Source organism: Oncorhynchus masou, chromosome 21, assembly GCF_036934945.1.
Source record: "Oncorhynchus masou masou isolate Uvic2021 chromosome 21, UVic_Omas_1.1, whole genome shotgun sequence".
Classification (NCBI taxonomy): domain Eukaryota; kingdom Metazoa; phylum Chordata; class Actinopteri; order Salmoniformes; family Salmonidae; genus Oncorhynchus; species Oncorhynchus masou.
In genome coordinates, this window is record NC_088232.1 from 14,738,493 (window position 1) to 14,882,671 (window position 144,179).

Sequence of the window (144,179 nt, forward strand, 5' to 3'; positions counted from 1 at the left end):
GAATTGGATGTGTATCTGTGGATGTATTCCAAGGCCTACCTTCAAACTCAGTGCCTCTTTGCTTGACATCATGGGAAAATCAAAAGAAATCAGCCAAGACTTCAGAAAATAATTTGTAGACCACAAGTCTGGTTCATCCTTGGGAGCAAATCAATCCCAGAACAACTACAAAGGATCTTGTGAAGATGCTGGAGGAAACAGGTACAAAAGTAACTATTTCCACAGTAAAACGAGTCCTATATTGACATAACCTGAAAGGCAGCTCAGCAAGGAAGAAGCCACTGCTCTAAATCCGCTATAAAAAGCCAGACTACCGTTTACTACAACTGCACTTGGGGATAAAGATCGTACTTTTTAGAGAAATGTCCTCTGGTCTGATGAAACAAAACTAGAACTGCCATAATGTCTATCGTTATGTTTGGAGGAAAAAGGGGGAAGCTTGCAAGTCGAAGAACACCATCCCAACCGTGAAGCATGGGGGTGGCAGCATCATGTTGTGGGGGTGCTTTGCTGCAGGAGGGACTGGTGAACTTCACAAAATAGATGGCATCATGAGACAAGAAAATTATGTGGATATATTGAAACAACATCTCAAAACATCAGTTAAAGTTTGGTTGCAAATGGGTCTTCCAAATGAACAATAACCCAAAGCATACTTCTAAAGTTGTGGCAAAATGGCTTAAGGACAACAAAGTCAAGGTATTGAAGTGGCCATCACAAAGCCCTGACCTCATTCCTATAGAAAATTTGTGGGCAGAACTGAAAAAATGTGTGCAAGCAAGGAGGCCTACAAACCTGACTCAGTTACACTAGCTCTGTCAGGAGGAATGGGCCAAATTTCACCCAACTTATTGTGGGAAGCTTGTGGAAGGCTGCCCGAAATGTTTGACCCAAGTTAAACTATTTAAAGGCAATGCTGTCAAATACTAATTGAGTGTATGTAAACTTCTGACCCACTGGGAATGGGATGAAATAAATGAAAGCTGAAATAAATCGTTCTCTACTATTATTCTGACATTTCACCTTCTTAAAATAAAGTGGTGATCCTAACTGACCTAAGACAGGGACGTTTTACTAGGATTAATAAGAGTTCTACTGTTGTCAATGTTAGGCTACATGCTACACTGGTGCATGGAGACTATTTTTCTCGGATCCACCCATGTAAACAGCATAACAAGTGCCTGAAATAATTGGTGTAAATCCTTTTTTGACAATTAAAACATATTCACTCAGCTTCATAGTAATACAAACAGTGCTAACGTCCTGTTCACGGTTGTGCATGCATAATCCAGGTGTAGCTCCTCTGTAATTTATATACACTACATGTTTATTTTAATAATTTATTTATAGGGGACAATTTACATTAATTAACATCAATATTACAATAACGCAAAATCCATGTAAGTGTGCCGGGGTTAGCCAAAAGCTAATTTGCACCCTTAGCACCAGGGCAAGTAAGAGCAATTACACAACAGTACAAAATACAAATACATTACATTGAATAATATATAATTCTAACAACAACTTATTTGTAATAAAAACACTATCATCAACTGTCGTCTTACATATGAGGACAACTTGTGTACAAGTTTTGATATTTCATTCCAGTATATTGTAGCTCTAACAGAGAAGACCGATTGACCAAATGTACTGTGTCAAAGTGACAACGCAATTCCCTGTAGTTACTGCCCTTGTTGTCCTGGAGTTGCTTTCCTTGAGCATGCTATGCAGGCATAGGGGTGGAGGGGCAAGACAGTGCAGGATCTTAAAGACAAGGCTTGCATCTACATACTGCTTAAAGCTATCCAGACTGAATAAATTATGTTTGTGAATGATGTGACAGTTGTGGTAACAGTTTGGTTTGTTATCAAAAATCTTAAGTGTTTGTTTGTAGAGTGATTCAATTGGTTTCAGAATATTAGCTCCTGTTTGTGACCAGCATGTGAGGCAATATATCAGATGTAAGAAGATCATAGCCTGCATATATAGTTTGGCGGCCTCCATAAGAAGGTAAGGTCTTATAAACCTAAAATTTGAAAATTGTTAACCACCTTCTTCACATGTTTCTTAAATGTCAAGTTGGAGTCCAAAATGACACCAAGATACCTGAAGAGTTAGACACAACTTTCAGATTCTCCCCATTAACAAGAACAGCTCATTGGGAAAAATTCATAAATTTTTTTGAGAAGTACATTACAAACAGTCTTGTCAATATTTAAATGCAGGTAAGAATCAGTCATCCATTTGGAAACGTGTACCATAAGTTAACTGAAGCTGTTTCCAACTTGATACAAGGTGTTCAAAGGGCACCCCGATGATTGGTATGGGGACCAGTGGGTTTTGGAAGTGTGCTTTTGGAGCAGTGATTTGACACTCCGGGCAGCTGCGACAATAGTCTTCCACGGCCCTACTCATCCCAGGCTATTGGAACCCGGCTCTGATCTGTTCCTGGGTCTTCTCCATTCCCAGGTGTGTCCCCAACAGGTGAGTGTGGGCGAGCTGAAGAACGGTTCCCACACACCGTCGGGGCAGCAACACTACCTGTTGAAGTTCCCCCTGTTGGTGTGACACCTGATACAAAAGGTTATTATTGATTTGGAAATGGGTTTATCACCAGTCATTCACCCCCGGAAGTAGCTGTCTATCCACCGCTTTCACTTGGGCTGCGGCGGCTTTTAAGTTCGGATCCTCCCAATGGGCAGTCCCGAATTGTCCCCTCAGTTGGCCCCCCGCGTGTGTCTCGACTGGTCCCTTGAAATTGAGGAGGGGGAGGATGGGCTCCTCCTCCAGTGGGTCACTCAGACTCCGGACTTGTAGATAGAGGTTTGTCATCCGCTTGGTTCCGGGCCGCGCAGGCGACAGGCCGTCTTCGGCCGACTCATACCTTTTTCCTCAGATCATGCCTCCACAGTGAACATCCCGCGAACAGCAGGTCAATCTCGTCCCACGAGGAGGGGTATCCGCAACTCCGGTACAGCACCCACTACCATTTGGCAGCACCCTTGTGGCGTCACGATATTGGCCCATATGGTTGGATACCGCTTTGTGTCACTGAGGACACAGGAAATGGACATCTCACTACCACGTTTGGTCCCCTGGTTCAGCAAGCTCGTGGTTATTAGCATTTCTTCTGGAGTCTAATAGAGCTTCCGTGTCGTGTCCGTCAACCTCCACCGGGACCATGGGTGCCGTTGATTTGTGGTGCGCCCAACAGGAGGTGACATAGTTCACTGCGTGGCCCACCTCGCCTCCGGGGCTTGCTGATGGCATCGACTTCTCTCGAGAAGGGCAATTACAGGCAAGTTGCCCCCAGGCGCCACAATCAAAAAACCTCCTTTGGTCTCCATCTACCTGAGGTCATCGGTGGCGGGTCGGCTCTACCCCAGCCGTCTCTCCATGGGTATGCGATCCTTTGGCCCTGCCGACTGTCGGTTCGGGTTACACAGTGGTAGGGCTGTCCTTCCGTCCCTTTGGACAGGTCCCGACTCGGTCATGCTTGATTTTTAAGGGAATGGAGAAGTGCAGTGAATAGTGCCAGTTTTTAGAATGTCAATATAAATTAATGTAATTATGGTTGTTTGTAATTTTGTCTTGCCTTTTAATCATTATATGTGTTATTGTTTTTACCATCGAGGACCACTTTGGAAACAAGCGTTTTAATGCTTTCAAGTGATATCCTCTGGGTCCACATTGTACATTTTGTTGTATGTCTGTTACCCAAAATAAATTAAATTCAATGTCAGGACTTGAGGATGACTTTCCGCAACATATCCAGGATAATGGGCTGTGTTAAGTGAGTGAACCGGAAAGTTCCCTTAACTCTGTGTATGTGTATGTGTGTGTGTGTGTGTGTGTGTGTGTGTGTGTGTGAGGGATATTTGACTGCTCAGAAACATATTGTTGTGATACAAAGATCTATTTTAGTTAGTGAGGTAATAGTGTGGTTATACTGTGACCATTAGGTGACACAGGTGACACTAGGTCAGTGGAGACTTCTCAGATGAGGAAGGGGAGGACCATTCTCCTCAAACAAAATACAAATATAATACAAATATATTAAAGTCACCAAATCATTAATTAAAACTCACTGTTTTGCAATGAAGGCCTACAGTAACCTCCACAGCACCGTAGGGTAGCACCATGGTGTAGCCGGAGGACAACTAGTTTCCGTCCTCCACTGTGTACACTGAAATGTGAAAGTCCTGACAAGTGACTTACAAGGGATGCAACAAAACAAATAAAGGAACATGGACCGTAACCAATACTGTTTCAGCTACATGGCACTTTGATACTGTATCAGGGTAAAAAAAATATACTTTGCACCATTTTCCTTGCAATAGCTTTTCATAATCAATTTATTGGTGAATGGTGAATGTTACTCACATGAAATATTTTGTATACACATGTAAAACGTGTTGACCAATCATTGATAGAATGTGTACACTTCTCAGGGCCTTTCGAGGTGCTTATCCAATCTTTCTCAATGGCAGATTGGCTGTAAGGTAACTGAATGTAATTTGATGTAGAGATTGTTTTCTATGACTGAAATAAATATAGATCTGTACACAATCTGTTAAGTAAAAACATAAAGAACACACACCCTTTTGGTGAGGTGCACACTAGCGAAAGATACTATACAAATAAAAAATAAAGTCGCACACTCATCTCTTCTTGCTGTAAGAGTAAATAGCTTGCCCAATCTCCTATTCCTGTAGCATGAGGCTGCTTAATGTAAAGTACACCCCATGGTCAAGAAGATGGTCTATCGCACGGCCTTATGCTGAGTGCCAAGCAAAGAGGTGTTGAGTCTTCTTTGGTTATGACTCACCTGGGGATTGAACCCCCAACCTTCCAATCTTTAGGCTAATCTCTGAGTGGCGATCAGTTTCACGGTTTCATATAAGTCTCTTAAATCAGGGTGAAATCCTCTGATGAAGGCTTTTTAGCCAAAATGTTAGTAAAATAAAGAAGAGATGAATGTGCGGCTATCTTTTCCCTATCAAGGTCAGTAGCCTTTGAAATGATACACATGTATCATTGTCATTTCCAATCCTCCTCCAGCACATCAAGGATTATATACTTTACATGCGCCATCACTAGTACACAAACATGTTTTTTAATCCCAAAAAAATACACTTTCATAATGGATTTCACTGCCTATCTGCTGCTGGTTTCCTCTGTTCCAAGTGAGGCAAAACACTGGCTTTGATAACTCCTCACACTGACCGTTTTGACCACATGCTTGAGCATCCTCGTGAATATTGGTAAAGGCAGAAGGGTGTTGATTATGGATCAACTGTGAAATCAACATCAGTTGCATGATTAGATGCAAATCTGTGAAGCCAAATCTTGATCATACATCCTAAATCAGAGATGAGTGGGAATACAGTGGATTGAACAGTCTTGTCAAAACACACAAGAGCTCAAACCTGATCTGCTTTAAAACACGTATAATTGAATCGTAGTCGAGGGATCGGCCAAGACACAAAACCCAATTTCGACATCGTCGTTCACAGACCAGAGAAACCTCTGTGAGCTTGATAATGTTGGTCATCAGGATTTAGGAATGCAAACCAACTCTTAACGCACTGGTTATGGTTTGCACCATCAAAGAAAGTGGGCAATTCATATTTATGTTTGATTTATCAATTGCAGTCACATTGTTAACCAGAGGGTTCTTGAGCCTTCAGAGAACTGGACTGTGTTCATTGTGTTCAAAACACAACGAAACAGGGAGAGACTACTTGGACATCCAATAATCCCATCCCATTCATTTTCTGTTGCAAAACAATTTAAAACGGTGTCCATTGCATGTTTTGATAAACATGCCCCCTCTTTGTTATTTTGCTATGTATAGAGTACCACAATGTGAGTCATAATATCCATAAAACCTAGGGAAACAGGGAAATTGTTCCAATCAATTTCCACCATTTTAGAAACACTTAAAATAAAGTCTGTGTTTCTTGTAGGCGTACCCTGGCATTATGTGTTGATAACTGTGTAAATCTCTTCAGGACAAGGTGACTTTTATCAATAGATTCGTCTGTATTTACCCCCCCAAATAGAAATACTAATTAGCTGCTAATGTGGCTATCCTAAAAAAAAACTACAAATGCCATGATGATCTGGATGAGACCGCCAAAATCGAGGCAAAGGTAAGAATATCTGGATGAACTATCTATAGCGGGAGTAGACGTGACACTATCTAATGTTAGCTAAATGTAGTAATGAATAAATTGGCTAAATTTCTTTAAATTGAAAATTCTGCAAACTGTCTTGTGCACATTTTAAATCGACACAATACCTGTTAGCAAAGGTGTCCGCTAGAGATGATGTGCAGCAGGAGTTTGCAGGGATTTGTAGTTTTTCATGATGTCTACTTTGACACTAATTAGCATATTCGAATCAGAGTAAATAGAGCCAAATATATTGACGAAAGTCACCTTGTCTGAGAGATTTACATGGTTATAAAAACTTCAAGCCAGGGTATGCCTACATGAAACACAGCCCTTATTTTAAGTGTTTCTAAAATCCCCTATGGGAAAAATGAAGGGTGGAAAACAAATGGAACCATTTCCCTGTTTGACCGCTAGGTTTTTGGGGTATTATGACATCTCCACAGTGGGGCTCTATCATGCCCTTGAATGCAGCCTCTAGTTCTGCAGAGGACTTTTGTTATACCTGTTCAGATGAAAAGCTTTATTTTAACAGGGTAGTGCTTGCAAACATTGTTAGTGATCTATGAAAGATGGGTAAACGTGTTACATTCATTGGCCACCAATAAGACAATGAGACAACTTATAATTATTATAAAAGGCTAAACCTGCTCTTTGCTAGACACAAGAGCTTATATAGCAATAGATTTCACAGAAACAAAATCAGCAAAATAATACAATACTTTCAACTCATACATTTGAACATAAGTTGCTGTTAAACAGATAGTTGAATGTTTTTGCAAATAAGCCCTTTATTTACTTCCCCAGAGTCAGATGAACCCATATGCATACCATTTTTGTGTCTCTGTGTTCAGTTTGAAGGAAGTTGCCGACTAGCGATAGCGTAATTGCTAACTATAGCAATAGTCTATTGAACTAACGCTAGCTAGCATTGGCTCACAAAAATAGCTCTAACTCCCTTCATACTGGACGCAAAGACATACAAAATGTTATCCACGATTTCATCTGACCATCTCTTAAGTAATGATAATTTGCAATCATGCCAGAGATGTATGTTCTTGGATATAAGGGTGAAAATATCAACATTTGCCAATATTTTCCCATTGATTATAGCGGTCTGCTCGCTTTTGCTTACTGACAGAGATTTGCTGCAACCATCACACACGTATGCAACTTAGTTTGAGACTCCAAAGCAAATTAAAGGTAAGACAACCATCTGTTTGTTCGTACACCCAAATCCATTACCCTGCAGAATCCACCTCTAAAATTATTATTTTTTTTAAGGAAAAGGGGGAATAAAATACAATAAAAATCTTTAAAGCAGTTCCCCTGGCTGGCCGGAATTGGCTTATGGCCCGGGGAGGGTGAGAGGAAGTTCAACCTGCGGGTATACTATAGAGATAAATAGAGGACTCATATGTGTATCTGTGCCATTCTAGGGTAATAGACAGCAGCTCCATTAAGGCTATCTTTTAAAATAGTACATTTTCAATTGGCTCATCCCTACTAATGACCCAGTTGGAAATGACTCCAACCGGGTCATCAGGAAGGATCAGCTAATGAAGATGGAAGTCCCACCCAATTGCCTACATTAAAAATGGGGGAAGCCCTCAATGGCGGTGTCCATGCTAAAACAGCCTTTTGGCCACTAGAGGCCTCTAGTGTGGGTTATACGTTTTCACTTCCTGTCGAACTGGACATTTCCTGTATGACCACCACAGCACCAAAGGTCAATAGGTGACATCAGACATATGATGCAATGACAGTCCCAAACACAGGGATGTTGGGAGAAAATAGCATAGAATATACATAAAAAGCCTCCCGAGTGGCAAAGCGGTCTAAGGCACTGCATGGCAGTGCTTGAGGTGTCACTACAGACCCAGGTTCGATCCCGGGGTGTGTCACAACAGGCCGTGATCGAGAGTCCCACAGGGAGGCGCACAAGTGGCGCAGCATCGTCTGGGTGACAGGAGGGTTTGGCTGGGGGGGCTTTACTTGGCTCATCGTCCTAGCTCCTTGTGGCGGGCTGGGAGCCTGCAAGCTGACCTCGGTTGGAGTGAAATTGAATATACTTAAAATATGATTGCATTCGTCAGCAGATATTAATTGACATAACTCGTATAACGTCAACAACGACAACACTTGATCTCAGACATTCATGGAAGAAAGGAAACAAGAAAAGAATGGCAAAATAAAACAAAACTAAAAATTAAATATGATTTAGAAGGCATATCAAATGTGTAGAGAGCAATTCCTCTTGCCCTCTCTGAACAGGTTTTTGCAAACACAAAACTCTGTTCAACAGTAACAAACAAAGAAAAGTGTCACATCTGTGCCCACTACACCCTCTGGTGTTCATCCGGTGTCTTCCTAACCTTCAGTTCTCCCCCTGTATACACTCTCCATTGGTGTGATTGTGTGGTTGGAAACAGGTGTGCTGGAGTCAGAGCTGATCCCTACCAGCTGCAAATCATCCCATAATCAAGACCTCTACTCAGCCAGATCGTAATCTCTGCTCAGTCCGTTATCACGCTAGCCTTTTGTCTATTCTCAAGATCCTGTTACTTTGCTTTGCTCGTTTTCCTCCCGTACACAATTTTTTATCCTCTCCTTGCAGTTACCGCTCTGTCTCTGGCTCCTGCTCCACATCTCACCACCAACCACGTTGCTCTGGATATCACTCACCACTATTACCTCGGATTCCCCTCAGGACCCGTTCCCCTGTTCGACCAACTCCAACCTCACTCTACACTCCTGGTTTTTGCAACTCATCTGAGCTACCCCGGTTCTGCACTCCACAATTCTCTGATCAATAAACCTTTTTGTGCATTCATCCCGGCTTCCTCTTCCGAGTCCGCTCTTGGGTTCCCCCCCTTCGCTCATTGTAACAGGAAAGGAAAGACAATCAACAGTTTTCTTACCTCCTACCTAAACACTTTCTGTGCATATAAGCATGTTTAGCAAACACATTCACACACATACTCGCCCTGTACACCTGGGCCGTACCACTATCCCGACATGGAAAAGTCCAAACTAGTAGCCATGGAGTATAAAAAACAAACATAGAATCCAGTTAAAAATTAAATAAGTAGGTGGTCATAAAGCTTATTAATAATTTTCGATATATACAGCATTTTGTGCAAGACTCACTTTACTCGGTCCAGATCAGAAAATTCATTCAGAAACATATTGCTTCCTCACAGTCTATGCTCCATTATGGGCCTCGTCGAAACAGAGTTCCCAAGGAGCTAGGAAAGCTGGAGGCTCGAGACTACATTTTACGCCCAACTCTCGATCTGTGCCCTCTGGCAAAAGTGGCCTTCCTCTTCCACACAGTCTTTGACAGTGTGAAAAATTCAAACACACAAAGTATTAACCCTTCCCACAGTGTCCCAGTGCACGAATACTGAGAGCATTGCCCATGATTCTAGCCCCATTTGGTGCTGGTTTAGAAGGACATGGTCATGGATGTCTCATTGCTCAGATAACAACTGGTCTTTACAGGAAAATGAGACATGGTCCAGGGAAGGAACACAAAGTCTGAGATTGTATAAAGATCCAAGTTTACATTAAAGCCAGAGTCTTGTCCTCAGAATGTGAAGTGAGGGGATTTTTTCAAGTGCAAATGTCACCTCCAGACTCATGGAGGGGAGTCTGTGTGCAGGGGGTAGCGGGGAGAACTTCCCACTGGACCAAAGCAAAATAGGACATTTGGGGTGCTGGTTCATGTACTTGTCTGGTCCTTGAAAGAGATAGAGGACTAACTTTTCTGTTTGATGTCCGACAAACATAGAGTTTGTGTGTGTGGAAAAGCTGAGAAGCACAATCCTTTCCTTACAAACACTTCTTAGGAATAGTACAATGTTCCAGGAAGAGCCCTGCACGGACAAGAGTGTAAAGCCCGAGCCCTACCCATGCCCACAACATTCCCACCCTACACTACCCAGGCCCAATTGCTTCTGCCAAATTTAATGCCCTGCCAAAAACCCCAAATCAGAAATAACTTCCTCAGTTTGTAAATCCATTAGCTGCTCCTCCGTCTGTCACTCGCTCTGCATCCGCTCAGCTCATGGTGGCTCTGAGTCTGAGTATCCATAGCAATGGCTCTGCTTGGGCTACTTTTCATCCCTCTAAACTCCTAAAAAACTTAATAAGGGACATTATTATTTTCTGTGAAATAATCTCTCATGTTTTATATGTAATGCGGTTGAAGAACTTAGTTAAATATGACTGTACTGCGCAGCAGAGAACACACATGGTTCAGCTTCAAAATGTTAGTGATCAATCTAGTGATACCCGAGCCCTGCGCGTTCTCTAGTTATTGACGAAAAAAAATAGACCCTACCTGGCCCTAACCCGATGTATAATGTCGGGGGCCGTTGGGCTCGGGTTGGGTAGCAGACCTTTTTTGTTTCAAGACTGTGATAATAGACATGTTGGAAAGCTTTTTTAATAAACAGAATATCACTCAGCTGACCATTCCCTAACCACCACTGACCTCAAATGATCTCCCCTCGTCTGGCCCTAGAAATCCCAATGGTCGTCACCATGCCTACAACAAGACGGGTAGTTAAGTTGCCCTGGTGGGGTGGGACCGGGTCGAAAGCTGGAATGAGGGAGGCGTGGCCACACACCACCAGTCACAGGATCGCCAGGGTAACCCAGAGAGTCGTAGCCATGTAGCTGAAGGTCAGGAGCGCCCCTTTCCTGAGTGTTTTCTGGATTACTTTCAGGGGTATCTACTGGGGATGGCGGGGGTGGTTAGTTCTGAGGGGTGCAGTAGTGATTCTGGGGGGTAGAATAGTAGTTCTGGGGGTGGAATAGTAGTTATGGTGCTGGCTGGTCTGGATGTTGCCGTAGGCTAGGAGAAGGGGTGCAGTGGAGGTCTGGGAGCCGGTGGGGAGATGGGGGATCCCTGTAAGGCTGCCGTTCCTCTGGGTGGAGCTGTACCAGCTGGGGTCCAACTGGGGCGTCGAGGACAGGAAACTACTGTGGAATGGAAGGGACAGGCATAAATCAGCATTGTATCTGTATGGGGGATATAAGACGTTAGGTTGACTGGGGGATGTAGAATGTTATATGTGACTGTGTAAAGGGAATATAGGAAGTTATATGTGACTGTGGTGCATATACAGTGTTTTGAGAAAGTATTCACACCCCTTGACTTTTTCCAGATTTTGTTGTGTTACAGGCTTAATTTAAAATGTATTAAATTGAGGTTCTGTGTCACTGGCTTACACAAAATAGTGGAATTATGTTTCTAGAAATATTTAGAAATTAACAAAAAATGAAAGGCTGAAATGTTTTAAGTCAAAAAGTATTCAACCACTTTGTTATGGCATGCCTAAATAAGTTCAGGAGGAAAACAATAGTTTAATTCACAAAATAAGTTGTATTGACAATAATAGTGTTTAACATGATTTTTGAATGACTACCTCATCTCTGTACCCCACACATACAATTATATGTAAGGTCCCTCAGTCGAGCAGTGAATTTGAAACACAGATTCAATCACAAAGACCAGGAAGTTTTTCCAATGCCCCTATTTGTAGATAGATAAAAGAAAAGCAGATATTGAATATCCCTTTCAGCATTAATTACACTTTGGATGGTGTATCAATACACCCAGTGACTACAAAGATTTCTAACTCAGTTGCCGGAGAGGAAGGATACCGCTCATGGATTTCACAATGAGGCCAATGGTGACTTTAAAACAGTTACAGACTTGAATAAGTTTAATGGTGGTGATAACTGAGGATGGATCAACAACATTGTAGTTACTCCACAAAACTTACCTAAATGACAGAGTGAACATGCATCTTGTTTGCAATAAAGCAAAACATGTTTTTTTTAAATGGCAAAGAAATTACATTTATGTCCTGAATACAAAGCATTATGTTTGGGACAAATCCAACAAATCACAGAGTACCACTCTTCACATTTTCAAGCATGGTGGTGGATGCATCATGTTATGGGTATGTGTGTCATTGGGAAGGACTAGGTATTTTGTTGTTGCTGATCAAATGAAATGGAATAGAGTTAAGTACAGGCAAAATCCTAGAGGAAACCCTGGTTCTGCTTTCCAACAGACACTGGGAGACAAATTCACCCTTCAGCAGGACAAGGCCAGATATACACTGGAGTTGCTAACCAAGAGGACATCGATTGTACCTGAGTGGCCTAGTTACAGTTTTGAATTAATTTGTCTTGAAAATCTATGGCAAGACTTGAAAATGGCTGTCTAGCAATGATCAACAACCAATTTGACAGAGCTTTAAGAGTTTTTCAAAGAATAATGTGCAAATATTGTACAATCCAGGTGTGCAAAGCTGTAGGATGTTAGCTGTAATCACTGCCAAATATGATTCTAACATGTATTGTACAAACAAATATGAAAATGTATGTACTCACTACTGTAACTCACTCTGAATAAGAGTGTGTGCTAAAAATGTATTAAATGTATTGACTCAGGTGTGAATACTAAAAACATGGTTTTCACTTTGTCATTATGGGGTATTGTGCGTAGATGGCTGATATTTTTATTTATTTAATCAATTTTGAATTCAGGTTGTAACACAACAAAAATGTGGAATAAGTCAAGGGGTAGGAATACTTTCTGAAGGCACTGTAGGTTGTTATAGATGACTTTGTACAGGGGAAATATGATGCTATAAGCGACTGTATAGCTGGAATGTAGGATGTTAGCATTGTGTACACAGGATATAGGATGATATAGGTGACTGTGGGGGTTAAATAATGGCAATACAGTATGGTTTTAGGTGACTGTATACGGACAATATAGGATGCAATATAGGTGACTGTGTACAGGGGATACAGGATGTTATAGGTGACGGAATTTACAATATAGGATGTTATAAGTGATAGAGTATCCTGTTACCCACTTCGGTCGATCAGCTCTGGAGTTGTTGCTCCTGGACAGGTCATCATCGCTGTCGTACCTCCGGGGGTTATCAAAAAAATAGGCCTTGGAACTGAAGCTGTGACTGTTGATCATTCCTCCTGGTGCCTGGGGAAAAGAACACACTCACAACTTAATAAGTAATATATGACACGAAAAACATGCTTAAAGACTTTACATGAACTTATACCATAGTAATAAGACTGGAAATATTCTTGTAAGTACATGTATTGTGGGACTAAATCATTTCCAATGGGTCTCATGTGTCTCAGTTGGTAGAACATGGCGCTTGCAATGCCAGGGTTGTGGGTTCGATTCCCACGGTGGACCAATAGGAAAAAGTAGCACTGCTAAATGACTAAACTGTCATCCTTTGTGTTTCAAAGTCAGTGTGGTTGTAGCTTCCACCTGTCTGATAAATGAATGTCAATTTACAATGAGCAAAAATATAAAACGCAACAATTTCAAAGATTGTACTGTGTAACAGTTCATATAAGGACATCAGTCAATTTAAATTAATTCATTAGGCTCTAATCTATGGATTTCACATGACTGGTCACAGATACCTTTAAAAAAAGTTATGGGCGTGGATCAGAAAACCAGTCAGTATCTGGTGTGACTACCATTTCATGCAGCACTTCACAGAGTTTATCAGGCTGTTGCCTGTGGAATGTTGTCCCACTCCTCTTCAATGGCTGTGTGAAGTTGCTGGATATTGGTAGCAATTGGAACGTGCTGTTGTACACGTGAATCCAGAACATCCCCAAATATGCTCAATGGGTGACATGTCTGGTGAGTATGCAGGCCATGGAAGAACTGGGACATTTTCATCTTTCAGCAATTGCATATAGATCCTTGGGGCATATTTGTGCATTATCATACTGAAACATGAAGTGATGAATGGCATGACAATTGCCCTCAGGATCTCGTCACGTTAGCTCTGTGCATTCAAATTGCCATGGGGCACTCTGACATCAGCAAACCGCACGCCCACATGACACCATACGTCTGCCATCTGCCCGGTACAGTTGAAAACGGGATTCATCCGTAAAAGCACACTTTTCCAGCGTGCCAGTGGCCATTGAAGGTGAGCATTTACCCAAAGAACGCCGAACTGCAGTCAGGTTAAGACCCTGGAGAGGATGACGAGCACACAGATGAGCTTCACTAGGATGTTTTCTGACAGTTTGTGCAGAAATTATTTGGTTGTGCAAACCCACAGTTTTATCAGCTATCTAGTCTCAGACGATCCCGCAGGTGAAGAAGCTGGATGTGAAGGTCCTGGGCTGGTGTGATTAAATGTGGTCGGCGGTTGTGAGGCCGGCGGTTGTGAGGCCTGTTGGACAGACTGCCAACTTCTCTAAAACGACATTGGAGGCAGCTTATTGCAGAGAAATGAACATTACATTCTCTGGCAACTGCTCTGGTGGACACTCCTGCAGTCAGCATGTCAATTGCAACACTCACTCAAAACTTGAGACATCTATGGCATTGTGTTGTGTGACAAAACTGCACATATTAGAGTGGCCTTTTATTGTTCTCAGCACAAGGTGCAACTGTGTAATGATCATGATGTTTAATCAGCTTCTTGATATGCAACACCTGTCAGGTGGATGGATTATTTTGGCAAATGAGATGCTCACTAACAGGGATGTAAACAAATGTGTGCACAACATTTGAGAGTCATTTCTGGGATCTTTTATTTCAGCTCATGAAACATGGGACCAATACTTTACATGTTGTGTTTATGTATTTGCGCAGTATAGATGTACTGAGGTAGGCAAATATTTGACTAATGTGCATTCAAACACATATGATTCATGTGAGCTCCTTGTAGGGCTGGGCAATATATCCAATTCATTTGAATGTATGTTTTTGCGCGATATTCCAAATGCCCGTCTCGCAGAATCAAGTTTTTGAAAATATTTTTCAATTTTATGAGCGTTTATGTCAGCTTGTTCACATTGTCTTTTTGGTCTCGCTCCTTCTGTACTGTGCACCTTCCCATTTACACCAGAGATCTGTATATAATGATGAGATGCTCATGTCTCTGCCCTAACAATGGGAGTCATTGTCCCAAAAGGTAGGAAGGCAGACCTTTGGGACAATTCTAAATAAGCCCATTGGGCTTATTATTGACAGACTTTTGCGAGAGTGAAACCTCTCGCTTCTCATCTCCTTGCCGGCCAAACCCTCCCCTAACCCGGATGACGCTGTGCCAAATTGTGCGCCGCCCCGTGGGACTCCATGTCGCGGCCGGCTGCGATAGAGCCTGGACTCGAACCAGGATCTCCAGTGGCACAGCAGGCACTGTGATGCAGTGCCTTCGACCACTGCGCCGCTCGGGAGGCCTCGACAAATGGTTTTAACTCGCTATTTGCATTTGACCATATACCACGTATCACTAGCGGCATTTTAGTCAGATGAAAATATACTAGATGTTTAGTCTGTGTTTTATAAATGCGCAATAAGCATAAAACAATGATATAAGGAATTGTCAACTTGTTCTCATTCTGAGAAATAAGGTAGTGATTTCAACATCTGAACACAGAGGACAGGCTAGCATGCTGTTCAAACATTTGGAGACGGACAGAAGGTTGTTCACAACAATTCAACTGTTTTGCCTTGTTACCTAAATTCAGAGCTTGTGTAATTAAACCTACATCCAAGTTGGCTATCCTTGAAATATAAATATTAGCTGGCTACTCACTATCATGTGGGTTTGTGCTTGAGAGATTGTTTATGAGACCGGTGTTCATTTTCTATAATTCCTGCTACATTATTAGTGAATGTGCATTATGCATGGTTCTGATTAAATGTGTAACATAAATGGCATTTTTATAGACAGACCTGAAAGCCAGATCAGTGATTATTGCAACAACAACAAAAAGCAGGTACAACTATGTTGATCAAATAATTACATCATTATTGGGTCTTATGGTTGTGGAAGGCATACTTTCTTTATTTTTTTAACTAGGCAAGTCAGTTAAGAACAAATTCTTATTTACAATGACTACCTAGGAACAGTGGGTTAACTGTTCAGGGGCAGTACGACAGATTTGACCTTGTCAGCTCAGGGATTCGGCCGAGCAACCTTTCAGTTACTGGCCCAATGCTCTAACCTAGGCTACCTGCCAACCCCGCATATATTCAGCCTAGGTATAATTTCACAAGCTCTGAATTCATTAGATTATTGCTTACTGTTTTAAATGCAGTATATTTTACCTTCAATTGTACAACAAAGCTTATTTAGAGAAAACATAAAACAAATCGAGATACAGTATATATCGTGAGTCGCCCATAAGGTTGAAAAAATGTTAGCTATTAGTTTTAGGCCATATCGCCCAGCATTAGCTCCTTGATTGACTGGTATACAATCGTAGCACGCGCTCCAGCAGGTATATCTCACTGGTCACCCCCAAAGCCAATTCCTCCTTTGGTCGTCTTTCCTTCCAGTTGTCTGCTGCTGCCAATGACTGGAACGAACTGCAAAAATCTCTGAAGCTGGAGACTCATATCTCCCTCACTAGCTTTAAGCACCAGCTGTCAGAGCAGCTCACAGATCACTGCACCTGTACATAGCCCATCTGTAAACAGCCCATGTATCTACCTACCTCATCCCCATACTGTATTTATTCATTTAACTTGCTCCTTTGCACCCCAGTATCTCTACTTGTACTTTCATCTTCTGCACATCTTCCATTCCAGTGTTTAATTGCTATATTGTAATTACTTCGCCACCATGGCCTATTTATTGCCTTAACTCCCTTATCTTACCTCATTTGCACTCACTGTATATATTTTTGTTTTCTTTTGTTCTACTGTATTATTGACTATGTTTTGTTTATTCCATGTGTAACTCTGTGTTGTTGTACGTGTCAAATTGCTATGCTTTATCTTGGCCAGGTCGCAGTTGCAAATGAGAACTTGTTCTCAACTAGCCTACCTGGTTAAATAAAGGTTAAATAAAAAGTAAATAAAAAAATACCATCAGGAAGTAAATGGTCTTACTAGGTTCTGATTGGGCCTCTGTACCCTGAAGAAGACCACGACTAGACTGGTGGGTAGCAGCTCCCAGAAAAAGAGGATGATCCCAAAGATGATGTAGGCCTCTCCACTGATCTTCTCTATGTCTGCCTGGAGGGAAAACACATACAGATCCAACAATTAAAGAAATGAAACACAGAAAAAATACACACATGGAGACACGCACAAGTGCACATAATAGTTTGTAGGCCAGACAGTTCGGAAGCTACAGACGATCGGTGGATGTGGTGGATTGAGATGCATTCCAATGCAAAAAACATATCTCTAGTTTAAACTATACATATACAGTACCAGTCAAAAGTTTGGACACATCTTCTCATTCAAGGTTTTTTTTTTTTACATTGTATAATAGTAGTGAAGACATCAAAACTATGAAATAACACATATGGAATCATGTAGTAAACAAAAAAGTGTTTAACAAATCAAAATACATTTTAGTTTTTGGATTCTTCAAATTAGCCAAATCAAATCAAATTTTATTTGTCACATACACATGGTTAGCAGATGTTAATGCGAGTGTAGCGAAATGCTTGTGCTTCCAGTTCCGACAATGCAGTAATAACCAACAAGTAATCTAACTAACAATTCCAAAACTAATATCTTATACACAGTGTAAGGGGATAAAGAATATGTACATAAAGATATGAATGAGTGATGGTGCAGAGCAGCATAGGCAAGATACAGTAGATGGTATCGAGTACAGTATATACATATGAGATGAGTATGTAAACAAAGTGGCATAGTTAAAGTGGCTAGTGATACATGTATTACATAAGGATGCAGTAGATGATAGAGTACAGTATATACATATACATATGAGATGAATAATGTAGGGTATTTAAACATTATATTAGGTAGCATTGTTTAAAGTGGCTAGTGATATATTTTACATCCTTTCCCATCAATTCCCATTATTGAAGTGGCTGGAGTTGAGTCAGTGTGTTGGCAGCAGCCACTCAATGTTAGTGGTTGCTGTTTAACAGTCTGATGGCCTTGAGATAGAAGCTGTTTTTCAGTCTCTCGGTCCCAGCTTTGATGCACCTGTACTGACCTCGCCTTCTGGATGATAGCGGGGTGAACAGGCAGTGGCTCGGGTGGGTGTTGTCCTTGATGATCTTTATGGCCTTCCTGTAACATCGGGTGGTGTAGGTGTCCTGGAGGGCAGGTAGTTTGCCCCCGGTGATACGTTGTGCAGACCTCACTACCCTCTGGAGAGCCTTACGGTTGTGGGTGGAGCAGTTGCCGTACCAGGCGGCGATACAGCCCACCAGGATGCTCTCGATTGTGCATCTGTAGTAGTTTGTGAGTGTTTTTGGTTACAAGCCGAATTTCTTCAGCCTCCTGAGGTTGAAGAGGCGCTGCTGCGCCTTCTTCACAATGCTGTCTGTGTGAGTGGACCAATTTAGTTTGTCTGTGATGTGTATGCCGAGGAACTTAAAACTTACTACCCTCTCCACTACTGTTCCATCAATGTGGATAGGGGGGTGTTCCCTCTGCTGTTTCCTGAAGTCCACAATCATCTCCTTTGTTTTGTTGACGTTGAGTGTGAGGTTATTGTCCTGACACCACACTCTGAGGGCCCTCACCTCCCCTGTAGGCCGTCTCTTCGTTGTTGGTAATCAAGCCTACCACTGTTGTGTCGTCCGCAAACTTGATGATTGAGTTGGAGGCGTGCCTTGCCGCGCAGTCGTGGGTGAACAGGGAGTACAGGAGAGGGCTCAGAACGCACCCTTGTGGGGCACCAGTGTTGAGGATCAGCGGGGTGGAGCTGTTGTTGCCTACCCTCACCACCTGGGGGCGGCCCGTCAGGAAGTCCAGTACCCAGTTGCACAGGGCGGGGTCGAGACCCAGGGTCTCGAGCTTGATGACGAGCTTGGAGGGTACTATGGTGTTAAATGCCGAGCTGTAGTCGATGAACAGCATTCTCACATAGGTATTCCTCTTGTCCAGATGGGTTAGGGCAGTGCGCAGTGTGGTTGAGATTGCATCGTCTGTGGACCTATTTGGGCGGTAAGCAGATTGGAGTGGGTCTAGGGTGTCAGGTAGGGTGGAGGTGATATGGTCCTTGACTAGTCTCTCAAAGCACTTCATGATGACGGAAGTGAGTGTTACGGGGCGGTAGTCGTTTAGCTCAGTTACCTTAGCTTTCTTGGGAACAGGAACAATGGTGGCCCTCTTGAAGCATGTGGGAACAGCAGACTGGTATAGGGATTGATTGAATATGTCCGTAAACACACCAGCCAGCTGGTCTGCGCATGCTCTGAGGGCGCGGCTGGGGATGCCGTCTGGGCCTGCAGCCTTGCGAGGGTTAACACGTTTAAATGTTTTACTCACCTCGGCTGCAGTGAAGGAGAGACCGCATGTTTCCGTTGCAGGCCGTGTCAGTGGCACTGTATTGTCCTCAAAGCGGGCAAAAAGGTTATTTAGTCTGCCTGGGAGCAAGACATCCTGGTCCGTGACTGGGCTGGATTTCTTCTTGTAGTCCGTGATTGACTGTAGACCCTGCCACATACCTCGTGTCTGAGACGTTGAATTGAGATTCTACTTTGTCTCTATACTGACGCTTAGCTTGTTTGATAGCCTTACGGAGGGAATAGCTGCACTGTTTGTATTCGGTCATGTTACCAGTCACCTTGCTCTGATTAAAAGCAGTGGTTCGCGCTTTCAGTTTCACGCGAATGCTGCCATCAATCCACGGTTTCTGGTTAGGGAATGTTTTAATCGTTGCTATGGGAACAACATCTTCAACGCACGTTCTAATGAACTCGCACACCGAATCAGCGTATTCGTCAATGTTGTTGCCTGACGCAATACGAAACATGTCCCGGTCCACGTGATGGAAGCAGTCTTGGAGTGTGGAATCAGCTTGTTCGGACCAGCGTTGGACAGACCTCAGCGTGGGAGCTTCTTGTTTTAGTTTCTGTCTGTAGGCAGGGATCAGCAAAATGGAGTCGTGGTCAGTTTTTCCGAAAGGGGGGCGGGGCAGGGCCTTATATGCGTCGCGGAAGTTAGAATAACAGTGATCCAAGGTTTTGCCAGCCCTGGTGGCGCAATCGATATGCTGATACATTTTAGGGAGTCTTGTTTTCAGATTAGCCTTGTTAAAATCCCCAGCAACAATGAATGCAGCCTCAGGATGTATGGATTCCAGTTTGCAAAGAGTCAAATAAAGTTTGTCCAGAGCCATCGATGTGTCTGCTTGTGGGGGAATATATACGGCTGTGATTATAATCGGAGAGAATTCTCTTGGTAGATAATGCGGTCTACATTTGATTGTGAGGAATTCTAAATCAGGTGAACAGAAGGATTTGAGTTCCTGTATGTTTCTGTGATCACACCACGTCTCGTTAGCCATAAGGCATACGCCCCCACCACTCTTCTTACCAGAAAGGTGTTTGTTTCTGTCGGCGCGATGTGTGGAGAAACCCGCTGGCTACACCGCATCCGAGAGCGTCTCTCCAGTGAGCCATGTTTCCGTGAAGCAAAGAACGTTACAGTCTCTGATGTCCCTCTGGAATGCTACCCTTGCTCGGATTTCATCAACCTTGTTGTCAAGAGACTGGACATTGGCGAGAAGAATGCTAGGAAGTGGGGCACGATGTGCCCGTCTCCGTAGTCTGACCAGAAGACTGCTTCGTTTCCCTCTTTTACGAAGTCGTTTTTTTGGGTCGCCGGCTGGGATCCATTCCGTTGTCCTTGTTGAAAGGCAGAACACAGGATCCGCTTCGCGAAAGTCATATTCTTGGTCGTACTGATGGTGAGTTGACGCTGATCTTATATTCAGTAGTTCTTCTCGACTGTATGTAATGAAACCTAAGATGACCTGGGGTACTAATGTAAGAAATAACACGTAAAAAAACAAAAAGCTGCATAGTTTCCTAGGAACGCGAAGCGAGGTGGCCATCTCTGTTGGCTCCGGAAGTTGTTGCCCTTTGCCTTGATGACCCTTTGCCTTGATGACAGCTTTGCACATGCTCTCAACCAGCTTCATGAGGTAGTCACCTGTAATGCATTTCAATTAACAGGTGTGCATTGTTAAAAGTTAATTTGTGGAATTTATTTCCTTCTTAATGTGTTTGAGCCAATCAGTTGTGTTGTGACAAGGTACGGGTGGTATACAGAAGATAGCCCTATTTGGGATGATTAGGTCTGTTCAAACTTTTGACTGGTACTGTATACTTTTCGTGGCCAAAAGTTTTGAGAATGATACAAATATTAATTTTCACAAAGTCTCTCCTGGCTCAGTTTGTATGATGGCAATTTGCATATACTCCTGAATGTTATGAAGAGTGATCAGATGAATTGCCATTAATTGCAAAGTCCCTCTTTGCCATGCAAATTAACTGAATCCCGAAAAAACATTTCCACTGCATTTCAGCCCTGCCATAAAAGGACCAGCTGACATCATATCAGTGATTCTCTCGTTAACACAGGCGTGAGTGTTGATGAGGACAAGGCTGGAGATCACTCTGTCATGCTGATTGAGTTTGAATAACAGACTGGAAGCTTCAAAAGGAGGGTGGTGCTTAGAATCATTGTTCTTCCTCTTGTCTTTCATGGTTACCTGCAAGGAAACAGGTGTCGTCATCATTGCTTTGCACAAAAAGGGCTTCACAGGAAAGGATAAGATTAAGATTAAGATTAAGAGTAAAATTGCACCTAAATCAACCATTTATCGGATCATCAAGAACTTCAAGGAGAGCGGTTCAATTGTTGTGAAGAAGGCTTCAGGGCGCCCAAGAAAGTCCAGCAAGCGCCAAGGACGTCACCTAAAGTTGATTTAAGCTGCGGGATCGGGGCACCACCAGCACAGAGCTTGCTCAGGAATGGCAGCAGGCAGGTGTGAGTGCATCTGCACGCACAGTGAGGCGAAGACTTTGAGGATGGCCTGGTGTGAAGAAGGGCAGCAAAGTAGCCACTTCTCTCTAGGAAAAACATCAGGGGCAGACTGATATTCTGCAAAAGGTACAGGGATTGGACTGCTGAGGACTGGCGTAAAGTCATTTTCTGTGTTGAATCCCCTTTCCGATTGTTTGGGGCATCCGGAAAAAAGCTTGTCCGGAGAAGACAAGGTGAGCGCTACCATCAGTCTTGTGTCATGCCAACATTAAAGCATCCTGAGACCATTCATGTGTGGGGTTGCTTCTCAGCCAAGGGAGTGTGCTCACTCACACAGCCATGAATAAAGAATGGTACCAACACATCCTCCGAGAGCAACTTCTCCCAACCATCCAGGAGCAGATTGGTGACGAACAATGCCTTTTGCAGCATGATGGAGCACCTTGCCATAAGGCAAAAGTGATAACTAAGTGGCTCGGGGAACAAAACATCGATATTTTGGGTCCATGACCAGGAAACTCTCCAGACCATTGAGAACTTGTGGTCAAGCCTCAAGAGACGGGTGGACAAACAAAAACACACAAATTCTGACATTGATTATGCAAGAATGGGCTGTCATCAGTCAGGATGTGGCCCAGAAGTTAACTGACAGCATGCCAGGGCGGATTACAGAGGTCTTGAAAAAGAAGGGTCAACACTGCAAATATTGACTCTTTGCATCAACTTCATGTAATTGTCAATAAAAGCCTTTGACACTTATGAAATGCTTGTAATTATACTTCAGTATTCCATAGTAACATCTGACAAAATATCTAAAAGCACTGAAGCAGCAAACTTTGTGGAAATTAATATTTGTGTCATTCTCAAAAGTTTTAGCCACGACTGTAGACTGATGAGGGGGTAAAATAATTGTATCAATTTTAGAAAATAAGGCTGTAACGTAACAAAATGTGGAAAAAGTCAAGGTGTCTGAATACTTTCCGAATGCTCTGTATATATACTGAACAAATATAAACTCAACATATAAAGTGTTGGTCCCATGTTTCATGAGCTGAAATAAAATATCCCAGAAATGTTTCTCTCAAATTCTGTGCACAAATTTGTTTACATCCCTGTTAGTGAGCATTTCTCCTTTGCCAAGATAATCCATCCTCCTGATAGGTGTGGTATGTCATGAAGTTGATTCAACAGCATGATCATTACACAGGTGCACCTTGTGCTGGGGAAAATAAAATGTGCAGTTTTGCCACACAACACAATGCCACAGATGTCTCAAGTTGAGGGAGTGTGCAATTGGCATTCTGACTGCATGAATGTTCACCACTGCTGTTGCCTGCGAATTTCTCTACCCTAAGCCATAATTAGAGAATTTGGCAGTATGTCCAATGAGCCTCACAACCGCAGATCACGTGTAACCACGTCAGCCAAGGCCCTCCACATCCAGGTTCTTCACCTGCGAGATCGTCTGAGACCAGCGATCCGGACAGCTGATGAAACTGAGGAGCATTTCTGTCTGTATTAAAGCCCTTTTGTGGAGAAAAACTCATTCAGATTGGCCGGTGCCTGGCTCCCCATCCCTGCACCCCTGCCCAGTCATGTGAAATCCATAGATTAGGGCCTAATTAATTGATTTCAATTGACTGATATCCTTATATGAACTGTAACTCAGTAAAATCATTCAAAATTGTTGCATTTATATTTTTGTTCAGTATTGTTTGGGACTACTCAACAGAAAAAAATCTTGGCCAATCAACAACCTACCAACCAACCAATCGACCATTCGACTAAATGGGGTCAGCCCTCAACTGAGCCAGAAACAGACTTTAAGATAATTTCTCAGATAATCCCAAATGCAAACACAAACCGACATAGATAGATTAGATTGTAGACATAGAAACAGAAACAAAGACACGTGAGTGTGTGTGGGTCTGCGAGTGTATGTATTTGTGACACACTTACTCAAGAAGACACATTTAAACCAATAAACCAAGACAGACAGTCACCCAAACACACACAGTGGCCCAAGACTAGCCTAGGGAACTAGGAAAACCTCCAGTACAGGGCCGTCTGTCTCAGGGTTTGAGACCAGATCTAGGTCACTAGCACCAGGCAGTCCTTTGCTGTGATCCCCCCTCTCCTCGCCTGGCCTAGCTGGGTTATTTATAGACAAATGAAGACCTTTCCCCCACAGAGCCCATATCCTCCCAAATCCCCTCAAAGGGATTGTTGCTGCAGAAGCCACATTGCTCTCAGCCACTCAGCAAACAGATCTGGATAGAATGGCTCTGTCATCAATGTCTTCTGGACGGATTGAACTCAAGCCAAGTGTCAATTTAGAAGGGAGACTATGGAGAATGGTCGTAAACATGAGATGTATGCACAGATACACACAGAGGGACTCATACACACATACACACATACGGTACATATAGTGCTCGTCCTTAAAGATGAAACAACCGGATTTTGTGGATAGATGAAAAAGTATGAATTCAGTTATCAAAATGAAATTATAATTGAAAACATGTTATTTCTATCAGTACATGTGTGCTTTAGTGTTGTTTCTTTGGCAACTGTTGTATAAGTGGAATATACACTTAAATATAGAGTCATATAAAAGAGCTTAGTGTTCACAGGCACAAACAACACATGCACGCACACAAACACAAACGCTTATCGGAGCGTACGTGCGCACAGACACACACACAGAGTCATGTAAAAGCAGAACACACACAGACGGGCACATACATATCCACATTGTACACACATTGACACTTAAATTGGGCATACTTGTGTGCACAGTTGAGACAGAGAAAACCAAAAACAATGTGTGTGAACTATCATCTATGCAACTAACGCAGAATGGATGTGACTGCGGATTAGTTGCAGACATAGCCTAATCATACAGACACACACACACACAGTGTTTGCAGACTGATCAGCCCTATAATAGATGATTAATTATGTCAGACACCCGGGGTGAGTGTTTGGCTGGCAGAACAGCAAGCTTTGAATGTCTAGGACAGCAGAGTTCACTGAAGGTTTAACAGGTCTGACCCATATGCCCCTAGTCCTCTCAGTGACTTAACACTAACAATCTTCATGATCATCGTCAACATTTTACGCTTGTGTGTATTCCTAACGACGGCTATCCTACCTGGTCAGAGACGTTGTACCAGCTGTAGTTAAAGGCGCTGGGACGGTTCTCTGGAGAGAGAGCCACCACCACCAGGTTATAGCTGGCCCTGGACGTGTAGAGCAGGATGACTGCAGCACCTATGACAGTAGCTTGGCACACTGACGTACCCTACAGCGTAGGTAGGGAGAGGGTGAGAGAGATATTGTATACATTTTTGGGGATTTTAGTCATTTAGCAGACACTTGTCCAGAGCGCCTTTCAGGACCAATTAGGGTAAAGTGCCTTGCTCAAGGGCACAGACAGATTTTTCACCTAGTCGGCACATGATTCGAAACAGCAACCTTTCAGTTACTGGCCCAATGCTCTTACCCGCTAGGCTACCTGCCGTATGGTGTACCTCTAGAGCACTAAGGGATGATTAATCAATGAATTGATTGATTAAGTAACTGATTGGTTAGTTGGCTAATTGGTTAAGTGACTTATTGGCTAATTGATTGATTTAATGCTTGATGGACCGCCCAGTACCTTGGATTCGAGGTAGACGTTGGACGAGGACATCTTGGCAATCTTGAAAATGCACAGAGCCAGCGAGATGGCGCAGAGTACGAAGAGGCTGTCGTTGACCAGCACCCGGGCCAGCACCACCTGCCGCACCTCTGCCTCGCCTGCCTCGCCCCCCATGCCACCCCCTATGCCCCCCTGCACCAGCATGGCGCATGTCAGGTTTACTACGAGGAAGAAAAGGCTGGCAAAGATGAACGCCAGACACATGGGCAGCCTGTGGGAAAAAAACACAATTATAGGTGGTACAAGAACTAGCTTCCAATACACAACATTACAATAATTATATGCAACAATAAATGAATAAAGCTTAAAACACCCAAAACCTCATTCCATTCTACTGCATTGGCTCAGTCAATCTTCCCAGTTCCCCCTTCTCCACCTGCTCTTCTCCTCTCTTCCTTTACCCCCTCCCCCTTGCAGGATGTGTGTATGGGTTGTGTTTGTGAATGTGCGTGTGTGTGCATTTGTGCATGTGTGTGTGCCTACGTGTGTGGTGCTGGGGATTGTAGAGGACTGGGATGGAAAGGGGGGAGGAGGGTGTGTGGTGGATTTGGGGATTTGAGCTTGCAGCTTTTCATTTCGCATCAGACATTAATCGGCTGGGTGATCAAAGTGTTTATTAGTCCAGAAATTCAGACACCACCTTCCCCCGTCCACATCAAACAGTCAAGGGTGGAGACAGCTGAGACGAAGCTCAGAGGCATTATTAGACTTCATCAAGGTTACTGGACAGTCCGTTCCACTGTATCTACAATAACACACTCTAGGCATACAGTGAAAGTCAATCATTGATACTGTACAGAGCTTGGCCAACTTGGTTTTGTAACTAGGGCTCTGAGTATCTGAACGAGAGCCATGTTGTCACCAAAGGTTTGATCGATCCCATTCTAGTAAGAACGCACTAGAGTGTCGTTTTCATGTTATGTTATTCCCATTGAGTCATTTGCAATTGGAAGAAATGGTAGCAACTGCAATGCATCAACCCTTTTCACTTAGTAACAGATGACAGTGAAAGTACTGGTACCCCATTAATAATTTCATAGTAATAACACACTATCTTACATGATGGTGCCCAGTGTGAGGAACTCAGTAGTCCATAATAGTTCAGCATTATAGACGGACGGAGAGTAAAAGGATGTTCAACATTGTTCAACATATGACATTAAAACGACACCTCGCTACAGATGACCGGTACATTCCGGAGGTTTGGGGGGGGGTTTGACAAAGTCCCACCATAAGACTTTATTGTGTGTCTTTTCAAACAGCCATGGCATTTCAACTTTCATGGCATCGTTTTAAGAAAACACTGTCCATTCCCATACACCAGCTTTCATTTGGGTTATTGGCCATTTGAATCCCTCCTGCCCAACATTCTCTCCCCTGCTTTGTCCCTCGCCTCACCCCAATCAGTATAAACTCAGTTAGACTAACCCAGACACGGAGTCTGCAAAAATTCCACTAACTTGTATTTGTTGAGCTCCGGAGAATACTTTGCTTTGGCTTTAAACATTACCTGGGGAGACAGAGAAGGGACACATTGTTAATAACAGTTTACTCATCATTAAATATTCACACATTGATATTGCTGAGGAGCACAGAAATGTAGTGGCAGCAGTGTCACTCAAAACAGATAGAAATAGACGCCAACATGAATCAAAGGTGGGTGCCCTGCTGGTGGGCTTTGAAAGGGGGTAAAGCATGAATACATGCAATCAGTATTAGGTCTTCAAAATACTTTTCACACTACCGAGCTGAACAGAGCCGAGCCCAACCAAGCTGTACTGAGCTGCCCTGATTACACAGCCACGGTCCACCACGACAAAAGAAAATATCCAAGCCAATACAGTTTGGGACAGCACAATAGTGTGAAAAGGGTACAATTCTGGGGACAAAGGAGACCCCAACCGTTCTGCAATGTCTGCGGACTGACTGTTGGGGGATGCAGACGCCGATGGGGTTAAGGTCTCTAGTGACAGTGCCTTGGCATTCTGCCACAGAGGCTTGTTGAGAAATGATCAGTCAGCGTCTACAACTGAGGCGTGCCCAGATAGGCCTAAAATCTTGGCTAAATTTGTGGGGCTGGCTGGAAGCCAGATGAAGAGAGGGGGAGCAGCGGGGGAGATAGACTCTTCTCCTCTTCCCTCTGCTCTTTATTCTCCTCCACCTCTGAACCGCTGTGTCCCTTCCCTTCTTTCTAATCTTCACTGATGAAGCAGTCCCAGAGCAAAAAGAGTAGAGCACAGAGCCATCATGGGGCCTATTAACACATTCCTCGATACAGCAGTTTACACAACATGAGGATAATGTTAACAAGGCAAGGAAACTGTCCTCTATGTGTATTTCTAGTCGAATGTGGCTGTCTCTGACTGTGCCATGTGACAAAATAGAAGCCTTTAAAATTCTGGGGGTGACATTTTTATAGTTTCATCATTTTTGCGCTATGCACAATTATTTTGCATTATGGCAATGTTGCCCGGAATCTCTAATAGAGATTCTAACAAAACATCATCAAAAAGGATACTGCCATAGAAAATGCAGCCATCATGATGAAAGAGATCCAGAAAACATTCTCTCACAGATGCTTCTCCCATATCAATGGTCTTCAAAGCAGGCCATTTCACACTGGTATTATCAGCATCACTGGTCACCCTAGCGGAGCTCTGTCTGGGGGATCTTTGATATCTGACTTAGTGGTGAAGTGCCTGTACAATGGGTTCCCAACACTTCTTCCCCTGGCAGAGCTATATCTCTCTGTGTGTGTGTGCGCGAGAACAATATAGAGAGAATGAGAGAGAAAAATCATGTGTGAGCAAATAAGAGGGAGAGTGCTTGTCATTGACACTATGGACAGTTGAGTGACACGCCTTACTAGATATGACACATTTTGAATGAATCAACGGCCACTGCGAATCAAGAATTATAGCAAGCCACACACACAAAAACACGCACCTTGAAGGCTTCAATATTCACACACTAAGTATAAAACAAACAGGTAACACTTTATTTGGATAGTCCATCTGTACTCTTGTTGACAGCTTTGCAAGCACTCAGCTCTCTTCATTGTGTATATGTTTGTGTTTCTCTAGATACTCATCCTCTTGCAAGGGACCGTGATTCTAATTAGAATCTACAAACTGACTTCCGTACAAAAAAAGTGCACAAAAATAGTTTGTCTGGCATTTATATTCTAACACTTATAGGGGTGTCCAGTGTTTACATTACTGTCCCGATTTGTTATGGGAATGCCCAGCACAACCAGAAACTGAACTCTTCTTGCAAAGGAACCTCAAATACTCTTTTCACAATACTAAGCCGAGCCAAGCTGTAGTTCGCTGGCTTGCACACATCCACCATAGTTACTGAAATCATGCTGGAAAGTATAATATGAAGCAAAAACGGAGTCAGCACAATAGTGCGAACTCGGATCAGCACAATAGTGCGAAAATAGTCAAATAGGGGCACAAAACACCCGTATCCTCAACAGAATTCCCTAAAAATGGAAGCTAGGACCAGGGCTGAAGGAAGTTCCAAAATGTGGAAAGGGTAGAAGAGTGGGTACGTGCTGAGCTAGTCCACTTAGGGAACAACTGTGAAATTCAGTCTGTGTCGAAATTCCCTGACACCTTTGGGAGAGAAGGAGAGGGTTCAGATTCCATGGCACTGAACTCTACACATCACCTGATGCTGACAGTTATTTATTGGAGAGGGCATCGTTAACTGTTTGTGTGTGTGTGTGTGTGTGGACCTAAAATGTTGTGTGCTCTAAAATACATACCTTGCAAATGACCAGGTTCAGAGCTCATGAGCATGCATTGTGTGTTGTGTGTGTGTGCTATGTAATAATGTGTTGAAATATTACCCAGTTCAGAGAACTGGACTAGTTTATGGGTCTGTATCTGAATGTTCCTGTACATGTCTGTGTAAGTGTGTGTGTGCTATGTAATAATGTGTTGAAATATTACCCAGTTCAGAGAACGTGTACTAGTTTATGGGTCTGTATCTGAATGTTCCTGTACATGTCTGTGTAAGTGTGTGTGTGTGTGTGTGCATTGAATTTTCCTCTTCATGTCTGTATCAGAGTGCTTGTGTCAGTCAGTGTCAGTGTGTTGAGGGGGGTTTGGGAAAGGATTAACACCTGTGTAGTGGAGGTTTCCCAGTCTCTCCAGCCTGCCAGCCAGTCAACCAACCAGGCAGAAAGCCTGAAGCTAATCTGATTGCAGACTAAGGCTGGACTGGGCCAGATAGAGAGAGGGCTGATGGGGAGGCAGACAACAGAGCTGGGAAAGGAGGGTTAGTAATCAGGGCGTCATGCACCCTAAAAATCTGTGGGGGCACAAAGTACGTGAGGATGACTCGGCGGGGCTAGGCCCGTGTCCTTAAATTGGCAAAAAAACAACTAATGTAAACACCCTTCTCCTGCACGCTAGAGCCATAATCATTATGCTTAATTCCATGTCAAAAATGTTGATCTTTCTGCATATCTAAGCATACCTCGAGCGGTTTGTATCCTCCTGACTGGTGTTTATTTTTTACATTTTTAAAGAAACTAAATATGCTTCTCTACAACTCTGCTAAAATCTGGGTGAACGATTGAAAGTAATGGGAGTCTTATTCAGTACATTAAACAATGGCTTGCTTCTACCATGTCTACCAACCTTGCCAGCAGGCATGCTAGCTAAGATAGACAAGCTTGCCACTCTAACATCATTGGTAACCTGAAATGGCTTACTGGTAGCTAGTTATGAGATTGGGAGATTGGGAACCTATGTGGGCAAGCTAAAGTCAACTTCATAAAATTGCTAGGTGGCTAGTAGTATTACAGAGAAACCCCCAAAAATATATATCTTTTTTTTTTTAACAGGACAAATCTGAACAGGACACATTTTTTAAACATGCTCCCTATGGCATGACACCTTTGTTAGTCATTCCTGCTTGTCCCCTCGAATAGCTACCCGGGAATCCACACTGATTTTTGTTCACCACTCCATTTTGAGAGTGAAACAATTGCGAAAAGGAGCAACATTTAGTTTGTATTTCAGCCTGATACTAAATTCTCCGACTCCTGGGCTAGGATTACTTGTCTACAACACTGGGTATTGGTTTGTTAATGTCTGTCAGTCAATCTAAGTCACCTGATTCTTAGCATAGATGGTAGGCAAGGTAAAGATATTTTTTTTGTCTTAAAGGGGCAGTGTTGTATTTTGAGACAAGCTTGAATAACCGAAAGGCAGAGGGTAGCATAATTTGTCTGATTCTCTGTAAAATAATTGTATGGGAATAATAATGCATTTTATTTTGTAAAGTGGTTTCTTCCATTAAAAAACAACAACATTTTCAGTTACCTCCTTGTCTGAAGGACAAGTGGACAAACAGGTTAATGTCAAGCCCTGCATGTTTTTTTCAAAAGTCTCATGGAATGTAGGTCTACTGTACATTGAACACCACACATTGGCTGCTACTGTAGGCTGAATGATAGAATAGCTATTTCCATGTTAAAATGTTATGGGGTGCATTTTCTCCATTGTTTTTGATGGTAGGTGTCACAAGTCTGACCGAGGGTGGCTCCCCTTCCCGGTCGGGTGGCGCTCGGCGGTCGTCGTCGCCAACCTATTAGCTGCCACTGATTGTCTTTCCTCCCCCTCCTTGTAATGTTTATTGTTAGCACGTGTTAGTGAGTCATTAGTTGGGCTTTATTAGACAGCCGGCCCGCCTATATCTTTGTGCGGGATTAATTATTGTGACCTTCAGTTATGCAGTAGAGGAACGTGTTGGTTCCTGGTCGTGTATTCTGCTGTACAGTTTTCGTCCCCTGTGTTTGGGGCATTTGGTTTTGAGCACCCAGTGTTGCGTGAGTGCATTAAAGGGCACAGTATTGCACTCTCTGTTTTCTGCGTCTGACTCCACACCCACTACACCCGGAGCGTTACAGTAGGCCACTCTGGTAGGCCTACATTATGATCAAACAGCTACAGTATCCTACTTGGCAAATGTTAAAATTGTAACAAAGCGGGACCTGGAATTTGCTCAATGCCAAAAAAGATTAGAGGGAACATTGGTGGTAGGGTTTTTTTCTTGGGTGTCTCATTGGAAACTAAAACATCCTGCGCAGATGCATGAGAAAGCACCGCTTCTAGGATGGTAGTGAAAAACAGAATTGTAATTGGGTCATAAGAGAATTGGGTGGGTAGAGTGGTCAGTCACTCTTAAAAACAGATTTGTTTTCTCAATGAGACTAAGTCCGATAAACAGAAGTTCAATAGAAAACAGACAGCAGGGAGGTCAGAGAGATGTCAGGATTCAGGAAAGTGTTCTAACTCTAGAACAGTGGTACCCAACCTTTTTTTTGAATCGTGGAACACCTTGATGGATCTATGAGTTTGATAGTTGCCATGGCACCATAGTAGCAGCCTCGGCAGAGAGCTCCTGTAAATGTGTATTGTTTTTAAGTATTATTACGTCTTTTTTTATTCATTTATTTTGTTAGCTTATTTAGTATTGTTTATAAATATAATCGATCCACGGTTTTAAGACTGGCTCGTCAGTTGGTGTGCTAAGATAACTGAGATGCCAGCTAACTAGCTACTTAGCCATTGTTTTAATTTGAAAAACAGAAGAATTTGCTTGGAGATTGTAAAATCTTGTTGAAATTCTGCAGATCTCCAAAGTGGTTACTCCAAGACTTTTCCAGTAACTGATGTGCAGTGATCCTTTGGCGACATAGCAGCGCTTAGCTGGCATCACCCAGTTGGGTGCTACACGATGTTGGAGGAATAGTTTACCACAGACCCTACAGAGACTCTGGGGATGGCAAGGAGGTGCCTTGATCACCGGCTCCAGACGTGTCTTCCTGACCTCCAACATGATTGGAACTACTTTTATTGATCCCACATACCACAGCTGGTTGGACAGGAGGATGGTACAGTGCTGGTGGAAAGCTATGGCTGGCAACAACACCTGACTCCGTACTTCAGGACGCTGCCACAGATGAAGCAGTACCAGGACCTCAGGTGAATTTCATTTTCATTGAATTGTATGAGGTTATCCTTCTTACTCAGTTTACTCTACTTAAGTTTCTTACAACCACATAAATTCGGCCTTTAACTTGTCATGGTCTCAACTCACTGGGTCTGGATCATGGGATCATTGTCATGGTAGAAATCTTGGTCTTGGCATGACCCTGAATATTAACTTAGTCTTTGGTTTATAAACCATAGGCAATCCAATTTGAAGGAGAAGACAATATTCACTGACAACCCAGTTGACGACTCTTGAATGTCCAATGCAGGCATTTGTTTTCTCTCAAGTACCTAGCAAAAAATTATATGTTTCTTTTTCATCATTTTGATTGAAAATAATCAGTAAGGTACTTAATTGTTACCCAGAAATGATTTGATATTGAGATAAAAAAAAATGGCTACATTGGGCATCAAAATGATCACTACTGTGCATGGTTCTCCCTTTATTGCAACCTTTTCACTATGTTGTTTCGATATTGACAAATTTAGTGGGGTGGTAAGGAATTCAGGTAAATATTTCAAATATGCAACACAAACTAAGTGTGTGAGTAGTATTTATGTCTACCTGACATATGATGGAAGATGTGTGCTGATTTTGTGGGGGATAAAAATAGGATAAAAATGTGCATCACTTCTGTATAATGGCCCATATCTACTGAAATAAAATAATCTTCGATCAATATTATATAGTAATAGGCCTCCCATGTGGCGCAGCAGTCTAAGGCACTGCAGTGCTTGTTTGAAGCATCACTACAGATCCAGGTTTGATCCCGCGCGGTGTCACAGCCGGTCGCGAACGGGAGACCCATGAGGCGAGACACAATTGGCCCGAGTCTGTACGGGAGTTGCAGCAAGACTGTAACTACCAATTGGATATGACAAAATTGGGGAGAAAAAGCAGTAAAAAGTTAAAAAAATATATATTATATAAAATGTATATATTGCATAGTAATACAAACACAAAACAGTTACCTACGCCTCGGCAGAAAAATGCCTTCTCTCAGGGTTTCCCAAACTCGATTCTCGGGACCCAAAGGGATGCACATTTTGTTTTAGGCCCTATCACTACACAGCTGATTCAAATATTCAACTGATTATCAAGCGTTGCCCTATCTTATATTGTGTCACTAGGCAGGGAGTCTTGGCATAACTTTTATATAACTATGGTTTAACTGTGAGAAAGCCCACATACACACTCTTGGTAAATCGTCCGTCTGATGACTCAGCTAAAAAAAAATAAGCTTCTTCAACTAAATTACCCTCTTTATCCCTGGCAGTCTCGGTGGTTCTCTGGCAGATTTACAGGGGCTTAACACATCATTTCCTGTTGACCTTTTCCCTCTCTATGAGGATGAACAACCCATTCAGAACTGCAGAAGCATCCCGTAGCCCTTTACACTCACAGCACCTGTCATCTTGTACACAGGTTAAAAATGGCAGATTTGGTCATTGAAATGTGCCTCAATTGGAACACAGTGGCTGTAGAGTAACATACTATATATATATATATATGATGTCAGAGCTCAGTCTGTCCGCTTTACAGGGCTGTATGGGTTTCAACTGAGCCATTCTAAATGTGTGTACCAAGCGCAACAAAAAGATGCCTCCATCCCCATTGCTACTATCTGAGTGAGGGCAATGCAGTAAATCGAGAGGAGTTGATGTGTTCTGAAAGATGAGACATTGAGGATTATAATAAATACCGCTTTGATGTCATGCAAGCAAACACCGGTGAGTACAAATGTGTATTTCACATTTCAAAATTGAAACTCATTTAATTTATAGTATAAACATTTATGATCGCTTGGAATGATGTACAGTCAATAGAATGACATGCGTCATACCCTGGGTTGTACTGAACAGAATGAGCAAGAAAGTTAGTCGCGGAACACGCACTTGAATGCCCTCATGACTCCGTTAAGTACCTTGTGAAAGCCTAACATTGTAAGGTCTGTAAAATACCATAAAAAAGATTGTATTCTATAATTTAGCTAGTCATGTTGGCAATAGTTGAAATTATGCCCACCTGACCCAGATTAAGATTTATAATGGAATGTTTTTGCATTGAGTAAACAACAACAGCAATTGTGTTATGGTGGGGATACAGAGCTGTGTTCCCTACAAAAAAACGACAATGTGCTTGTTTCAGTTCCTGAACAGCAAAGCTAGTAGAGCAAAAAAAAAAAAGCCCCTTATATTTTAAGGTTCTTTCTTTCCTCGAGTCATAAAAGTGCATTAAAATTACGTAGGAACTGTGCCATTTGGAGAGGTGTGTAGCCACTTGGAGAAACCAGTTAGTCCTCTCACTCAAACCCTTGTAATAGTTTTTTTCTTATGTTGCAACTACCCCACAATTTCAAGGAATATTCTTATTATATTACTGAATGTATCCAGAGTATTTTCAGATTTTGTTATTAAAAAATGCTTCAATAAGTACAGTGTAAAATGCACATAAAATCAACAGTGGAATCTTTGGTCTAATAATTTCCCCATAATCTCCAAAGTGCATTTTCTATTTATTCTGTTAGAAACATTTAAATGTTGCCTTATCCATATATGCCAATTTCCATGAGTGTAAAGGGTTAATGTAATGTAATCCTTCAGTCAATCACAGTGGACTACTCTCAACTTTTGCCCTCAACTGAAAGCTTCTAAAGTTGAGATGTGTTCCTCTGTGTCTTAATTGGTAGAGCATGGCGCTTGCAACTTCAGGATTGTGTGTTCGATTCCCGCAGGGGCCACTCATACAGAAAATGTATTCACGCATAACTGTAAGTCACTTTGGATAAAAGTGTCAGCTAAATGGCATATATTAATCGATATTATTTATAAAGCTGTTACTACAATCATAATAACTTTTTTTTAATAACATACGTTTTTGAGAAATCTGCGTAGACACATCTCCCAGATTTGATACCTCAGTATACATTTATCTTTACCTTAGAGGAGAAAAAAGTATTTTGAGCATAATGAAGGATACTATGGCACTGATGCAATAGGAAAGGAAGCCCATTGGGTTGATACATCTGGGTTGTGTTCAGTATGGCACACTGTCACTCAACACTTTGCATTAAAAACAAACAAAAAAAGCAGTGTTCTTATTGGAGAAGTTTCATAACATTTTGTCCCTAATGAATGCATTGCAGATTTCAGCAGACAGATGTTTATATGGGAGAGTTCAAACCGTAGGTTATATGAGTTCAGTATTGTGAAGATATGCAGGGTCATGACTTCAAGTCAGAGGAATGCACCATTCTATTGTGTCCTCAGGGTCTAGCGCTGGCTTTGACAACGTCACGACTGGCCTTAACCCAGTTTCATTCATGACTTGGGGTCAGGCTGTAAAAACCATTTGACTGGAACTTGAACACGATAATCTGACAGACAAAAACACTGAGACCTGGAAGGGCCTCTGTTTTCATTGCATGGTCCTCTTGCTACCAAGAAAGACCTGTTTGTCCAACCGGAGGCAGACAAACAGAGACAAACAGACAGGCCCCGTTTCCCAGCCTTCTCTCCATCACTCACAGAGGGGAGAGAGAAAAAGAGACACTGGAAGAGAAAGAGCAAGAGAGAGAGCGAGAGAGTGAGCGACTAAAAGAGGGAGTGAGAGAAAGAGATCGAGACTGGGAGGGAGAAAACAACAGAGATAGACATTCGAAAGAAAAAAAGGAGATTTAGGTTGTGAGGAACAGGAAACTCATGGTGGAAAGGTTGTTGAGTCAGATGCAGATTACGCTCCACACATGGCCCATACTGTCTGAGTCACAGGTCACATGCACATGACGGGTGTAATGTTACACAAACGTTTGTGCAACACCTGCGGCCAGGCAGTCACATTCATGCCACTCTCGGGAGCATAAGTAGAGGCTACCAAAGAGGTAGCAGAGACATGCACCTATATGGCCGATGTAGCTAGCCTAACTATCCTATCCACATCCTCACAAATTGTAATAAAATTGTAATCAATGCTTTTCATTTGCAATCACGACAGAAGAAAAACCGAAGGACGGACAATTTCTTGATTTCATTGATAACCACATTCAGGCAAGTCCAGGGGAAGAAACAAAACAACATTCCGGAATCCTGGTATTCCGAAAGGAAACTAATGATATTGGTGAATAAGAGCTCTGTTGGACTGGTCTGGTCACCTACTTCCACTGTGTATGTAGGGTGAAGTTGCCCCAATACACACATCTTGGGTCAATTTAGCGTTTTCCCCAGATTTGGATTGGGGAGGGGAAGCTGATCTTAAAATGTAGGGTAGACTTCACCCCGGAGCGTATCCCACAGTCAGGTCTGTAGAATTCATAGGGCTTTGGCTGCCAATACTGTGCCATAGTGCCAACTCTGGCCTAGATAGTTAAACATTACGACACCGTACTACGTTCAACACCTCTCTGGTGTTCTGGTGCAGAAATCTTCATGAGACCACTTGTCTGTGTTGGAGTTCGAGTAGTCTCCTGTTTTTCTTCAATCTTCCACTCTCAGATCATTTATATCACCAGGGCTTGCATAGCGATATCCAGTCGGAACGCATTATCCTTGCAAGGACACACCAGCTAACTTGTTACACACTTGTTTATTCTCAGGTGTTTGAAAAAGAGTGAATCCCCTAAAAGTTGGAATCAATATTTCCCAGTTTGGGCAGAGAATGACACACCTTTTGATGACAAAGAGTCTTTAGTCAAGATGGTACCATTTTGCTGTCTCTCTCTCACCTCCCCCTCTCTCTCCCTTGTTTTTTCTCTCTGCTCTTTTCACTGTTGCATAAGTCACATGTCAGTTTAACTGTAATATCACACAGCAGCCAGCCAGGCTCCGGCAATGCATGCATTAGACCAGACAGCAATTTGCACAGATCACATGCATCGGGGAATGGTTGTTTAATGTAAACAGTTGGTATTCAAGGCACAGCAAGCCATAATGTGTTTTTTGCCACACAACCAGGAGAGTTGCTGAAAGTGTAATCTGACAAATTAATTGTTTATCACTTCGCCCCCATCTCCTGGGATGAGGTGGGAGGGGAGGAGGGAGAGGAAGTATGGATGGAGGTAGACTTTTACAAGGGGAATACAAAAGCACATGACACCTCATGCATGGCTGTGTCATCGGAAAAGAGGACAAAAAATCCTTGACACCTGACTTGTCTGTGAAACAGTCAACACACACACCTTATGGCAACAACTCCAGACCTAGCCTCCCCTTGATGGAATGCCATGTCAGATAGGGCTGTGACGATACCAGTGCTGCAATATTTTTTCCATGGCAAAAATACGAAGCAGACCTCAGAACTCTTTGGTCCTTCAAAACCAGGAAAATAAATAACTGACTCTGGATGAGAACATAATGAAGTGTGTTTCCGACATTAGGGGCTGTTTTCCTAAAGAAGTTAAATACACTTCGTGTTTTGTTTCCTTGTCGCGATACTGATATCGTCCCGACCCTAATGTCAGAACAAAGAAAAAATTTGCAAATCACCAACTTTACTGAATTACCACAATTACCTAGGTATATTATAGTGTTACCCACAGAGGACCTATTTCAATCAGAACTGTCATCATGATGCACCATACGGACTGTAAACACAAATCATCAACTAATTGGGGCATGTGTTATTTGAAAATTGCAACAGCAGGTACTAAGGGATATCCCACGGATTGTCCTCATAAACTAATGACGAACATACATTGAACAGATGATGAAGGTCACTGCCAAAGGTAATCGGATGCTTCCAGGTGCGATCCCCCATCTCCCTCACACAACAACCCCTCCAATACACTATGACCATCCTCATCCATCTTTACAAGAAAGGGTCTATATTTGGCAGATACATTTGAGAGACTTCAGATGATCTATGCTATATGTGAGGCAGAGGGCTAGAGCGCTTTGCTCCTATACTGCTCGCTGCCTACAAACCCCTTTTTGTGTGACTGGAATAGTACTGGACAAAGAAAGGGGTGATGTTATGCTTCTGATAGGCTACCGTGTTTAAATGCCACCTTGTGGCAGTATCAGTGCACTTGCAGCCTTTCACTCGAGCAGGAGAAGCTTCGCTTTGCTGAGACTTGGGGAGAGAAAAACATTCACACACCCCTCTCTTTGCTCCTCTCCAAGCGATGGACATATGCCACACAGAGGATGCCAGTACTGCTCTGGGACACAGTAGGGATTGTCTTACAGGTTTGAGGGTTGTTGTTGCTGCTGTGCGCAGTGAGTAAGTACACAGTGGAACAAAGACAAGAGAAAGGGTGCATGAGAGTGACTGCTGTAGCCTACAGTGTGAAGAAGAGCTGATTGGAAGCAAGCATCAAACTATTTTCAGATGTGATAAGAGTCAAATTTAGACAAACAAGATAGGTTTTGAGGCTGTGGGAACCAGGTGAATAGTCATGATAGCAGGGTTGGTTTTAGTCTGCAAAGGAGATCTACTCTTTTGAACTGGATTTTCCTGCAAATGACTATAGGTTAGTTTTGAGACTATTTTTCCAGTTGATAGTAAATGTATCCTAAATAGGTAGACAAAGGTAGAAATATGCAATATACTCCTTTGTATATTTGGGTATTATTCTACACACTTTCTATTATTTTAATGAGCTCCACCACTAAAAAAGTACAGCACAGCAGAGCTCAGTAGAGTAGAGTAGCACAGCAGAGCTCAGTAGAGTAGAGTACATCACAGTAGGGTTCAGTACAGGAAGGCCAAGTAAAGTATAGTTCATTACAGTACATTATAGTATACTCAACTCTACTGTACTGATCTCCACTCTATTCTATACTACAGTACTGTACTGAACTATATTCTACTTTTCTTTACGGTACAGTACTGAACTATACTTTTCTTTAATGTGCTGTACTGCGCTCTACTCTACTGTACTTTTACTGTCCATACTTGTGAAACATAGACGTCTATGTTTGGGCCAAATGAAGGCCGGTCCAGACCTTCCTTGGATGTTGGAATCAAGGCCAGGGCGGACTTTCAACAACTTTTCAAAATGTATGGACATCCGGTGTTGGTCGGTGCTCAGTGGGTGAGGATGCTGCTTACAGTAAATGGAAAGAGAGGGATCTCATGGGTAGGTGCCTACCTCCTAACTGTTCTACATTTGCACACACTGTACAAAGATTTTTCTATTTTTCTGTTCTATTGTGCTATCGTTTGTTTATGTGTAACTCTGTGTTGCTGTTTTTGTCACACTGCTTTGCTTTATATCTTGGCCAGGTCGCAGTTGTAAATGAGAACTTGTTCTCAACTGGCCTACCCGGTTAAATAAAGGTTAAATAAAAAAAATAAAAAGGTGTTAGTAAGAGCTGGGAGAGGTGGCATTAATTAGAGAGAGGGGCTGTCTAGACTGTTCACACTCTTGCTTTGACCATCAGATGACAGAAAGAGAAAGAAAACAGTTATCAGCTGAACATGACAGTACTATGCCAGTGGAAAGGAGATGGCCCAACTATGGCTTGTGACTTCTATGATTTCCCATTGTAGCTAGCAATTTTTTGGAAATTTTGTTACCGATTTTAATCACTTAATAATTAATAAACAAAGTCGATATTAGTAAAAACACTAGAACTGATTGATAGGTCTACCTTTACTTCTGTGGACTGTCATTATCCTCCCTCCTCATGAGGGAGACAAATGAGACAATATCTTCAAGATATGTATTGATGTATTTCTAATATCTTTTAAAATTTGTTGTGGTATTTTTTTTACAAGACTCCTTTTCCATCTGTCTGACAAGAATTCAAAACGGTTTGTTATTTGTATTTTTTGGGATGGAAAATGTATATTTGCCTTAATTTCTCAAAAATACAGACTCAGCTATCATTTGACACCCAATTTGTCATGCATCTGTGAACTTTACATGTTGGTGCTCATGGGTCCTTTTACATGGAAATGGCCCTATAGGCATATTGTCTGGAGACACACTCATAAATGTTGCATGATAAATTACACGTACAAAAAAAACATGATAAACATGTTTAGTTGATAAAGATGACGTATGACAGATTGTGTGTACATGAAAAACATGACTTTGCAACATCAGAAAATGTATCAACATGCACTTACCTGTGCAAAATAAAGATTGAGCAGACACAGAGTGAAAAATTGGAGGCATACTGGAAAACAGTACAACAGCCAGTAAGGCAAAGGCTGCAACTGGTTTGCTTGGACAACGTTCTTGAAGTAGAATGAAAATAATGTAGTCCTTAGCGCTGACCACAGCAAACAGAGAAAAAGAAAGACAGTCTGGTAGCTGAAGCGCTTGTGTCCATAACGCAAAATGAGCCAAAGTTGCAAGTAAACAAACACAAAAAGTAGCGAATATAGGATGGTATAAACAATGGTGAGTCCGAGCTCCACAGACGGAGGAACCGCAGCTCGAATCGGTTCATCACTTGAGTCCGTTACAGACGTGAAAACACTTAAGCTGACCTGGTTTTCTTTCAACAACATAGCGAACGGATAAGTGTAACAACAACGACTTAAATAAGCATATCTAATGTTTTATTCTAATATAGTAGAAGATCCAGTTTTTGATGTATTTTCCACGAATTTGGTATAATTTATTTTTTGATGTCCACTCAAAAACAAATGCACGAGCTTGATAATACTACACTAACTAACTAACCACCTACCGACATAAATCTGAGGGTTAACGACAGAACGGATGACTTAACAGCTATAGGTATAAAACAGACAAACAAGAAAACCCTCCAGTCTCTGCAAAGCAGCTCATCTGTGCAAAAAAACAACTCAGGAAAAAAGGGGACGTGAAGTAGGGAGAGATCAGCTGAGTGAAGCTGCAGTTTTAGAGCCCGCCTACTGACCAATAAGCTGCAGCCTTGAACGAGCTCTCTTCCAACGCCATCTTGGCTCCCTTTCCATCACACATGGTGTTGAAATCACTGAAATGCCTCGCTTTAGAACCACAATGGTGTCCTTTTCAGTCCATATCGCCTTGTAGAGTTTTCTCTCCACCCACTATTTCAACATTGGTCAGTATGGTACCCAACCTCCAGAATCCTTCTTTGTGATTGGCTTGCAATGATGTCAGCTCTGAAGGCGCAGTACCCTTAATTTTCCATTGGCTGTCAACTGCTTTTAAAAATCCATCACTCTGATTGGTTAGTTAGGTGGGACACAGGAAGATGAAACAGCAAAAATGTTCTAGCATCCCTCTTTCATTTGGGTAGTTTAGCTACATAATTGAAGTGAAAAAAAAACTGCTCGTTACCAGGTCGTGTAAGTTGTCTAAAAGCTAGTTATATAAAATGCTTCTGCAATGTATTAAGGGTGCCCATATCGTGGTCATTGAATTTAAATGGCCCTATCTGGCTACTTTAGCTAGGTACCGTTAGCTGAGTAACATAGCCAAGGCGTTATGCCATAACAGACCTAGGCAGCTTGCATCGTCGAATGTAACTTATTCCATTCATTTCTACTAGATTTTGTCGGTTCAATTGAACTGTTAGGTTCGATCATTCATCGACCATGGCATGGTTCATATGTGTCGTCATACTTTTGCTCTGCTCAAAAAGTGAGCAATGCACCACTGGAAATGCCTCAAAACTCATTGAGCACACAGCTGCCCATTTTTTCGAGAAAATGCAATCAGGAAAGATGTATTTTATATACTTTGGAAAACAAGGTAAGTGACCTTAACATGTGAGGAAAAATACGAGCCCCCCCAAGATGCCCTGTAGACTTGCTGGTGGACATATTGCACCGAATACTCTAACAATTGCAGTTCACGACCCTGGCTCAGGTAGGGACATTAATCTCCCCAAAGTGTCTGGAAGGCCCGGGTTCAAGACCTGCAAGGGGTGTTGCACTAGCACCATTTGCTAAATTGGTGTCAGGAGTTGGATGGAACCCTTGAGGCCCTCGATAGTGCAACACACTTGCACTTGCGTGTCTCAAACCAGGGTCTCTCAGCCTGCAGGCAAACTCGCTAGCCTCTGCTCTAATAGGGTTAACTCGCTCTGAGATTGTAATGAGCCTACCTAGGTATGGGTTAATAAAATACTAAATTGTATTGTAATGACCCTAGTTAATAATTACCATATCACCTTCCCCATGGGGATTATATCCTAATTGGGGTTGTGGCTATTGGTTAGGGCATTTGTCATTGGGTTCACTGCTCGCTAGTTACCTTGTGCTATTTCCTTGTTTCATTACAGTATGTTTGCCTTTTTGCAGTGCAGTTGAATAATGTATTTCACACAATTGTTTACTATTAATGTTGGTGCCTTCTAACCTCACAGACTATAATTTATTTTTATTTTTGATTACAAGTCAATCCAACCATAGGTCTCTTCATTGAACAGCTGGAGAAGTCTGCAGATGTTCTAGAAGATTACGGTATTTCAGTTGCTAAGGTAACCAACACAAATCTTTATCCCTTGATTTACTCCAAGCACCACTGGCTTTTGCTGAGTCAATGTTGCACAAGGAGAAATTAGATATTGATGGGAACCATGGGAGGTTGTAGCGGTATTTAGATATATTTTCATATCTGTCTTATAAAGTTTTATTTTGACATCACTGGAGTACTGGATTGTTTGAGAACACAGCATGTTGTTGATTCTACTTGCAAATTGGAGCATTTTTTTCTTCATTCCACAAGTAAGACAAATCCTCACTGGCTTATTGTTACTATAAGAAATGGTATGGGTTTTTGAAAGGACTGTATTGTTGTCGGCTGTAGTATGAATTGCTGGCTGCCAAAGGCCTCTTGTTAGAGCGACCCGGACTTCAGGTATTCTCCGTGACCACTTTTTGATCAACTTTGCACTACAAGTTCACTTATGTGAAGAGCAAAGTAAACAAACATCTGTTTAGAATGAATTGTTTTCATTGTCTATGCATGTTTGCAGGTAAATTGTACTAATGAACACATAGCAAAGTACTGCACTGGAGAGAAGCTGATGAGAAAAGTTTATTTGTTCAGGTGTGTATTGTATATCCATTGTGGATCTTAAGGAGCTTGATTAAATATTGTGCTAACAGTACATGCATATTACACCTAATACAATGTAATTTTAAAATGCATCTTATGGTTTAAGATGAACAGATGTTTCTCACAAAAATGAACATAACTATTATATTATTTGTCTTGCAGGGGTGGCAATGTCCTGAAGAGTTTCGACACAGACACAGTCTTCGATGTGAACGCCATAGTGTCTCACGTTCTCTTGTGAGTAAAGAGTTTTTTTTAACATTTCCCCTAAACACTGATACAGGGTTAGATATTGTATAACCTCTGTAGTGGTTGAAGGGGCAATCAGCAGTTGCTTGCTACATCCATTTTTGGACATTTGTAAACATTTATGATACAGTATGTACCCATTTGATTCTTATATTCTTGAAGAATATGACTTATAAATGCCTCATGAGCTTAGTTTAACTGTTGTATCCATACGACTCAAAATAAGCTTCTATTCCAATGTTTGTAAACAAAGTAAATCGAATAAAAAAATGCTGTATAGCTTCAAAATATGGTTAAAACAATAATTGTCATATCATGACTATGAATTTCAGTGACTACATTTCTCCAGACCCATCCCTCAGCTTTTTACTGAAACAGTGATGGGGATAACGCTTTGTTTCAACTGCAGGTGGGCCCTTTAAGGGTAGGGTAATCTGATCCTAGATCTGTGGTTAGGGGTGACTTCTACCTTGAGCTGGGAGTACAGTAGCTCACCTAGGGGTCAATCGATGTATAACTCTCACCTTTGGAACTCTTGCAACTCAGTCAGTCAGTGCCTGCCAAGTCAGTGTCTTTGTAGATGGTGTCTCCAATTAACAAATAATGGAGACAACTGATGGGTTATTTGAGCTAATCCATACTTTGAGCTTGTCTTTAGGCAGCTTCAGCAGAAGCGCTGTAGCCTCACTGTTAGGAAGAAGCTTTGACAGACCTTTGACAGACCCGGGGTGGCAGGTAAACTAGTGGTTAGAGCGTTGGGCCAGTAACCGAAAGGTTGTTAGATGGAATCCCTGAGCTGACAAGGTAAAAATCTTGTAGTTCTGCCCCTGAACAAGGCAGTAAACCCGAAGTTAAATAAATAAAATTAGTGTATCAAGAAATGACTGGTCACTTTAAAGGGTGACTGCACTTCTGTATTTGGCCTCGTTTTAGATTTGGTTCATTAACCAAAGGCAACCCAAATTTACCAAACACATTATGATTGGGTCATCTGAATTGATGTTTACTTCTGTGCTGACAGCTGTGGGCAGGATTGAAACAAACCCAACCTTCATTTACGTTGTGATGCAGTCACGACCACAATTCTCACAACTGTTTTGGACGAGACTGACTTTATGACCAATATTATCCTATTTACACTTTAGTCAATTTTGACAGTATAATAAATGCTTCTGACTCATAGGCTGTTTAAAAAAAAAAAAAAAAAATATATATATATATATATATTTATATTTATATTTATTTATTTATAAGTTGGTTTTTAGGGCCAGTTGCTCTTGAATTCAACATGTACGATATAGAGTACACTGACAAATGACATACCATTTTTCATTTGTGTGTACATAATGAATAGATACTCCCACACACTTTGCTTGCAGAGTCTCCATTATTGATTGTGCTATTTTGTGACGCAAAGTCAATAAATAATACCCTTTGAAAGCACTGTATGAAGGGATTTTTTTTATTAATTTGAACTATTGTAGGGTTCAGTAAATCTTGAATACTGTTGCACAATGGAACATGAACATGTACGAATGCATTTCACTCATTTGTCTACCGTAACCTGCTTCGGCGAGGGAATTTATTTATTGAATGGCCATATATATGTAATGTAATGTTATGTATGTGACCTGTCCCTCCCTCAGCACTGTGCTTTTTGACGAGGTGAGGTACGTCCATACAATTGCTGAGCTACAGTCAGTGGAGAGGGCAGCTAAAGGCAAGGCTGATATTGTGCTAGGCCATGTCCAGGTCTTGGGCTTACCAGGTAAGGTCCAGTCTCCCACACTACCTTAAAAGGTTAATAATAAGGAAGGAAACCACAAGAGGTGCATCTCAATTAGTCTGAGGTTTCCTCATCTCAGAGGGCATATTGCTTTCACCCAGCCTGGGTTTTTAAATTTAAGAGAAATCCATTTGACTATTGACTTGTTGCCAAGGATGAAAGTAGTTTTCATATCATACATTTCTTTATATCCAAAGCTATAGAAAATTATTTTTCTTTTCAACCCCTTGGTTCCATTTTAGTACAGCCTAACACTTTGTATCAACTTCTCTGAGTTTTGTCATTCGGTGTAACCTTCACGTCCCTGTCATTCTATCTAGAACACCGAGCGTTGATGGAGACAGCATTTGTGTACGGAGTCAAGTACCAGTTTGTGCTGACCACAGGAGGCCCAGTGCTGACGAACATGGGGTCAGTGTTCTTCCATCCATAGCCCCCTCGGGAACCCCAGGGAGAGGCCATCTCTCCCCAGTCACAAGATAAAGCTGGGTTGTGTTCAGTCGGGAACAGTGTGGCAAAACCATTTTCAAAGGAAAATAGGTTTGTGCAGTAGACCATGTATTATTTGGAAAAGTGTTTTTATGAATGGGAATATTTTTAAGTGAACACCTGCAGTCAACTCTTGCAGTTTTTAAAAATATATTTTTTCATTATGACGCTCACTGGTAATTCCCAGTCACGTGGTGTTTGTTTACAAGCACACAATGACAAGAGACCTGAGTCACTTACTGTCCGTTTATACTATACAAGCGTCACTCCTCCTAATGTGGGTGCTAGGTAGTTCTACTTAAACTCAGCAAAAAAAGAAACGTACTCTCACTGTCATTTCTGTTTATTTTCAGCAAACTGCACGTGAAAATATTTGTATGAACATAACAAGATTCAACAACTGAGACAAACCGAACAAGTAACTAAGACATGTGACTAACAGAAATGGAACAATATGTCCTTGAACAAAGGGGGGGGGGGGTCAAAATAAAAATAAGTCAGTATCTGGTGTGGCCACCAGCTGCATTAAGTACTGCACTCCTCCTTATGGACTGCACCAGATTTGCCAGTTCTTGCAGTGAGATGTTATCGCACTTTTCCACCAAGGCACTTGCAAGTTCCCGGATGCTTCTGGGGGGGAATGTCCCTAGCCCTCACCCTCTGATCCAACAGGTCCCAGATGTGCTCAATAGGATTGAGATCTGGACTCTTCACTGGCCATGGCAGAACACAAATGTCCACACTGACATTCCTGCCTTGCAGGAAATCACACACAGAACAAGCAGTATGCCTGGTGGCATTGTCATGCTGGAGGGTCATGTCAGGATGAGCCTTCAGGAAGGGTACCACATGAGGGAGGAGGATGTCTTCCCTGTAACGCACAGTGTTGATTGCCAGCAATGACAACAAGCTCAGTCCGATGATGCCATGACACACCGCCCCAGACCATGAAAGACCCTCCACCTCCAAATCGATCCCGCTCCAGAGTACAGGCCTCTGTGTAACGCTCATTCCTTTGACGATAAACGCAAATCCGACCATCATCCCTGGTGAGAAAAAAACACAACTTGTCAGTGGAGAGCACTTTTTGCCAGTCCTGTCTGGTCCAGCGACGGTGGGTTTGTGCCTATAGGTGACGTTGTTGCCGGTGATGTCTGGTGAGGACCTGCCTCACAGCAGGCCTACAAGCCCTCAGCCCAGCCTCTCTCACCCGATTATGGACAATCTGAGCACTGATGGAGGGATTGTACCTTCCTGGTGTAACTCTGGCAGTTGTTGTTACCATCCTGTACCTACCCCGCAGGTGTGAAGTTCGAATGTATTGATCCTGTGTAGGTGTTACACATGGTCTGCCACTGTGAGGACGATCAGCTGTCCGTCCTGTCTCCCTGTAGCGCTGTCTTCGATGTCTCGCAGTACAGACAAGGCAATTTATTGCCCTGGCCACATCTGCAGTCCTCATGCCTCCTTGCAGCATGCCAAAGGCACATTCACGCAGATGAGCAGGGACCCTGGGCATCTTTCTTTTGGTGTTTTTCAGAGTCAGTAGAAAGGCCTCTTTTAGTGTCCTAAGTTTTCATAACTGTGACCTTAATTGCCTACTGTCTGTAAGCTGTTAGTGTCTTAATGACCGTTCCACAGGTAAAATTTCATTAATTGTTTATGGTTCATTGAACAAGCATGGGAAACTGTGTTTAAACCATTTACAATTAACATCTGTGAAGTTACTTGGATTTTTACAAATTATCTTTGAAGGACAGGGTCCTGAAAAAGGTTCATTTATTTACTGGATTAGCTGACAATGCTGTTGAGGTTGGAAGCTATGGTGCGCTTTGATTGGTCACTCGCGTCACATCAGAGGATTTGAATAAACTTTAATCCTGCCCTGTTCAGCTCCCTCACCTATGCTCGCATTTTTCATCGGTCCCCCTGCTCAGTCTGCTTTTCTCGCTTTCCTTCCAGTGAAAATTAATGGATCCAATGTTTCACCATGCTATGCTGCTTCCTAGTGTAAACGCAGAGTCACTCTTGTGCGCCAGGTGATCTACAGTGGTTTATCCTTTAAAAGTTGCAGTGTACCTCGGCGCAGCTTGCATGGGGTGCCGCAGAATTCTATGGCACGTTATTTAAGTGTGAACCACTGGTACCATTAATGCGAGTTTAGTGCTAGTTTGACAATCAGAGGGCATCTTTGAGAAGCATTTGATAGCTTTCAATAATGGCTGTACTAGAGAATTTAAAAACTTTTTTTTTTAAGCACATAGTATTTGGGACTGATTTTAAGAAATTGTAATATTATGGTGTTTCTATTCTAAGAAAAAAACAAACCCTTTCCTTTCCGTTTCTGAAAATATGGTGCTGTACAGTGTGACGGTCGGGAGTACAGTACTGGGCTATTTAGCTAAAGAATCCCCATACTGGGCGCGTGGGAGACCGGGGTTCAATTCCCCGATGGGGAGGAAGGAGTAGGCTGTCCTTGTAAGTAAGAATTTGTTCTTACCAGACTATTTAAATGGGGCAGCAGGGTAGCCTAGTGGTTAGAGCATTGGACTAGTTAAAGAAAGGTAAAAAATAAAGGTTACACTAAGAGCATAACATTTTTACTGTATAATTGTAGTCTAATCAATACCCAAACAGAGATTCAGTGAAAAATCTAATTGATCTACGTTGTTTTAGTTTGAACATGCAGACTGGCACTAAGAACAGAACAGGGGGAATGTTTAGTCAGCGCCATTATTAGTTCAATGCCCCTTAAAGTGTTGCACGGAACTCAAACCAACTGTGCGCATGCGCCATCGTGCATAACTGTATTTTGTCCCCCCACAACAAACGCGATCGCAACACAAATGTTAAAATATCAAAACAAAACTCTGAACCAATTATATTAATTTGGGTACAGGTCGAAAAGCATTAAACATTTATGGCAAGCTAGCTAGCTTGCACTTGCTAGCTAAATTGTCCTATTTAGCTAGCTTCTATTGCTAGCTAATTTGTCCTGGGATATGAACATTGAGTTGGTATTTTACCTGAAATGCACAAGGTCCTCTACTCCACCAATTAATCCACACATTAAAACGGTCAACCGAACCATTTCTAGTCATCTCTCCTCCTTCCAGGCTTTTTCTTCTCTTGACTTTATATTGCGATTGGCAACTTTCATATATTAGGTAACCGCCACTGACCTATTTTTTTCTTTCAGTCACCCATGTGGGTATAACCAATGAGGAGGCACGTGGGTACCTGCTTCTATAACCCTATGAGGAAATGGAAGAGGCAGGAATTGCAGTACGATCTGCGTCAGAAATAGAACTAACTTCTATTTTAACTCTTCAATGCTTGTTGGCACGCGCAAGCAGTGTGGGTGCAATAATTGAATAATATAGATTTCAAAATTTTATTTTGCGACGCGAGTGGTGTAGTCAACCTGTTACTCTGTGCTTCCCGGGGTGGGGGTCCACCCCTCCCTCCTCCCTTCCCTGTGGGCTAGGTCGGTCTTCTGTGCGCAGCTCTGCTGCTCGTCCCGTGTCCCCTGCCCTCATGCCTCGAACCTTGCGCGCTTTCAGTGGATACAGCTGGAGAACTGCAAGGCAATCCCATTGTGCCCCACTCGGGATCCATGACCAATATATAGTCCTGCTAATAACAGGGTTATTAATATATCCGTGAGAATATCCAATGGGCTTTTATAGTAATCGCTTTGTTTAAAAAAAAAAAAGAATATTGTGGAGTTTTCATCTTCAAATAACGTACATTTAGCGAGGATAAAGTTAAGGCCGGCACGGGTATGCACGGTATGCAGTGTCTTAGACCGTTGCGCCACTCAGACACTGTTACAATGTGACTGGTCGGGAGTGGGTTTAAGAGTAAAATAACCTTAAGTAATTCTACCGGTAAGTAATTCTGAAATCGTGCACAATTCAGTTTTTCTATTTAGGTTTGTCGCCCATTCATTGTCAGACACAGTAAGAGCACTGATGATACTTTTCGGTCCAACTCCCCCTTGCGCTGGTCTGGAGCAATGAAGTGGTGACGCAGGGTAAAGTACTAAACCACAAATTACCTCCTAAATCCCGCAGCATAATTGCAAAACTTTTAGTGGAGCAACCATTGTATATAGTTAGTCTGTAATTCACAACTGTTTGCCAACTAGATATCTTGTAACTACAAGGGTTAACTGTCTGAAATCTGCTAAATGCTCTGCTGTTGTGCATTTGGTTTGCTGATGTAGTAGTTACATTATTTAGCTGGTTAGCTTCATTCAAAATCAAGCTTTGCTTAGTAACAGCGGAGAACCCCCTCATGGGTCAAGAGCCTTGCTGTCTTTTTATTTTTAGGAGTAGCGTTTTTTTTAGTTACTTGTATGACTTGATGAGCATGGATGTCTAACCTGCAAATACACTGCTCAAAAAAATAAAGGGAGCACTAAAATAACACATCCTAGATCTGAATGAATGAAATATTCTTATGAAATACTTTTTTTCTTTACATAGTTGAATGTGCTGACAACAAAATCACACAAATTATCAATGGAAATCAAATTGATCAACCCATGGAGGTCTGGATTTGGAGTCACACTGAAAATTGAAGTGGAAAACCACACTACAGGCTGATCCAACTTTGATGTAATGTCCTTAAAACAAATCAAAATGAGGCTCAGTAGTGTGTGGCCTCCACGTGCCTGTATGACCTCCCTACAACGCCTGGGCATGCTCCTGATGAGGTGGCGGATGGTCTCCTGAAGGATCTCCTCCCAGACATGGACTAAATAATCTGCTAACTCCTGTACATTCTGTGGTGTGATGTTGGTGGATGGAGCGAGACATGATGTCCCAGATGTGCTCAATTGGATTCAGGTCTGGGGAATGGGCGGGCCAGTCCATAGCATCAATGCCTTCCTCTTGCAGGAACTGCTGACACACTCCAGCCACATGAGGTCTAGCATTGTCTTGCAATAGGAAGAACCCATGGCCAACCGCACCAGCATATGGTCTCACAAGGGGTCTGAGGATCTCCTCTCAATACCTAATGGCAGTCAGGCTACCTCTGGCGAGCACATGGAGGGCTGTGCGGCCCCCCAAAGAAATACCACCCCACACCATGACTGACCCACCGCCAAACCGGTCATGCTGGAGGATGTTGCAGGCAGCAGAATGTTCTCCACGGCGTCTCCAGACTGTCACGTCTGTCACGTGCTCAGTGTGAACCTGCTTTCATCTGTGAAGAGCACAGGGCGCCAGTGGCGAATTTGCCAATCTTGGTGTTCTCTGGCAAATGAAAAACGTCCTGCACGGTGTTTGGCTGTAAGCACAACCACTCACCTGTGGAGTCTACCACCCTCATGGAGTCTGTTTCTGACCGTTTGAGCAGACACATGCACATTTGTGTCCACCTGGAGGTCATTTTGCAGGGCTCTGGCAGTGCTCCTCCTTGCACAAAGGCGGAGGTAGCGGTCCTGCTGCTGGGTTGTTGCCCTCCTACGGCCTCCTCCACATCTCCTGGTATACTGGCCTGTCTCCTGGTAGCGCCTGCATGCTCTGGACACTACGCTGACAGACACAGCAAACCTTCTTGCCACAGCTCGCATTGATGTGCCATCCTGGATGAGCTGCACTACCTGAGCCACTTGTGTGGGTTGTAGACTCCGTCTCATGCTACCACTAGAGTGAAAGCACCGCCAGCATTCAAGTGACCAAAACATCAGCCAGGAAGCATAGGAACTGAGAAGTGGTCTGTGGTCCCCACCTGCAGAACCACTCCTTTATTGGGGGTGTCTTGCTAATTGCCAATTTCCACCTGTTGTCTATTCCATTTGCACAACAGCATGTGAAATTTATTGTCAATCAGTGTTGCTTCCTAAGTGGACAGTTTGATTTCACAGAAGTGTGATTGACTTGGAGTTCCATTGTGTTGTTTAAGTGTTCCCTTTAGTTTTTTGAGCAGTGTAGTTTCAGACTGAATAAGATGCTCGCAATGCGCTCAGTAGCATTTAGCTATGGAAATGTACGTATACTTGTTAGCATTGCTAACCTTCAGATTAGAGCCTCAGTGGGGTTTGAAAATTGTGTTCAGTGTCTATTACCAAATATCCTGGGATGGAACAAGGTCGGTATGAAAATCTAGATACCACCCAAGTCTAACGAAAAAGAGAGAAATATTGGTCAAATACAGGATGTACATCCCCTTTCACTCTTGTTTCAAACAGTTTTCTCTCTACTGAACATGACTGTGATGGTACGGTGTATAAAAATATGCTATTGAAATATCATTCCCTTTTCTGTATGAAATGTGAAAGTCAGATGTCTAGTCCTGGATGATATACGTAGATGCCCGTTTGGTATGCATGGAATGTATGACCAAATGGGTCTGCACTATGACAAGGTAACTAGAATCCTCTTTCTATATATCTATAGCTTAGACTTTTGCTCAACTCCCAAATGACCCCTAGACATTTTGTGTATATCTGAAAGTTTGGATACCTGAGACTTTGATAGCCTAAATATACTTATTCCAATATTGCTTACACTTATATTTCTTTCAGATCACACAAAAGGGCACAATTTACAAATTGGCATATTATGACTATTGGTGTCATCTTCCTCTTGTGCTACATTGCAGGGTGGAGGATATTTCATCTCTGACAGCAGGTCTGTGGTTCCTGCACTGTAAGGGTGCATCACAATCCCAGCACTCAGACCCCTGTCCACACACGGCCCTAAGGAGAGCCCTCACCACCCTCCACATCTACACCTTCCTCCAGCTGATGGAAGCCCCACTGGTGGTGAGAAGCCAGGTTGCCCAGTCTCAAATCAGTCTCTACTCCCTTGCTGGTGGTTGATTTCAGACAGAGTGAATACTGGAGCCACCCTCCTTCTGGCATTCCCTGCCACAGTGTCTGCGTCCATTGTCAACAATATATTCACTTCAAAGACAACTTCAACATTCAAAACAAGCAAATAAAACAGCCTTCTTGCTAAGACAACAGTTTGATTAGCGATTCTTAGGCTACAGGCAGAATACATATATCCCTTGTTGGTGGAACTCTAGTGATTTTGCTCCATTTTTTTTTGTTATTGTTCATGTCTGCGATTAAAACAGTTTATACAATTTCTCTCCCGATCAGAGTGAGGCCTCAGTGGAGCCCTCAGAGGTGAACATGGTCCACAGCCACCTCCAGGTGCCCCTGCTCTTCCTCTTCTCTCAGCCCCACACGGTGGCCCTTGACCGGGTCACTGCCCAAACTCTAGCTTGGAGGCTGAGAGGCCAGGTGGGCCTGGTGCTCATCCACAGGTCAGTACCAGCGGAGGGCCATGACAACACTGGCTCATCCTAGCCTTTGTTGGGATGTGTTAATTTGTAATGAAATGGAAGAAAACAGTCAAATTGAGTTAAACAGGTTGGTAGTAGGGGTACTATCTGTGTGTGTCTTATAAGAAATGCTTGTTTTTGTTTTCTTTTGTATGTTTTACATTTGAGTAATTTAGCAGACTCTCTTATCCAGTGTGACGTCATTCCCTTTTTAAACAGGGGATTTTGAAACATTTTGCTTCAGTGTTACCTAATTTAACATTACCCTGGTTATAGTCATCATGGGTTGGTAGTTCCTACCTATTGCAATATGGCTTGGTCCATGATCTTTTGCCCCTACCCTCTATGCACTCATAAAGATGTGAAAGGATTTGTAGAGTGAGCAATATGGTAGTAGTTCTGATGAGCTTGGCACTGGACCCCCACCCTGTATTGTGTGTACCTATTCAATCCTTTCAGATGTACTTGACATGACCATTGAATTAACATGTAATCTATTCCAACAACACAAGCAAAGAGTAAACTGACTATTCTTTCTGATCTGTGGCAGAGAGAGTCCTGATGTAAAAATCCCACTGGAATACAATGCTGCTTACAGACTACCAGGAGAGGTGAGTCCCTTTTTATTATTTAGCAAGTTACATAAATTGCTTTATAGAAAGCAATCCATTTCTCCCAACAAAATATTATTTGTGATGGCTATACCACCATGCTTAGTTACAGTGAGCTCCAAAAGTATTGGGACAGTGACACTTTTTATTGTTTTGGCTCTGTACTCCATCCAGCATTTTGGATATTAAATGATACAATGACAATGAGGTAGAAGTGCAGACTGTCCGCTTTAATTTGAGGGGATTTTCATCATATCGGGTGAACCGTTTTAGAAGTTACAGCACTTTTTATACATGGTCTACCCCATTTCATGGGACCAAATTCACTTATGTGTATTAAAATAATAAAAAGTGTTGTATTTGGTCCCATATTCCTAGCATGCAATGACTACATTCAAGGTTGTGACTCTACAAAGTTGTTGGATGCACTTACTGTTTGTTTTGGTTGTGTTTCAGATTATTTTGTGCCCAGTAGAAATTAATGGTAAATTGTGTTGTCATTGGATTCACTTTTGTTGTAAATAAGAATAGAATATGTTTCTAAACACTGCTACATTAATGTGGATGCTACCATGTTTACTGATAATCCTGAATGAATTGTGAATAATGAGTGCGAAAGCTATGGACACACAAATATCATACCCCCCCCCCCCCCCCAAAATGCTAACCTCCCCTGTTATTGTAATGGTGATGTCTTGGGGGTATGATATTTGTGAGTCTAATTTTCTTACCCATCTTATTCACTATTCATTCAGGGTTCTGTAATCAAGGTAGCATCCACATTCATGTAGAAGTGTTTAGAAATGTATTCTATTCTTATTTAAAATAAGTGACTCAAATTGCACAATACATTATTTACAGGGCCCTCCACTAATTGGCACCCTTGGTAAATATCAGCAAAACGGGCTGTGAAAAGTCTGTTTATCCTCTTGGTCTTTTATTCAAAATATTCACACAAATCTAATGTTTTTTATTTATTTTTATCATAAACAAATATGTGCGCCCCAATTATTGGCAACCCTTCATTTAATACTTTGTGCTACCTCCTTTTGCCAAGAACAGCTATGAGTCTTCTCTTAAATGCGTTGAGGTTGGCAAACACATGGCAAGGGATCTGAGACCATTCCTCCATACAGAATCTCTTTAGATCCGAGGTCTATGCTTGTGGAGTCTCTTCAGCTCATCCCACAGGTTTACTATGGAGTTTAGGTCAGGGGACTCAGATGGCCATGGCAAAACCTTGATTCTATCGTCTGTGAACTGTTTTTGAGGTGTGCTTTGGATCATTGTCCTGCTGGAAGATCCAACCACGGCCCAGTTTAAGCTTCCTAGCAGAGGCTGTCAGGTTTTATTTTAATATCTGCTGGTACTTGGAGTCCATGATACCATGTGTCCTAACAAGTTCAGTTTGTTTGATGACCGCAAAGGCTTTTTTTATGGCAACCCTCCCAAACAACTTGTGGTTATGTAGGTGGATTCTGATTGTAGTTTTGGAGATATTCTGACCACAAGACTCAACTAAGATCTGGAATTCTCCAGCTGTGATACTTTGGATATTTTTGGGCCACTGTCCTTGTCCTGCAAATATGTGTGTGTGTGTGTATATTTATCTAGAAGTACACTAGGCATTTAGAATTAAATGTGCCGTGCTCTGCGTATCTTCAAAAAGCATTCAGCAACCATCATTTATTTGAGAAACACTTTCTATCATTTGTCGCAAAGAAAGTTTGACAAAAAATAAAAATCCACCCGTCGAATGGATAAAAATGTTGTCGAGCTTTAGAAAATGTCTGCTATCTGCCGTTTCCATTCCGCATGTCGAAATGCTTATGACAAATGCTTTTGACAAATTAATCTCCGTCCATGAAAACCTGCCTACTCTCCCAATACTTTTGGCGCTCACTGTATGTGGTATAAAGAAGTCCTGTTTATTACCATTGTATTGTACAATCAAAATGTCCTCATTTTCAACAGAAATATGATTGGTGTTTGTCCTTCAAGGAGAAATTCTTTCCACAGCTCAAAAGTTACATACACACACTTAGACACGAACAAAATGCTGTGTTTGTCAGGGTTCACAGGTCAAGTACCTGATTCTGAACAATCTAGAGGAGGTTATCGACTTGTTCAGAGATGAGAGCACTCCGGAGGAGGAAGAGGACGATGATAATTGGGCCACTCTTGGTAAGAAGGGGTCTTGTTGGAGATATATTTTATTATTTCCTTTTCCTTGTTTCAGGTCAACATCATAAACAAATTGTACATGTATTGTAATGCCAACAAGAAACCAGATCACAGAATTTAAATTGTGACACTAAACATTTTTAAATTTCACTTTCAGTTCTCTGCGCTCCACAATTTTTCATTAACCCTAAACACTTTTCATTATATTAAATTAGAAGGGGCATTGTAGAAACGTGTCTAGCCCCTCCCTAGGCAGATGTGTAGATAGAAGTGGGTTGTTTATGAGTGTGCATTAAATTAAATGTTTATAGCACTCTGCTCTCACTGTACAATTGGTTGACTGCTTCTTTGTCACTAGATGTGCTTGATGATGAGGTGGCGGAGTCTGTGTACAGAGACAGGGGCCAGAGTCTGGACATGGATGCTGTCACAGAACTCACTGCTGACACGTTCCACAGCGCAGTGGCAGAGAGTGACTACACGGTGGTGCTGTTTTACGTGAAATGTGAGCATATTGCTTTTATATCGTTCTGTATGCGGTTTTAATGTGTAATCTGTTATTTTATTTATCACCTGTGGCCACAGGATGAAATAAGGCTAGAATTAAAGTGTGTGTGTGTGTGTGTGCGAGTGCACGCACATTCAACGACACTTAAAATATAATATAAAATGGACAACTTAAACAATGGAATCTGACGTGTAAATGTGGGCAGGATATTTGTCGATGTTTAAAAAAGGCCTATCTTGGTGGCCAACTTGATTCTTACACGTACTACTAAAGTTAAAGCATTGGATTGGTTTATACCAGGGGTGTAAAAATAATTTAAAGTATTACTTAGGTTGTTTTTTTGGGGTTCTGTACCTTATTTTACTATTTCATATTTTTGACAACTTTTATTCCACTACATTCCTAAAGAAAATATTGTACTTTTTACTCCATACATTTCCCCTGAGAACCAAAAATACACTTTGAATGATTAGCAGGACAGTAAAATGGTCCAATTCACACACTTACCTAGAGAACATCCCCGGTCAATCCTACTGCCTCCGATCTGGCAGACTCACTAAACACAAATGCTTTGTTTTGTAAATGATGTCTGAGTGTTGGTGTGCCCCTGGCTATCCGTACATAAAAAAAATGTGCGGTCTGGTTTGCTTAATATAAGGAATGTGAAAGGATTTTCTACCGTACATTTAAAACCAAGTGCTTTTAGACTTTTACTCAAGTAGTATTTTATTGGATGACTAACTAAATAGAGCATGACAGAAGTAATCTTTACTTTTACTATAGAATGATAATTGGGTACTTTTTCCACAACTGGTTTACACATGGGTGTGAGCGTTTCCTTCCTTCCATATATATTTTGCACCAGTCTTTGCTATATTCCCTTTTTAATTCCAAGTCACATTGTGATTGACTTTTATAATTTCAACTTTCGCTCTTGAACCGAAGGCCATACAGCCATAATGCTCTCATTTGAACAATTGACCACAGCGGGGGCAATGTCCGCAACTGTACCAACACTCTGTCTACACGTTAATAACCACCGCATGCAATAAGGTTTTGGAACATCAGAAATTCTACATTCCTAGCACCCCAAAAATGATTTTACAAATACAAAATATACACTTACTGTGCATCGTTATAACACAAATTCCCACGAAGGTGTTGGAGAAACAAATAACTTTCTTCTGAAACTTGTCAGTCTATTCTTGTTTTGAGAAATGAAGGCTATTCCATGCGAGTAATTGCCAAGAAACTGAAGATCTGGTACAACGCTGTGTACTACTCCCTTCACAGAACAGCGCAATCTAGCTCTAACCAGAATAGAAAGAGGAGTGGGAGGCCCCGGTGCACAACTGAGCAAGGGGACAAGTTAATTAGTGTCTAGTTTGAGAAACTGACACCTCACAAGTCCTCAACTGACAACTTCATTAAATGGTACCTGCAAAACACCAGTCTCAACGTCAACAGTGAAGAGGCAACTCCGGGATGCTGGCCTTCTAGGCAGAGTTGCAAAGAAAAAGCCAAATCTCCGACTGGCCGATTTAAAAAAAAAAAAAAAATTTTTTTAAATAATAATTAAAAAAATTATAAATACAAAAATACATAAAAAAAAAAAAAGATTAAGATGGGCAAAAGGAACACAGACACTGGACACTGAACTCTGCCTAGATCTCTTCATTCAAAGACTCAATCATGGACACTCTGTAACGGCTTTCTTCTGTTGAAGGAGGAGCGGACCAAAATGCAGCGTGGTGGTTACTCATGTTTTATTGATGAAAGTAGACTAGACGTGAAATAATTGGAATGTACAAAAAACAACAGATGGAAACGTGAAAAAACTATACAGCCTGGCTGGTGAAACTAAACACAGAGACAGGAACAATCACCCACGAAAACACTCACAGAATATGGCTGCCTAAATATGGTTCCCAATCAGAGACAACGATAATCTCCTGACTCTGATTGAGAACCGCCTCAGGCAGCCATAGACTATACTATACGCCCCACAAAAACCACAAGACAAAAACACACCACAATAACCCATGTCACACCCTGGCCTGACCAAATAAATAAAGATAAATATAATATATTTCGACCAGGGCGTGACACACTCATACTGATAGTGGCTGCATTGTGTGATGTATTGTTGTCTCTACCTTCTTGCCCATTGTGCTGTTATCTGTGTCCAATAATGTTTACCATGTTGTGTGTTGCTACCATGCTATGTTGTCTTAGGTCTCTTTATGTAGTGTTGTCTCTCTCGTCATGATGTGTGTTTTTGTCCTATTTTTATTTTTCATCCCTGTCCCAGCAGAAGGCCTTTTGGTAGGCAGTCATTATAAATAAGAATTTGTTCTTAACTGACTTGCTTAGTTAAATAAACTATACAACCCAAATAGCTCCTCTAACATTACAGCCTTATTCTGAAATTGATTAACTGTTTTTTTTTTTTTTACCTCATCCACACACTATCCCATAATAACAAAGTGAAATGTTAGCAAATTTATAATTTTAACATACCTTTATTTACATAAGTATTCAGACCCTTTGCTATAAGACTTGAAATTGAGTTCCGGTGCATCCTTTATCCATTGATCATCCTTGAGATGTTTTGATAACTTGATTGGAGTCCACCTGTGGTTATGATTTGGAAAGGCACACGGCTGTTTATCGAAGGTCCCACAGTTGACCCTGCATGTCAGAGCTAAAACCAAGCCATGAGGTCGAAGGTGTTGTTGTGCACAGATCTGGGGAAAGGTTCAAAAACATTTCTGTAGCTTTAAAGGTCCCCAAGAACAGTGGCCTCCATTGTTAAATGGATGAAGTTTGGAACCACCAAGAAACTTCCTAGAACTGGCTGCCTGGACAAACCGAGCAATCGGGGGAGAAGGGCCTTTGTCAGGGAGGTGACCAAGAACCCAATGGTCACTCTGACAGAGCTCCAGAGTTCCTCTGTGGAGATGGGAGAACCTTCCAGAAGGATGACCGTCTCTGCAGCACTTCACCAATCAGGCCTTTATGGTAGAGTGGCCAGACGGAAGCCACTCCTCAGTAAAAGGCACCTAAGGACTCTCAGACCATGAGAAACTATTCTCTGGTCTGATGAAACCAAGATTGAACTCTTTGGTTTGAATACCAAGCTTCACGTCTGGAGGAAACCTGGCACCATCCAGGCTGTAATCTGTGCTAAAGGGTCTGAATTACCTATGTAAATGTAATTTTTCTTTTTTTAAATTTGTAATAAATTTGCCAACATTTTTTCAGTTTGTCATTATGGGGTTTTGTGTGTAGATTGAGGAAACATTCATTTAATACATTTTCGAATAAGGCTGTTGCTAAACAGTGGGAAAAGTCTACGGGTTTGAATACTTTCCGAATGCACTGTATGTGTAGAAATAGTTTTATGTAACTAAATAAAAAATGAGCACAACCTGTCTAAAAAGTAACACTGAATATTTTTTTGGGGTAGAAATTAAAACTAATATAAAATCCCAAAACTATAATAACCTTGCTCAGACAGGTGTTGGCTATGCCAGCGGACCATGGCTATGTTTCTGAGCTTGTACCTCCCAGTATTGCTCTCATTCTCAAACTCGAGCTGGCCGCCAGCATAGGCTGAGGGGTAGAATGTAAATAGTGATAATTACATTTGAAATAAAGTACAGGCTATAACAGGGCTACAATGAACTCGCTAAACCGTCTGAAATTATTACTCCTGCCATGTACAAATGACTGACATGGCATATGCGAATAGGACTAGAATTACCTATGTGGTGGTTTGTGCTTGTGCACATAATTGCATAACCCGACCACCCCCAGTAAAACTAATCCTGTCCGAATAGGGCTGTTTCCTCGTCTGCTGTTGCCTCTGTTGCATTGTTCTCAGTCTCAATATGCTGGTTAATTTTGCTATTATGCACATAGCAACGTAGGGAAAGGCGGCAATTCTTCTGAAGATTGTTTTAGAACCGCAGACAGCGACTGTATCCAACGTGGTAGAAGGCGCATTTGTTATAGAATAACATATTTATTAGTGTGCACCATTTATTTTTTACTTAATATAACCATATACAGTGCCTTGCGAAAGTATTCGGCCCACTTGAACTTTGCGACCTTTTGCCACATTTCAGGCTTCAAATATAAAGATATAAAACTGTATTTTTTTGTGAAGAATCAACAACAAGTGGGACACAATCATGAAGTGGAACGACATTTATTGGATATTTCAAACTTTTTTAACAAATCAAAAACTGAAAAATTGGGCGTGCAAAATTATTCAGCCCCTTTACTTTCAGTGCAGCAAACTCTCTCCAGAAGTTCAGTGAGGATCTCTGAATGATCCAATGTTGACCTAAATGACTAATGATGATAAATACAATCCACCTGTGTGTAATCAAGTCTCCGTATAAATGCACCTGCACTGTGATAGTCTCAGAGGTCCGTTAAAAGCGCAGAGAGCATCATGAAGAACACACCAGGCAGGTCCGAGATACTGTTGTGAAGAAGTTTAAAGCCGGATTTGGATACAAAAAGATTTCACAAGCTTTAAACATCCCAAGGAGCACTGTGCAAGCGATAATATTGAAATGGAAGGAGCATCAGACCACTGCAAATCTACCAAGACCTGGCCGTCCCTCTACACTTTCAGCTCATACAAGGAGAAGACTGATCAGAGATGCAGCCAAGAGGCCCATGATCACTCTGGATGAACTGCAGAGATCTACAGCTGAGGTGGGAGACTCTGTCCATAGGACAACAATCAGTCGTATATTGCACAAATCTGGCCTTTATGGAAGAGTGGCAGGAAGAAAGCCATTTCTTAAAGATATCCATAAAAAGTGTTGTTTAAAGTTTGCCACAAGCCACCTGGGAGACACACCAAACATGTGGAAGAAGTTGCTCTGGTCAGATGAAACCAAAATTGAACTTTTTGGCAACAATGCAAAACGTTATGTTTGGCGTAAAAGCAACACAGCTCATCACCTTGAACACACCATCCCCACTGTCAAACATGGTGGTGGCAGCATCATGATTTGGGCCTGCTTTTCTTCAGCAGGGACAGGGAAGATGGTTAAAATTGATGGGAAGATGGATGGAGCCAAATACAGGACCATTCTGGAAGAAAACCTGATGGCGTCAGCAAAAGACCTGAGACTGGGACGGAGATTTGTCTTCCAACAAGACAATGATCCAAAACATAAAGCAAAATCTACAATGGAATGGTTCAAAAATAAACATATCCAGGTGTTAGAATGGCCAAGTCAAAGTCCAGACCTGAATCCAATCGAGAATCTGTGGAAAGAACTGAAAACTGCTGTTCACAAATCCAACCTCACTGAGCTCGAGCTGTTTTGCAAGGAGGAATGGGAAAAAATGTCAGTCTCTCGATGTGCAAAACTGATAGAGACATACCCCAAGCGACTTACAGCTGTAATCGCAGCAAAAGGTGGCGCTACAAAGTATTAACTTAAGGGGGCTGAATAATTTTGCACGCCCAATTTTTCAGTTTTTGATTTGTTAAAAAAGTTTGAAATATCCAATAAATGTCGTTCCACTTCATGATTGTGTCCCACTTGTTGTTGATTCTTCACAAAAAAATACAGTTTTATATCTTTTATGTTTGAAGCCTGAAATGTGGCAAAAGGTCGCAAAGTTCAAGGGGGCCGAATACTTTTGCAAGGCACTGTACCTCTTCAGTATCACGTCTTAAAATGGACTGTGCTATCCCCGTGGCCTCCTCAATGGATTAGTCCACCGAGACGGGTGCAAATCATTCTACTAGTTTTCCTTTTATCATTTTCAAATGTATTTTATGATTCAGGATTGCCATGGCAAAGAAAGTCTCACACAGTTCTGTATAAGACAATCAGTGTACAAGTAGTATGGTCTCAGATTTGTTTGTGCTATCATGTCAACTCCTTGCCATACCAAACATTTGTTTCGCATGATGACAGGTGCCCAGGCTAGTGTAAAAGACACCCCCTCGGTCCTGTTATTTGGAATCCATAACATGTTTATTTGACTACATTTACAATTCTGTTACGATTACACTACATTTCTGTATTGAAATGTAAGTCGGTCTATTTTTCTCCACCAGGGGATGCTGTCTCCATGGCTTTCATGCAGTCCTACATAGAGGTGTCAGAATTCCTAGAAGGTAATACATTAAGACATGCATTTGAATGGTTGATTCAGCAGTTCTCCTTTCAATGTTATTGTAAATCACTGTACTTGAAGCAAAAGGGGTTAGGTAAGTTCCCTGATAATCTTGACAGTTAATCAATATGACCTTTTTTTTTGGCTCTGTCAATAAGACGAGTCCTACAAAGACCTTGTGGTCGATAAGACAATTTTGGCTCGGTCAATAGAACTAATTTCATCTGGTCCGTCAGAGCAATATGCCTGACTGTCGGATACTTATGCCATTTGTCTGTATATCTTTGTATTTGATATCCAGATCTGTTGATTGTATCTATTTGTCATCTTAAGGAATATGACGGTGAACAGTATATGTGGCCTATCCATTTTACATCCATGTGTCAGTTGTCTTTATGCATGTATCTTACGTGTCCTGTCTATCCGGATGTATCCATAAGACGCTGACGTCAGCGACGTGGAGCTGGCTGTGCTGGATTGTGGGGAGTGGACTGATGTGTGCAGTGCTCAGAAAATCCGCTCCTTTCCCACCGTCCGTCTGTACCGCCCACAGGAGCCTAGCCAGCCCTACCAAGGCATGCTGGGTACTGAGAGCCTGAACAGGTTCATCATGCTGTGAGTGACACCTCCACTAAAGTAAAATAGAACATATAGAATATTCTATTGCATTTATGGACATCTCCTTCAAACTAGGTAGGTATATGTGGCCAGTTCAGGTGGGTTCAATGTGGGCAGAATGTTCAGCTATAAATGTGTTGTGTACAGTAGATATATTGTTTACCCTCGAAGGAAGGCTCAAAAAACTAAAGCTAGAACTTCCTTCATTTACATGTATGTTACTGTAATGCCTTCATTTACATGTTCTATTAAAAGGCCATTATGTAGAGAGAAAAAAGGATGGGAATCGCTGCTGTGAGGTTAGTGGCAGTCGAACTTTGAAGGTACTCTGAATAAATAAATAAAATTCTAGCTTAATTTACTTGTTACCGTAATGCCTTCATTTACATATTATAATAACAAAGTGACATGGTAGTGTGTTATTACATGTTACCTTAATGCTTTGTTTACATGTTACCTACCTTTCTCAAATTTCACCCTTTTCTGCACATTTATCCATTTGTTCTTAAAACGGGTGCATTCTTTCCTCATCTGGAAGATGAGTGCTTTGTTGTGTGTGTGTGTGTGTGTGTGTGTGTGTGTGTGTGTGTGTGACATTTTTGGGGGGAGAAAACACTGTTGTGAAGGGTGCCCAGCCATGTCTTTCATAAAGATTTTAAAGCATTTTTGCGTGTTAGTCAGAGAGCTTAGAAAGAGCGGGGGAGAAAGGGATCAAACCCCTGTCTGAGCGGTTGCGTACATGTGATAAGACCGTCAAACCATGGGGCCTTCACATCACCATGTCTGTGTTTTTCTTTTGGTGTGTGACCCAGGAGTCGTCTGGTGTCCCCTGTCCTCCTGTCCTCTCCTGATGAGGTGACATCATTCCTGGAGGGGGACCTGTACCAGCGACATGCAGCTATCGCCCCTGTCACAGTACTAGGCCTGTTCAGCTCCACAGCAGATGCAGGTAGCGTATGTGTGTGGCATTAACATATATAACAATCATGAATTAAAATGGAATTCTCTAGTCTCATAGTGTGTGTGTCTCTCAGGTGTGCCAGTGTTCAAGGAAGCAGCAAAAGCACTCAGAGGAGAGACAATGGTCGGGTTGTTTGCTGACAGACAAGCAGAAATATGGTACAGTGCTAATTTAAAATCATGTGTGTGTATCATACTGGAGGAATCTATCACACCCAACAAGCTAGTTTAGGTGCAGGAACATAATAACTAAAAGTAGTATTTATTTATCCAAGTGTGTGGGGACTTTTTTTCAGTCTTCTCAAAGTGTATCATACTCCTAGGATTTTTTTTTTTTCTCCATGGATTTTGCTTATGTATGTATTGGAGTTTAATACGTGTGCCTTTTGGAATATCCTGTAATTCTCCAATAACATTAACACCACATATTCAACAAATCTGTACACCTAATGTTTGTCCTCTTTAGTAGAGGATGTTTATTAGAAGAGTTTTGAAATGATACAAATAAGGAAGATGGAGGGTGGGGGTGAAGGAGATGGAAACTGGTTTGGTCAGCAGCGGTCATCTTGGGCAATGTAGATACGTGACTTATCTCTTTACTCTCCACACTTTGGTAAAGACTCCTCAAAGCCCTACCCTTTTCTTCAGCTTTTTCTTCACTGGGACATTAAACATCCATTTAAACATTTGCCGTGTTTAATTTGAGTTGTGACCTAAAGAGTTATCTTGTCAGGTTGACACAACCTCTTGATACTCCCCATCCCGGATCCGGGATCGTGAATAAAGCCTCAGGCTCATTAGCATAACGCAACGTTAACGATTTCTGAAAATCGCAAATAAAATGAAAATAATGCGCCTGCTCTCAAGCTTAGCCTTTTCTTAACAACACTGTCATCTCAGATTTTCAAAATATGCTTTTGAACCATAGCAATTCACTAATTTGTGTAAGAGTATGCAAAGCTAGCTTAGCATTTTGAGTAGCATTTAGCACGCAACATTTTCACAAAAACCAGATAACCAAATAAATAAAATCATTTACCTTTGAAGAGCTTCGGATGTTTTCAATGAGGAGACTCTCAGTTACATAGCAAATGTTCAGTTTTTCCTGAAAGAATCTTTGTGTAGGAGAAATCGTTCCGTTTTGTACATCACATTCGGCTACCGAAACGAACCGAAAATTCAGTCACCAACAACGTCAAACTTTTTCCGAATTAACTCCATAATATCGACCGAAACATGGCAAACGTTGTTTGGAATCAATCCTCAAGGTGTTTTTTCACATATCTCTTCATTGATATATCGTTCGTGGAAGCCTGCTTTCTTCTCTGAATTCCATGGAAAAATACTTGCAGCTGAGGTTTGCGCACCAATTTCGGCGCAGGACACCGGGCGGACACCTGGTAAATGTGGTCTCTTATGGTCAATCTTCCAATGATATGCCTACAAATACGTCACAATGCTGCAGACACCTTGGGGAAACGACAGAAAGGGCAGGCTCATTCCTCTCGCATTCACAGCCATATAAGGAGACAATGGAAAACGGAGCCTCAAAAATCCTGCTCATTTCCTGGATGCCGTTTCATCTTGGTTTTGCCTGTAGCTCACGTTCTAGGGCACGCACAGAGAATATCTTTGCAGTTCTGGAAACGTCAGTGTTTTCTTTCCAAAGCTACCAATTATATGCATAGTCGAGCATCTTTTTGTGACAAAATATTGCGCTTAAAACGGGCACGTCTTTTTATCCAAAAATGAAATGGCGCCCCCATAGCATCAAGAGGTTAATGAATGTCACTCATCACAATGGGCTGTAAACAAATAAAACGATTAGATCTTAGTTTACTTTTACAACCAGCCAAAATATTGAAGATATTGACATTGCACTTGGAACTAACAATAATGTTTGTTATTAGCGGTACATTGAAAGTAATTAATATGGTCATTAAATAGTAATAGTCCTTGGTTGGGGTCTGAGCAGATTATTTGTTGCGATTGCAAGCAATAGATAGTAAAGGGTTGTGGAAACCTTTTTAGATCCACTATTTATTCCATGAGACAACTAGATCTAGGGTATGACTGTGGCAATGCGTAGGTTCGGAGACATGTTGGACAAAACCCACTGAGTCGATGATTACTTCGAAAGCCTTTTTGGAGTGGGTCTGTGGACTTTTCCATGTGAATATTGAAGTCACCTAAAATGTGAATATCTGCCATGACTGAGAGGTCCAATCGGAATTCAGACAACTAAGTCAGATAAGCTGTATACGGGCCAGGAGGCCTGTAAACGGTAGCTATAAAAGTGATTGAGTAAGCTGCATAGATTTCATTACTAAAGACAAATGTAGTCCTTTTTTCGTATTGAAATTTTGCTGTCGTTAATTTTAGCAACACTTCTGTCTTTCGATGGATGCGAGGGGTGGGTGGGTGTATGGTCACGATTGTAAAACGGAGGAGAGGCCTCATGTACACATCAGGATTGAGCCATGTTTCAGTCATGCCAATCACATCGAGGTTTATGATCAGTAATTCGTTAATTGACTGACTGACTGCCTTGGAAGGGAGGGAACTAACATTAAGTAGAGGACTATTATCACAATCTCTTTCAATAATGACTGTAATGGAGGAGGACTTTATTCCACTGAGATTGCTAAGGCGAACACTGCCATGTTTTGCCTGACCAAGATCGAGACACAGGCACAACCAGAGCTTGAGTTGTGAGACTCTGCTGTAGAGCTCATCACTCCCTCTAACTGGGAGGGGGCCAAAGACAATTACTTGAAGCCAACATCTTTCTCTGACATGGTGAGTTTGGACCCAGGTACAGAGAAGAGACCAGATGAGGAATCAGTGGTTAGGGATAAACATAATACGTTACTGAGAAACTGTAATGGAGGGAAGAGTGGGAAAACAACAAAAACTAAGTTTCAAACTCCGGAGACAAACGCACACGGCACATAATTCAAACTTCAGCAAAGGACAACCAAAAACACACCTTTTTTAACAGGGAAATCAGAACGATTAAGTAGGACGCACCTGAGTGTCGTTAATGGCCCTAGGACGTTCTATGCCGCTCTCTGGTGACAGGTGGAACCATGACAGGACAGTACCTCCCCCTTCTAGGAGCGGCTCCAGCCTTGGAGCCAGAGCGACTACCACGTAGTTGGTTGTAGTCCCAGATCCAGGATGTCCCGAGCAGGCAGCCATGCTTCTTTAACACAGCGCGCATCCAACCCGGAAGCCAGCTGCACCAATGTGTCGGAGGAAACACCGTACACCTAGCGACCTGATCAGCGTGCACTGCGCCCGGCCCGCAGGATTATTTTTAACTGCGCCCGGCCCGCCACAGGAGTCGCTAGTGCGCGATGAGACAAGGATGTCACATCTAGCACTGCAATGCAGTGCCTTAGACCACTGTGCCACCCGGGAGGCCTGAGTCCTACTTTTAAGGGAAGATCACCGGTGGACAGCCACACTCGTTGATCCGGTCGGAGGAGCCGAAGAGGCCTTTGGTGGCGGTTTGCGTGTTGGTGACGGGCAGATGATCGGAGAAAGGTTGATCGCCCTCTGATCCAGGTGAGGTGACATCTTGAACGCCTCGGATGATGACACTCCCTCTTGTTCAGAAAACGGTGGGCGAACCAGAACTGACACTCAATCGGCGACAGTAAATTAGACGAGTTCAGCAATGTGTTGTCTGACCGCAGTATGCTCACGAGTAACTTGCACCAGTTGTTTGTTTGTGGAGACAAAACAGGGGAGGAACTTCTCCAGCTCCTGGTTGGCCTGCTCTGTTTGCCCATTCAACTGTGGGAGGAACCCTGAGGAGAGACTCACCGATGCCCCCAACAGGGAGCAGAAGGCTTTCCAATACCGTGTGATGGACTGGGGCTTACGATCCGAGAAAATGTCCTGAGAAAGTCTGTGTAGTCTCAAGACTCCTTCGCTGAGGGCAACTTTGGTAAGGCAATGGGCTGCCTTGGAGAACTGACCAACGACCACGAGGATAGTGGTAAGCCTTTTGGGATGGAGGTAACCCTGTGATAGTCTACTTACAGGTGGGACCAGGGCTGGCTGGGGATGGGCAGAGGTTGGACCAACCCAGCCGGGGCTCTGTTTTTACGACTTGCTTTGGCCACGTGCAACATAAAGTCTGTTAGTGGGACTCCCGCCAGGGTCAGGTTCTCGGGTCTGGGCTTGTCGTACCATGGTTTCTATATTCCATAACAAGTGGAGACACAATGCGGGACCTGGGGATGATGGGCTCTAAGTCCCTCCTTGACAGGGCATCTGCTTTCTGATTATTGGATCCCGGGCGATTAGGCTGACCCTGTAAAACGGAGCCCGCCTGGCGAGCATTCAACCTCCTGGCTTCTTGAATGGAGACCAAGTACTTATGGTCTGTCCAGATCACGGAAGGATGAGGTGCCCCCTCCAACCAGTGTCTCCACACCTCAAGGGCCCACTTGACTGCCAAGAGCTCTGTTGCCCACATCGTGGTTGCATTCCGCTGGCGAGAAACGCTTGGAAAATGTCCAAGGCATCCACCTCTACCACAAAGGGACAAGTAGGATCAGGATGAATGAGGATGGGTCCGGAGGTGAAATGTCCCTTGAACTCCATGAATGGCCTGTCAGCTTTGGGGGTCCAGCCGATACAGGTCTGAGACTTGCAGGGTAGGGCTGTGAGAGGCACTGCCACGACACCAAAGTTCTGTAAAACGCCTGTAAAAATGGCCAAACCCAAGGAACTGCTGGAGGCGTCTCAGGACTTGGCGGGCTTGCAGTATGTGTTCCGGAAGGGTCTTGGAGAAGATCAGGATGTTATTGAGGTAAACAAAGACGAACCGATTCAACGGTTGACCAATGCTTGGAAGACTGCCAGTGAGTTAGATCATCTGAATGGCATGCTAAATACGCATAGTGGACACTAGGGGTGTTAACTTCTTGGTTACTGGGGGGCAGTATTTAGTAGCTTGGAAGAATAAGGTGCCCAGAGTAAACTGCCTGCTATTCAGCCATAAATTCTAGAATATGCATATAATTAGTATATTTGGATAGAAAACACTCTAAAGTTTCTAAAACTGTTTGAATGATGTCTGTGAGTATAACAGAACTCATATGGCAGGTGAAAACCTGAGAAATAAATCCAGGTCATGTTGCAATTCCTAAGGCTTCCACTAGATGTCAACAGTCTTTAGACTGTAAAGGAGGGGCTCATAAGGGCTCTTTGAGTCAGTGGTCTGGCAGAGAGCCACGGGCTCGTGACGCGCGGTCATGAGAGTTAGCTCGCATTCCATTGCTTTTCTACAGACAAAGGAATTGTCCGGTTGGAACATTATTGAAGATTAGGTTAACATCCTAAAGATTGATTCTATACATCGTTTGACATGTTACTACAGACTGTAACGGAACTTTTTGACATTTCGTCTGCTCCTAGTGAACACGCTTCGTGGCTTTGGATTTGTTTACAAAACATGCTAACAAAAGTAGCTATTTGGACATAAATGATGGACATTATCGAACAAATCAAACATGTATTGTCGAACTGGGATTCCTGGGAGTGCATTCTGATAAAGGTAAGTGAATATTTATAATGCTATTTCTGACTAATATAGACTACACAACACGCTGGATATTTCTTTGGCTGATTTGGGCTCTGAATGCCGTAGATTATTGCATGGTGTGCTTTTTCCGTAAAAAAAAATTGGAAATATTTGTATTTATTTATTTAACCTTTTATTTAACCAGGTAGGCAAGTTGAGAACAAGTTCTCATTTACAATTGCGACATGGCCAAGATAAAGCAAAGCAGTTCGACATATACAACAACAGTTACATATGGAGTAAAACAAACATACAGTAGAAAAATAAGTCTATATACAATGTGAGCAAATGAGGTGAGATAAGAGAGGTAATGGCAAAAAAGGCCATGGTGGGGAAGTAAATACAATCTAGCAAGTAAAAGACTGGAATGGTAGATTTGTAGTGGGAGAATGTGAAGTAGAAATAATGGGGTGCAAAGGAGCAAAATGAATAAATACAGTAGGGGAGGGGGTAGTTGTTTGGGCTAAATTATAGATGTGCAGTAATCTGTGAGCTGCTCTGACAGCTGGTGCTTAAAGCTAGTGAGGGAGATAAGTGTTTCCAGTTTTTTGTAGTTCGTTCCAGTCATTGGCAACAGAGAACTGTAAAGAGAGGCAGCCAAAGGAGGAATTGGCTTTTGGGGTGACCAGAGAGATATACCTGCTGGAGCGCGTGCTACAGGTGGGTGCTGCTATGGTGACCAGTGAGCTGAGATAAGGGGGGACTTTACCTAGCAGGGTCTTGTAGATGACCTGGAGCCAGTGGGTTTGAGTATGAAGCGAGGGCCAGCCAACGAAAGCGTACAGGTCGCAGTGGTGGGCTTTGGTGACAAAACGGATGGCACTGTGATAGACTGCATCCAATTTATTGAGTAGGGTATTGGAGGCTATTTTGTAAATGACATTGCCAAAGTCGAAGATCGGTAGTATGGTCAGTTTTACAAGGGTATGTTTGGCAGCATGAGTGAAGGCTGCTTTGTTGCGAAATAGGAAGCAAATTCTAGATTTAATTTTGGATTGGAGATGATTAATGTGAGCCTGGAAGGAGAGTTTCCGTTCTAACCAGACACCTTGTAGTTGTCCACATATTCTAAGTCAGAACCGTCCAGAGTAGTGATGCTAGACGGGCGGGCAGGTGCAGGAAGCGATCGGTTGAAGAGCATGCATTTAGTTTTACTTGCATTTAAGAGCAGTTGGAGGCCACAGAAGGAGAGTTGTATGGCATTGAAGCTCGTTGGGGGGTTGTTAACAGTGTCCAAAGAAGGGCCAGAAGTATACAGAATGATGTCGTCTGCGTAGAGTTGGACCAGAGACTCACCAGCAGCAAGAGCGACATCATTGATGTATACAGAGAAGAGAGTCGGCCCAAGAATTGAACCCTGTGGCACCCCCATAGAGACTGCCAGAGGCCCGGACAACAGGCCCTTTGATTACACACATGGAGCTCTATCAGAGAAGTTGGTGAACCAGGCGAGGCAATCATTTGAGGAAACCAAGGCTATCGAGTCTGCCGATGAGGATGTGGTGATTGACAGTCGAAAGCCTTGGCCAGGTCAATGAATACGGCTGCACAGTAATGTTTCTTATCGATGGCGGTTAAGATATCGTTTAGGAGCGTGGCTGAGGTGTTTGTTCACTTGGCTCTCGAAGACCTTAGAAAGGCAGGGTAGGACAGATATAGGTCTGTAGCAGTTTGGGTCGTGTTCCTCCCCCTTTTGAAGAGGGGGATGACCGCAGCTGCTTTCCAATCTTTGGGAATCTCAGAGGACACAAGAGGTTGAACAGGCTAGTAATAGGGGTTGCAACAATTTCGGCAGATAATTTTAGAAAGAAAGGGTCCAGATTGTCGAGCCCGGCTGATTTGTAGGGGTCCAGATTTTGCAGCTCTTTCAGAACATCCGCTGACTGGATTTGGGATAAGAAGAAATGGTGAAGAATTGGGAGAGTTGCTGTGGGGGGTGCAGTGCTGTTGACCGGGATAGTGGTAGCCAGGTGGAAAGCATGGCCAGCCGTAGAAAAATGCTTATTGAAATTCTCAATTATAGTGGATTTATCGGTGGTGACAGTGTTTCCTATCCTCAGTGCGGTGGGCAGCTGGGAGGTGTTCTTATTCTCCATTGACTTTACAGTGTCCCAGAACTTTTTTGAGTTTGTGTTGCAAGAAGCACATTTCTGCTTGAAAAAGCTAGCCTTGGCTTTTCTAACTGCCTGTATATAACTGCTTCCCTGAAAAGTTGCATATCACGGGGGCTGTTCGATGTTAATGCAGAACTCCATAGGATGTTTTTGGGTTGGGAAGTCCGGTCTGGGGAGAACCAAGGGCTATATCTGTTCATCTGACACAGTGGTTGCATTAAGGAGAAGTTTATCTAAAGTTCCATGTATAATAGTTGTATCTTTTATCAATGTTTTATATGAGTATTTCTGTGAATTGATGTGGCTCTCTGGAATTACTGAACATAACACGCCAATGTAAAATAAGATTTTTGGATATAAATATGCACTTTATCGAACAAAACATACATGTATTGTGTAACATGAAGTCCTATGAGTGTCATCTGAAGATCATCAAAGGTTAGTGATTTAATTTTATATTTCTGCTTTTTGTTACTCCTCTCTTTGGCTGGAAAAAAGGCTGTTTTTCTGTGACTTGGTGGTGACCTAACATAATCGTTTGTGGTGCTTTTGCTGTAAAGCCTTTTTGAAATCAGACACTGTGGCTGGATTAATGAGAACTGTATCTTTTAAAATGGTGTAAAATAATTGTATGCTTGAGGTATTGTAATTGAGATTTTTGTTGTTTTGAATTTGCACCCCCTGCACTTTCACTGGCTGTTGGCGGGGTGGGACGCTACCATCCCGAATATTCCAGAGAGGTTAAAGGAAGTCTCCCACTCATCTCCCTCCCTTATTTTCGCCAGATTGTAAGCGTTGCGGAGGTCCAATTTGGTAAAGAATTCAGCACCCTCGGTCAGCTTCAAGGCGGCAGACATCGGGTAGGGGGTAACGGTTCTTAATTGTGGTCCTGTTCAGCCCTCGGTAGTCGATGCAAAGACACAGACCTCCAAACCTGCACCATCTTTGGATGTTGAGGAGTGAATGAAACCTGGCTCGAGCAACTCGTGAATATAATTGTCCATTACTGCAGCTTCAGGGAGTAAATACGGGCCCGGGGAGGGGTGGAGACGGTAGGAGTTCTATGGTGCAGTCATATGGACAATGAGGAGGGAGGGTGTCCGCTTGCCTCTTACTGAAGGCCTCCCAGAGGTCGACTTATTCGCGGGGGAGAGCGGGGATGCAGGGGGACGCGGCGAGGCTCTAGGCGGGGGTCTTAGACATTTAGTCAGGCAGTTTTTACCCCAGTCTAGTAGCATATACTCCAGAATGTTATGAAGAGTGATCAGATTAATTGCAAAGTCCCTCTTTTCCATGCAAATATTTCCACTGCATTTCAGCCCTGCCACAAAAGAACCAGCTGTCATCAGCTGATTCTGTAATTAACACAGGTGTGAGTGTTGACGAGGACAAGGTTGGAGATCATTCTGTCATTTTGATGCTTCAAAAGGAGGGTGGTGCTTGGAATCATTGTTCTTCCTCTCTTTCATGGTTACCTGCAAGGAAACGTGCCGTCATCATTGCTTTGCACAAAAATGGCTTGCTGCCAGTAAGATTGCACCTAAATCAACCATTTTATCAGATTATCAAGAACTCCAAGGAGAGCGGTTCAATTGTTGTGAAGAAGGCTTCAGGGCGCCCAAGAAAGTCCAGCAAGCGCCATGATCATCACCTAAAGTTGATTTAAGCTGCTGATTTAAAGCTGATTTAAGCTGGGGCACCACCAGTACAGAGCTTGCTCAGGAATGGCAGCAGGCAGGTGTGGGTGCATCTGCACGCACAGTGAGGCGAAGATTTTTGGACGATAACCTGGTTTCAAGAAGGGCAGCAAAGAAGCCACTTCTCTCCAGGAAAAACATCAGGTACAGACTGATATTCTGCAAAAGGTACAGGGATTGGACTGCTGAGGACTGGGGTAAAGTCGTTTTCTCTGAATCCCCTTTCCGATTGTTTGGGGCATCCGGAAAAAACTTGTCCGGAGAAGACAAGGTGAGCTCTACCATCAGTCCTGTGTCATGCCCACAATAAAGCATCCTGAGACCGTTCGTGTGGGGTTGCTTCTCAGCCAAGGGAGTGGGCTCACTCACAATTTTTCATAAGAACACAGCCATGAATAAAGAATGGTACCAACACATCCTCTGAGAGCAACTTCTCCCATCTTTCCAGGAACAGTTTGGTGATGAACAATGCCTTTCCAGCATGATGGAGCACCTTGCCATAAGGCAAAAGTGATAACTAAGTTGCTCGGGGAACAAAACATCGATATTTTGTGTACATGGCCAGGAAATTCCCCAGACCTTAATCCCATTGAGAACTTGTGGTCAATCCTCAAGAGGCGGGTGGACAAACAAAAACCCACAGATTCTGACAAACTCCAAGCATTGATTATGCAAGAACGGGCTGCCATCAGTCAGGATGTGACCCAGAAGTTAATTGACAGCATGCCAGGACAGATTGCAGAGGTCTTGAAAAAGAAGGGTCAACACTGCAAATATTGACTCTCTGCTTCAACTTCATGTAATTGTCAGTAAAAAGCCTTTGACACTTATGACATGCTTGTAATTATACTTCAGTATTCCATAGTAACATCTGACAAAAATATCTAAAGACACTGAAGCAGCAAACATTGTGGGAATTAATATTTGTCATTCTCAACTTTTGGTCACAGCCACACAGCAACATTTAATTTAATTTTCCTTATTTTATTTTTAAGATTAGCCTTTGTCGGTAGCCCTTTCCCCCGGTAAACAATGTATGATTGGGAGATGATTCTTTTGAAGTCTAATATTGTGTGTAAATGGAGTCTCCAATGACTTGTTTTCAATTTGCCAGAGCTAATGGTGCGAGGCTTCGGCGGCTCAGACCCCACTAGCAGAGGTGGGCAATTCCAATCCTCAGGGGCCTTATTTGGTGTAGCAATTTTTCTTTCTCCATCCCGAGCAAACACAGCTGATTTTAATCAAGTTGCATTCTAAAATGAAGATCATGATTAGGTGATTGGAGTTAGGTGTGTTCGCTGGGACAAAGCTGTGACACCACTCAGGCCCCCGACGACTGGAATTGCCCAACCCTGCGCTTAACACAGACCTGAGAAGGTTGGCTCTGGCTAGTTGCTTAGTGGGGGAAACCGGTTGAATGTGTCTATCGTCTGAATGAGCGACACCTGTTGAGCATGCCAACCAGCATGTCTTTCCAGAAGTCATGGGAATACGGTCCAGCTGCGGGGACTGTGCAGAGGAATTAACACTAGTACCTGTATTTATTGGTGGCACATATGCTGGATCCTTCTTTCCTACACATAAATTGCCCTTGCCTAATGATTTGTATCTGCAGCGGAGCTTGCAACTCGTCTATCCTCACCACAAGGCGATAGTTCTCCTGTGTACAGTGCATTCTGAAAGTATTCGGACTCCTTTCCCCACTTTTTTACGTTACAGCCTTATTTTAAAATGGATTAACCCCCCCCCCATCAATCTACACACAATACCCCTATTTTTTATTTTTTTCTTGCAAATGTATTAACAAATTTACATCAGTATTAAGACCATTTACTCAGTACTTTGTTAAAGCACATTTGGCAGCGTTCACTGTCTTGGGTATGATGCTACAAGCTTGGCACACCTGTATTTGGGGAGTTTCTCCCATTCCTCTCTGCAGATCCTCTCAAGCTCTGTCCGGTTGGATGAGGAGTGTTGCTGCACAGCTATTTTCAGGTCTCTCCACAGATGTTCGATCAGGTTCAAGTCCGGGCTCTGGCTGGGCCACTCAAAGACATTCAGACGCTTGTCTCGAACCAACTCCTGCATTATCTTGGCTGTGTGCTTTGGGTCGTTGTCCTGTTGGGGTGAAGATTCACCTTCCAGTCTGAGGTCCTGAGTGCTCTGGAGCATGTTTTCATCAAGGATCTGTATAATTTGCTCTGTTCATCTTTCCCTTGATCCTGACTAGTCTCTCAGTCCCTGCTGCTGAAAAACATGGTGTCAGGTTTCCTCCAGACATTTCCTGGCATTCAGGCCTAGAGAGTTCAAACTTGGTTTCATCATACCAGAGAATCTTGTTTCTCATGGTCTGAGAGTGTTTAGGGGCCTTTTGGCAAACACCAAGCAGGCTGTCGTGCCTTTCGCTGAGGACCGGCTTCCGTCTGGCCACTCTACCAAAAAGGCCTGATTTGGTGGAGTGCTGCAGAGATGGTTGTCCTTCTGGAAGATTCTCCCAGCTTCACAGAGGAACTGGAGCTCTGACAGTGACCTTCTGCTTATTGGTCATTTCCCTGACCAAGGCCTTTCTTCCCCGATTGCTCAGTTTGGCCGGGCAGCCAGCTCTAGGAAGGGTCTTCTCCATTTAAGATTGATGGAATCCGCTGTGTTCTAGGGGACCTTCAATGCTGCATAAATGTTTTGGTACCCTTCCCCAGATCTGTGCCTCGACACAATCCTGTCTTGGAGCTCTACTGACAATTAATTTGACATAATGGCTTTGATTTTGCTCTGACATGCACTGTCAACTGTGGGACTCTTTTATATAGACAGGTGTGTGCCTTTCCAAATCATGCCCAATCAATTGAATTTACCACCGGTGGACTCTAATCAAGTTGTCGACGCAGCTCAAGGATGTTCAATAAAAACAAGATGCACCTGAGCTCAATTTCAAGTATCATAGTAAAGGGTCTGAGAACTTAAGTAAATAAGATTTTTAAGTTTTGTTTTTAAATTTGCAAACATTTCTAAAAACCTGTTTTGCTTTGTTATTTGGGGAGGGGGTGTGTGTGTGGATTTGCTGAGAAAAAATAAATACATTTTAGAATAAGGCTGTAATGTGGAAAAAGTCAAGGTGTCTGAATACTTTCTGAAGGCACTGTATTACGAGTACAGCAACTGCAATCAGAAGGCATAATGTTACTTAGCTTTTATTTTTTGGTCCAGAGGAGGCCCTGCAGATCTAAGGCATTGAATTAAAAAGACAAAATGAGGACCTTGGTAAGCGTGTTAAATACAGAGTTTGATTAAATAAGTTATTCAGAGTTGAAAAGTGAAAAAGTTGAGCAGGTAGCCAAGTCACAACAAGCAGTATGGAGACAGAACATGGAAATGCTTTGGGTCACCAGTCATGATGTCATGACAAAAATGTATGTACTAGTCTCACTTCGACTCATGGCGCTCATACGGCGACTGTGGGAAGAGACTACAATGAATGTAAAATAGATATGCCAACCTCACCAAATATTTATCTGGAATAGGGTGCTTATTTGGGTATAGGTGTGTGTTTTTTTCATTTTTTTTGGTAATATAATGAATATTGATCCTTCCGGGAGGGAAAAAGTTATTCTGATGTATTTCTGTTCTCAGGGCTATGGAGTATTCTGTGACGCTGCCTGCCATTCTGGTGTCACGAGGACCTACAGGCCAAACTGAGGCTCATTCTCTCAGCCTCTCCATGCCGGACCAACTGGTTACACACATCCAGAGAGCATTACTGGATACATTTGTAAGTCTGTGTTTGTATTACAGGTTGATAGAAATTCCATCCCCCAAAAATAATCCATCAAACATTTGAATGGATATAGTTAAAAAAGCCTATTTGAAAAACCTATTCCTGTGTGTGTGTGTGTGCTGTGTGTATGTAACAGTATAACTTTAGACCGTCCCCTCGCCCATACCCGGGCGCGAACCGGGGACCCTCTGCACACATCAACAACTGACACCCACGAAGCATCGTTACCCATCACTCCACAAAAAAGAGCAAGGGGAACCACTACTTCAAGGTCTCAGAGCAAGTGACGTCACCGATTGAAATAGCTAGCCATTTCACATCCGTTACATGTACACATACTGTATATGCAGACAGAGAAAGAGAGGGGCTATATATAGCCTGATTCAAAGATTTTATTAGTGGAATCAAGTGTGTAGTACTAGTTCAAAAATATATACCCCTTTGGGTCCCCAGGACCAGGATTTAAGAAACATGGCCCTAAAAAATGAAGGGGTACGCCAGTGTTTTCATACTAGGGTGTCTGTCTGTCCGTCTATACGTGTGTTCATCTGTACAGCATCATTCTAAAATATAATATTTTTGGTCATTGTAATAATTTGAATTGTTGAACCAGGATGAGGATCTTCCTCTGAACAAAACAGAAACCGCTACTAAGTAAATATTTATTTGGTCGTATCACGCAATCTGATTTTATTAAAAACGTAGAAACACTTTGATTACAATTTGCCACCACATATTCGTAAGAAATAACAATTTCTCACTACCAGATATGAGACACATCACAGAAAATGTTTTGACACACACAAACCATTTTAAGATTACAAAAGCGTTCCCAGTATGGCATCTCATTTACGAGTACTTAACAGAGTATTTCCGGCCACCCTACAGTGGTTGCTCAACTAAAAGATTATGCTGTGAGATTTAGAGGTAATTTGCGGGTGTCTCTCCCTCTAAAAACAGAATAACTAACAAACTGGCTTTATTTACAAATTAGTAAATAAAGGCCATTCTTGAACATGGGTTTTTCTCATTCACTTCAGGTTATTTGAAAACAAAATATTGTTTTAAACAAGCCATAGAAAGTTGGTTGCAATTTCAGTTTAATCCACCAGAAAAGACAGAACAAATAATACAGCAAATATTGTGGTTAAACTCAAATATACTAATTGATTAAAAAAATACTTTATTAGCTGTACTAGATTTTCCGTTCCTCTTGAAAGCCCTAATCTGCTCACTTAAATGAATAGAAATCCTGGTCATGGTGCAACACTTTTACAGCATAGTCAAAGTGAGGAGAATTGCCGATCTGCTGTATACTTATGGCCTATAAAAGTCACACCTTTCCAGTACTCCTCACCCTGGCCCCAACCCCACCCTTAACACAGTTACTATTCAAAAATGAGCTGTTTATAAAAAAAAGTGACTTTGTGAGCAAAGAGAACAGACATTGTTTTCATCAAACCAGCTTCTTTTTATGGTGCTACCCGTTCCAGGGTTAGGACCGTACCACAGTAGGAAATGAGCCGGCCCTAAGAGGATCACCAAAACTAAAGGTATTTTGCTTTCAGTGCATTTTCTTAATAAAAAACATGTATATAGCCTATCATTGTGTAGGCATACTGTGTAATAAAATTGTTTAAATAAAGGTTAAATATAAAAAAATAATTGTTTACTAAAAACTTGAATGTTTTTGCAGAGCATACAACCATCCATTGAGAAATGTGGACAAAGGACTGGACAACAGGCCGCATCGGAAAAACGCATGATTGCCAAGAAAGCAGTTACTTTAGCTAGATTCTTAAAATGTGTGCACAGCATTTGTGTTGGAGTCACTTTTAATTCTTAATTGATCTACCGTTTCTATCATAGGCCACTGTAATCGATGGGGGCCATTCTGCTCATCTGATGAAGGTGCACATGGATCAGATTCAAACTTTGAAGATCGAGTCATTGAAGGCACACCAGCAGAAAGAGAAACATTATCTGAGGGCAGAGATACGGGCGACAGCTGATGCATTGGTCCAGAGCCAGGTGGCATTGATGGAGAGTCGGGCGGTGAATGACACAGTTGAAGAGGGCGAGGAACGAGATGGAGTCACAATCCATCTCAGGCACACCTGTGAGCTCTGGAACTCCACCTCCGACAGGCAGACTCAACATACACTACCGTTCAAATGTTTGGGGTCACTTAGAAATGTCCTTGTTTTTGAAAGAAAAGCTATTTTGCTTTGTCCATTTTAAAATGGCATCAAATTGATCAGAAAATCTGTGGACATTCAATGTTGAAAATGACCTTTGTTACTGGAAACAGCTGATTTAAAAAAAAAAAAAAAATGGAATATCTACATAGGCGTACAGAGGACCATTATCAGCAACCATCACTCCTATGTTCCAATGGCATGTTGTGTTAGCCTTTTAAAATTATAAACTTGATTAGATAATTGATCATTAGAAAACCCTTTTGAAGTGATAGCACAGCTGAAAGATTTAGATTTAAAGAAGCAATAAAACTGGCCTTTAGAGTAATTGAGTGTCTGAGCATTTGTGGGTTTGATTACAGGCTCAAAATGGCCACAAACAAAGAACTTTCTTCTGAAACTCGTCACTCTATTCTTGTTCTCTGAAATGAAGGCGATTCCATGTGAGAAATTGCCAAGATACTGAAGATCTTGTACAACGCTGTGTACTACTCCCTTCACAGAACAGTGCAAACTGGCTCAAACTAGATTAGAAAGAGGAGTGGTGCACAACTGAGCAAGGGGACAAGTGAGGCGTCCGTTTCTCAAACTAGACACTAATGTACAAGTCCTCAACTGGCAGCTTCATTAAATAGTACCCGCAAAACACCAGTCTCAACGTCAACAGTGAAGAGGCAACTTCGGGATGCTGGCCTTCTAGGCAGAGTTTCTCTGTCCAGTGTCTGTGTTCTTTTAGCCATCTTAATCTTTTCTTTTTATTGGCCAGTCTGAGATATGGCTTTTTCTTTGTAACTGCCTGGAAGGCCAGCATCCCAGAGTCGCCTCTCAATTTTAATTTCTCAATTTTCAACTCTATTTAATTCAAAACTGTAACTAGGTATTTTTTTAAGCTCTTTGAAGATGTTGGATTGTGGCATGATGGCAATTTTCAAGTATTTCCATTTTCCAGCAGATTTAAGTCAAAACTGTAACTTGGAAAATGCAATGTCTTCCTGGCAGTGGTGGAAAAATTACTCAATTGTTATACTTGAGTAAAAGTGAGTCACCTAGTAAAATAGTACTTGAGTAAAAGTATTTGGTTTTAAATGTACTTAGGTATTGTTAGGTTCTAATTTTCAGAGTACAAACTCAACAGACACTAGGAAAGCTTTAAACAAAGTTTATTCTGCCCAGAGGGTCAATACAGCTGCATTAGACAAAAACATGGTTTTACTCGTGGTAGTATATATACCACACTTTGGGTGGAGTCTCCTCATCACTAAACATTGCATCATTATTGCAGAGAGCTGAATGATATGCGCCTTACACGGTTCCTCCCCTTATCAGTACTGCTACTTGTGATTGTTTTCCCTGCACTCAGCCCTTCCCAAGCTAACCGATGGCTCCCTTCATGTCTCTATTAAACCTAATGATTAATAATATATAAAGCTCAGAAACCAAACCTATCAGTATCAAAAGTAAAAGTAATAAATCATTACAAATTCCTTATCTTAAGCAAACCAGACAGCACAATTTTCTTTTTTCTTTTCGGATAGCCAGGGGCACACATATCATTTACAAATGAAGCATTTGTGTTTTGAGTATGTCAGATCAGAGACTTTAGGGATGACTAGGGATGTTCTGTTGATAAGTGTGAATTGGACCATTTTCTTGTCCTGCTAAGCATTCAAAATGTAACGAGTACTTTTGGGTTCCAGGGAAAATGTATGGAGTAAAAAGTACATTACATTCTTTAGGAATGTAGTGAAGTAAAACTTCTCAAATAGAAATTAAGTACAGATACAAACACAAAAAGGTTGTATTTTTACTTAAGTACATTACACCATTGCTTCTTGGTAAACAATTCCAGTGTAGGTTTGGCCTTCTGTTGCAGGTTATTGTCCGGCGGAGGTGAATTCCTCTCCCAGTGTCTAGTGTAAATGAGACTGAAGTAGGTTTTCCTCTAGGACTTTCCCTTTGCTTAGTGCCATCCCGTTTCTTTTTATCCTGGATATGCTGATGTCAAGAATATCCATCCCATGAAGCAGCCACCAACATGCTTGAAAATAAGGCTGCAGTTACTCAGTGATGTGATGTGTTGGATTTGCCCCAACCATAAGGCTTTGCATTTAGGCCAGAAAGTGTATTCCTTTGATGTTTTTTTTGTAATATTACTTTAGTGCTTTGTTGCTTACAAGATGCATGTTCTGTATATTTGTATTCTTCCTTTTCACTCTGTCATGGGTAGGCAGGTAGCCTAGTGGTTAGAGCGTTGGACTAGTAACTGGAAGGTTGCAAGATCAAATCCCTGAGCTGACATGGTAAAAATCTAAACTCTGAACAAGGCAGTTAACCCACTGTTCCTAGGCTGTCATTGGAAATAAGAATTTGTTCTTAACTGACTTGCCTAGTTAAATAAATAAAAATGTATGTACTTATTGTGAAGTCACTGCAATGTTGATCCATCCTCTGCCATTGAACTCTGTTTTAAAATCACCCATGGCCTCATTGTAACATCCCTGAGCAGTTTCCTTCCTATCCTACAGCTCTCTTTGTCTGGGTAGTTTAAAACATAATTCACAGCACAATTATTAACTTGACCATGCTTAAAGAGACATTCAGGGCCTCCTGAGTGGCGCAGTGGTCTAAGGCCATCAGAGAGTCTTGGTTTGAGTCCAGGCTCTGTCGCAGCCGGCCGCGACCTGGAGACCATGAGACGGTGCACAATTGGCCCAGCATCGTCCGGGTTATGAGAGGGTTTGGCTGGCATGGATGTCCTTGTCCCATCGTGCACTAGTGACTCCTGTGGCGGGCTGCGCGCAGTGCACGCTGCCACGGTCACCAGGTGTACAGTGTTTCCTCCGACACGTTGGTGCAGCTGGCTTCCGGGTTAAGTGGGCATTGTGTCTTGAAGCAGTGCAGCTTGGTTGGGTTGTGTTTCGGATGACGTACGGCTCTCGGCCTTCGGCTCTCCCTAGTCCGTACCGGAGTTGCAGCGATGAGACAAGACTGTAACTACCAATTGGATACCATGAAATTGGGGAGTTAAAGGGAGTAAAAAAAAAAGTGATATTCAATGTCTGATTTGTTATTGGTTTTACCCATCTACCAATGGCTGACCTTCTTTGAGGCTTTCGAAATGCTCTCTTAGTCATTCAAAAATCATTTCAACCCCTATCATTTTCCATATAACTTATGTGATTTAAGCCAAAATGTAGGCCTAAACAAAGGAGCTGAATACTTGTGCAATGACTAATGTGTGTGTGTGTGTGTGTGTGTGTGTGTGTGTGTGTGTGTGTACAGTTGAAGTCAGAAGTTTACATACACTTAGGTTGGTGTCATTAAAACTCATTTTTCCACCACTCCACAAATTTCTTGTTAATTAACAAAATATAGTTTTGGCAAGTCAGTTAGGACAACTACTTTGTGCATGACACAAGACATTTTTCCAATAATTGTTTACAGACAGATTATTTCACTAATTACAATTCCAGTGGGTCAGGAGTTTACATACACTTAGTTGACTGTGCCTTTAAATAGCTTAGAAAATTCCAGAAAATGTCATGGCTTTAGAAGCTTCTGATTGACATCATTTGAGTCAATTGGAGGTGTACCTGTGGATGTATTTCAAGGCCTACCTTTAAACTCAGTGCCTCTTTGCTTGACATCATGGGAAAATAAAAAGTCATCAGCCAAGACCTCAGAAACAAAATTGTAGACCTCCACAAGTCTGGTTCATCCTTGGGAGCAATTTTCAAACGCCTCAAAGTACCACGTTCATCTGCACAAACAATAGTACGCAAGTATAAACACCATGGGACCACGCAGCCGTCATACCGCTCAGGTAGGACCTAAAACGGAATATTTACTAGGATTAAATGTCAGGAATGGTGAAAAACTGAGTTTAAATGTATTTGGCTAAGGTGTATGTAAACTTCCGACATCAACTGTATGTGTGTGTGTGTGATAGTTTTATTAATATTTAAAAATGTTATATTTTGTGTAGATTGTGTACAAAAGAATGACACATTTTAATACCACTTTGTAACAAAATAAAATCCAAGGAGGGTGAATACTTTTGCAACACTGTATTTCTCATTGATCATCTTTTTTTGCCCTCACTGTACCCCTTCCAGCCAGAATTGACAGTGGAGAACCTGCCCCTGTATCTGGAGGTTAAAAAAAAACTTCTGCTGCTCTTTGTGGGAGAAGAGGAGAGTGGGAGGAAAGGGAACAAGAGAGTATTGGATGATATGAGGAGTCTGCTGAACACAGGACTGCTCAACCCCTACCTGCCCTGCTGGATCCACCTGTATGTACCGGAGTATTACGTGTCCCACGTCAATGAAGGGTTGCAGTAGGTTTCAGAGTGTCGGGAACACACAGTTCAGGGCAAGGCAGCCATAGCCCAATTATGTAACAGAAAGGTTTAGTTCTGGCATTAGCATTAAATGTTCATTTTCTTTATCTTGTCATCCACTTGGGAGGAACATTTCAAAATACTGTTTCAAGGCAAAGTATGATTCAGAATTGGGGTTTTATAACTCCATTGTCTTTTCAACTCTGTTTTCTGCCAATGACCCACTATTTTCAACACGGATTGTGTTTTACTTTTGTCTTTGAATTGAATCTCAGCTCATTGACTGAGTCATGGTTGGATGGAAAAACCAGTGAATGCAGGGTGTATTTTTTTATTGAGGGGTACCTTGTGTGTTCCAGTGGTCGTACCCCTGCAGGTAAGGCTGTCCTGGAGGCATACCTGGGTTTCCTGCCCCTGCTTCCTGCCCTGGTGGTCTCCCAGCTGGCCACAGGAGGAGAGGTCTTCCACTACCCCACTGGCAGACCCTTAATGGTACAGCCCATTCTGCAGTGGCTGCAGAGAGTGGAGGATGGTGAAGAACCACCTGCAGGTATGGGGGGGGGGGGGGGGGGGTTATGTACTTGGTTGGTCCAGTGTTTCCTTGATTTACACACTTTACACTGGCAGTGACCAAAATGACCACTGTTAAAAATAAGTTTATCAGCAAAGTACAATTAAAGAAAAATAACTTTAAACTTGTACTTTGCTTCCACATATGGAAGTGCACTCTATGATGATTGACGAATGCTGCATTTGCACCTGCAGTTTCTGGCCTTTAAGGGGGGGCACAGCGCTGCTGCCATGGCTGCAAGTTGAAGGCTCTGACTACCAGCTCCTATTTGCACATTCCCAACATCAGTTATTTCATTCACCACTGCCCATATGTTTTGCTTGTGTATAGAAGTGTTAGAAGTGGCATATCTGGTTGTGTTGAGAAGGGATGATACTTTGTCTTCATGCACAGAAGTGTGCATTGCATCACATTCTCCAGATCACACACATAATCTATGTAATCATGTCAACACAACCTATTAATCAACATAATCACATACATTTCCCATTCTCTACTGTATGGGTCAGTGAATAATGGAGTAGGCCGATCTTCTGGTCTTTTTCCTGATTGTGTCATTCAAGCCATTCTGTGTACGTACTGTATGTGCTTTTTTGTCAATTGAGTCTTTGCCAAGAGTCTGTAATCTCAGGTGGTGGTGTCCTGTCTGAGTATTGTACCACACAGCTCCATCTGTAACCACCATTCATGAGATCACCTCTATTTATTTATTCATTCAAACCTCTTTCTCCAGTGCCGTTTTGAGCTAATCCAATCGCTTTTGTTTTGTGGGCGGATTAGTATTGTATATGTGTGTGACAGACTGATGCCTTGCTGGTTTCTACCCAAAATGCACACTCATCGACAAACCTCCAAAGACTAGGCGTCAGGTTTTTCTTTCAATTATTCCACTTCTAGTGACAGAGGGAGCTGAAATGAAGGAAGTACAGTAGAGGAAGGAGGGTGTTTTCCTGAGACGCTTCCTCTGTCTCTGGAGGGAACTGTATCTCTTAATTGTGTCTGATGGTTGCCAGTTATAATCCTGTCATCATACAGCACTCACCATAGATTGAGGTTCTTTTCAGGCTAATGCCCCCTCTTTCTGGTTTGTGTTCATTAGGCATCCAATGGAAGAAAATGGACTGAAACAGGGATGGCCTACCTAGAGTTGTCCAATAAACGCTTGTTTTTTGTTTACTGTTGCAAAATGTTAATGTTTTGCATTGCATGCACTAATGAACACCACCCTGCGCTTTCTCTGTCTGGAGAAGCACATCATTCGCCAACTTGAAGTGTTCGACGTTTAGACCGTGTTGATGTTTTTTATTTTCTGGAGCTGACTCGAGTTTTTATTCATCTATCATAATCAGAAACCCTATAGACATCAATTACAGTGGTTCAGTAATACGGTTGTTAAACTTTGACGGAAAGGTACATTTACTGTTAGGACATCTTATGATACTCGTGTTTCTATACCAAGCTTACTGTATCTTACATTTTGATTTGGGGTTTGATCCGTATTAACATTTTGTTCAGTTACGAAATGTGGAAATATCATTTAGAGAAAATCTATACACCGAAGTTCTGTACACCGTTGCAGATAGCGCTGCGATGTCTAGAGCTGACACTACTTCCAATTCCACAGACTGTGAACCAGTCTGCTCTATACAATACATTTCTGTCTGGACGTTTGGTAACATTTCACCCTCCCGAACAAATCCGAGGTCTTTCCCACCAAACTGCTTGCATTTACCAGAGGGATCCAAACCCATTGAGAGTATGGCAGATGACTCCTTTCAAGCTCGACCAGGTGATAATGCACACAACCTGTGCGTATATCTTGGCTTCTCCTCATTTATGTGTAATTCAAACAGACCCATTGTCTCAGTCTGAGTATATGACATTTACAGTTGCTTTCAAAGGCAAGCCCAATCCCATTAAAGCCTGAATTGACAGTAGAGTGGGTAATTGGCTCACATTTCTCTCCTCTATGCATTGATAGCTAATGCCATATCATATGGAAATGTTTTATTTCAACCCCTTCTAGACACACTCACATTTGAGAGGTTGGAGCACAGGGTCAGTCATGGTAAGGAGACCATGGAGCAGTTTAGGTTAAATGCCTTGCTCAAGGGAACAACAGTAGGAGATGGCCTTCAGGATTTGATACCAGCTACCCCTACCAGTAGATTTTTTTCAGTACCTCTTGTTGCTGGCACCTCTATTTAACCTCTAGGATCTACACCCATTGGCAGGTTGACAAAGTGGCTTGTATCAATTCCGACTGCACAAAACCTGCATCATTACTCTGTGTAATTCAAGCATTGACTCATTGTCTAAATACATTACATTTTACAGTTACTTTCAAAGATGAGCTCAATCCCACCAAAGCCTGATTTGACAGTAGTGTGTTGGCTCATGTTTCTCCCCTCTCTCGCTACGCATTAACTGCTAATGCATTCAACTCTCCACACGATGATCATTGTCCATTTTATCACAGAGCTGAAAATTTGACTCTGCTTCATCCCAACTCTTTGAAAAACACACACACACACAGCGAGAAGAGTTTTGAGCCCAGGGTCAGCCATAGTAACGCCTGGAGCAGGGCACAAATGCAGGAGATGGCATCTAGGATTTGATTCCAGCAACCAACACATTTTTCAGACAGACCTGTGATTTGAAACGGCAACCCTCTGGTTGATGGCACGCCTCTCACGTCTAGGATCTGCACCCATTGGCAAGGTGAAAAAATGACTCCTTTCATGGTCGACCAGGTGATAATGTACACAACCTGACTTTATTGTGTAATTCAAGCATTGTATTGTTGTAAATGTCATGTACTCAGACAGTTACTGTCAAAGACCAGCCCAATCCCACTAAAGCCTGAAATGACACTAGAGTGGATTTTTGGCTCATGTTTACCCCTCTCTACACATTGATGGCTTATGCATTCCACTCACCACACAATGAAGATGATTACTTTATTGTCCATTTCCTTGAGACAGCCACAAAGTCTCTTAGTCACTCTCTGTAAGCATGGAAATGGAATTGGCCCCATATTAAGTAACTGCTGTAAAAGCACAAGTTGTATATAATGCAATATTCCTGTCTGGGGAGAAAAAGCTACTGCCTGGTTCAAAATGATTGGCACCCTTGATAAAGATAAGCAAAAATACAAAAATAAATAACACTGAACTATATTGTATGCAACAACAAAAAAGTGAATATTTTATACTAATACAAATTGCTCAGATTTTGGTTTAACTGACTTGCGCTGTTAAGTAAAGTTTTTTATTTTATTTTTTAAATAGAAGGTTTTTGGCTAAAATGTCCTGGTACTTGGTAATGTTCATGATGCCGTTGATCTTAACAAGGGCCTCAAGACCAGGCAAAATAGTCCCATAACATCAAAGATCCATCACCAAATTTTACAGTAGATATGAGGTATTTTTTTGATATGCTAATATGGTCAGATGACATGAAAATCGAGCTCTTAGCCCACGCACACCAGTGGTGGATTTGATGTTGGAAAACGGACGCATATGCAGAAAAGTAACATTCATGTATAAGAGTTGTTGGTTTCATTTGAAATAATGTACATTCAGAATTATTTTCAAATACATACCAAGTATTATTTAAAAAATTATCTTTCAAATACTTCCAACGATACTGTATGTATTTGAAGTAATTGTAAATACATGGCAATACCTTCCAAATAGTATTTTCAAATGCATGAATTGTACCCTTCTCTCTTCAAGGTATAGGTCACTCAAAGACGATTTTAGTATTTGTTGTTAATACAACCCTAAAAAAGTTTGCATGTCAGTAGTCAAGTTTTAAAGATGGAGAACTTTCAGTACAGAGCAAAAACTATGATGCAATTTGCATGTTAAGTGAACTATCCCTTTAACTGTGCACTACAGATCTGGTGTTAGATCCCGCTGGTCATTTTAGACTTTTTCTTCTGCTGTATCTATTTCGGAGCGCCAGTGGAAAATCTAATTCTAAATTGAAGTTTCACATGTTGTCATGGAATTATTCCTTATGTTCAGCAACCTATCCGTGACCTTGCACTAAAATCCAGCTGCATATTTGGTATTTTATTAGGATGCCCATCAGCTGTCACAAAAGCAACAGCTACTCTTCCTGAGATTCACACAAAACCTGAGACATGACATAATACAGAACAGTTCAGAACTCAGAAGGACAGAACTAGGTCAAGCCTTGAAATACATCCACATGTACACCTCCAATTGACTCAAATTATGTCAATTAGCCTATCATAAGCTTCTATAGCCATGACATCATTTTCTAGAATTTTCCAATCTGTTTAAAGGCACAGAGTCAACTTAGTGTATGTAAACTTCTGACCCACTGGAATTGTGATAGTGAAATAATCTGTAAACTATTGTTGGAAAAATTACTTGTCATGCACGAAGATGTCCTAACCGACTTGCCAAAACTATTGTTTGTTAACAAGAAATTTGTGGAGTGGTTGAAAACGAGTTTTAATAACTCCAACCTAAGTGTATGTAAACGTCCGACTTCAACTGTATGTAGGTAGGTAGAAATGGAACCAAATTATCTGTTTGTATTACGTCCTTTTTTAAATAGGATATATGGGCTACTGTATAGGTGGAATGTGATAGTCTGCCTATAACATTTACATTTACATTTAACATTTACATTTAAGTCATTTAGCAGACGCTCTTATCCAGAGCGACTTACAAATAACCAGCCTGAGTAAGTTTGTTCTATTATACGGTTACTGTATGCTCTGTCAAAAAACAACCCCTAGCACATCTTTTCATGGGTTAGTTTACCGTTTTACAGATTTCTTGAGTTTTTTCTTGTTTCTGTTCCTTCAGGTTTTTCTGTTATTCTACTATTTGAGTATGGTGCTTTCTAAACAGGTTCTGCTTCTGTTCTTCTCTCTCTCCCCCACCCAGGTGTTATTGTGGATGAGAAATGGATGCCCTCCATGCCCTTCTACGACTTCCTGTCCGTCATGGACCAGGAAGTACCGGGCTATGCCTCCCAGAGGAGCGCTAAGACAAAAACAAACCGGATTGAGAGAGCAGAGGGAGAGAAAGAGAAGAGCAGCAGTGGTGGTGGTGAAAGACAAGCCCGAACTGGAGCACACAACCCCCAAGGGTCACCCACCACCAAGCCTCCACAGACATCTCACCACCACTCTGAGCTATGAGGGGGATAGAGCAGCAGCCCTGACCTCTGAAAGCTGGAGGAAACCAATGACCGCTTTGATCAGAATCACCTCTAACAGATAAGCTACACTGAAGCTATTAGATAGTGATAGCTTTATGGGCTGTGAGATCCACTGAGCCTCCTAGTATGTGGTTTAGCTGTTTTGCAGTGCATTGGGAAAGTATTCTCACCCCTTGTCTTTTTCCACATTTTGTTATATTACAGCCTTATTCCTCATCAATCTACACACAATACACCATAATGACAAAGCAAAAACAGGTTTTTAGACATTATAGCCACACACAAAAAAATACATTAGCATAAATATTTAGACCTACTCAGTACTTTGTTGAAGCACCTTTTGCAGCGATTACAGCCTCCAGTCTTCTTGGGTACAGTATGACACTACAAGCTTGGCACACCTGCATTTTGGGGAGTTTCTCCCATTCTTTGCAGATCCTGTCAAGCTCTTTCAGGTTGGAAGGGGAGTGTCGCTGCACAGCTATTTTCAGGTCTCTCCAGAGATGTTCAAGTCTGGGCTGTGGCTGTGCCACTCAAGGACATTCAAAGACTTGTCCTGAAGCCACTCCTGCAATGTCTTGGCTGTGTACTTAGGGTCATTGTTCTGTTAGAAGGTGAAACTTTACCCCAGTCAGGTCCTGAGCGCTCTGGAGCAGGTTTTCATGTGACTTTTACTGAGGAGTAGCTTTCATCTGGCCACTCTATCATAAAGGCCTGATTGGTAGAGTGCTGCAGATATGGATAATTGAAATGCATTCCAGGTGACTACCTCATGAAGCTGTTTGAGAGAATGCCAAGTGTGCAAAGCTGTCATCAAGGCAAAGGGTGGCTACTTTGAAGAATCTCAAATATAAAATTTATTTTGATTTGTTTAACACTTTGGTGTTACTACATTATTCCATATGTGTTATTTCATAGTGTAGAAAATAGTAAAAATAAAGAAAAACCCTGGAATGAGGTGTCCATACTTTTGACTGGTATTATGTATGAACATAAACTCAGCAAAAAAAGAAACGTTCTCTCACTGTCAACTGCGTTTATTTTCAGCCAACTTAAAATGTGTAAATATTTGTATGACCATAACAAGATTCAACAACTGAGACATAAACTGAACAAGTTCCACAGACATGTGACCAACAGAAATGGAAATATGCGTCCCTGAACAAAAGGGGGGGGGGGTCAAAATCAAAGTAACAGGCAGTATCTGTTGTGGCCACCAGCTGCATTAAGTACAGCAGTACATCTCATCCTCATGGACTGCACCAGATTTGCCAGTTCTTGCTGTGAGATGTTACCCCACTCTTCCACCAAAGCACCTGCAAGTTTCCAGATATTTCTGGGGGGAATGGCCCTCACCCTCCGACCAAACAGGTCCTGGAAGCGCTCAATGGATTGAGATCCAGGCTCTTCGCTGGCCATGGCAGAACACTGACATTCCTGTCTTGCAGGAAATCACACACAGAATGAGCAGTGTGGCATTGTCATGCTGGAGGGTCATGTCAGGATGAGCCTGCAGGAAGGGTACCACATGAGAGAGGAGAATGTCTTCCCTGTAACGCATAGCGTTGAGATTGCCTGCAATGACAACTAGCTCAGTCCGATGATGCTGTGACACACCGCCCCAGACCATGAAAGACCATCCACCTCCAAATCGATCCCGCTCCAGAGTACACGCCTCGGTGTAACGCTCAATCCTTCAACGATAAATACGAATCTGACCATCACATAATTTATGAAGATCTGTGAAGTTATTTGGATTTTTACAAATTATCTTTGAAAGAAAGAGTCCTGAAAAAGGGCCATTTCTTTTTTTGCTGAGTTTGTATATTCACAGAATGTATATATATTCACAGATTGTATTTATACTTAATGGAATAGTTAATTATGTTACAACTTGATGTTAGACGGTTACTCACCCTGAAAGAAAGGTACGGTTTGGTTTTCTCTAAACGCTCACGTTCACTACACTAGTGAACAATCAACAGAAGTAGATTTTTTATTTATTGTTATACTCTTTTTTTTCAATATGGTTTCTAGACTGGCACAACTTTGGTTTTAGAAATGGGGGGGGGGGGGGTCCTGTCTGGGGGTCCTCCCTCAGATTTTTGGAGGGCAACTAAAGCTCATTTCCTGCATTTATACACAATCTACATATGTCCTTTTTGGGGGCACTGTTATTGTAATTAAGAATAGATTGTTTCTAAACACTTCCACGTGAATGTGGATGCTACCATGATTAAGGATAATCCCGAATGACACGTGAATAATGATGACTGAGAAAGCTATGGATGCACAAATGTGACCAACCAGCTCAAATCGGTCTTATGTCGCAAAATTAGAAATTGTGTTTTTTACATTGGATAAAAGTAGACTCAGAGCTACAAAATGGTATATCACACACTGTTCCTCAAAAATGCAATGGGAAAGTAGTTCTGCTTTGAAAATAGATAAACTTGTAAACTCACTTTTGAGAAATGGGCCTTTGAATTTTTGGTACCTACTGGAGAGCTCTCCTTTGTCTACACCTATTCAGCGTTGTTCACGCCCCATCCATCTCTTTAAGGATTCACATGTAAGGTCATGTGCTAAACAATGAGTAGTGTAGTAAAGACTAAAAGTGGTAAAAGTAGTAGCCTACAATAAGGATAAGTTCCACGTAATAAAGTGTCCAGATCAAAATATTTTATAAATATTAGATGACACTCAGACACACTTGTCTAAATTGATGGGTCATGTGAAAGAAATACTATAACCCCTAGCCGCATCCAGTGGTGGAAAAAGTACTACATTGTCATACTTGAGTAAATGTAAAGATACCTTAATAGAAAATTACTCCCGTAAAAGTCACCCAGTAAAATACTACTTAAGGTAAAGTCAAAGTATTTGGTTCTAAAAATAAAGTATCAAAAGTAAATGGAATTGCTAAAATGTAAAAGTATAAATCATTTAAAAATCCTTATATTAAGCAAACCAGACGGCACCATATTTGTTTTTTGACGGGCTAGCCAGGAGCACACTCCAACACTCAATACATTAATTTACAAACTAAGCAATTGAGTTTAGCGAGTCTGCCAGATAAGATACATACATACATACATACATACATACATACATACATACATACATACATACATACATACATACATACATACATACATACATACTGTACAAACAGAAATACTCTTCAGTTTCATCAGGTGGCTGGTCTTAAACAAACCCGCAGGTGAATAAGCTAGATGTGGATGTCCTGGGCTGGCGTGGTTACACGTGGTCTGCGATTATGAGGCCGGTTGGACATACTGCCAAATTCTCTAAAACTAAGTTGGAGGTGGCTTATGGTAGAGAAGAAAAACATTTAAATTCTCTGCCATAGGCTCTGGAGGCCATTCCTGCAGTCACCATGCCAATTGCATGCTCACTCAAAATTTTAGACATCTGTGGCATTGTGTTGTGACAAACGGCACATTTTAGATTGGCCTTTTATTGGCCCCAGTCCAAGGTGAACCTGTGTAATGATCAAGCTTTTAAAAAAAAAATTTGTACACAGAACTTGAGAGAAATAAGCATTTTGTGCATATGGAACTTTTCTGGGGTATTTTATTTCAGGTCATGAAACATGGGACCAACACTTTACATGTTGCATTTATATTTTTGTTCAGTATAGTATGTTCTGTGGATGGTATTAAACTGCAGTAAATTATGTCTGAGATTTAAGAGCATGACTTGGCATTCAAACACATCTGTATCCATTAATCCTTGTCAATAGTGTCTCCCAGGTCGAACTCACTTTTTGTTTTTACATGTTTTGTGTCATCAGGAAAAGCCTCTATCAAACCTTGATACAGTTTGGAAATCAATTTTTAGAGGTTTGTCAGACTGCCTTAAAATAGTTTCAATCTTTGAAGCTTCTGGCTTGTCCTGTGTTTGCTGCACAGAGAGAATAAACTGTTGCATCTGCAAAAGTTTACCTCAGCGCTCTCACAGACAGGCCTTCCCTGGTTTCCTGACCCTGCTGAGACCCCTGTCACCATCTGATCCTGCTCAGATGAGGCATGACAAAGAATTACCTTGGTGTTTATTTATACATTATATTATCCAATAATATAGTCAATGGTTCAATAATTGTAATGACCATTATTCCCACATCCCAGACTGTAGCCTACCATCAACTCAAGGTGGAACTTTGTATCCATTTATATACTGCAAAATTCACCTGAGCTCTGTATACTGGTCTTCCCTGGCTGTCTGACCCTGCTGGGACACCTGTCACCATCTGATCCTCTTAAGATCCTCTTATGATGGGCATAGTGTTGTGTACTGACTGTGCACCATGACAGTGAAGCCTGTAGAGCTGTTTATAAACCGTGTCAGTGTGAAAAGTAGGGAATTACCAAGGGAAATTGGCAGATCATTAACATTACAACGCTATACTGACTCTAATAAAAACTTACATTGCGTTGTCAAAAAACGTCAGAATATCGGTCTTCAATGTTTGGCCGCTGCTTTCATTATTTGATACAGGTAAAAAATAATAGCTCAAGATTGTGAGCTAGCTAGCTATCTCTAATGGTAGCTACATCAACCGGCGAAAACTAGCCAAGTTAATTTACTTCTGTTGAAATGGGACAAAACAAAGGCTGCAAAACATTTCCACACAACAGCTGACAAGAGATGAACTGGCTGTGGTAGCTACTTGCTAGCTAAATAGTTTATTCACTTCAGTTGAGAGAGGCTGAAACTTTGGCTACCATTACATGTCAGTTACACTACTGGCTTAGTACTGGAAATAAATACTTTAAGTCAAACAGCAGTTGTTTTTTTTAACTAGACAAGTCAGTTAAGAACAAATTCTTACTTTCAATGACAGTCTAGGAACAGTGGGCTAACTGCCTGTTCAGGGGCAGAATGACAGATTTGTACCTTATCAGCTCGGGGGTTTGAACTTGCAACCTTCCGGTTACTAGTCCAATGCGCTAACCACTACCTTACCCTGCCGCCCCAAGTTACTATGCCAGTACGTCAGTCAAATAAAGAGTAGATAGTTTCTGCTCTGCTTCCTTTTACAACTTGGATAAAAAGCATAAAACACACAGACAACAGTTGCCTCTGTTCACATGGCTCTTTGGTGTCTGTGTAGTCCTAAATCCAGCCGGTTGCAACCGTCAAACAGCCTACCCAACCGCTCTGAGGAGTCTGCATGGTCCTAAAGTACACTGTTGCCACTTTTTATATCACAGTGCAATGATAAAACTGGGGGAGACAAAAATGCATATTCAGAATGTGTGGGGGTCATGTCCCCCCTGTCCCCTGCCTCTAGATATTACTGTGCTGTTGGAGCTAGAAACATAAACATTTTGCTGCAGCTGCGATGACATCTGCAAATCTATGTACGTGACCAATATACTTTTTGATTTGAAATTTGGTTGGATGCTACTTAAAGGTTATTTGGCCATTAAAAAACAACATGCACACACCTCATTCACTTCAAATTGATTGTCACCTAATGGTAACTAAAGTTAGCTGAAGTTTGTAGCAGCTGTTTAAAGAACCAAACCATGGATGACTGTTTCTTCAGAGTGAGAAAACATCAAGTTGCAAAATCCTGAACTTCCTCTTTAATTTCTACTGTGTTTAGTGTCTTTCCAAAACCTCATTCATTTTATTTTATGTACATATGTAGACTACTCAGTGAGTAGAAAATAATGATAGATCATCAAATAGAATATAAAACAAATGGTGAGTACTGGTGAGTACACATTCCTCACATTTGTTTTGTACTCTATTTAATGATCAAAAGTATCAATCCATTCTGAGATTTTGTGTCATATAAATGTCCTCTTATTGGTTCCTGATGGGGGCCTGTGGTTTCTCTGATTGGCTCCTGGCTGTTTTCCCCACCATTCTCCTTTTCATTCCAGAGTGTCTGTGCTATGGAAAGGATATGTAAGGGTCGGGCCAATTACCAGCAGGAAAATGACCTATGTATTTGGTTACTCACATTAACTTTAACAATCACCGTCACATTAAAGTGTGTGTGTGTGGGGGGAATTTCCATTCATTTCAAGGGTTTTGAAAACACAATTCCACAACATGTGGATAAAATGTATTCAAAATCATTGAGGTTAACAAAGTTTTAAAATGTATTTCCATTGGGGCAATGAAGGGTCATTTTAATTCCTGATAATCGTATTGACTCTTGAAGAACTGAAATGTATGGTTCAACAATCTTCACCTATCATAACCCCAAATTTAGGGTTGTATAACTCCATAATGCTTTTGGTGTTGGGTCTTTGTATGCAATCCAGATGTACCTTCAATGTTAAGAACTTTTATATAGATCTCATGGACGGACTGTCTGTCCTTTCTTGCATCCATAGTTCAGTCTAAAAATTTAAGAGGGTTTTCCACCCATTTTTCAAGGCCCCATCCCTCAAACCAAGTTGCGACCAGGGCTGCCGCTGTGCTGAAAACACAAACTCCTGATTGTGGCTTTAAAGAAACCTGGCCTCGTCCGGTAGACTCACTGGTTGTTCTGTGAAATTACGCAGTCAGTTTCTGAGATGAATGAAGACTAAAACCGCATGCATGTGATTGTGGGATTTGGACATGCGAACACAATCATGGTTCAAGGTAACAGATTTTTGACAGTCTTACCTCAGAGCTACACCAAGTATAGAGAAGTAGAAGTGCCGAGTGGTCATTATTGAGTATTCATGCCTCCACTCTCGGTTCCTCTCTCACACTTACACACACACACTTGTGGTATTAATCCTCTTATGAGATGTTAGATTAGTAAGATCCTCTTTTTCCTCCAAACATTGAATCTATATTGTGACATGGCTGACTGGTTCAGCATGGTCAGCCTTTACTGACATGCGGCCTTCACAGAAGTCAGAGTATTCAAGCTTCGGGGAGCTTTCATATACGCATCCAATAAATTGGTCTGCACCTCACCACTCGTAGTGATTCAGGGCTAATCTCAATAGCCATCCAGCTATTTACAAGCAACTGGCTAAACAAAAAAGACAAGACCTTACCTCTTCTGAGATGTTGAGTGCGTTTCCCTGTGTTTGACATAGGAGCTCAGCCAAGATGGCATGAAATAAATAGGCTGCACCGTTTTCACACCTGCATCTCCATCCCGAATCTCCCCATTTCTCCCCAGCAAAATTAGCCTACATTTAGGCTACTGTTTATATTGAGGTAAAAATCTGAATGTAATGCTTGTATGGATGTCAAGCCCAGTACATGTTCATGTTATCATCAATCAACTGCATTACAGTTAAAAACTACTTTGACTATCACCGATTTGAGTTGGAGACGTGCGTGGCCATGCACTCATGGGTGAACAGGGAGTACATGAGGGAACTGAGCATGCACCTTTGTGGGGCACACGTGTATACAGTACATGACCTGACAGCAAGCAACCATTTAGATAGGCTTTCTCTGGCCTACTCTGAATCATTTCACAGTTATGGGGATGGTTTCCCAGACACAGATTAAGTCAAGGTTTTTAGTCCACGAGCATGCTTAGTCTGGGAAAGCAGCCCATAAAGTTATGAGTATTAACCTAGGAGCCTGTAAAACCAGAGGAGGTGTTGAGTGGATACAACATGACACATTACCCACCCTGTTAAGTGCGCTCTAGGGGAAAGTTTCCCTTAGATCTAAGACCAGCTTCCTCTTCTTCAATCATAACCATAACCAATAGTGGGGAAAATACAAAAGTGACCCAAGATCAGCGTCTATCACACAACATTGTCTATCCTCTCTTTGCTGGGGCACTAGATCTGAAATGCTGTCTGGGTCTGAAATGCTGTCTGAAATACCATTTTCTTGATACTGTTTTTAGGCTCTGTCTGACAGGCAGCAACCCTCTGCTTAAGTTTCCCTGTCTTCCAGATGTTTTACAGTGCTCCTATGGGCACATTGTTGCTTCTCCTAATGGAATACGCCTCTGCTCTAAAGATAGTATTTGCCTTTTCAAAGGAATGGAAAAATAGCAAATAAGGTATCCTTTTGGTTTGTATGCCCAGATCAAGGACCTACATTTTCAGCAATTGTTTTGATATGTAACATTGCTTATGATCCTTTTACTCCAATCGGTGTTCGTTAAAGAGTCGGTCAATGCCTGGATTCTATTGTCATTTTGTTGCAATGCCCTCATTTAGTGAATTGTTTTCAAAGACTGTGTGTGTGTGTGTTTTTTTCTCTCTCCAGGCCCCTTTTGTCTAATCCAAACCTTCTGGATGGTTCTGTGTGGAGATGGAGGCTAGTCAGATATGAGAGATGACAGCCAGATCAGACACTGGCAAGACGGAGTGTTGGACAGGATTGCAGGAAAACAGTCTGTTCTGACAAGGTAAGATTGTGTTACACACACACACACACACATTCTTTCATGTATTGTACATAGTCTGACTCCCATTTACACACATAATGTCACATACTGTACATGTGCTCAAAGTCTGACTCTATTTTCACACACACACTGTCATGTACTATGCATGGCAACATAGTCTAACACCCATTTCCAGGACATCTCATTTCCACCCGGACCCGTCCAATGAAGACCAGATGAGCGGTGATTTGATGCCGGGTCTCTGTGACAGACTACATCAGTGTTATGTATCTCTCTATCATATAATGATCATATGAAATTGAGTAATAGCGCTTGTCTGTGTGATTTGATCTATAGTTTGAGGGAAGCATCTCTATGAGCACAAGACTTTTAAAAATACGTGCTCTGGGATAGAGGTACTTGAACATTTGAGGCTAATGGATAACACTTAATTTCACACGTAAGGTCTATGAAAAGATGAACGATTGGGAGGGGTGAACTGCTTCAAAATGGACCATTACATTTGTGGTGGAGTTTGAGGGGAGCAATCCATTTCCAATGGGATTATTTCATCAGTCAAATTGAGGCGGTTGCTGTACATACAGAAAGATCGCATCAATGCTGAGTAGTGTCTGCGTCATCTGGTCAAATGGAAGCTAACCATAGGGACTGGGAACAGTATGGGTATATTAAATCGTAATGCGAAGGCGACTTTGGGGGGAGTTCACTAACCAAGGTATCACATAATTGAAGTTGAAGGAGGTTTTCACTTAAAATCTCACGATATACATGGCCCCATTCATTATTTCCTTTACACGGATCAGTCGTCCTGGTCACTTTGCAGAAAAACAGCCCCAAAGCATGATGTTTCCACCCCCATGCTTCACAGTAGGTATGGTGTTCTTTGGATGCAACTCAGCAGTCTTTGTCCTCCAAACATGACAAGCTGAGTTTTTACCAAAAAGTTCTATTTTGGTTTCATCTGACCATATGACATTCTTCCAATCTTCTTCTGGATCATCCAAATGCTCTCTAGCAAACTTCAGACGGACCTGGACATGTACTGGCTTAAGCAGGGGGACACGTCTAGCACTGCAGGATTTGAGTCCCTGGCGGCGTAGTGTGTTACTGATGGTAGTCTTTGTTACTTTGATCCCAGCTCTCTGCAGGTCATTCACTAGGTCCCCCCGCGTGGTTCTGGGATTTTTGCTCACCGTTCTTGTGATCACTTTGACCCCACGGGGTGAGATCTTGCGTGGAGCCCCAGATCGAGGGAGATTATGTGGTCTTGAATGTCTTCCATTTCCTAATAATTACTCCCACAGTTGATTTCTTCAAACCAAGCTGCTTACCTATTGCAGATTCAGTCTTCCCAGCCTGGTGCAGGTCTACAATTTTGTTTCTTGTGTCCTTTGACAGCTCTTTGGTCTTGGCCATAGTGGAGTTTGGAGTGTGACTGTGTGAGGTTGTGGACAGGTGTCTTTTATACTGATAACAAGATCAAACAGGTGCCATTAATACAGATAATGAGTGGAGGACAGAGGAGCCTCTTAAAGAAGAAGTTACAGGTCTGTGAGAGTCAGAAATCTTGCTTGTTTGTAGGTGACCAAATACTTATTTTCCACCATAATTTGCAAATAAATTCTGAAAAATTATTTGATTTTCTGGATTTTTTTCTTCTCATTTTGTCTGTCATAGTTGAAGTGTACCTTTTACAGGCCTCTCTCATCTTTTTAAGTGGGAGAACTTGCACAATTGGTGGCTGACTAAATACTTTTTTCCCCCACTGTACTTCAGACACCCGACAAGGCCCAAATCCCTGTAATTTGCATGAGAAAGAGACAGAGAGATCGAGGAAGTAGTTTGGTGTGCCTTGTAAGGATCCGACTCCGACTGGGTAATCTTCCTCTACCATCAGTCCTATTAGCCAATGTACAATCATTTGATAACAAAATAGACGAGCTACTATCACGAATATCCTACCAACGGGACATTAAAAACTGTAATATCTTATGTTTCAGTCGTTGCTGAACAACAACATGGATAACATGTCGTGGGTTTTATGCTGCATCTGCAAGATAGAACAGCTGTCTCCGGTAAGACAAGGGGTGGTGTATTTGTAGACAACAGCTGGTGCACGAAATCTAATATCAAGGAAGTCTCGAGTATCTCATGATAAGCTGTAGACGACACTATTTACCAAGAAAGTTTTCATCTGTATATTTCGTAGCGATCTCTTTACCACCACAAACCAATGTTGGCACTAAGACCGCACTCAATGAGCTGTATAAGGACATAAGCAAATAGGAATACGCTCATCCAGAGGCGGCACTCCTAGTGGACGGGAAATTTAATGCTGGGAAACTTAAATAAGGAGCCTTTTGGACCTAGACTTGGCGCTACAGTACCGCTTGCCATGCGGTAGCAGAGAGAACAGTCTATGACTTGGGTGACTGGAGTCTTTGACAATTTTTGGGGCCTTCCTCTGACACTGCCTAGTATATAAGTTCTGGATTGCAGGAAGCTTGGACCCAGTGATGTACTGGGCCGTACGCACTACCCTCGCTAGTGCCTTACAGTCAGATGCCGAACAATTGCCATACCAGGTGGTTATTCAACTGGTCAGGATGCTCTCGATTGTGCAACTGTAGAACTTTTTGAGGATCTGGGGACACATACCAAATGTTTTTAGTCTCCTGAGGGGGGAAAAGGTATTGCCGTGCCCTCTAAACGACGTGTTTGGACCATGATAGTTTGTTGGTGATGTCGTGTCTTTACTATCATTAAAATAAAGACGTTTTTATCAAAGATTCTCTGTAATTAGTATTACGCAATCAAACTGATTAATCATGAAACTGTAATTAACTAGGAAGTCGGGGCATCAAAGAAAATATTCAGATTACAAAGTTATCATTTCCTAAAATAACTTTTCAGATATTTTATATCTGATCAAATAAGTCTTCGGATTAATTAATTATTTACTTTACCTCACGTTAGTCTCATTCCAAATTGTTGGTTATCTACACGAACCCAGTCTTCACTATGAGTCATCCATACATCAATTGTCTAAAACCATGTATGTATTACTAACTAAGTAATTCACAGAAATGCATAAACAAACAAACAAAGTCAATATGGTAACAAGAAATGATAAGGGAATGTGCCCTAGTGGGCTAAACCGGCATCGCGGCTTGCTGGACAAAACGGGGAATGGAGGTCAGCTGAGAAGTCACTACAGAGTTGATAATTATAACAATTGAAATGCTAATCCTTTACACATGAACGCTCACTCATTCGGGAACAATTGCAATCAATATATATATTTACGCTCAGTGTGTCTTCTTCATTAAAGTTGAAATGTTAGTTTCTTTTGTAGAATTGTCTGTATCTCTCTCTCTGTCGTCTGTTGTGGTTAGAGTGTTTTGTTCAGAGTGACATTCATTCATTCGTTATAGAATGGATGTTTCGGCGGTTGTCGTTCTTCGCGTTCAATGATACCGAATTCCTAGCTGCAGACTAGTAATTAATATCAAAGACTTGTTCTTATTCTGTCGGTATCGATAGTCTAATAGTTTAACCACGTGGTATGGTTAAAATATTCAGCAATGGTCTGCAACCTTTGTACTCCCATGATTGAGAGAATCACGGTCTGGTGATAATTTCTCAAAGTTGGGTTTTATTCGGAATTGCAGAAAAGGGGCTGTCCCAGGATGCCTGACCCTAACTGGGCTCAGGGGCGGTCCTCTGATTTAGTTCAACTCAAAAGGGAATTGGCGTTTCCTTCATTAAACAGTCCAAAATCATATTGTAAAATTGTGTAAACAGTATCATACTCACTTATTCATCTTATACAACAATTAGATGTAAACCTCATATCTGAGGCTATTATATAAACAGCGTTATGGTAATGTGGCCACACCGTCTCCCATGAGTTTCCCCAAGTTGTAACAAACGGACCAGTTCGTAATTGGATTCTTCACCAATCTTTTATACCTTTTCTGGAACATGAAATTAGTTTGGACCTCAAGTTCTGTGAGGTGGAAGAAATTCCTTTGTTCTCTATGAAAATTCACTCTGTCTCTTGTACTGTGTGGCCATGAGGCAGGGTCTTCTCCTCAGGAATTTACGACCTCTCTCTGACCACAGCAGCCTAGTTGAAGGAGGCAGAGGGAGGCAGGGAGAGGGGGATGGGGCTTGCTGTACCCAAAGAGGGCAACGTCACGACAGTGATGTGGACACCAAAGGAACTTGAAACTCTTGACCCGCTCCACTACAGCCCCGGCGATGTGAATGGGGGCGTGTTCGGTCCTCCTTTTCCTGTAGTCCACGTTTATCTCCTTTGACTTGCTCACGTTGAGGGAGAGGTTGTTGTCCTGGCACCACAGTTCTCTGACCTCCTCCCTATAGTATGTCTCATTGTTGTCGGTGATCAGGCCTACCACCATTGTGTCATCAACAAACTTAATGATGGTGTTGGAGTCGTGCTTCGCCACACAGTTGTGGGTGAACAGGGAGTACAGGAGGGGGCTGAGCACGCACCCCTGAGGGCCAGTCAGGAAGTACAGGATCCAGTTGCAGGAGGTGTTTAGTCCCAGGGTCCATAGCTTAGTGAAAAGCTTTGTGTGCACCATGGTGTTGAACACTGAGCTGTAGTCAATTAACAGAATTCTCACATAGGGGTTCCTTTTGTCCAGGTGTGAAAGGGCAGTGTGGAGTGCGATTGATTTTACAGATGGATCTTCCGGTGGCGATATGCGAATTGGAGTGGGTGTAGAGTTTGGTGGTCCGCTTGAAACATGTAGGCATGACAGACTCTGAGAGGTTGGAAATGCCTGTGAAAACACTTGCCAGTTGGTTTGTGCATGTTCTGAGTTACACGTCCCGGTAATCCATCTGGCCCTGGGGCCTTGTAAATGTTGACCTGTTTTAAGGTTTTGCTCACATCGGCTACGGAGAGCGCGATCACACAGTTGTCCAGAACAGCTTGTGCTCTCATGCGTGCTTCAGTGTTGCTTGCCTCAATGCGGTCATAAAAGGCATTGAGCCTGACTGATAGGCTCACGTCACTGGGCAGCTCCCGGCTGGGTTTCCCTTTGTAGTCTGTAATAGTTTGCAAGCTCTGCTACATCTGACGAGCGTCAGAGCCAGTGTAGTAGGATTAAATCTTAGTCCTTTATTGATGCTTTGCCTATTTGATGGTTTGTCTGAGGGCATAGCGGATTTCTTATAAACGTCCGGATTAGTGTCCCGCTCCTTGAAAACGTCAGCTCTAGCCTTTAGCTTGGTGCGGGTGTTGCCTGTAATCCATGGCTTCTGGTTGGTATATGTATGTACGGTCACTGTGGGGACAACGTTGTCGAAGCACTTATTGATGAAGCCGGTGACTGAGGTGGTATACTCCTAAATGCCATTGGATGAATCCCGGAACATATTCCAGTCTGTGCTAGCAAAACAGTCCTGTAGCGTAGCATCTGCGTCATCTGACCACTTCCATATTGAGCGAGTCACTGGTGCTTTCTGCTTTAGTTTCTGCTTGTAAGTAAGTTTCTCTTCTTTGACCAGTTCGAGCTGAGTAATCATTGTTCTGATATCCATAAGCTCTTTTCGGTCACATGAGACAGTAGCATCAACATTATGTACAAAATAATTTTAACAATATGAAAAAACACACAAAATAGCACAATTGGTTAGGAAATTGTAAAAAGAGCCTGCGATGAATCGGTTCAATGGGCATTTTATGGTAAATTTGATGGTCCATTGTGGTATTTAGAGAAACATACTGGGCATGTAAGTAGTATTAGGGCTCTATTTAATCCTTATCGCGGAAGGTCAGTGTTACAGCGAGATTGGAATTTAAAGGCAATATTGCCACACTTAAGGAGACTGCAGTCAAGGTAAACATATGTCGGCTCAATTGGAAATTACCTTTAAATTACTATCGCACAATCTGTAATGCTTCAGCGATACGGATTGAATAGAGCTCTTAGTCAGGCTATGAAACCCAGTTTCTTTGTTTTCTCTCAGGCCATCCTACAGTATGTCACCTCGGAGATCATAGGGCTTTTTATAGGTCTGTGGTTCAAACTCAGGAATGAGGATTGAGAGGACATTCTTAGGCCCAATTGTGTGTGTGCACTTGTGTGTCTAAGAGCACATATTTCATTGGGTAAGCAGCACACAATTGTGGGAAAGAGAACACAATACCTAGGGATCAGTGGAGGCTCCTCAGAGGAGGAAGGGGAGGACTATCCTCCTCAGTGAATTTCATAAAAATAGAAATATTAAAGAAACATTAAAGTTATCCTTTTTAGATAAAATTATACTAAATATATTTACAAATAATTGCGTAAAACACACTGTTTTGCAATTGTCTACAGTAGCCTCAACAGCACTCTGTAGAGTAGCACCATAGTGTAGCCGGAGGACAGCTAGCTTCTGTTCTCCTCTGGGTACATTGACTTCAGTACAAAAACTAGGAGGCTCATGGTTTTCACGGCCTTCCATAGACTTCCGCTGATTCTGTTGAAAAATGTTTCTTAAACAGAAACAAACGGAATGAAACAGAGATAAACATAACTAAATTTGTCCAATAGAATTCTCTTTTGCAACTGTTGGAGTGATGATTACACCCGAGATGGCCTAGATGCAGACAAGAGTGTGCAAGGCGGTATTGGAAGTGTCACTGTCTGCCACCTTAAGTACTCCACTGTTTTTCTCGACATGTGCACCGACGTTGTAAACTTTCATTCATAGGCTAGTATGTACAAACCTTATGATGGGTATAGTAGCCTAAACCTATCGATGTTACATTAAGCTGGGTGAATGGAATATGAATGACAGTCATCCAATATGCTGTAATAGAAATAAGTCAAAGCTCTTCATTTTTTTTGACCTCCCTCATCTAAAACGTCACCGACCCCCACTTCTAGGGATGCAGGTGGGTACCTAGTGAGAAGCCTTGCTTCGAGACTTAGTGGCTGTGTGGGTACAGTAAATGGAAATCTGGACATTATTTCAGTGAGCTCATAGGGGACAAGTGCAAATAGACATAAATATGATGTCACTTCCTGTCCGTGTGGTCAGTGTGGCTTAATCACAGAGGATTTGAGCTGTGTCGGAAAATGTTACTAACTGTCAAATCCTTGCTTTCTCCATTCTTTTTTCCTCAATTCCTCCCAAGCTCATGTCCAAGGGAGGGACCTTGGATCCTCTCCTCCAATGCGCTTTGAAATCAATAGAGGAAACAAGGACGTAGGAAGACAGGATTTGACAGCAAGCAAATCCTGGATGGGCTAGATGCAGTTTCCATACACCAGTTATTTCCTTTCAAATCAATCAAGGCAACTGAACAAGTGCACATTTTGGGAGAAAGGAGAGATTATTGGGATGCAACCAATGTCTCCCTCTAGACCAGAGGTGCACAATTGTCAGACCTCGGTCCGGATTCGGACCGAGTGAAGGTTCTATCTGGACCTCGACACATTTCTCATTAATAATTGATAAATGAAATACTGATGAAACCACCCTTTTTTTCAATGTACACATATGCGCTGGCTCAGCGCAGCTGGGAAGGTCCCAGACAGCGCCCCATACTATCCAATCACGTGCATTATTTAAATCACTTCATGAAACTCAGCCAATCAAGCGAATGTTTACAATGCCTGTTAGGAGACTGATGTCTGGGGCGGCAGGTAGCCTAGTTGTTAGAGCATTGGATAAGTAACCGAAAGGTTGCAAGATCAAATCCCGGAGCTGACAAGGTAAAAATCTGTCGTTCTGCCCCTGAACAAGGCAGTTAACACACTGTTCCGAGGCAGTCATTGAAAATAAGAATTTGTTCTTAACTGACTGGTTTTGTTAAATAAAGGTAATAAATAAGTAAAATGCCAGAGAGAGAGAGAGCGAGAGAAGTAAAGGCAGAAGTGAGAGGATAAATTATAGAATGGTGTGGTCAAAAGTCAGGAAAGTCGATACAGAAAATCAAGCTTTCAAAGAGGAGTGGACAGACATATGCTTTTATCCTTCCTGCAGCGAGTGTCAAACCACTCTGCCTGATATGTTGAGAGACTGTGGCTTTGATAAAAAGTGCCAATGTGAAGCGCCACTACGAGACAAAGCACAGATTTGATCTTCCAAGATGGCGTAGCAGTAAGTCGTCCTGTCGTATCGTCTCTCTGTAAATATCGTCTCTTTTTCGTTTTAGATATTTTTCTTCGCATATCTTTAAAAACATTTTTGCTCGCTTCCAAATACTCTCCTGCAACCCGCCTCACCCAATGTAGCTACTTTTCCTAAAGTATTTATATTTACTTCGGAACCGGAACCCCTCAACTGAAGCTAGCCAGCTAACCACCTGCTATGCTAGCGGTCTTCAGCTAACCGGTCATCAGCTAACCCTTAGCTCGGAAAGCTCTCGCCAGTTCGAACAACGCGACGCTAACAGAGCATAACGGACCTATTTATTTTTTTTAACCCCGGATTCCCACCGCAAACGGAACATCTTTCAGCTGGATCTTCACAACTAGCTATCAAGCTAAACCGCAACCCTGGTTGATTACTCCTGGCCAGCGTTTCCACCCACGTAGCTTGAAGCTAGCCCGGCCAGAGCTCCTGTGCTCATAGCATACTCCTGGGCTACAATACCCGGACCCACGACCGGTCTATCGATGTCACTGCATGAAGAGGAATAAACAGACTCACCCCATCGCGACGCCCTCCAAAGGCGAACTCTCTAGCCCTCGCTATCTCCTTGCTTGCTAATTCGGCATGCTAACTGCTAGCTTGTTTAGCCCAGGTCCGCTAACTACTACCTTGTTTACCCCGGCCTGCTAATCTGCTAGCACAGGCCTGCTAATCTGTTAGCTTGTTAGCACAGGCCTGCTAACCGTCTGCATTGCCGCGTCCCAAACACGTAGTGGCCCATATGTACTTTCTATCTCTTCCCGATTTTTAATTTTTTTTATACCTTCCGGAAACCTGCCTCAACCAATGTGATACGGAATCGCTATTATTTTTAATTTTTAGAACACACTCAAGAACCTCCAGAAGCTAATCCAGCTAACTAGCTACAAGCTATTTAGTCATTGTTAGTTTTTTAACCTGGATAACACTCGCCAGTCCAGCCCCCCTGCCCCATGGACTCTGATCACTTGGCTACATAGCTGATGCACGCTGGACTGTCCATTAATCACGGTACTCCATTCTGCTTGTTTGTTTTATCTGTCGGCCTCGTTGCCTAGTCAATGCCATTTTACCTGCTGTTGTTATGCTAGCTGATTAGCTGTTGTTTCACCCACTGTTTTAGCTAGCTTTCCCAGTTCAACACCTGTGATTACTGTATGCCTCGCTGTATGTCTCTCTCAATTGTCAATATGCCTTGTATACTGTTGCTCAGGTTAGTTATCATTGTTTTAGTTCACAATGGAGCCCCTTGTCCCACTCCTCATACCCCTGATACCTCCTTTGTCCCACCTCCCACATATGCGGTGACCTCACCCATTACAACCAGCATGTCTAGAGATAAAACCTCTCTCATCATCACCCAGTGCCTGGGCTTACCTCCGCCATACCCGCACCCCACCATACCCCTGTCTGCGCATTATGCCCTGAATATATTCTACCATGCCCAGATACCTGCTCCTCTTATTCTCTGTCCCCAACGCTCTAGGCGACCAGTTTTGATAGCCTTTAGCCGCACCCTCATACTACTCCTTCTCTGTTCCGCGGGTGATGTTGAGGTAAACCCAGGCCCTGCATGTCCCCAGGCACCCTCATTTGTTGACTTCTGTGATCGAAAAAGCCTTGGTTTCATGCATGTCAACATCAGAAGCCTTCTCCCTAAGTTTGTTTTACTCACTGCTTTAGCACACTCTGCTAACCCTGATGTCCTTGCCGTATCTGAATCCTGGCTCAGGAAGGCCACCAAAAATTCAGAGATTTCCATACCCAACTATAACATCTTCCGTCAAGATAGAACTGCCAAAGGGGAGGAGTTGCAGTCTACTGCAGAGATAGCCTGCAAAGTAATGTCATACTTTCCAGGTCCATACCCAAACAGTTCGAACTACTAATTCTGAAAATTACTCTCTCCAGAAATAAGTCACTCACTGTTGCCGCCTGCTACCGACCCCCTCAGCTCCCAGCTGTGCCCTGGACACCATTTGTGAATTGATTGCCCCCATCTAGCTTCAGAGTTTGTTCTGTTAGGTGACCTAAACTGGGATATGCTTAACACCCCGGCAGTCCTACAATCTAAGCTAGATGCCCTCAATCTCACACAAATCATCAAGGAACCCACCAGGTACAACCCTAACTCTGTAAGCAAGGGCACCCTCATAGACGTCATCCTGACCAACTGGCCCTCCAAATACACCTCCGCTGTCTTCAATCAGGATCTCAGCGACCACTGCCTCATTGCCTGTATCCGCTACGGTGCCGCAGTCAAACGACCACCCCTCATCACTGTCAAACGCTCCTTAAAACACTTCTGTGAGCAGGCCTTTCTAATCGACCTGGCCCGGGTACCCTGGAAGGACATTGACCTCATCCCGTCAGTTGAGGATGCCTGGTCATTCTTTAAGAGTAACTTCCTCACCATTTTAGATAAGCATGCTCCGTTCAAAAAATGCAGAACTAAGAACAGATACAGCCCTTGGTTCATTCCAGACCTGACCAGCACAAAAACATCCTGTGGCGGACTGCAATAGCATCGAACAGTCCCCGCGATATGCAACTGTTCAGGGAAGTCAGGAACTAATACACGCAGTCAGTCAGGAAAGCTAAGGCCAGCTTCTTCAGGCAGAAGTTTGCATCCTGTAGCTCCAACTCCAAAAAGTTCTGGGACACTGTGAAGTCCATGGAGAACAAGAGCACCTCCTCCCAGCTGCCCACTGCACTGAGGCTAGGGAACACGGTCACCACCGACAAATCCATGATTATTGAAAACTTCAACAAGCATTTCTCAACGGCTGGCCATGCCTTCCGCCTGGCTACTCCAACCTCGACCAACAGCTCCGGCCCCCTCGCAGCTCCTCGCCCAAGCCTCTCCAGGTTCTCCTTTACCCAAATCCAGATAGCAGATGTTCTGAAAGAGCTGCAAAACCTGGACCCGTATAAATCAGCTGGGCTTGACAATCTGGACCCTCTATTTCTGAAACTATCCGCCGCCATTGTCGCAACCCCTATTACCAGCCTGTTCAACCTCTCTTTCATATCGTCTGAGATCCCCAAGGATTGGAAAGCTGCCGCAGTCATCCCCCTCTTCAAAGGGGGTGACACCCTGGACCCAAACTGTTACAGACCTATATCCATTCTGCCTTGCCTATCTAAGGTCTTTGAAAGCCAAGTCAACAAACAGGTCACTGACCATCTCGAATCCCACCGTACCTTCTCCGCTATGCAATCTGGTTTCCGAGCCGGTCACGGGTACACCTCAGCCACACTCAAGGTACTAAACGACATCATAACCGCCATCGATAAAAGACAGTACTGTGCAGCCGTCTTCATCGACCTTGCCAAGGCTTTCGACTCTGTCAATCACCATATTCTTATCGGCAGACTCAGTAGTCTCGGTTTTTCGGATGACTGCCTTGCCTGGTTCACCAATTACTTTGCAGACAGAGTTCAGTGTGTCAAATCGGAGAGCATGCTGTCCGGTCCTCTGGCAGTCTCTATGGGGGTGCCACAGGGTTCAATTCTCGGGCCGACACTTTTCTCTGTATATATCAATGATGTTGCTCTTGCTGCGGGCGATTCCCTGATCCACCTCTACGCAGACGACACCATTCTATATACTTTCGGCCCGTCATTGGACACTGTGCTATCTAACCTCCAAACGAGTTTCAATGCCATACAACACTCCTTCCGTGGCCTCCAACTGCTCTTAAACGCTAGTAAAACCAAATGCATGCTTTTCAACCGATCGCTGCCTGCACCCGCATGCCCGACTAGCATCACCACACTGGATGGTTCCGACCTTGAATATGCGGACACCTATAAGTACCTAGATGTCTGGCTAGACTGCAAACTCTCCTTCCAGACCCATATCAGCCGGGGCGGCAGGGTAGCCTAGTGGTTAGAGCGTTGGACTAGTAACCGGAAGGTTGCAAGTTCAAACCCCCGAGCTGACAAGGTACAAATCTGTCGTTCTGCCCCTGAGCAGGCAGTTAACCCACTGTTCCTAGGCCGTTATTGAAAATAAGAATTTGTTCTTAACTGACTTGCCTAGTTAACCTGTTGATGCTCTGGGGGACGCTATTTCATTTTTGGATGAAAAACGTTCCCGTTTTAAACAAGATATTTTGTCACAAAAAGATGCTCGACTATGCATATAATTGATAGCTTTCGAAAGAAAACACTCTGACGTGTCCAGAACTACCAAGATATTTTCTGTGCGTGCCCTAGAACGTGAGCTTCAGGCAAAACCAAGATGAGACGGCATCCAGGAAATGAGCAGGATTTTTGAGGCTCTGTTTTCCATTGTCTCCTTATATGGCTGTGAATGCGAGAGGAATGAGCCTGCCCTTTCTGTCGTATCCCCAAGGTGTCTGCAGCATTGTGACGTATTTGTAGGCAGATCATTGGAAGATTGACCATAAGAGACCACATTTACCAGGTGTCCGCCCGGTGTCCTGCGCCGAAATTGGTGCGCAAAAGACAGCTGCCAGTATTTTTCCATGGGATACAGAGAGGAAAGCAAGCTTCCACGAACTGCATATCAATGAAGAGATATGTGAAAAAACACCTTGAGGATTGATTCCAAACAACGTTTGCCATGTTTCGGTCGATATCATGTAGTTAATCCGGAAAAAGTTTTACGTTGTAGGTGACTGAATTTTCGGTTCGTTTCGGTAGCCAGACGCAATGTAGAAAACGGAACGATTTCTCCTACACAGACGCTTTCAGGAAAAACTGCGCATTTGGTATGTAACTGAGAGTCTCCTCATTGAAAACATCAGAAGCTCTTCAAAGGTAAATGATTTTATTTATTTGGTTATCTGGTTTTTGTGAAAATGTTGCGTGCTAAATGCTACTCAAAATGCTATGCTAGCTTTGCATACTCTTACACAAATTAGTCAATTTCTATGGTTCAAAAGCATATTTTGAAAATCTGAGATGACAGTGTTGTTAAGAAAAGGCTAAGCTTGAGAGCAGACGCATTATTTTCATTTTATTTGCGATTTTCAGAAATCGTTAACGTTGCGTTATGCTAATGAGCCTGAGGCTTTAGTCACGATCCCGGATCCGGGATGGGGAGTTCCAAGAATAAAGGTAAAATAAATAAATAAATATCAAACATCTCCAATCGAAAATCAAATCAAGAGTCGGCTTTCTATTCCGTAACAAAGCCTCCTTCACTCACGCTGCCAAGCTTACCCTAGTAAAACTGACTATCCTACCGATCCTCGACTTCGGCGATGTCATCTACAAAATTGCTTCCAACACTCTTCTCAGCAAACTGGATGCAGTTTATCACAGTGCCATCCGTTTTGTCACTAAAGCACCTTATACTACCCACCACTGCGACTTGCATGCTCTAGTCGGCTGGCCCTCGCTACATATTCGTCGCAAGACCCACTGGCTCCAGGTCGTCTACAAGGCCATGCTAGGTAAAGCTCCACCTTATCTCAGTTCACTGGTCACGATGGCAACACCCATCCGTAGCACGCGCTCCAGCAGGTGTATCTCACTGATCATCCCTAAAGCCAACACCTCATTCGGCCGCCTTTCGTTCCAGTACTCTGCTGCCTGTGACTGGAACGAATTGCAAAAATCGCTGAAGTTGGAGACCTTTATCTCCCTCACCAACTTCAAACATCAGCTATCTGAGCAACTAACCGATCGCTGCAGCTGTACATAATCTATTGGTAAATAGCCCACCCATTTTCACCTACCTCATCCCCACAGTTTTTATTTATTTACTTTTCTGCTCTTTTGCACACCAATATCTCTACCTGTACATGATCATTTATCAATCCAGTGTTAATCTGCAATATTGTAATTATTCGCCTACCTCCTCATGCCTTTTGCACACATTGTATATAGACTCCCCCTTTTTTTCTACTGTGTTATTGACTTGTTAATTGTTTACTCCATGTGTAACTCTGTGTTGTCTGTTCACACTGCTATGCTTTTTATCTTGGCCAGGTCGCAGTTGTAAATGAGAACTTGTTCTCAACTAGCCTACCTGGTTAAATAAAGGTGAAATAAAAAAATAAAAAATAAAAGATCTTTTGAGCAAACATACCCACAGCAGTCTGAGGTGAGGGTACGCAAAATAAACAAACTCAAAGCCCAGTATAATTGGTCCACCAGAGTCCTCTCCCATGCATTCACTGCCCAACAATATGCAATATGCAAACGAAATAACGTGGATTTTGGGTCAACACCAAAAGCCATTTACTGACGGAGGAGTGGTGATGGAGTGCATGAATGCTGTTGCTGAAACTTTACTTGACGGTAAACAAACAGACGAGCTGTGTGAAAAGATCAAGCAATTCCCAATGTCACATACAACAAGAAAGAGTGAAATACTAACAGAGGATGTATTAACACAGCATGATGAAGCTATATGGAATGCACCATGCATAGCATTAGCTGTTGATGAATCTACTAATGTGAGTGATAATGCCTAGCTTGTGGTGAATGTTCGATTTTACCACACAGGGAAGAAGGAATTATGTGAAGACCTGTTAGGTACCACTCGAGACACATACAAGAAGGAAGGGACATATTCATGGCCATAAAGGAGATGCTGAGAAATAAGGGGATAGGTCTAAACAAGTGGTCTCTCCCACCTCAGACGGAGCCCTTGCCATGATAGGAAGTGAGCGAGGAGCTGCGGTACGGCTGAAAGAGGACAACCCTGATCTCACAGCGTACCACTGCATCATTCATCAGTCTGTCATGTGCACCAATCTGTCAGAAGAGTATGCTGAAGTGATGAATACAATGATGAAACTCATCAACTTCCTCAGGGCGTCCTCATCTCATCAACATCGCCTGCTGAGAGAATTCCTGAAAGAAGTTGAGGCAAATGCAAATGACCTACTGCTGCACAACAACGTAAGATGGCTCAGTAAATGTAGGGTGTTGGAACGCTTTTGGTCCATTCAAAAGGAAATAACAGCTTTCCTAGTACAGCTCAAGACTCAGAAGGCAACCAAGTTTGAACTTTTTTTGCAAGATGAGAGCAAAATGGATATTGTTGCTTTTTTGGTAAACATCACATCACACCTTAATGAGCACACCGTGAAACTACAGGGCAAGAACAATTCAGTTTGTGATTTGATGACATCTGTCCTCTCCTTCCAGAGGAAACTGGAAGTGTTCGATGAAGATCTTCAAGAAGACTGCACACTTCCCAAAATTGCAGGAACAGATTCAGGGTGAGAGAGATGTTTCTCCTCATGTTGTCTTCATTGATAAGCTGATGGGAAACTTCAGTAATTGCTTTGACAGCTTCAGCCTTGGACAGCAGCTCCTTCTTCTAATTGAGAATCCATTCCTCGTCACAGATGTCAGGGGATTTTCAAAGGAGGTGACACAGACCTTCAAGTGGGCACATGCTGGATCTCTACAGATGGAACTGATTGATCTGCAAGCAAATGTTGCACTAAGAGAGCACTTTCAACTAACTGATCATGACCCTTTGTGGCTGCAGGCTGTGTTTGAGACTGTTTTCCCTGGTCTAACCAAAGTAGAACTACACACCTTGACTATGTTTGGCTCCACATACAGTTGTGTCTTCTTTCTCCACTATGGACATCATTAAAAATAAGTACTGTTCTAGACTCACCACATATGTGCCTGAGAATGGCACTGACTGACTCCATTCCAGCCAAGGTTCAAATTACTGGCAGGGCAAGCAACAGCCCGTTTCTCTCACTAAAGAAGAGAGATGGAGAAGTGAAGTGGGAGAGAGTCGGAAAGATAAATATTAGACCTGTGGTTTCTTATTTGTAAAAAAATCTAAGCACTTTTTTCAGAAACAGGCACTTCTGTTATTTTTTGGGGGAAGATGCTGTATTGTTTTGCTTGAAATACTTTCACTTACGATTAGGCTGCATATTTATTTTACCTCATGTTTAATGTGTCTGCATTAAAAATGTGCAATGAATATTGTTGAAATGTTATTGAAATGTAGAACTTTGTTTATTAGCTACACATATACAAGAACACATATGCCCCCAAATCATAGCGCACATTAGACATTTTAATGGTTTGGGCCTTTTGGGGAAGAAAATGTTAGTCACTGGACCTCTTTAAATTCTAATTGTGCACCCCTGCTATAGACAGTCATGTTGACTCACTGTGATGATGAATATCTGAACTGAAGAATCCCTGTCACTTCCAGAACGAGACATTAGTACTGTTATTCTTCCTGTGGCTAACCTCACTTTAGCCTGGGAAAACCACGTTTTCCAGCTGCTGTCCACCCTTCGTCTTCCAAAATGTAATGTCAGAGATATTAACGGCTAAAGCAGTCTGGAGACTGTTTAAATGCTACTATAAATTCCCAAGGAGTAGTCAATGATTATTCATAATTAACACTGTGACTTTTTTCCCATTCTACTCTCCTATAATTGTCCCAAACCCTGTAATTTCAGGCCCAATTAGATGTTTTACAGGCTTTTTAGAGAGGCAAACTGTGATGAAGAGGCTTTTCTGCGACATCGCACTGTGACTATTTCCTTTAAAACCCACACCTACAGGCATGCACACATACACAAACACTGGGCATGTTCCTCTGCCCAGGCGTTGCTGATGCATGCCAGATCTTACTACACCTGGATAGGTATTTTACGTACCAGCTAACCACGTAACATATTATGTTATAGCAATCTGGTGCCTGACGGCACAGTCGATGATGTGGCACTCAACCATTGGTTGATTCATGCAACGTCTGAGCAAGGGAATGCGACCACTATCGTTCATTAATTCACGCCATTACTTAACCTAGACTCAAACGCCTGTATACTTACCTGAGGGATGGCCGTCAGCTCCCTTCTGTGTGCTCGTAGTAACATTGCTACATTTTACTTTAGCTTTACGAACCACACTAGCTCCGTTCGTCATAGTTTGTCAACATTGGTACATCCTACTCATATTACTGGTCACAGTCACAAAATCACACAGACACAATTACAGGTTTAGTCCAAACGTATTATTTTGTTAAAGTTTACAGCCAATGTATTTCACTATAGTAAACATATACACTACCGTTCAAAAGTTTGGGGTCACTTAGAAATGTCCTTGTTTTCCATGAAAACATACATGAAATGAGTTGCAAAATGAATAGGGAATATAGTCAAGGTTATAAATAATTATTTTTAATTTAAATAATAATTGTTTCCTTCAAGCTTTGCTTTCGTCAAAGAATCCTCCATTTGCAGCAATTACAGCCTTGCAGACCTTTGGCATTCTAGTTGACAATTTGTTGAGGTAATCTGAAGAGATTTCACCCCATGCTTCCTGAAGCACCTCCCACAAATTGGATTGGCTTGATGGGCACTCCTTACGTACCTTACGGTCAAGCTGCTCCCATAACAGCTCAATAGGGTTGAGATCCGGTGACCGTGCTGGCCACTCCATTATAGACAGAATACCAGATGACTGCTTCTACCCTAAATAGTTCTTGCATAGTTTGGAGCTGTGCTTTGGGTCATTGTCTTGTTGTAGGAGGAAATTGGCTCCAATTAAGCGCCATCCACAGGGTATGGCATGGCGTTGCAAATTGGAGTGATAGCCTTCCTTCTTCAAGATGCCTTTCACCCTGTACAAATCTCCCACTTTACCACCACCTTGGTGTCAAGCAGTCCTCCAGCATCTTTTCATTTTTTTCTGCATCTCACAAATGTTGTTCTTTGTGATCCGAACACCTTAAAATTAGATTTGTCTCTACATAACACTTTTTTCCAATCTTGCTCTGTCCAGTGTTTGTGTTCTTTTGCCCATCTTAATCTTTTTGTCTTTTTATTGGCCAGCCTGAGATATGGCTTTTTCTTTGTAATTCTGCCTAGAAGGCCAGCATCCCGGAGTCGCCTCTTCACTGTTGACGTTGAGACTGGTGTTTTGCGGGTACTCTTTAATGAAACCTCCAGTTGAGAACTTGTGATGCATCTGTTTCTCAAACTAGACTGTCCTCTTGCTCAGTTGTGCACCTGGGCCTCACACTCCTCTTTCTATTCTGGTTCAAGCCAGTTTGCGCTGTTCTATGGGGGGAGTAGTTGTACGAGATCTTCAGTTTATTGGCAATTTCTCGCATGGAATAGCCTTCCTTTCTCAGAACAAGAATAGACTGACGAGTTTCAGAAGAAAGTGCTTTGTTTCTGGACATTTTGAGCCTGTAATCGAGCCCACAAATTCTGATGCTGCAAGTACTCAACTAGTCTAAAGAAGGCCAGTTTTATTGCTTCTTTAATCAGAACAACAGTTTTCAGTTGTGCTAACACAATTGCAAAAGGGTTTTCTAATGATCAATTGACCTTTTAAATTGATAAACTTGGATTAGCTAACACAACGTGCCATTGGAACACAGGAGTATTGGTTGCTGATAATGGCCCTCTGTACGCCTATGTAGATATTCCATTCAAAATCAGCCGCTTTGAGCTACAATAGTCATTTACAACATCAACAATGTATACACTAGGGCCTCCCGGGTGGCGCAGTGGTTAAGGGCGCTGTACTGCAGCGCCAGCTTAGCCATCAGAGTCCCTGGGTTCGCGCCCAGGCTTTGTCATAACCGGCCGCGACTGGGAGGTCCGTGGGGCGATGCACAATTAGGGTTAAGGAGGGCTTGGTCGGTAGGGATGTCCTTGTCTCATCGCGCACCAGCGACTCCTGTGGCAGGCCGGGCGCAGTGCGCGCTAGCCAAGGTTGCCAGGTGCACGGTGTATCCTCCGACGCATTGGTGCGGCTGGCTTCCGGGTTGGATGCGCGCTGTGTTAAGAAGCAGTACGGCTGGTTGGGTTGTGTATCGGAGGACGCATGACTTTCAACCTTCGTCTCTTCCGAGCCCGTACGGGAGTTGTAGCGATGAGACAAGATATTACAACAATTGGATACCACGAAATTGGGGAGAAAAAGGGGTAAAAAAAACAGAAACAAAAAAACAATGTCTACACTGTATTTCTGATCAATTCGATGTTAAAAACAAGTGACACCAAATGGTGACACCAAATGGTACTGTACTTCCTGGTATCCTCCACTGTGAATATTAAATGCATGGCCGCCGGTCTGATGCAGGGTTTTGTCTCGAAGCTTTTGTCAAAATGTACTTTACGTAACAGGTTTAGGAGAACTTACACAGCTGGTTAGGAAAATTAACTTAGGATAATTAGTTTATGGTTATGAAACGGGTTAGGGTCAACTAAAATGCTAAATAAATCAACTTTTGGTGTCAATTTGACGTGGTTGCCGTGGTTATAGGGAAGGTGACATCATCACTTTCTGTAAAACGTCATTAATTATGCCAGCTAAAGGTTTTTTCATAATTATTACAGTCTGGAAATGTTGGATATGCTTACCTGAATGTCAATTATTATTGTATTGATTATGTGTAATTGTGTTGAACTTACCTGTTTACTACTGTAGGGGAAGTTGAGTCCTCTGATGTTTGTGAGACTGCATAGTCCCAAGGAGGGAAAGGCAGCCTCACTCTGTTATTTAACCAGTCAATTTCAGACCTCCAGGACGTTGAGCAGCGCAATGTTGTTGAAGCTCTGTCCCAACTCAAAGCTAACTCATGAGCTAGATTCCAATGTGCTGTGTAAACTATAAATGTTTTCAGGCTGACTTGGTAAAGTTATTCTTTATTGTTTTTCATTTTTCCATTGTGAGATTTTTCACTGTAAATATTTTTGAAACTGATTATTTCACCTGGTACGAAAAATGGCAAACTAAGAACATTGTTGTCCTGCATTTCCCTGACATCTCCCTAGGCTCTCAACATGATACTTTTCTACACAAACAAAGAAGAATTGTGTTAATACTTACCTCCAGGGAGAATCCGGCATCGCTTTAGACAGAGAGGAAGTTGGCAAATGTTATTGTAGTGTTACCGCACTACTGTATGACGGGAGGTCATAGCCACGAGGCGATAGCAAAGATTATGTATTATTGACAAGATAGTCAAGTGACCACTCAAACAATGGAAATACATGTCCTCAAAGATGGAAGGCATGCAGGAGGAGACGAGATTAGGTGGGATCATTCTAGCCAATGAGAGGGCAGATATGCGTGTGACCAACAGGCACAACTCTGATATAAAGTTGGATTTTTCAAAGTTGCCGAAAGGCCATGAGCCTGTACTTACATGAGTGCATTCATAACAACTTAACTATTAAAAAACGTATATTAGATCAAATAAGCCTCACATAGCAAATTAGCAATTACATTTTTTGTTGACCAAATTCAACACACAAAAATTCCTCACTTCGTGATCTTATTTTCATGGCCAGATATGGAGTAAACTCTCTCTCTTTCCCCTTCTGACTGAAGGGTCAAATGTCAATATGTCAGTTGATTTACCCAGGGGGAAGTTCAAGAGAGTCCTGTGTGGGAGTACGTTCTTTAATTATGAAGTGTTTACATTTCAAGGTAATCATATGAATAAACCATTAGTCATGATGTATGATGACATGGGTGAGTCAATAGCATCTTAACCAGTGACATCATTTTACACAAGAGAGACATCTGGGCATGTTGAGAAAATACGAGCAGTGTGGGTGCAATGATTGAATAACATGTATGTGTACATTTATTTTTCATTTTTCCGACGAGGAGTATGAGAGATCGGAACAATGTACAGAGTGGTAAGTGTTCATAATTTTTAATGAAAAATCACTGAACACGAAAATACAAAATAACAAAGTGAAAGGCAGAAACGAAAAACAAAACAGTTCTGTATGGAGGAAACAGACACAGAAAACAATCACCCACCACTAAAATGGGGAAAACAGGCTACCTAAGTATGATTCTCAATCAGAGACAACGAACGGCACCTGCCTCTGATTGAGAACCATATTAGGCCAAACACATAAACACAACAAAGAAAAAAGAACATAGACTACCCACCCCAACTCACGCCCTGACCAAACTAACACAAAGACATAATAAGGGAACTAAGGTCAGAACGTAACAACCCAACATTTACATCCCAGGACAAATTATCTTAACAACAGCAAGCTAGCTAGCTAAATTGCCATAAATGTTTAATGCTTTTTGACATGTCCCTAAATTAATATAGTTGGTTCAGAGTTCATTTTGATATTTCAACCTGTGTGTCCTGATCGCGTCTGGTGTGGGTGGACAAAATCAACATGCGCGGGATGGTGTACACGGACTGTCTGGTGAGCATGTGAGGTATGGTACGGACAAAAGCAGAAGCCAAGCCCGCACGTCTGTTGCATGTTTACGACCGTCTCTAACAAGCAGAAGCGGATGGGTTTCAGTGGGAGTTTTGTGTTAACATTTTTCCACCCCTCGAAATAACAGAAACTGAGAGGAGGGTTGTTTAGACAGGGTCACTTAATAAAATGAAACCTCAAGCTCTGGCAGTTAATGAATTCCTTGCTCAACACCCTGTAATCAACAAGCCTTTATTAGTAAATGTAATACAAGTACCCTGAGACTAACCTCCCTGTGTTATAAAATTACTGAGACTGGAGAGAGGGTTATAAGGTCATCTTCGCTGGAATCCTCCTGTGAACTTTGTTTGGTAACACTTTATTAACTGTAAGTGTAATTAGGCTTTGGGCCCGCTTTCCTGATAGGAATGGAATTTAGGCTTATGAGTGCTTTAACAATGAGTCTTTCCTACAACAGCCAAATATGTGGCATGTGTTTCCCAAAACACCACGCAGAGAGAACGCTGTTAACTCTTTAGAACACATAGCGGACGTTGACGCACTTTCTTTGAATTACTATAGGGCTGCGAATGGCCTTGTTATTCTAACAATAATATCTGTGTCAATATCGCAAAATTAACTTGTTAACAAACGTTGTTGTATTTGTGTGGCTGTTGTCATCAACCAGAAACAGGGTATGCGGTCACTTGACTTTTCAATGTTTTTTTCACTTCATGACTCAAAATGACTGCGTCGAAGAGGACATGACTTTTCACTGTAAAAGAGGTTGTATCTCTATGTTGGTTGGTGATACGGATTTGGACACATCCTTGAACTTTGAAAAGTGATGTCGAGGTGAATGAAATAAGTAAACAGCAGATATGTGTTTTGTTTTGTCGATGTTTGATGCTGTGAAACTTGGGGAAAAGCTCTCAGATTAGCAAATCCTGTCATGTCATGATAACTTTGTTGGTATAGGCGAGCACATCATTGGTGGAGCTCGAATGATTGCTCTCTGTCTCATGGAAATAGTTGCAGTGTTTAGCTGTATATAGTCAGCAAACTAGTTGGTTGTTTTGTATCGTTTCTACCAATGTAATTTAAATGGAAACGGCCCAAACTGGTGACCAGATTTCTGAAATGAAAACCGGGGACATTTCCAGTTTCATGTATTTTGTCTAACAGGCACACTGTGACAGAGAAAACAACTATATTACAGAAACACTATAGACAAGACAGAACTGTCAGATCTGAACAGCCATTCAGTGGTCCTGGTAGTCTGGGTAGAATAACAGCAGAAGAGAACATGAGCAAAATTGGGAAAAAAACGGACAATAGTATATGTGAAATACTTAACATAATGAAGAAATCAGATGCTGATGAGATTGGTAACTACATAACATACTTATACCAACCTAATCTGTATATTTCTCAGAAGAATGTATTTTCTTCTTCAGGATTGCTCTGTCTTTGGCCAGCTTCTCCATGAACTCCTGGCATGGGAGGTTTAAGTCTGTCTTCACAATAAGCATGGCCTTGATGGTAGGAGCAGTGAACCTATTTCTTGGTGCTGTCCATAGAGCATTCATTTGGGAGAACACTCTCTCGACTGGTGCATTACTTCCAGGTAAGCACATGACAACAGACGCTAATCTAGCCAGGTTAGTGTGTGGGATGTCATTCTCTTTGAAGTCAGTAACCACCATGCTCCATCTTTGACTGAGTGGTGTCTCAGATGTTTTCCATTCTTCAAGCGATCCCACCTTTAGGAACTCTTGCAGGCCAGTAACCTCGTCACACAATGCATCCTCATTGATGGTCACATTGGGTGTGCCTGCTGCCTTCACGCAGAGGTTGCTTTTTTAAATGGAGACGTATGGAAATCTTTTAGATTATCTGTGTGCTTTGCCCATGCTTGCAAGTAGTTCACAGCCATAGTGAAGAATGATTGGGATGTTTTGAGAAGCTCTCTTTAGACATGGCTCCATTTTCCTCTAGCTCTCTCAGAAGTCCTCTGACCAAAACTGGAATGAAGTTTCATCAGTCAATTTTGCAGTCAATTTTGCCTCAACGTTTCTCAGAATTGCAGTGGACTCCACAACACAGTGGTCCTGGCCTCCAAGTATCTTGATTGTGTCACTGAATACGGTCAAGTTTACATGGACAAAGGCCAGCCAAAGTTCAGTCAGTGGATCTTCGAACATTGTTCACAGGACAACAGGGCTTTTGTCTTCAGAAATAAAAAGGATTTCAATGGCACATTTTCAGAACTCTTTCTAGAGCAGGGAGCATGGACATCCAGTGAACATTGCTGTGTCCTAAAATGTACTCCTGGGCAACAAACTCACAAAAGCCCTTCAGTCTTTCTACTCTGACGGTGAAAATATGAACATATTCCAAATATCTTTGTGAGCAGGTACTCAACATCATATCCAAAGCTGTTCTGGTCGTGTTATGAATGACGTGGGCAGGACAACCTAAGCCAATCACCTCCCCCTGCAGAGCATTTTTTACTTTGGTATGGACATTGACCCTCCTCAGCCTATTCAGTCCTCCAAAGTTGGTATTTGTTGTCGACTGAGAATGTTTTCCAGGTTACATTTTTGGATGACCACCAGGACCTCAGCTGGAATTTTCTCTGCTGTTTCTCCATTCAATTCAATAAAATCAAGCAGTTTTGTTTCCACAAATGTGCTGCCATCATATATCTTACATATCTGACTACTATTGGCAGCAGCTTTACACAATTTCTGTATTTTATCTCAAAAACATTGTTTGGAATAATAAATTGGCAGGCTCTGTAATCATATTTTTACCTTTCCTCCCTCTGTCTCCTTCACTCTTCTTCCTATCCAGTCTTCCTCCTCTCCTTCCTCTCCACTGCTTGTCACGCCCTGACCTTAGTATTCTTTGTTTTCTTTATTGTTTTGGTTAGGTCAGGGTGTGACATGGGTGATGTGTGTGTTTTTGTACTGTCTAGTTTTTTTTGGTTTCTGGGGTCGTTTACTATCTAGGTGTTTATGTATGTCTGTCGTTGCCTAGATTGGTTCTTAATTAGAGGCAGCTGTTTATCGTTGTCTCTAATTGGGAACCATATTTAGGCAGCCATCCTCTTTGGGTATTTTGTGGGTTATTATCTATGTCTAGTTGCCTGTGTCTGCCCATTTAGATTATATAGCGTCACGGTCGTTTGTTGTTTGTAAGTTTTAACTTTCTTCATTAAATATAGAACATGTATTCATATCACGCTGCGCCTTGGTCTCCTCACTACGATGATCGTGGCAGAATAACCCACCATAAAAGGACCAAGCAGCGTGATAAGGAGGAATAGAGCTTTGTGGAATCGAGGAATCGGGACGAAATACTGGACGGTAACATCCTGGACCTGGGAGGTAATGGGGATAAGAGCCTGCCATGGAAGCAGGTGGAGAGAGCACAGGAGGAACGGTGACGGTATATGGGTCCAAGGCTAGCATGGAAGCCCGTGAGGCAGCCCCAAGATTTTTTGGGGGGAGGGCACACGAGGAGTTTGGCTAAGTCAGGTAGGAGACCTGAGCCAACTCCTTGTGCTTACCGGGGCGGGCGTCGTACTAGTCAGGCACCGTGTGATGCGGTGGAGCGTACGGTGTCCCCAGTACGCGTGCTAAGCCCGGTGCGCTACATCCCAGCTCCCCGCATCTCCCGGGCTAGGGTGAGGATCCAGCCAGGGAAGATGGTGCCAGCCCTGCTCTCCAGACAGCGGGCCAGGATATCCTGCGCTGGCGTTGCGCACTGTGTCTCCCGAATGTCTGCACAGCCCAGTGCGTCCTGTGCCTGCGCCCCGCACGTGCCGGGCTAGAGTCACCATCCAGCCAGGACGGGTTGTGCAGGCCATTAGCTCCAGACCTCTAGTGCGGTCCGGTCTATCCAGTACCACCAGTGCCAACACCACGCACCAGACCTCCAGTACACCTCCACAGCCCAGTACATCCTGTTCCTCCTCCCCGCACTCGACCTGAGGTGCGTGTCTCCAGCCGGTACCCCCAGTGCCGGCACCACACACCAGGCCACCTGTGCGCCTCCAGGGTCCAGTACTCCCTGTTCCTGCTCCTCGCACTCGCCCTGAGGTGCGTGTCCCCAGCCCGGTACCACCAGTGCCGGCACCACGCACCTGGCCTATAGTGCGCCTCGGCAGTCCAGTACGCCCTGTTCCTCCTCCCCGGCTCGCCCTGAGGTGCGTGTCCTCGGGCCCAGTACCGGCACCACGCATCAGGCCTACAGTGTGCCTCGCCAGTCCAGAGCGTCCGGCTACCGCACCCAGTCCAGAGCGTCCGGCTACCGCACCCAGTCCAGAGCGTCCGGCTACCGCACCCAGTCCAGAGCGTCCGGCTACCGCACCCAGTCCAGAGAGTCCGACAACAGTCTACAGTCCGGAACCTACCACGACGGGTCGCAGTCCGGAACCTACCACGACGGGTCGCAGTCCGGAACCTACCACGACGGGTCGCAGTCCGGAACCTACCACGACGGATCGCAGTCCGGAACCTACCACGACGGGTCGCAGTCCGGAACCTACCAGTCCGGTTCCAGCAGAGTCTCCCTCCAGTCCGGTTCCGGCAGAGTCTCCCTCCCTTCCGGATCCGCCAGAGTCTCCCTCCAATCCAGAGGCGCCACTCACTCCAGACTCGACCATCAGTCCAGTGGCGTCCTCTAGTCAGTGGTGAGGGTTCCTGCTCCAGAGACATTAAGTAAGGGTGAAGTGGAGCGGGGTCCACGTCCTGAGCCAGAACCGCCACCTCAGAGTCATGCCCACCCACACCCTCCCATATAGGTTTAGGTGTGTTTTAGTATTCTTGGTTTTCTTTATTGTTTTGGTTAGGTCAGGGAGTGACATGGGTGATGTATGTGTTTTTGTACTGTCTAGGGGTTTTGTAGGTTTATAGAGTCATTTACTATCTAGGTGTTTATGTATGTCTATCGTTGCCTAGATTGGTTCTTAATTGGAGGGTGCTGTTTATCGTCGTCTCTAATTGGGAACCACATTCTTTGGGTATTTTGTGGGTTATTATCTATGTCTAGTTGCCTGTGTCTGCACATTTAGATTATATAGCGTCACGTTCGTTTGTTTGTTTTTTAAAGTTTGTTTCAGTGTTCTTTCTTCATTAAATATAGAACATGTATTCATACCTTGGTCTCCTCACTACGACGATCGTGACACTGCTAATGTCATCTATTAACATTTCTAACAATGTTTTCACACTACTTATTATAATGCCAAACCATTAAGATTGTAATCGACAAAAATATTCTTCAAATTAATTGTGCATTTGTTTAATACAATCAAATTTTGAAAATAGCCCGTCCACTGCATGTTTACATGTGAACGTTTTTTAACTTAGCTATAACAGTAGCTAGCTAACTTAGTCTACATAGCTAACATTAGCTAGCATAACCTATTTAAAACCTTATAGAGCAGATCATCTATCTATATAATAAATTGTGACATAACATCACTAGCTAGTATCTCAAACGATTGTAACTTACCTGGCTTGAAAAGACGTTTGTGGTTACGTTGTGCATTCACTTGACACTTGCTAGCTTTTGGCTGAGTTTTCCACAGCAGTTTTCTCTAAAACTATCGTGAGCAAGTAGTTAGTAGAAGAAGAGAGAATGAAGCTGCTATAGCGAGCAGCCCCCTCTGCTGGACAAAATAAGCATAACGTGATTGAGACGTCAACCGGTAGGCTCTGCTGCCCGGTCTTTCTTGCCAAGTAAAGTATTTCACTTTGCGGTCTGTTTTTAACGCACAATTAAAAACCGGGACATTTCCGGGGACAGCTCCAGCCGGGGACAGGCCACCAAAAACGGGGAGTGTCCCCGGAAATCGGAGTGGATGCAGGGCAAAGAGTAGAGATGTGTAGAAACCTTATTTGGTTACATGTGTTCTGTGCCACTTTGCAGGATGGAGCTGTGCATCCAGAAGTTCCATGACATGGTGTAGGCTAAATGTAAACATTGAATTTATCCTACAAATATTTTACTGTCTCTGTTATTGTTATCTGTCTATCTCATACTTGTTGCATTCACTGAATTGTCAAAGTAGGACACTATTTCAACATTTTGTGTCAGGCCTCGTCTGTACTAAATCTTATTGAGAGAGGTTATCTACATTTTAAAGTCAAATTTTTACAGAAGTAAGAATCATTGTCAATCAAATCAAAACTACTTTGTGTGGGTTTTGAAATACTTTGAATGTGGTCCTCTGGTCAAATGATTTTTTGATCATTTTGAAATATTTATATATAAATAATATAAGTAGAATATATTATACTTTGTACATTTTGAGTGAGTAATTTAGTCAAATTTACTACAATTGAAATACTCTAGGGTTTTTTGTTGTTGAGTGTTAATTCTTTTATAGTGTTTTTACACAATGGAAGACAACATGAGTGTCATTCTTATTGACATGAATGTGGTGCCATATTAAAACAAAGTTAATTATCATTTGTTCTTTGTTTTTGAGCTATGCTTGTTTGTTTGCTTGTTTGAAATGTGTGAGAAAATGAGATGAGCTTTATCTTGAACATTTTCAGTAATCTACATCAGCATTCTAGAAGTCTATTGGGGTCTAAAGAGTCTGTCATTGGAGCATATGTGGATACTGATAGGATCGAAAGAAAGGGAGCGCTGCTCTCGGATCAGCTTTCTCTATTAAAATCTTTCCTTAACATTATAATTATTTCACAAGACTGACAACGGATCAGCTCCTAGAGAGACGTTACCACCTACGGCTGCAAATATTGAGGCAGCCTTCTAATGCTTACCCAATAACAAATGCACTAAACCACCGATTTGGCACATCATTGCACACGTTAGGCTACACATCATAAAATACATACATAAATAAATACATACATACAAACCAGTCAAACGTTTGCACACACCTACTCATTCAAAACTATGAATTAACACATATGGAATCATGTAGTAACGAAAAAAGTTAAAAGTTAAACAAATTTAAAAAGTTAAACAAATCAAAAAAGTTTAAAAAAAATCAAAATATATTTTAGATTTTAGATTCTTCAAAGTAGCCACCCTTCGCCTTAATGACAGCCAATCAATTGTGTTGTGACAAGGTAGGAGTGATATACAGGAGATAGCCCTAATGTAGTAAAAGACCAAAACCATATAATGGCAAGAACAGCTCAAATAAGCAAAGAGATGACAGTCCATCATTTCTTTAAGACAGGAAGGTCAGTCAATACGGAACATTTCAAGAACTTTGGAAGTTTCTTTAAGTGCAGTCGCAAAAACCATCAACCACTATGATTTTTACCAGGATTTTAGAAATTCGCCCACGACCCCATTTTCAAATCAGTGACCCCTAGTTTGGGAACCGCTGAGCTAGACTCATCCTTTTAATAAGCAATCGAGCTCCACAGTGTCATGACATTGGCCTGTTGGGGGAGGTTTATGACCCCCATAAATACCTTTCCCCTTTTTTCCCTCTCTACTCTACCGATATGGATATTGAAAGTCCCTTTGTTAACATAGAGAGTCTGGGAACATCAAAAGGTGGGAAATGGAACCGTATTTCGGTAATCCAACCAGTTGAAAATATGCGTCGGTACTTCATGAATATGATGTCATAGAACAACCCTCCTCAAATCAGATCAGTCTGAGACATTATTACTGATGATAGGACAACATAAACTGTATATTGGAAAGTCTAGATTCACATGGAATTGTTGTGCAATTTAAATGTTTAAATATGAAACTATTTGTGAAAAGATTAAATGTAATTTTAGCTTCTAAATGAGAGAATTGGTTTTCATGAGTGAACTATGCTCAACTCAGTGGCCCTGCCCATGTGAACAGACATTGGTTGTAAACTATGAAACACGGCCCTCTCTCCCAACCCTATATAAGCCACTTTACGAAAATGTAACTTCCTGTTCCAAGGACGTGAGGACTTGCAGTCCCCACGTTGAAAGGATAAAGACCACCTACAGAACTAAGCCAACCTCAGCAAGAACCTAACAAAATTAGCATTGAATTTCAATGTGAAGTGACGACCTACACGCCGGAAGGATGAATTTCGACTATACCAGACAGAATATAGCATGAGCATATAGCATGGCAACTTGGTATGAATTTTGAAGCCTTATTCACTAAAGAAGTGATACCTCCTAGCCATTGCGTTAGCGCAGCAACTGTAGACTTGGGCTAGGAGAGGACGGACAGAGTATCTGGCCTACCGCATGACGACGGAACTACCATGTATCCAGTTTACCACCAGAGACATTCTTCAAAGGACAAGAGATCCCTGCTGGGCAACCCGGCCTACTATCTATGACCAATCTACCGAAGCGCAGCTCAGAGTAAATATTTATTGCATTTTCCTTTTTCAAATGGCCGGTAATTTAGAATGCATTACAAATGCAATTTGTAATCAATGTATGATCCATTCTGTGTAGATGTAATTCTGTGTGATTATTTAGAAAATAAATAATTAAATCATATTTTGTATTGCTGATTCAACTTGTTAGCCAGGGTTCGTGAAGATAACCCAAGAATTTACAACTTTCAGATGAGACTAAATAAAGTGACGATTAAATATTGACTGCTACTGATGTAAAAGATTACTAGGTCTTTAAGAGTTTATTCGGAAGATAACAGCTCTATAAACATTATTTTGTGGTGTCCCGACTTTCTAGTTAATTACATTTACATGATTAGCTTAATCGGGTAATATTAATTACAGAGAAATGATTTTATAGAAGAGCATGTCATATCACTTAAGACACGACAACAGTCAGAACAAATCTATCATTTGTCTGGATAGGCCAGAAAAATGTGACTTGTTGTTCTCCATGAAAATGAGGTGCTAGATTTCATTTCACAGATTTCATACACACTGCATCTCATAGCAGGGGACACACTGGGTGCGTTCCTCTGCACAGGTGTTGCTGACGCCTGCCAGACCTATAGCAATCTCTCAGTCGATGACACAGTCGTTTAGGTGGCACGCAACCATTTGTTGATGCATGCAATTTCTGAGCAGAGGTATGCCACCACTCTTTTCACATTATTTGGCACGGTGGCCAGTGCTATACATCAGGGTGGGTTTCAAAGTGCAAGGACTGTCCCATGCATGACCACGTTCAACCGAAAATCTTCTGCCTGGGACCTCGTTCAGAAATTAAGGTTATACTTTATAGTTTACAATTGCGCTTTCATATTTGTACATAATTTTGCTTTATTTTAACTGATGATCGCTATCTACCAAGTAACTGGATGAGTTTTCCCAAAAGTGGCTATGGCGAAAAATACTCGATACAATAACGAGACAAGATGCCCTGTGTAAAAACGCTAACTATTAGAAATTACTGACAAGAAGCAAATGTCACAAGACGCAAATTTCACATGAGACTAATAGACATTAATTTGACTTGAAGCTCCTTTTGACCAGTTTTCCCCAATCCTAAGCATGCATGCAGAGTACTGTATTTCATTCGGTCCTCACTTTGGCAGAATTGACATCTTTCAGTTGCATGGTCTGAATGAACTGATCTGCCTGGCTCTCCCACTCAGCTCCCAGGCAGTCACTTCAGTGATTTGTCAATCTTTTGAACTGATGCGAAGCCAAGACACTTGACTTGTAAGTAACCTCAACTAGAAACAAACACGTTTACTCTCTCTCTTACTTTTATGTTTTTATCCTTTGATCCCATCAGAAGCTCTTTTCCCATGTGCAATGTTATTCAGTCATCTGTGTTGCTGCTCTGGCACAACGGTCAGCAAATGCGAGTGCTATTGAATATTAAGAGTACAATAGTACTTTTAGCATTTTTGGAAAGCTCGTTCTCTTCTTTTCAAGGAAACCACTTTTATTTACTCTCCTTGATGGTTATGATGGGGGAGAAAAATAGAGCTGTATATTGTTTAACCTGTAGCCAAGGCTTCATAGCCTATATAGTTAACAATGGCTGGCATTGGTTACAATCTGCCACAATATCACTTTTGCCAGCTAAGGTATACGAGGGGATAGTAGACCTAGTTGGACAAGGCTATTTGAATATGCACATGATGGAAGTTAGAGGTAGCCTAGCTATTCATTATTTAATCATTTAAAAAAGCACTGGCTATTATGTGAGTGAGTTTGGGCACTGATGTTGGGCGATTACGTCACGTTCTGACCTTAGTTCCTTTGTTTTGTCTTTTGTTTTAGTATGGTCAGGGTGTGAGATGGGTGGGTTGTCTATGATTTTCTATTTCTGTGTTTGGCCTGGTATGGTTCTCAATCAGAGGCAGCTGTCAATCGTTGTCCCTGATTGAGAACCATATTTAGATTTTCCATTGTGTTTTGTGGGTGGTTATTTTCTGTCTTTGTGTATGTCGCTAGACAGGACTGTTTTAGTTTATTCATGTTTATTGTTTTGTTCCAGTGTTCTGTTCAGTTTGATTCATTAAATATTACATCATGAACGCTGTAAATTGGTCCTCCGATCCTTCTCGCTACTCCTCCTCAGAAGAGGAGGACAAGATCCGTTACAGAACCACCCACCTTCCAAAGACCAAGCAGCGTGGTATCGGGCAGCAGCGATCTCTGGACTCCTGGACATGGGAGGAGATACTTGATGGTAAGGGACCCTGGGGTAGGCTGGGGAATATCGCCGCCCCAAGGCAGAGCTGGAGGCAGCGAAAGCTGAGCGGCGGCGATATGAGGAGGCAGCACGGCAGCGCGACAGGCACACGGGGAGTGGGGCAGAGTCAGGAGACCTGAGCCCACTCCTCGTGCTTATCGGAAGAAGCGCAGTACTGGTCAGGCACCGTATTATGCGGTCAAACACACGGTGCCGCCAGTACGCGCTCATAGCCCGGTGGGCTATAGGCCAGCCTCCCGCAAGTGCCATGCGAGAGTAGACATCCAGCCAGGGTGTGTTGTGCCAGCCCAGCATGTTTGGTCTCCAGTACACCGTTTTGGTCCAGGGTATCCTGCGCCGGCGCTGCGTGCTGTGTCTCCAAGGCGCTGGGAGAGTGCCAGTGCGTCCTATGCCTGCGCTCTGCCCGTGCCGGGTGAATGTGGGTATTGAGCCGAAGGGAGAGGTGTGAGTGGTGTGCACCAGAGCTCCAGTGCTCACCTGCTTTCCGGTTCAACCTGTGCCTGCACTCGGGAGGGTCCGGGCTAAAGCGGGCATCCAGCCTGGAGGAGTGGTGCCAAGGCTGCGCACCAGAGCTCCAGTGCCGCCACCGCGGACAGACACACACCCAGACCCTCCCCTATAGGTTTAGGTTTTGCGGCCGGAGTCCGCACCTTTGGGGAGGGGGGATGAGATCCGTTACAGATTAGGCCTGGCTTATCCATGCATAGTCACTTTACCTTAACCACTCCACAAATTTCTTGTTAATTAACAAGCTATAGTTTTGGCAAGTTGGTTAGGACATCTACTTCGTGCATGACGCAAGTCATTTTCCCAACAATTGTTTACAGACAGATTATTTCACTTAATCATAATTCCAGTGGGTCAGAAGTTTACAAGCACAAAGTTGACCTTAATTTGAAATAGCTTGGAAAATTCCAGAAAATGAGGCTAATTGACATCATTTGAGTCAATTGCAGGTGTACCTGTGGATGTATTTCAAGGCCTACCTTAACTCAGTGCCTCTTTGCTTGCCATCATGGGGAAATAAAAATAAATCAGCCAAGACCTCCACAAGCCAAAATTGTAGACCTCCACAAGTCTGGTTCATCTTTGGGAGCAATTTACAAACACCTGAAGGTACCACGTTCATCTGTACAAACAATAGTACGTAAGTATAAACACCATGGGACCACGCAGCCGTCATACCATTCAGGAAGGAGATGCGTTCTGTCTCCTAGAGATGAACTTTGGTGAGAAAAGTGCAAATTAATCCCAGAACAACAGCAAAGGACCTTGTGAAGATGCTGGAGGAAACAGGTACAAAAGTATCTATATCCACAGTAAAACGAGTCCTATATCGACATAACCTGAAAGACCGCTCAGCAAGGAAGAAGCCACTGCTCCAAAACCTCCAGACTATGGCAAACCAAAGTCAGACTATGGTTTGCAACTGCACATGGGGACAAAGATTGTACTTTTTATATAAATGTTTGGCCATAATGACCATCGTTATGTTTGGAGGAAAAAGGGGGAGGCTTGCAAGCCGAAGAACACCATCCTAACCGTGAAGCACGGTGGAGGCAGCATCATGTTGTGGGGGTGCTTTGCTGCAGGAGGGACTGGTGCACTTCACAAAATAGATGGCATCATGAGGCAGGAAAATTATGTGGATATACCGAAGCAACATCTCAAGACATCAGTAGTTAAAGCTTGGTCGCAAATGGGTCTTCCAAATGGACAATGACCCCAAGTATACTTCCAAAGTTGTGGTAAAATAGCTTAAGGACAACAAAGTCAAGGTATTGGAGTGGTCATCACAAAGTCGACCTCAACCCTATAGAACATTTGTGGGCAGAACTGAAAAGTGTGTGCGAGCAAGGAGACCTACAAACCTGACTCAGTTACACCAGCTATGTCAGGAGGAATGGGCCAAAATTCACCCAACTTATTGTGGGAAGCTTGTGGAAGGCTACTCAAAACATTTGACCCAAGTCTAGGTCCAAAAGGCTTCTAAACAGCTTCTACCCCCAAGCCATAAGAATCCTGAACATCTTCTAGTCAAATGGCTACCCAGACTATTCACATTGCCCCCACTCCCTTCTCCATACCACTACCACTCTCTGTTGTCATCTATGCATAGTCACTTTAATTAACTCTACCTACATGTACATACTACCTCAACTAACCGGTGCCCCTGCACATTGACTCTGTACTGGCATCCTGTATATATATATACTGTATATATTGTTATTTTTTACTGCTCCTCTTTAACTACTTGTTAAGTAGCTGCACTTTCGGTTAGGGGCTCGTAAGCATTTCACTGTAAGGTTGTATCCTGTTGTGTTCGACGCATGTGATTAATACAATTGGATTTGATTAAACAGTGTGCAACTGGTGAAGGTGTCAGCATGCATGCACCTGGCCCGCCACAGGAGTTGCTAGACCTCGATGGGACAAGGACATCCCGGCCAGCCAAACCCTCCCCTAACCCAGACAGTGCTGGGTCAATTGTGTGTCACCTCATGGTTCTCCCGATCGCGGCCTGCTGCGACACAGCCCGGGATCGAACCTGGATCTGTAGTGACGCCTCAAGCTCTGCAGTACCTTAGACCGCTGTGCCACTCGGGGGGCCTCACTCAGGTCTTCTGACACTGGTAGTTGTTCCGAAGGCCGTAACCAAAACAGCACAAAATGAAAAGAAACACGAGGAAACACAAATAGGCAAAAAAAATAACAATGTCCCCCAAATGAATTCTTAATTATTAGTTTGCATGTAAACATACTCATTGATGTCAAAAAATAAATTAATATATGAATAAAAACTCCACCGTTCATCATTCTAGATTAGTTGGAAAGACCACAAAGCCTATTTATAAAGTTTTGTGTTCCAACCAAATGGCACCACAATGCCTGTATAGTGTCGGAGTCACGATGATAGATAGCAGAAGGCATGGGATCAAGTTTTGATGTCAAAGCTGTTCGACTCATCTCTCACCCATGAGCCACTACAGTCCTTTGAATTTCATCCACTCCCCTCTAAAAATAAATACATCTGGCATAGAATTGCCACATGTCTTTACCTGTTTTGTCTTTACCTGTGCAGTCTTGGATGAGGCAAACATGATTTAATCCATCACACGCAGAATGCGCAATCTGTGTATTTTCACATGCCTGTTAATCTTCCGACAAGGGTATAAAGGGTACGTGTTCCCTCGACCTTGCTATCATCCTCCCTGACTACAGTGCTGTTTTATGTGAGCCCTCTATCTCAATAGCGTCCTCCCATTTAAAAAAAGACTGCAGTTTATTCCTAGCATTATCCCTGTATTTACCCCCACCGTATAGCCCACCCAATTCTAGGATTGGAGGAATGCACATAAAAGCAAATCCGTTATCTTATTCGGTCAGTAAAATATTTTTTGGTTACACAGTGGTTTTGGCAAACCATACATCAAATCTAACGACTAACAAGTGCTGTCATGTTACCTGGTGGAATGTTGTCCTATGGGTTTGTTGTGTATTCCTTAAAGAGAGCGTGAACTACTTAAGATTTCTCTGATCATAAATCAGATGTCAAATTCAGGACATGTTTTGTCTTGGGACGTATAAGATTCTAAATTAGTGCCGTCTCTTGAGGGGAGGTTGAACTGTCCTACAGGATACAGTTGAGAGGTCTATCCGGACAGACAAACAAACTGTCTCACGTCCCAAGAAAACCCTGGAGCATTGGGTAAAGAATTATAACCTCCTGAGAAAGAGGAAGCGGTACTGTCACTCTTATTACTGTCTGTAATAAGGAATCAATTATGTTAACGTGAGTAGGAATTAATTCATTAATCATCATGCATTTACATTCATCATGACTATATCCTTATGTATCATAATGCATGAACAACATGTTAAAAATATCTGTTTACTTTAGCCATTAATAAGGCAACTGGACCACTGGGTGAAGAGTGACATCCTCTCAGGAGGAAAGGACGAGAGGGAAAGGGGACAAGAGGGGAGGAGAGGTTACAATTCAGGCTATACCCACATTAATACACAGCATCTCCTCCCCTCTAACCCACATTAGTTCCCTTGCCACTTCCTCTGTTGTCTATTGAGATGCTTTCAAGCCACCGGTCGGCCATATTGGCACTCCCCAGTAGGAGCAGTCTTCCATAGGAATGAATGGAATTCTACAGTATTTCAATTAAATGTTTCAAGGACAAAATAACATGTATTTATTAAGTATGTTTTTGTTGTACTGGGGACAGTAACATTAGTAATCGGTTATATATATTTTAAATTTGTATGTTTAGCTAACATAATGTAATTTAAAAGTAGGCATTAAGGTGTCTGTAATAGAATACATATGGCAAACACTAATGTAGACATTAATAAATGCATTTCTATAGATTATTTTTATATTTTTTACTCTGAGTACCAAGATGGAGGCGTGTTTAGCTTCAGCACAGCACAGCACCCCCTATCAGTCATCTAGTATACATTATTGCATAAACCTGACGCTATCAAAAGGAGAGAGAAGTATGGGAGCTAGGGGAGTTCTGTCCTGACATGAGCCTGATCTTATCTCAGACTCAAGAGTCCTCCCTAAAGCTTGTTTCCTGTTTAATTAGGAGTCAAAAGCATTCCATTGAGGAGGTACTGGGGTGTAACCAATGCAATTCACCTCCATGTTAGATGCATCTATATTCAACATGAGAAAGACGGGTGATAAGTCACCAATGTAAATTCCATTGCACATGTTAAATTGCGTCATCATGACTGGACATGTGACATGCCCTCTAAGCATGTACTTGCTTAGTTGTTGGAATTACTCTTGTGAACTCCATGAGTGGACAAGCAATTCATTTCTCTCGTCTTACTGGTTTTCAAAAATGGATTTCACATTTAAACATGGTGGTAATTGACTACTAACTATCACACTGTCTAGAGAGTCAGTGGCTGTGAAGCTCATGGACTTGTTAAATGTCCCTCTAAATGTATTAACTTGTTGGCTGATAGCTTAGTAGAACTAATACAGCAAACATATGGAATTGTTTTAAGATGATCATACCATGGATCATTTAGCTATTTAGTTTAGAATTTTAGGACCCCTGAAATGTAGTTTGATGTATTTGATGAAACATTGACTTTGACCTTGCTGCTATTAGCCCATAGAAACACGTTCATGCATAGCAAAATGAGTCAAAAAATGTATTAAATAAATAAATAAATAATAATAAATAAATAAAATGTTTTGAAGTGTCTGTTCTATATGCAATATAAGAAAAAAAAATTGTCAGTGGAAGGACCCTTATACCACTGGAAATGCACAATTCAGTTCCATAAAAATGTTCATCCAAGTTCCGGGTTAACTTGAGATGATTCGTGTAAAGCTTGTGGGCATCGTAGGGCAACACTGAATGTCTGACAAGCCTGTCTACTGCATAAGCGAAGGGCTATACCAGTGGAATCAGGGGACTGTGCCTCAGCCAATGCAAAAAACAGGAAGTCTCTAGTGTAAACGCACAGTTTTAGTCAATAAAACGTGATGACATCATTAGTTTCCCCTCGGGTGGAACAACGCTCGCAAATAACAATCACAAGGTCAACTCTCAATACTTCTTTAGCAAGTAAGCCTCCATTAAACTGACCAATTTACCCCTTATGGGCCCTGGTCAAAAGTAGTGCACTTACATAGGGAATAGGCTACCATTTGGGACACAAACCCAATCTTTTGGACACAGACCCAATCTTTGGGACACAGACCAATCTTTGGGACACAGACCAATCTTTGGGACACAGACCCAATCTTTGGGACATAGACCCAATCTTTGGGACATAGACATGTTTGAATTCCAGACTTTGAAACCTAACCATAACCATGTGCCAGCTCTTTCATAGCAGTTTCCTAACCCATGGTCCAGTTTCATTCCACTGTAGAAATGTCAAAGTCTGTTAGAAATAACACCAGGGGACTGATATTAAAAGCAGACGTGGCTGTTTCACGCGTGCTTGTTGTCTAGCCTTCATTTAGTTGAAATCTCACCAAAGCTTCTGCTAAAGTCCTTCAAAAACAGTGAATCATTTGTTTTCACCTACTGACTTAGCGTGTCGCTGATAATACCCTCATTAGCAGGTTGGAATGCTGTGGCAGGAATGCTGTTTTCCATGTGAGGAAATGTGGGTATGTGTGTGCTTGTGCTGCATTTATTTTGGGCTGCTCTAAATAGGTCCTGTAATACAAGACTAGTAAAGGTCCAGTGCACTACTTTTGTGAGAAAAAAAAAGATTTTTATTTATTTATACATTTGTATCATTTTTTATTCAGATTTTTCATGGGGCGCAGCACCCTTACTTCTATGCCACCATTACGCATGATGAAACGATGATTAAGGTCTAGCGAACCTGCCGGTTCTAAGTGGAAAAAGCATTGACTTAATTTTTTTTCCCATAGAAAAACAGCATTCTCCATGCACTGTAATTCATAAATTGATACGAGCTCGGTGAATGAGTCATCAGTTTGGAGAAGTGGATTGTAAATACACAGCAATTGTTTTAGATGATTTTTCCTTATGATCCCTGGAGACAAGTGTAAAAAGCAGCCATATGGAAACAGGCTGAAAATCATATCAACATGACATATATTGCCTCCTCTTTTCCACAGTGAAATTGGTACGATATAAATAGCTGTGCAGTTATTTCGAATTTGTAATGTGTGGATGAAATTTGGAGACCCAAAAGCTAAAGGCTTCTGTAAACTGAACCTGCCAAGTTGATGTGTGCTCTTTAGAATTTTTTAATTATATGCCTGGGCTTTTCATGTTAAATATTAGCCGCTATCGGGAGCCACCGCCAGTAATACCCACCTTTATTTTCCAATCATTACATTCACCTTGGTCATGTCCTTGTAATTTGTTCCCGAGGGTCGCTATCATTGTGCAATAATTTGGGACATGTAGCCTATTTGAATCATTATGGAACTCAGACAACACGAAGCAGTTTAAACCTGGAGCCTGGCGCTCGTTTCACGACGACTGGACCGTTACAATTAGTTACAATTAGGGTATATTTATAGGATTATTGTTCATTCTCTATTGTACACTTTTTCCCACCTTCCAATCTTTTATGTGTTGAACTTCAACATGGCAACTTTCAGGATGAATCAAACCACTGTATTTCTTATTGGTCAATATATTTTGTGCATAAAGGCTCTCCTAACCATTTTTCTTATATTTATATTTAAAAAAAATGTTTAAAATTGTACCTTTATTTAACCAGGCAAGTCAGTTAAGAAAAAAATCTTACTTTCAATGACGGCCTGGGAACAGTGGGTTAACTGCCTGTTCGGGGGCAGAATGACAGATTTGTACCTTGTCAGCTTGGGGGTTTGAACTCGCAACCTTCCGGTTACTAGTCCAATGCTCTAACCACTAGGCTACCCTGCCGCCCCTAACCCTAAAATGTGTCTAAATAATGTACAAGTTGGTGCTAAAACTGAGACGAATGTGCATTGATGGCTTTCTTTCATTGATCCTGACCCAGTTCTCTCGATGTACAGTGGGGCAAAAAAGTATTTAGTCAGCATTTCAAGGTCCTGGAGTGGCCTAGCCAGTCTCCAGATCTCAACCCCATAGAAAATATTTGGAGGGAGTTGAAAGTCCGTGTTGCCCAGCAACAGCCCCAAAACATCACTGCTCTAGAGGAGATCTGCGTGGAGGAATGGGCCAAAATACCAGCAACAGTGTGTGAAAACCTTGTGAAGACTTACAGAAAACGTTTGACCTCTGTCATTGCCAACAAAGGGTATATAACAAAGTATTGAGATAAACTTTTGTTATTGACCAAATACTTATTTTCCACCATAATTTGCAAATAAATTCATTAAAAATCCTACAATGTGATTTTCTGGAGAAAAAAAATCTCATTTTGTCTGTCATAGTTGAAGTGTACCTATGATGAAAATTACAGGCCTCTCTCTTTTTAAGTGGGAGAACTTGCACAATTGGTGACTGACTAAATACTTTTTTTGCCCCACTGTATTCTATTGAATCTGTCAACAAAATTCAAATTATAGGTACATGCTGCTCACTGCATCAAGCTACCGTTGAACTGCACATAATTACTGCCCTATACTGGAATCGCACTCGATTCATCTGTACAAAACACTACATACACTGTACATAGGTGCCTATCATTATACGTTACGGAGCATCCCTACCTCTGCATATAGATGTATTTATACTGTAAATTTGTATATCCCATCTATGTTCACTTTATCTATTTTGTATATAATGTACTATATATAAACTTGGTGTAAATCCCTCTGTCTGTATGTGTCTAAATGTTATCTTTCACTAGCAGCGTCATATCCCCATATACAATTCTGAGTATGTTTAAATGCACTTGGCGAATAAAGGTGATTCTGAATCTTATAGAATATTGGTTTAAAAATATGATGAGTACAGACACCTAAAGATGAAGAGTATCGGTGTTGTGCCAAAAATCTCTCCCCTGCCAGAATTCCCCCCCTTCGCGTTCTTCATTGCCGGGACTTGCTTGCTAGTTGAGAGTTTTGGGCGGCTGCCCATGTCGCCAGTAACTAAATCCGCTACTGACTTTGTATTAATGAATCTCTTTGCCAATATTCGTCATCTCTCCCATGTCTTTTTCAAATTGGATTTTTGAATGTGTAAGGATAATAATTCAGCCATAGTTTTCTGAAATGTTTATTGCTTGTCAACATTTTACTCCCTCTATGTTTAATATAACACAAATACATTAATTATTAATTTCAGTTGCCTATCCTGACATGGAGTTTGTTCTATAGAAAGTATTTGACTCTGATGTGTGTCACAAAAAGTATTTGACTCTAGCCACAAGACTAAGGCAATTAGAAGGGGGGGGGGAACCCAAAATGTGTACGGCACCTATTTCAGTCCACTTCAAGCATTGGGTACAACACGTCAATTCGGGCACCGGTAAAACTTTATTATAAAGTTCAGTAAAAAAACATTTATAATGTATTTACAAACAGTTTGCTCACCATTTAATTATTGTTATTCACAAATTTATAAACAACTTTTTAATTATGCATGAATTATTCATAATTTCATTTATAAGATGTGTAGGTCCTTATAACCCATTTACTAATCATTAATATAGTATTTTTGCAGTCCCTAATCTAATGTGAGGGCTATTTATACTTCATAAATGTCTTGAGTGACCATTGGTAGACATTCTAGAAGTACCTGATGCTCCTTAAGGTTTCAAAATGGCCCCTAGAACATATCAATGGTTAAACATATCAATGGTTAAACATGCACACGATATAGAGGCTATTCAAGAAAATATCTTGAACATTATATTCCAAAACAGTAATAGTGTGATGTTTAACTACAGACACACTCAAGCTGAGTAAAAATGCTAACATACATTTGCGGACAAATTTATAGACACCCTTGCCCATTCCTCCTGAAAGAGCTGGTGTAACTGAGTCAGGTTTGTAGGCCTCCTTGCTCACACACTCTTTTTCAGTTCTGCCCACAAATTTTCTATGGGATTGAGGTCAGGGCTTTGTGTTGGCCACTCCAATACCTTGGCTTGGTTGTCCTTAAGCCCTTTTGCCACGACTTTGCTTGGGGTCATTGTCAATTTGGAAGAATAATTTGCGATGTCATGCCCTGGCCATAGTTTACTTTGTATGTTTCTATGTTTTGGTTGGTCAGGGTGTGATCTGAGTGGGCATTCTATGTTGGATGTCTTGTTTGTCTATTTCTGTGTTTGGCCTGATATGGTTCTCAATCAGGGGCAGGTGTTAGTCATTGTCTCTGATTGGGAACCATATTTAGGTAGCCTGGGTTTCACTGTGTGTTTGTGGGTGATTGTTCCTGTCTCTGTGTTTTGCACCAGATAGGGCTGTTTTCGGTTTTCGTACGTTTGTTATTTTGTTAGTTTATCGTGTATAGTTTCCGTATTAAATAAAATGAATCACAACTACGCTGCATTTTGGTCCGCTCCTCCTTCCCACAACGAAAACCGTGACAGAATCACCCACCACAACAGGACCAAGCGGCGTGGTAACAGACAAAAGCAACAGCAGGAGCAACAAAAGAAGGAATGGACATGGGAGGACGAATTAGACGGAGAAGGACCCTGGGCTCAGCCTGGAGAATATCGCCGTCCCAAGGAAGAGCTGGAGGTGGGGAAGGTGGAGAGGCGCCGGTATGAAGAGGCAGCACGGCGAAGCGGATGGAAGCCCGAGAGTCAGCCCCTAAAATTTCTTGGGGGGGGGGGGGGCTCAGGGAGAGTGTGGAAGAGTCAGGAGTCAGACCTGAGCCCACTCTCCCTGTTTATCGTGAGGAGCCAAGGAGGAGACCAGAACCAGAGCCGGTGTTGGAGGTGAGCGAAACAGAGACTGTGAAGGAGTTTATGGGGAAATTGGAGGAGAGAGTAATGAGGGAGTTGCTTTGTACCAACACCAGCTTTAAATATGGAATTCGCCCGACGGTGCGTGTCGGGTAGTTGATGGCACCTGGGTCAGCGCTCCATACTCGTCCTGAGGTGCGTGCTAGTCGGCTGGTGAAGTTTGTGCCAGCCTCACGCACCAGGCCTCCTGTGCTCCTCCCTAGCCTTGCATGTCCTGTGCCAGCACTGCTCTCAAGATCTCCAGTACGCCTTCACGGTCTAGCCCATCCTGTGCCACCTCCACACACCAGCCCTCCGATGGCAGCTCCCCGCAGCTCCCCGCTTCCTGTGCGTGTCCTCGGCACAGTACCCCCAGTGCCAGCACCACGCATAAGGTCTACAGTGCGCCCCGCCTCTCCAGTGCTGCCGGAGCCTTCCTCCTCTCCTGCGCTGCCGGAGTCTCCCGCCTGTTCAGCGCTGCCCGAGCCTTTCTCCTCTCCTGCGCTGCCGGAGTCTCCCGCCTGTTCAGGGCAGTCAGAGCCTTCCCCCTCTCCTGCGCTGCTGGAGTCTCCCGCCTTTTTAGCGCTGCCAGAGCCTTCCGACCTCCACAGCGTTGCCGGAGTCTCCTGCCTGTTTAGCGCAGCCAGAGCTGCCAGCCTGCATGGAGCAGCCAGAGCTGCCAGTCTGCATGGACCAGCCAGAGCTGCCAGTCTGCATGGAGCAGCCAGAGCTGTCAGTCTGCATGGAGCAGCCAGAGCTGTCAGTCTTCATGGAACAGCCAGAGCAGCCAGTCTGCATGGAGCAGCCGGAGCTGCCAGTCTGCAAGGTGCAGCCAGTCTGCAAGGAGCAGCCAGTCTGTAAGGAGCTGCCAGTCTGTAAGGAGCTGCCAGTCTGCAAGGAGCTGCCAGTCTGCAAGGAGCTGCCAGTCTTGTTATTTTGTTAGTTTATCGTGTATAGTTTCCGTATTAAATAAAATGAATCACAACTACACTGCATTTTGGTCCGCTCCTCCTTCCCACAACGAAAGCCGTGACATGCGACCAAGCTTTAACTTTGACTATTGTCTTGAGATTTTGCTTCAATATATCCACATATTTTTAATTCCTCATGATGCCATGTATTTTGTGAAATGCATCAGTCCCTCCTGCAGTAAAGCACCCGCACAACATGATGCTGCTCTTCGGCTTGCAAGCCTTCCCCCTTTTCCTCCAAACATAACGATGTTATGGCCAAACAGTTCTGTTTTTGTTTCATCAGACCAGAGGGCATTTCTCCAAAAAGTACGATCTTTGTGCATGTGCATTTGCAAACCGTAGTCTGGATTTTTTATGGCGGTTTTGGAGCAGTGGCTTCTTCCATGCTGAGCGGCCTTTCAGGTTATGTTGATTATAGGACTTGTTTTACTGTGGATATAGATACATTTGTACCTGTTTCCCCCAGCATCTTCATAAGGTCCATGGTTGTTCTGGGATTGATTTGCACTTTTCGCACCAATGTATCTCTAGGAGACAGAACACGTCTCCTTCCTGAGCGGTATGACGGCTGCGTGGTCCCATGAAGGTTATACTTGTGTACTATTGTTTCTACAGATGAACGTGGTACCTTAAGGCGTTTGGAAATTGCTCCCAAGGATGAAACAGACTTGTGGAGGTCTACAATGTTTTTTTCTGTGGTCTTGACTGATTTCTTTTGATTTCCCCATGTTGTCAAGCAAGGAGGCACTGAGTTTGAAGGTAGGCCTTGAAATACATCCACAGGTACACCTCCAATTGACTCAAATTATGTCAATTACCCTATCAGAAGCTTCTAAAGCCATGCCATTGTTTTCTGGAATTTTCCAAGCTGTTTAAAGGCACAGTCAACTTAGTGTATGTATACTTCTGACCCACTGGAATTGTGATACAGTCAAATAATCTGTCTGTAAACAATTGTTGGAAAAATTACTTGTGTCATGCACAAAGTAGATGTCCTAACCGACTTGCCAAAATTATAGTGTGTGGAGTGGTTGAAAAATGAGTTTTAATTACTCCAACCTAAGTGTATGTAAACTGTAGAGGTAAAGTGACTATGCATGGATAGTAAACAGAGAGTAGCAGCAGCGAAAAATATGGGTCTGGGTAGCGCTTTGATTAGCAGGGAAACTCAAATCTGTTCTACCTAATCTCTACCAGCATGTTAAATGTGCAACACATCCACCACGCTGATCCTGAACAAGGTGGCCCTCAGGGGTGCGTGCTCAGTCCCCTCCTGTACTCCCTGTTCACTCGTGACTGCACTGCCAGGCACGACTCCAACACCAGGGTAGTGTGTACTGCCCAGTACATCACCGGGGCCAAACGTCCTGCCATCCAGGTCCTTTATATCAGGCAGTGTCAGAGGAAGGCCCTAAAAATTGTCAAAGACTCCAGCCACCCAAGTCATAGAAACAGCAAGCGGTACCGGAACGCCAAGTCTAGGTCCAAGAGGCTTCTATAAACAGCTTCTACCCCAAGCCATAAGACTCCTGAACATCTAATCAAATGGCTACCCAGACTATTTGCATTGCCCCCTCTTCTACGCTGCTGCTACTCTCTATTATTGTATATGCATAGTCACTTTAATAACTCTTCCTACATGTACATATTACCTCAATTACCTCGACACCGGTGCCCCCGCACATTGACTCTGTCCCGTAATCCCCTGCATATAGCCTCGCTATTGTTATTTTACTGCTGCTTCTAATTATTTGTTACTTTTATCTCTTACTTTCTTTAGGTATTTTCCTAAAACTGTATTGTTGGTTAAGGGCTTGTAAGTAAGCATTTCAATGTAAGGTCTACACCTGTTGTATTCGGCACATGTGACAAATATGATTTGATTTGAACTTGACAGAGCTTGAAGAATTTTAAAAATAATAATTTGCACATCTCTTAGAGACTTACCCAGAAAGACTCACATCTGTGATTCAAACATGTTATGTGAAAACGTATGTAATAAAAAAATGTCTACAAACATGTTTTCACTATGTCATTATGGGGTATTGTGTGTAGATGGGTGAGAAAACATACAAAATAATCAATTTTGAATTTAGGCTGTAACACAACAAAATGTGGAATAAGTCATGGCGTATGAATACTTTCTGAAGGTACTGTATCCATTTTTAAGCTGGAATGGAATGCTTGTATCTTTTATATTTTACTGTGATATGTGGTTGTCTTACCTAGCTATCTTAATTAAGATTATACACTTACTGTAAGTCGCTCTGGATAAGAGCATCTGCTAAATTTCTAAAATGTCAAATGTAAATGTTTTACATACAGATCTCATATAACTGAATCCTTTGTCATATTGATGTCACAAATGTATAATTTTTTATAGTTTTCTATTAAACTGTAGTTCTCGGAGTGAGGCGGATATAATAAGGGCCCCGAACCTCGAGACTTCCTTAGATATCGTTCACGAGCTGTTGT

General features: G+C 42.3%; 2 protein-coding genes across 4 annotated transcripts; one reads left to right on the top strand and one right to left on the bottom strand.

Annotated features, from left to right (window-relative positions):
• Window positions 1–10,124: 10,124 nt before the first annotated feature.
• gpr137c (G protein-coupled receptor 137c) lies at window positions 10,125–41,472 on the bottom strand. Its single transcript, XM_064927535.1, is given in 8 exon segments — window positions 10,125–10,993; window positions 10,996–11,165; window positions 13,079–13,203; window positions 17,107–17,232; window positions 25,136–25,285; window positions 25,643–25,895; window positions 27,145–27,194; window positions 40,769–41,472. Coding segments are annotated over 8 exon segments (1,317 nt in total). The 5' UTR covers window positions 41,156–41,472; the 3' UTR covers window positions 10,125–10,937.
• A 368-nt stretch (window positions 41,473–41,840) lies between these two features.
• Window positions 41,841–90,976, top strand: txndc16 (thioredoxin domain containing 16). Of its 3 annotated transcripts, XM_064927538.1 has the most exons (20): window positions 41,841–41,944; window positions 42,148–42,350; window positions 42,998–43,080; window positions 43,579–43,652; window positions 43,824–43,898; window positions 45,557–45,678; window positions 46,017–46,107; window positions 52,801–52,963; window positions 53,306–53,472; window positions 54,041–54,101; window positions 56,174–56,285; window positions 56,644–56,790; window positions 62,891–62,950; window positions 63,390–63,564; window positions 64,380–64,516; window positions 64,602–64,686; window positions 77,565–77,703; window positions 84,023–84,198; window positions 84,606–84,796; window positions 89,746–90,976. In XM_064927538.1, the coding sequence occupies exons 2-20, from the start codon at window positions 42,194–42,196 to the stop codon at window positions 90,000–90,002; spliced, it is 2,472 nt and encodes an 823-aa protein (XP_064783610.1). In that variant the 5' UTR covers window positions 41,841–41,944; window positions 42,148–42,193; the 3' UTR covers window positions 90,003–90,976. The 3 variants fall into 3 exon arrangements, with proteins under 3 accessions (XP_064783610.1, XP_064783608.1, XP_064783611.1); XM_064927536.1 differs by having other exon boundaries at window positions 41,841–42,350; XM_064927539.1 differs by lacking the exons at window positions 84,023–84,198; window positions 84,606–84,796; window positions 89,746–90,976 and adding an exon at window positions 79,579–80,235 and having other exon boundaries at window positions 41,841–42,350.
• Window positions 90,977–144,179: the final 53,203 nt, after the last annotated feature.

What these genes read in the sequence shown, in the direction of transcription:
- txndc16 (XM_064927536.1), top strand. Translation starts at nt 42,194, where the DNA reads ATGGCATGGTTCATATGTGTCGTCATACTTTTGCTCTGCTCAAAAAGT. An exon ending in TATATACTTTGGAAAACAAG is followed by an intron (nt 42,351 to 42,997) that starts GTAAGTGACCTT and finishes TTTGATTACAAG; the next exon opens with TCAATCCAACCATAGGTCTC. An exon ending in TGGTGAAGAACCACCTGCAG is followed by an intron (nt 84,797 to 89,745) that starts GTATGGGGGGGG and finishes TCCCCCACCCAG; the next exon opens with GTGTTATTGTGGATGAGAAA.